The sequence below is a fragment of the Gasterosteus aculeatus genome, chromosome 7, assembly GCF_964276395.1.
Source record: "Gasterosteus aculeatus chromosome 7, fGasAcu3.hap1.1, whole genome shotgun sequence".
NCBI lineage: Eukaryota > Metazoa > Chordata > Actinopteri > Perciformes > Gasterosteidae > Gasterosteus > Gasterosteus aculeatus.
This window is the reverse complement of record NC_135694.1, coordinates 20,302,805-20,444,472: the sequence shown is the minus strand read 5'-3', so window position 1 is coordinate 20,444,472 and position 141,668 is coordinate 20,302,805. Positions and strand designations below refer to the sequence as shown.

Below are 141,668 nucleotides of genomic sequence, written 5' to 3'. Positions count from 1 at the left end.
TTTCCATCTTTAGGGCCGCTGCTAATCGCATAAAGATCACAAACTGGTCCTCAAACTGGGCTCTCACCCTTCATCCTGACCTCTGCCCTCGAGTGATTGCTGTTTATTACTTTCTGGTTATTTGATAAACCTGCAGTAATCTGACTATATGAGATTATTTCCAAAATTTCCCTCTTGAGGGATCAATAAAGTATCTATCTATCTATCTGTCTAAAACATATGTGTCTTGCAGTGCCACCCAGTGGCGAAGAACTCCCTTCTAAATTGCATTTGTTTGATATAAACATGTTTCTACGTCTATATTTTGATATCTTTATCTATATATATATATATATTCACACATGCGCAAACAGGAGGAACTATGCACAATCATTAATTAGAGGTCACAGCCTCACACGACGGGCAGCGGGAGTGTGGTTCCTTGCTCAAAGGCTCATTGGCAGTGCCTAGGAGGAGAACTGGCACCTCTCCAGCTCCTTCCCTTCCCGTTTGGGTACTGGGAACGGCAAACATCCGGACCTCAAAAAAAATCTGGAATTTGGCAATCATCTTTAAAAAAAAAAGTGGGTTAAAATCTGGGACATGACCTTTCACCCCTCTATGCATCCACCTACTAGACTCTAACCATGACATTGAAGCTTTAAAGTATCACTAAACTCATAAACTGCTCTGTCGGGTTATTTCATGTTAAGCATGACACGGTAACGTGAAGCATGGAGACGTACAAAACCATTGATGTCAATTTGCCCAGACGTTAAGCAGTGTTCGTCTGGTCTGAGATTAACAAACTCACATCTGTCCAAAGAATTTATTTCCAAAGACCCAAGATTATTTAATCAAAATATATCAGAAGGATGAATAGCGGCAATTACTTCTGGTTCACAACCCAGCAGTCAATGAGACACAGTCTCGCAGTGATAACCGTGGTAAACGGATGATGGCTCCTGTCCCACCGACTGGGATAATTAAGCTACAAGTCACTCTCTAGAACCAGCTGAAGTAGAGCAGCATGCAATCTGTGAGATTATTGTGCGCTCCGGGTTGTCATTTACTTTCAAAACGAGCTCCCCCCATTGAGACGCGGCCTCGGCCCGGGTCAGACAGTCCTGTCTTTGCTGCTCTGATCCTCCCTGTGCTTTACTGGGACATCTCAAATCTCAGAAGCGTGACGCGTGCATTTATATAAGATTATTCTCAGTAAGCCCACACAGAGAGGAGCAGTCTACGCTCAGACTGAATGGAGCATTATATTTCTTAATGCGGCAAATAAGGATTAAAGCATTAAACCAAATATAGTTCTCACGATGGATGGAGGAGCCAATTACCCTCAGCACGCCCGTGTTTCCGTTGAAGGCATCTACATGCTAAATTTGAACTGACGTGGGAAAATCACAACCTTGCCAGGTGTTTACGTGCATGTGTTGCATCTAATTATGTTTTCCCGACCACTGAATGTCTTGTGACAACACACAATCGACTGCTCAGTCATTGATATGAATGCCACCAGCAGCACATGGAATGGAGGGAAAACAATCACATGATTAACCGAGTCACCAGAAGGTGAAGGTTGAAAAGATGAAAATATATTTTGTATCAGTAAATCGCTCTGAGGCGGAATCAATGAGAAACCACTACAAAGATAGAAGGCGTCTTACGGTGCATGCGTTTTCAGATGGTAAGAATCGCTTTTCTGCTTGGCTACAATAAAAGTAAAGGATTGTTTTCGAGCAAAGCACAGCTGCAGCTTTAATTGAGCAATTCAATGTAATACGAGTAGTTCCAGTTGAGGAACACTCTTAAATACGTGCACATTTGGATGTAATTCAAATGCTTCAAACTTGCTGATCATTGTTGATTATGTTGAATATTAGTTCAACATCAAAAATAGCATTAAAGGACCAAACTACTTTGTTTATCTTTATGGATGGCCCCCCACCCCCCCCCCCCCCCCCCTTGTGTATTACACAAACCCTGTAACTGTTAAGCAATATATGATTCATGTAAAATTAAGAATAATAGTTATTTATTGTTTCTCAGGGTTCGAAATGGGGGGTATAACTATCCAAAATTATTCTCTCATCCAGTCACCTGATATCCAGTTAAAATGTTAATATATTCTTTCTTTATATGTTAACATTCCATAATGTGCACTTTTTGAGTGTGTACTTTAAAAGTTGGAGTTAACGATAGTTTGAGAAATCCACCAGAAGTTGTTCATGAACGTGGTTTTCTGCTCTATTTGTACAAAATTAATAAACAGCATATACTGCATACTGCTTTACTTTTAATTTGGATTCTGATAAATTAAAGAGCTGAAATGGATGTTTATATCTTATACCTTAATATATATATATATATATATCTGTTGTGAAGTCACAGTATCCACCAGGTAGCAGCATTGCTTTTCAGGGTTAGTTTATCTATCTTACCTCCATTCACCTTTGACCCTTCAGCCTACTTCCAGGAATCTTGATACAACATGCACACTCATCAATATACTGTGGGTTCTGATTGTGAAACATCGGATCAAAGTGTAAAAAAGCATGACTCAAGTCATCGAAGAACGTTATGGGAAATAGTTATGGCAATGATTTAACTTGGATTAGCCTTTATCTCATTAGTTGCTACGGGAAAAATCTTTTTAAACATATTATGAAACTATATTGGCAGTAAATGTACATAATACAACCTCAGAAAAAAATCAATAACAATATTCAATTCCAAACGTATTTGTGTGCTTGAATTAGGATTTAAGTGTTGTATATATTTTTGAGGAGGACACCGAGAGTTGACACACCCTCTGAAGCAGGATAATCACATGTAAACTGATCCATTCTGTGTCAATGAGTCATTCGACTAGTCAAGAAACTTGGAACAAGCAAATAATATTTACTTCTTACTTCCTCTGTCTCACAGTATCTGATGACTCAGACAGCTTCTGTGGGTGAGTATCATAGTCACTTCTGAACTGACTATCACTGTATATTTTTAGATATTATGATGCAATTAAGGAAAAGTGTGTGATGAACATGCCTGTGCTTTTTGGGTGGAAAAGATTTCCTTCTGGCACAATCTGATTTATAATAAGTAATGGCTGAAAAACACCTGTTTGACATACATTCATGCCTGATTTTAAAATGGCTCCATTACACATGATAGATTTTAGTCAAACATGCAGTTGAAGCAAAATCTAAATATAATCTTGCAAAAAAAAAATGCCGCAAAACTAAACAATAGGACATGGTGAACAACACTTTATCTCCATCCGGCCGAGAAGTTAGATCAAAGTCCCGGGATTTCCTCTCATGTTGTCATAGTGAACCAGTTGGTACACGCTGTGATCTTCCAGTAATTCTCCCACAGGGTTTCGGGTTCTACGGAAAGGTGTTGTTGTTACTCCTTGCGTGGTTAGAAATAAGTAAAGGCAACGGTCTATCTGATTGCAGAATAATCCACGGGAAAACACACCAGTAAGAAGGTGTGATGTCAAATGTCTTGATCACGGACCGTCTTTCTCCTTCCCTTTGACAGGGAGCGTCTCAGTCAAACATTATTTTTCACTCTATAAACACGTGAGTCAGGATGGGATCAGGAAAACCGGACTCACACTGATTACCAAGTATAAGCAGTGATCATTTCATTCAAAGCATACACTACATCATATGTGCCGGTTGAAAAATGTGTTAACAGGATGGATCAATGAGAGCCCTCAAAGCCACACCTGCTGCCATCATTTCATTTTTGTTGGGTTCAAAAGGTACTTCCTCATCAGCAGTGTCCGTTACATTACATTACAGGTCATTCAGCAGACGCTTTTATCCAAAGCGACTTACATTACACTTTAAACCCATGGCTTTTTCACATTTTTGCCCGGGGAGCAATTAGGGGTTAGGTGTCTTGCTCAGGGACACTTCGACATGGGGCAGCCTGGAATCAAACCAACAACCTTGTGCTTCCCAGCACACCTTCTCCAACCCCTGCACCATTTTGTGCGATTCAAAAATGTTGCCCAACTTCCGCTTACCCGAAGGCCACTTCCCATTTTGGAAAATAATTATAATCATAATCATAATCATAATTGTGAAAAAAAAACAAGTCATCGGAAGAACTCAATTAAATTGTTGGCAGGATTTCCATCCAATACATATGTGTAAACCTATAACTCAAACTAAGAACATAGGGTTAAATTGAGTTGGTCCAACTCATTTTGATCAAATTCATCTTGCATGAATAAACACCATTGTTTGTTCAACTTAATCTACAGAGTAAAAGCATGGGTCTCTCCCTGGGGCCTTAACTGTTCACAAAGTATTTTGGACAAACCTTTTCATATCATATGAGGTTGGAGTTGTGATTGTGAACAAATACACAAGCTGTAAGAAACGTACCGTATCTAGTATGTAGTAGTCATTTCTCTAATGGATTGCACATGTAAAATATCCTAAAATACATTGAGGTTTTCTTATTTCCCTGTTTTTTCTGCTTACCAAGCACCAGCTGGATAGTCTAGACGTGGTTACTTACACGTGTGTTTTTCTAATTCCATTGGCAATATGGATTATTATGAATCACAACGATAACTTGAGTTACACGTTTCTGCGCCAATCATTCCTACATAACACTGACAATAACACAACAGCTGCCCGCGACCCAAATGGAAGCAGTCTTACATTATTACGCGGGGGCCGTCAGTCCGCGCGTGGGGGGGGGGGGCTGGCTGCTGTTTCCGCATGAATCTCCTACGTCATGAAACTTCAGGTGTCTGCTGCCACGGCCGATGAGTCGAAACTGCGTGCGCGTCCCCGCCCACCTGTGACAGAAACCGCCTTAAACGCGCGCTCCCGTGACTCCTTCCCCATTCAAGGTGCGGCAGAGGTGCAGGTGCGCAACGATTCTCCCGGAGACGCTATAAATTGAAACGACGCCGTTCTTCTGCTGATACCGTTGGAGAAAGGCGAAGGAATACCCGAAGCAAACGCTTACGAAAGGACTAACTTTATCAGCAACAAGTGGAACTTGGGCAGCGCTCGTCGGTTCGTTACGGGCGGGGGGGATTTGGGACCTTCGCCACAGGTGGACGCCCGTCTTTTGTTCGCCGTCAAGTCGAGGAAGAAGTGAAAAAGGAAAACGAAATGGCCAACTCGAGTCTCCAGATGTTGGGCTTCTCCCTCAGCCTCCTGGGCTTAATTGGATTGATCGTTGGCACCATTTTGCCCCAGTGGAAGATGTCCGCTTACGTCGGGGACAACATCATCACGGCCATCGCCATGTACGAGGGACTGTGGATGTCCTGCGCGTTCCAGAGCACAGGCCAGATCCAGTGCAAGGTGTACGACTCCATCCTGCAGCTCAACAGTGAGTAAACGCGCTTTGGATTCCACCAAGTTTTTTTTTATTTTTTTAAATACATTTATTGTAATTTGCCATTACGGGCTGGTTTCTTTTCTGAAAATCTGTGAAATCCCATTACGCTATAAGCGTAATGACCTCATCTGCTGCAGTTTTTTTCCATTTCATTTATAAGCAATGTTTCCCCATATCAATATGAACTTATCTTGAAGGCTAAACTGGCTTTAAAGTACATTTACTGCCCTTTTGCGGCATAAAAAACCCCCTGTGTTTTAATGACCGACATATAACCGACATGCACCTGCTGGAACATAAACGCCCTTTTTTTTTTTTTTTTTTTTTCTTCCACCCCCCTCAGGTACTTCTGGGCTGTATTTTATGACTCTTAAACTGTGAGATTCCTGTGAAGAGAAACCTGTTCCGTCACTTATTAACCTCCCTTTTCATTCCCTCCAAGTCGTTTAGTTCAAACCTCCCTGTGAGGCCTCACCGGCACTGTGGAGATGATGATTACGTTCCTTCATTTTTCCTTTTTTACACCTCAACGTTGGGCAATGATTATCCTGCTGGCCGTCCCCCCCCCCCACCCTGCATCTGTGAAACCCCCTTTTCTTTTTCTTTCTTTCTTTGTGTAGGACTTTCAACAGGCCGCACAGTCACCTGTGTGAGCTGCTGTTTAGTCAACAGGTCTGCATACCTCCCCCACAAACGGCTGCTTTGTCTGTTCTTCTCCAGGGGCCTCCAGTCCACACGGAGCCATTAGTTTGCCATGTGGTGTGACACCCCCTCCCCCTCTCCCCCAACAAATCTAGTCTACATTCATACATAATGAAGAAAGTTTGTGGGTTTATTTAATGCCGCATTTAGTTTCAGGGTGGGCACGAGGCCCTTCTGGGCCGGCAGAAAACACAGGACGGGGAACCAGGAGTTCATCGGTTAAAAAAAAAAAAGATGTTAAACTAAAAGTTGCAGAGTTGAATGTCCTTCTTAAAGGCAAACGTCTGACTTTGACTCTTTGTTAGAGCAGTAAATGTCTCAGTGGTGTCCTGACCGACGAGTCCCTTTAAAGTAAATCTGCTGTGTATAGATTAAAATGCCTGAATGTTCCAGGGATGCTTGTGTCGGCCCCTCCCTGGGCGCCAACAGTCGCTCAACGTATGAGTTTATATTTGAATCGGACCCGTTAAGTTCACCTGGCCATGTAGTGTGTTTTTTTTAATTTTAGCTATTTAATTATTTTGCTTAACAAAACATTTGATAAAGTATCTTCGGCACAATGTTTCTTATCGCCTTCTTCAAACATGAACACAAACCAACTTTGAACATTGTGTGATTAAAGCTGCGGCGGTCAGATATGGAACAAGTGGACAAATAACTGCTCAAAACACCTGCTGTACTCTGAAGAGTAATCTCAACGCAGAAGACAATGTGACTAGATGTCTCCAGAGTCCCTGTTTTTTGGAGGCCGTTTTACCTGGAGGACTCAAACTGTCGCTTTGTTGAAAGTACGTTGGGAGTACCTGGAATCGGGAGTGTCTTTCGTAAAAATGAAACGTGAAACCTGGTCAGACCAGTTTGACTAGAAAGCATACGAGCCCACACACCCTCCCCCCCTTGTTTCTTTGAGCTTCCGGGTTGGAGACAGTTTCTATGGTTCGTTTACCTAGGGAGTGGCGGTGAGACAAGCCACCCTGCTGTGCTTGTACGCGCTGATTTTTTTATTTTTTATTTTTTGTCTGAGTTATAAACCTCACTGCAGAAGTTAAAATTGCCTTTGTTGGACCCCCCTTCCCAAGTGGTTTCACACCAGTGACCCCGTGTAGCGATTATCAATGAGCGTTTAATACTTCACAATAAGCGGTGCATTAACCCTCTCCTGTCCTTCACCAGGTGCCCTCCAGGCGACGCGCGCCCTCATGATCGTGAGCATCATCGTAATCGTGGTTGGCCTGGGCGCAGCCTGCATGGGAATGAAGTGCACCAACTGTGGAGGAGATGACAAAACGCGCAAAACCCGCATTGCCATGGCTGCTGGAATCATCATCCTGATTGGCTGTAAGAAGCCATTTTAGCTTTTTTTTTTTTGTGTCTATTCCATTTTACACTTAAAATCTTAACATGTTTTTTACATCCCCCAGCTTTGTGTGCTCTTATCGCCTGCTCTTGGTACGCTCACGACATCATTCAAGCCTTCTACAACCCTTTCACCCCCGTCAATACCAAGTAAGTTCACCACTTGGTCCCCGCTCTTTTGCAGAGGTCCTTGTGGGAATGTAAAAACAGACATTTCTTTCCCTTGAAATGTTTCTGGATTTATTTATTCCCCTCAATTCTCAATGTGTCGTTCTAAACATGTTGGGCCTGATTTGATTTAAGATGCCGGCTTTAAGCTCCAGCCCTTTCTATCCTCATGCTGGCGATTTGTATTGGGAATGTTTGTTTGACTACCAATCGGCGCTCTGCCGACGTCATTTCACCCCTTTTTGACTTACCCCCCAACTTCTCTCTGTGAAGGTACGAGTTTGGTTCTGCCATCTTCATTGCCTGGGCTGGATCATTCCTGGCTCTAGTGGGAGGCGGCATGCTGGCGGCGTCCTGCCCAAGAGGCAGCCCAAAGTCCACGCCGAAGTATCCCATCTCCAGACCTCCCAGCAGCAGCAAGGAATACGTTTGAGCAGTTAGGCTGTATGAACACTGACATTCATGCTAGTCGAAGTGCAGAGCTTATTGTTTTGGAGAGATGTGTCCCAGGATGCAATCGTTTTTTTTTTTTAAATCTGTTAATATTTTTGTTCAGAAATTTCCTTTTACTGCAAAATTATTTTTAACGCATTAAAGTTTTTAAAAATGGCTTTAATTTAAAAGTAAATTGGCCTTTCCATACAGTTAGTGTCTTTTGATTTGTATGCTGTGTAGTATATCCACTTGGTTGACTGTTCAAATAAAGGTAAAACACCACAATGTACAGTGCATTAGGATGTACAATGTCTTGAGTGGTTTGAATGCACTGATGTAGCGATGGAACTCTGATAGTGTGTAGGCCAAACAGCAGTAAATCATTTATATATAAAATTACTCCATGCTACTGTGGTCATTTAAATTTAATGATATAAAATATTACTGATTAATTTTACTCAACTTTCATACATGACTGCTCTATTTGGTACAATTTGTGTGAATGAGCCTGGCTTATCGCTAATGGATTTTATGTCTTTTTTTAATTGTGATTTTGTAATGTTTCTTGTACATAAATAAAAATGTAAAATCGTATTTTCGTATTGCCAGTACAAGATTCCACTTAAATCCAGAAACCAATGCTCCAATCATATGGCAGTTTTGCCATTTAGAAAGCTGGAAGCCATCTTACTTTACGTCAATGAGTCCAGCCTCATTGCTTTGGTTATTTTGCCACCTTGTGGTGTGTACTGGTAACTATTTTTCTTTAATGATTTTAAAAGAAAAAGTAACCGGCTGGCTCAGATCTGCTTTATTTGGGATTCATTAAGTAGAATCAGCTTCACAAATCATCCTTGTGATTGACTAGTCACAGCTCTCCTCAGGCCAGATCCTGTGTGCCTCAGCCTTAACTGCTTTGAGGAAAAGTTGAATTAGTTTGACATCACCCTTTAACAGCAAGGGGTCAGTAAAACTGCAAGCAGAAACGGTTTAATGGTCCTGAAGTGGCGTGGTAAAAGCTAAACCGTTATGCAATCACCAAAGTATGATGGAATCGTTTGTTAATTACAACCAGCTCGAAACTGTTGGGGGAGAATTTGTTGAGGTGCATATTGTGAGAGTCTCAAGAACTCGTATGTGACCTTTCTTGGGGAACTCGTGACCTGACCTAGTCTACGATGACATCCATATGTGGCTTGGACAGACCATATCATGTTCTTCTATTTACCTTTCTCCTCTGTTTTCCTCTCTGTCTAAATGATTGATTTGGTCCCACTAAGGGAGTGTCGCGGAGGTTCCCGAAACATCTGGTTACCATTCCTCGGACCTTCAGAGATGTATAAAAGCTCCTGGTTCCCCCCAGAAACTTTGTCAGATCTTCCTGCTCCTTTTGGGGGAAGGAACTTTCTGTCCCTTTTCAGCTGAATTGTAGTCATTTGACTTCTGTCTGTGCTTACGGCTTGTGCTGATGATTTCTGTATTCTTTATCATTTTTCTATATTCTAGTTAGTAATAAATACTTAATCACAAAGCAAACTCAAGATACTTTTGATTTCTCACATGGGCTAGATCCACAAATTTCCACCACAAACTTGGCGACGAGGATGGGATGGACGCGTGATCTGGACTCTGACGGACGGACAGGAGGCCATATAGTATAGGTGATTCCTCCCTGAGGGTGAGAAGCTGCCGTCCCGACGAGACCCGGATTACCGATCCATCCAGTTCAAGGAAAAGAAACGAAGAACACGCGGTGAGAGATCAAAATTATTTTAAGGCAGACAGAGCCATTGACAAAAGAGTTTTAGGCCTATCTCACAACGAGTGTGTTGTAGACAGACGTGTCTGGGTCACCTGTAGTATTCGTCACAAAGTTGCAACATCCTGTGTCTGAAGTTCACAGGCGCGACTTTGGATCAGTGCAGTAGACTGAGTGACCAGAGAAAGCAACGGTCAACTGACTTGCCTTAGTTATGCATGTGGTATTTCTTTGTTTGTATGCACCTTTATAGGCGCGTACACTCCGGGTATACAGATACAGATAACTAAATGGGTAGTGTTCAGAGTAAAGGGGAGACGGGTGATAACCATGAGACTCATATCCTGCCACCATTGTGTAAATCTATGTCAGAGTGCTATCCTGACAGTTTGAATCAAATACAGAAATGGGTTGAATTGGGGTTCCCTTTAAAGGGAAGTTTGAGTGAGAATCAATTGGAACAGTTGGAATTGCAACTGAGGGAAAAGGAGAAGAACGATGCAGCTCAGCATGCAGGCCTGTCGGGAAGAAAGCAGAAGAAGAATGTGGTATTTAAGGCAGATTGGGAAGCTTTCAAGATGTGGAAGTATGAGTCGGAGAGAAGGGAGAGACAGAGGTTGGTAGCATTTAATTCATTAAAGACAGAAGATCCTACAAAAAGTCTTGAAATGTGTATCCCTTCTAACCCAAAAACACTTTATCCTTGTTTTTATGAGTTCCTGAGGAGATTGGTGGACACGGATCTGGACTCCCCCCCTCCCCTCACTGCTCCTCCAGCTCCAGCTTTCATGAGCCTGCAGTCTCCTCAGCAAGAAGCAGCACAAGCAAACCTTCCTCGGTTTGACAACAGCCCACCAGGAGGGAAGCCAGATTCAACCTCCAACACCAGCCAGACGACCTTTTCACCTACTGTGACCCGCTCGCAGGCTCAACAAAGGTGGGCCTTGCTCAACAAAAAAAAAAAAAAAAAAAAAAAAAAAAGAGACGTTGTTCGATCCTGCAGCTTCTTTTCCAGTCGAGGGGGCGCAAGGGCCGATGCTGGTTCTCAGACCCTGGTCAGATGCCAATGTGACCAAGGCAATGAGCCACGTCTGCAGTGCCAGGGACAATATTGCTAAGTGGGAGACTGATTTTCAGCAATTTGTCACAAAATACCATCCTAGCATGTCAGAGCTGCGGCGTCTGATGTGCAGACTTCTGAAACATGACTATCACAAAGTTCAGAGTGTGTTCAACACCACAAGAATGGCTGCTCGCCTGGAAGATCCTGATTGTGAGCATGGCACGGATGTGGACATTAAAAGTGCTGTAGATGCTCTCATTGTGTTGGTAAAAGAAACTTTTCCTCTGAGACTGAACCTGTCCATCGTCACCTCTATGACACAAGGGCCACAAGAAACATGCAGCTCATTCCTGGGACGCCTGACGACAGCTTTTGACATCAACAGTGGCCTTAAGCTACCTGATCCAATGGGGGCACAGCCCCTGATGCCATATGAAGTCCATCTGAAAGAACATTTTATAGGCAGAATGAGACCTGAACTTAAACGGATGGTGAAAAGATCATGTGCAACCTGGAAAACGTGTGCTCTTGCAGACATCCTTCAGCACGCTGAACACGCTGAAGATGAGTTACACAAGAAAAAGGACAAACTAAAAGGTTTTGAACAGGCTCAGTATGCAATGTTTACGTGCTTGCAGTGCCAACAATTTGCCCAAGGCCAACGTGGAAGAGGAAGAGGTTATGGAAGAGATCGTGGCAGAGGCAGATCGGACTTACGGGAATTATGATCCAAACGTGTGTTACAATTGTGGACAACAAGGACATTGGCGAGCAGAGTGTCCGGAGCACATGAGGATGAGACACATCACACGTCTGACTGAGGGAGGCAGAGGGAGGGGCGGACCCCAGAGACGGAGCACCCCATCACGGAGGAGAGAGTAACGCACCCTACACACACTCATAAACGGAACAAATAGCTAACACAACTGCACACACACACATCTTAGATTGCATGTCGAGTTATATTCAGAAATTCCCATAATTAACGTTGACGATTTCTTGCCATCCGGTAACACTTGTAGTTGACTCAAGAGCATTTGGCATTGTGTTTGAGCTCAACATCAGATGGCACACACGAAAAAAAACTAAAAAAACTAAATTGCAATTATTTTAGATGTGTAACTACAGTCCAAAACCCTCCTGTATGTATATGGATGAAAACTATTAGCATACCTTGATGCATTAATTACTCATGACCGTGTACAAATTGCACATACGCACACAGTAGAAGATTACATGCATGAACAGTCATTAAATTGCACACCCCATGCAAGCACAGGGCGAGATAGAAGGTATGTGGACGTATGGCATGACCAAAAGTTGGAGAAAGAGAGATTATGGTTGAAGCATGTGTATTGGTCAGAGGAGGCTGCTGCGGTGTCTGTATCTCTCTCTCCTTCCCAAAGGAAAAAAAAAGGGTTCCTTGACTCTACTCCACATTTCATTGGCTAAACCATCTCACTGGGAATGACAGGATCTTGGTCCATGGTTGCATGAGTGTGTCTCGGCCTAAAGTTCAGACCGGGTGCAGAGGATCCTCATGAAGAGTATAGCGCTAGTGGTAATGTAGATCGCACTACGTTGATCACACGAGTAAGTGTACACAGGACAGTAGAGCTCGTTGAGGAATACAAATAACACACAGACTTGTATAGCCACCCAAACAAGAAGACGTAAGCTGGTTTTTTTTTTTTTCTTTATTGGGCGTGGCTATAAATGGATAGGTGGGTTACCACAGAAGTCAGGTGTATTCCACAGAAGCGCTTAGGAACATCTACATAATTTATAACTCCCTGCAGGGTCGGCCCATCTAAATTATGTGGCTGATATGATGATTTGCAGCCCATCAAAGGAGGCTTGTAAAATTGATTGAAAACAATTTCGCTTCTTAAACATTTGGCAGAGAACGGAAATAAGGCTTGCCTACGAAAAACTTAAATTTGCTCTAGAACAAGTGACTTATCTGGGACATGTGATCACAGCTGAGGGCAAAATCCCTCTCTCCCAAACGTATTGGGGCAATTCAATTGGTACCAAAAACAAAAAACCAAAAAAAACAACGAATGATGAGTTTTTGGGGATGACTTCATACTGTAGACAGTGGATCCCTATTTATTCAGAAAGAGAGGCACCTCTCTCGTTCATGGTCCATGGTAAAGGCCTCAGCGCGCATGACAAACTGACTTGGACTACTGAAGCTGAAAAGGCTTTTCAGGACTTAAAGACTTCCTTATCACAGGCCCCGACTCTGGGCCTACCGAGACCCGACTTACCGTAGACTCTGTTCATAGACCAGAAGGACTGTTAAATGACATCAGTTTTGTGTCATCTTCATGGAGGACAACTTAGGCCTGTTGCCTACTTCTCCTCAAAACTTGACCCTGTTGCTTCGGGTCTTCCTCTCTGTTTGCGAGCAGTGGCGGCAGCCGAGAGAGAGATTTTAGCATCATGTGACATTATGGGCTACTGTGATGTGACACTTAGGGTCCCACATGCTGTCTCCCATATCTTACATGCCCAGAAGATTTCTCACCTCTCTGCTCAGAGATGGTTCAGGTGTCATACGACATTGTTAGGACTGCCTAACGTAATTGTCAAACGATGCGATGTCCTTAAACCAGCTACACTTCTTCTAACTGCAGATGATGGAGAGCCTCATGATTGTGTCGAAGTCTTGCAGCAGACATGCATACCAAGGCCTGATCTGTTGGACACAGCTCTTCCCAATGCAGATCTTGAGCTGTTTGTGGACGGCTCCGCTTCTCGCTCACCCGAAATAGGCAGCGGCCAGGAAACAAGGGAGCGGATGCGGCAGCAAAGAAGGCAGCCTCACGGGGCTTCCTTTTCCCCTTCACTTAAATGCTTTCCACACCGACCGATCCTAGTCCTTATGCCGACCTTCCCACACTTCAGTCTCTTGTCGGTGCAGAGGAGCATTCCCTGTGGAAACGATTCTTGAGGGCGGAATCTGGACAGGGCCAGACAGTGGGCCTTGCTTGCCACATGCTCTCTTCCACATTTATGCTAAGTTGTCTCACGGAAGAGACCACGTGGGCAAAGGGGGGATGTGCACTGCTATAAATGAGCATGCTGATATATTGTGCTAACCTCTCCCTCTCACTGTCAGCACTGCACGGGCAGGTAAAAGCGGCGCTTCCATCCCCGGGCTACTGCAGTCCAGCACCACCTGAAACCAGGAGACTGTGGCCTCATTAAGGATCACCGGAGAAAGCACTGGAAGCAGAGACGCTACACAGGGCCCTTCCAAGTACTCCTGACCACGGAGACGGCAGATAAGGTGGAAGGGAAAGCGACGTGGGTCCAAGCCAGCCACTGCAAACACATCCCGGATCCAGGACACGAAAGAGCACCTCCATCTGGTTCCGGTTAAGGGGTTGCAGGGTGGAGAGCCTTCCCCCACTGCAGTGTTCAAAGACACCAACGAGCCCGGTAGAGATGGCAGAGACGGCAGAGACAGCAAGGATGGCAGCCACCCGGAGAACAGCGATAAAAGAGAGATCTCCAGCGCCAAAGAACACTTAGGAAGCATGGTTGGAGCCTGAGAATGAACATGTGCATATCACTGACGCTGGCAACATTTGTGCTGATTCCCCTCACGATCAATGAACTACAAACCTCCTTATGTGAACATCACGGATTCCAGCCTTCTCCACCTCTCCAATAGAGAATTTCAGGAAGTTTCCACTGTCCAGCAAAACAATGCGACAAGACAGAGTGTTTGCTCTACACAATCGAACATGATGCATGGGTTAAAATAGAAAGTCACGTAAATGAAATTGTGTGTGTTGCCGGGTTGGGAGAAGAATATGTACTGTGTGGGTGCACGGAAGATTTGGTTTAGAAGATCCACCATTCCGGTGCAGTAAACCACGATCGGGTCAGGAGATACCAGCCTACACTGGCTCCAGCAACTGGAGGGAGACGTGCAAAGGAACTTACCAGCCTGTCAGTAAGACCCAGCCTAAAACAGTACCACCTGAAATAATTTACGAGGCCGTTAAACCACAGGCCATGACCTCCCGCAGGCCAGAACAGCCCCCCACTAAAGCAACTTGGAGGCAAAGGTTGATCTCTTTCAAATGTCCAAAATGGGGGGTGTGGAAAGGAGGGTTGCAAAGCTTACATGTTACGGCTGAGCATGCCGCACTCAGGTCACTGGTCAGTCCTGAACTCAGAGGATTTTAGGACTCAGTGTCAGACAAACGACACTTGCACAGTGACTCGAAGTCCTAAATATGACACAAGTTGGGAATACCCGTTCTGGTGCGCTCAACTTGCAGACTGTACGACGGAGACAGCCCACTTCCCTCGGCTAGATTGGCAGTATGCGTGCAAAGTAAGCCTACAGTTAAGAGAACTTCCAACCCGTACACCACCGTACGAGCATGACAATATTGCGTTGACTATTGTGAATGACCTTGCTAACGAAAGGAATGTCTAATTGTCAGCATATGCCCACTTCATCTAGAGCACCTATGCTGGTTCCTGTGCCATTCACGGAAGCCGACTGGGATGTCATGGGGTGGCTTGAGCTATCTCATCGATTTGTGAGTAATGATGAAGACTGTTACACTCCTCCACCGCATACGGCGACAACAGCGCAAAGCACAGTTGCCTATGAGGGTGAAAAGGGGGAAGTTGTACGTTTTGCAGTTAAGCGGTTCAATCTGAAAATAGACCTATAGGTATTAATCAAGTGATGTTGTTTAGATTAACCTATTACAAATGATATGTCCAACAAGGGTTACGATATCAAGTGCAAATGGCTCTCGGGGAGACTAATTGCACACCGGACAGTGAAGTGTTAAAAAACCTGCATGTACTCTCATACCAGATACAGCATCTATTCAATTGGAGATGGGCATACAGGGCATCCCCTGGGCAAATGATTTTAAAGTCACACACTCAACCTGGAGTAGACATAATTGTAGTAAACCTTAATCCCAACCAGACCTCAGAGTAGAGATTGTACCAAACCAGCACCTCCCATTCCGGTCCATCTCTTAACCAACGTCAGCTGCTGTGTTAACTTCTATGCTCTGGATGGATTTCATCTAAGGTACGAGTGACTGTAGTTATATTATCAGCTTTACCACTGAATCCAACGGTCTCGCTTTACCAGAGCAGGTTTATTTAGTTTGTGGCAACATTGCTTATAGCTGTGTTCCAGTCATAGGCAGCCTTCATAAAAAGTCAGATACTGGGAAATGCTATTCAGCATACCTTGTACCCCTAATTAGACAGGCTGACTCCGAGGAACTTGCTCCATTCCACCTAAGGTTCAAGGATTTTGAGCATACTAATACCATCGTATGGCACCTACAGGAGCCAGGAGGAAATAATGGCACTCTCAACAGTACTGGAAAGACACAGGAATAAGACTTCAAAAGCACTTTCGGAAATGCAAAAGGGAGTAAATTACATCAAACACATGGTATTACAAAATAGAAGGCCCCTGGACCTCGTTTTGGCCTCACAAGGCGGGGTATGCAAGGTAATTAACACTGAATGCTGCACTTACATCTCTGATGCAACATCATCAGTTTATGATGTGGTGGCAGACACAGAACAAGGCATTAAGGAGCTGCATGAAGACCACAGATGGAATCCTTTTGGGGAAATACAGGCACGAGTTGGATCACGGGGAACTTCTCTCTTCAAGAAACTGCTAACTAGGGGGCATCATTTTGTCTGTAATTATTATAACCCTAATTGTAACTGTTTTAGAGCTCTTTGTAAGGAAGGTTGTCAGTACTTATGTATCAGTTGAACACATGAGTTTTACTACGCAGCGTCCAGTTCAGAAATGGACTCCACCATATCCGGATAGCCTTGACAGTGACGACTGAATATTGTGTGTAACTGGACGATATTTTATGTGTTAGTGGTTAGTAAATGTTCTGATGTACTTTGGGTTAATGATGTATGTTCTACGATTTTTTATGTTTCATTTTTCTTTATTGATTTGAATTGATTGTTTAAAGTTTTTCTGATTTCTTAGTTGTCAAAGAATGACAAAAAGAGAGGGATGTTGGGGGAGAATTTGTTGAGGTGCATATTGTGAGTCTCAAGAACTCGTATGTGACCTTTCTTGGGGAACTCGTGACCTGACCTAGTCTACGATGAAATCCATATGTGGCTTGGACAGACCAGATCATGTTCTTCTATTTACCTTTCTCCTCTGTTTTCCTCTCTGTCTAAATGATTGATTTGGTCCCACTAAGGGAGTGTCGCGGAGGTTCCCGAAACAACATCTGGTTACCATTCCTCGGACCTTCAGAGATGTATAAAAGCTCCTGGTTCCCCCCAGAAACTTTGTCAGATCTTCCTGCTCCTTTTGGGGGAAGGAACTTTCTGTCCCTTTTCAGCTGAATTGTAGTCATTTGACTTCTGTCTGTGCTTATGGCTTGTGCTGATGATTTCTGTATTCTTTATCATTTTTCTATATTCTAGTTAGTAATAAATACTTAATCACAAAGCAAGCTCAAGATACTTTTGATTTCTCACATGGGCTAGATCCACAAATTTCCACCACAGAAACAAGGTGACAATGGCAGTTTGTATAGTAGACATGTTATTTCTGAATAATTGGAGGTCTTTTTTTTTTTTAATATAAGCTTGGTCTTAAGTTAATTGCATCTGAATGCTGCCACATCACTGCGGTTCACGTGCAGTAGTGGCCCGAGCAGATCCTGCAGCCATGGACTTTGCCAAACAATAAAAACTAGTGGATTTCTGTTGAAACTTTAATGGAAAGTACATTGTTGCAATCAAAAACCTGCATTCATCTTAAAAAAAAAAAAGTAAAATTCTGATCTCCACGATAGAGAACTTGAACAACTGTAGATAATCTGTATTTCACTTCATGCACTAAACTCGCAGCATAGCTCAACTCGTACAAATTTACACTAGTTTAAGAACATGGATATTTGGCTCTAACGGGGATAATCCATCAACATTTTAAATATTACTGACTGGTCACATGAGCAGAGAAGTTGAAGCCTCAAACTTGAGTGCAAGTGGACATTTGCAACTCAAAATAGAAAAGCTGGATTCCTTCATGCATAAAACAACGGATAGTTACTAACCTTTGACCTAATGGGGTGTAGTCATTGCAACACAAGGAATGGAAACAGACCAACCACCGGATTACATGTGTGGGACATTCTCACCAAAAGGTTAAAGCAGCTCTATACAAAATGTTTCATTACTTTCGGACGGTTAAACACATGAATGAATTTATGTTACGGGGTCTTGACCTCAGGAATCTCAACAGCATTAACATTCAAAACATTTCAAAAAGTGCAATTATTCATGATCATGGTGAAAAACACATGCAAAATTAATGAAAGCCACGGAGTTACCATTGAGATCATTAATGTCAGCCAAAGATTTCTGCTCCAAATGCTGATGTCACCTGAATGTTTCCTGAGCTGCTTTGTTGCTAGTCCTGCACGTGGTTTTTGCCGGCAAAAGTCTGAATTAACCGTAACTATTTCTGTTTAAAAAAAAAATGAAAAACATGTGCTGCCCAACAATCTAATGTGAATTTTACACGATTGCAAATTGGTATGCTGGTTTAGTAAAGCAAATGATATTCTCCCCTAGTGAGGCCGACTGAGGACAGACATCCGACCAGGTTTAGAATCATCGAGTTTAGTTTCAGAGGGATTGAGAGGTGCTGTGGGTATAAACTGGTCATAAAAAGAACTCTGCAGACAGTTATTTAGTATCCTTCATGGCCTGTCTCCACTTCCACAGCTCGGCAACCATCTAAAGAAAAAAGAACCAAGCACGTTGTCAAAGCATGTGGCACATTTACAAAGGGTTAATTAATAATCTACTGACATTCATACAAGACCACTGGTTAAGACGTCTGTCATCCGAGTATACATTTCTATTCATTTCCCAGTGAGCCAAATAAACTCGTACAAATAAAACGTTTCAAGAACTTCTTGGGTGATGAAGGAGTTCCCGTACCTTGGGGTCTGTGACATGATGACCATTCTTCACGAAGTTCTCAAACTTGGGCTGGATTTTGGGTAATGTTACTCCCTGTAAAAGTTGCGCAAATTAACATTTCCAAACGCTTCCATTGTGCCACATATTACCTGTGGGCAATATCGAAAAGGAAAGCCCTAAAAATACAACTGTTGACTTATTAAAAACAGCCTTGAAGGGACACCAACCTTATTCACTGCCTCCATCAGCTTGGCTTTAAGCTCGGGGAGTGGTAGAGGTGCTTTAGGGGGGGTCTTAGGCGACTTGGCACCCTTTCCTTTAGGGGTCTTCTCCTGTAATGAACACAATTCAGATTCAGGAAGGGGAGTTTCTCCATTTGGAGACATTACATCGGATGAAGCTTTTCACTATGCTGGAATATACTGACTACCACCTTTTATGTGGAAGCCACTTGCCATTCAGTGCAAAAAAAACACCGTAAATCAAATTGTTACCTGCTTCTTGGCGGGAGTGTTCTGAGTAGAGTTCTTGCCATTCTGGGATGCAGCGTTTTTTTTGGAAGCAGCCGGTTTGGCCTGTGGAACGACAAGGAGATACTGGTAAGTAACGAAAACCACGCGCTTGTGCCGCTGGAGCGTCCCGTTCAAGATTACACTTGCCTTAACAGGTGACTCTTCTTCCTCACTCTCCTCCTCATCATCATCCTCCTCATCATCTCTAAAAACAAACACAATTTCTTTAAAACAAGTATGCCATGATTATTTAACACAATGTGAATAGATTCTCTGCTCCAAAAACTGACGCAAATGCCAAAGGAATATATTATATATATATTGAATAATATTGTATATACACTCAATATTCTTTGGAGGTTCCGTGCTCTCCCACAGACAAACAAACTTACTTGTCCTTTGAAAGTAACTTTTTGCTCAACTTAGCGGCATCAAAGTTCATATTTAAGGTCAATAACATGTACAGTGTCAATCGTTTGGCCCCCACTGAGCTACAATGTTTATTAATTAAATATGTGGCAAGCATCACTCACTCATCGTCATCATCTTCGTCGTCAATATCCATTTTAATCTTTTTCTGCAAAGGACATGAAGAATGAGTTACAGGCAAATTCATTTTGACCAATTTGAGACAATGTGTAAGGATGTGAAACAAACCTGAGACTTGAGGGCAGGAGAGGAAGCAGGTCTTTTCTTTGATAATTTGACATCTTCCTCCTCTTCTTCCTCTTCCTCCTCTTCCTCATCGTCGTCATCTACTTCAAAGGACTGATCTGCGTCCATCACTTTAAAAGTCATTCAAAAATTGTTTAAAGACTTAACCAATGCAAATGAATCTTTGGTGCTACAATGAAATAAAATAATTTTCATTCAAACTCAAATACAACAGTCACACCAATCAGGTTAAGCATCTGCATACTCACTGACTAGGTGTTGTCCACTGATGTGGATTGGACCAGCGCCGGTCTTCAGACGGAAAACTGCTGGGGGTGTGATGGTGAAACCGCCGAGACACACCTGCAAGAAATCAAGTCAACTTCTCGTCCAATGTTTGTGATGATGGGGCATTATTCAGCCATTACAGATATCAAGTTGGGTGGGGTGGCTGAGGGTGCGCACGCACACACACTTTAAAAATACACTGGGAAGAAACGTGAATCAGCAGTAAGTATACTTACACTTGGCAGGGTTGAGGGCTTAAGTGAGACCAACACTGCTTTGATTTTCTGACCCTCTGAGTCTTGTCCTTCAACCTCCACCATGTGAAGTTCATCTGCCGTACTCGGGTCCACGCAGGCCTAAGGGCAAGGCGGCAGGTAAGTGCGATTCTGCATCAACATCCAGGGTGCAGTCATTGTAAATGGAGATATTTCAGCCCCAAATCTAGTAGTGAAAAAATTAGCTGACCTTGGTCAAGACCTAAATTGTGCCTGGGTCTCAGATATGCAATTGTGGTACGTCTTAATATTGGTTTGCAACAGAAAAGGAGTTTAAAACTTGACACAAAACCGCATGAAGTCAGTAACTTATAGGACGGGATGCTAACTTGAGCAAACCAAATTACCATTATATGTTACAACACTTTAAACACCATCATTTCTGCTTCGGTCATATTCAGATCAAGCAAACGTTAAGTCTCTGCCTGGTGGGCTCAAAGGTGCCGGGTTCTCACCATCCTGAGATCCAGCTGATGCTCAAATTCATCGTCCTCCGGGTTGAAGAGCACCTCCTTTCCACTTTCAAGCACGCACCCTGTGGAAAAGACAAAAGCAACACAAGCGGTTTACAAAAAGAGCCACAACATTAACTGCATTAAAATGTATGTATGTATGTATGTATGTATGTATGTATGTATGTATGTATGTATGTATGTATATACATACATACATTTTAATCTTTGACAGATTAGCGATTTGCTTTTAAAAATAGTTGCATCGTCACTTTATTGGAGGGCGCAAAGTGCCACATGTACACAAGGGGGCGCCCTAAAGACTAGTTTATGCCACATGGCCTTTTCACAGAGGAACCCCTCAGTTGAGATGTGACTATTAAACCACTACAGAATAGTAATAAAGTGCAAAATGAAAGACTTACTATACTTCAACAAGAATAGTAAATACAACTATCTAAAAGCGGCGTTATATCTAATTTCGTATGCCCAGTCTGTTTCTAAATCTCTAATACGAATTTGTATTGAACACCGTCATCTCTGAATTAATTTGTATTTTAGGGCACATTTTCTAGGCAGCGTTGATCACAGCCATTAACCCATCTGTGGGGAAAACTTCATATTGAAAAGTAAACAGTTTGCGTGCCACGATGGTTACGAGGTGGCGGCGCGTAGAGGTGCACTTTTTAAAGTCCCAGTTTAAATGTTGGCTATTACATAGAATTTCTCTTGGTAAGGCAATAAAATAAAAATCACTGCTAATGTAATGTCTGCTTAGGTTGGTTTGGCTGCGCGAAGTCGACGATTACAAAAAGGTCCATCCGTTTAAGTCAGCATGGCCCGCGTGGGTCTCAAACCACGTTGAGCCTTTATTTTTCTCAATCAACGTCATGACAAAAACGTGCGCACGGTTTTCATTCACGCATACAATAACACGAGGGAGAGTGATAACGGTGCTCCAACGTTTAGTTTCGCAATAAGACGGTGAATTATTAAAACGCACGGGCGCCGCCATGTTGAGAAACACGTGTGCGGCTCTCTGGTCCGGCCGATGGTGGCCGCGCTGCTCACGAGACAAAAGTATCGGAAAGATGAACAACGTCACACATTTACGTTCACTTCATTTCTTTTAGTATCGAACAGTAACACCACGTTTAAACTCTTAAGAGGAAAGACGTCGCCACGTGTGATTCTGAATCGGTTTCTCAGACAGACCCACGTGGAGATGCGTCAAATTAAACGCTATTAAAACACCTTGAAACCACATAACCTCCAACAACGCGTCGTCTCTTACCGTAAAGGAACGTCTGTGGTGCCATTGATTCCTCTTCTATGCCGTTCATTTTCTCTCTGTTTAGACGGACCTGCTTCTTAAAGGTGCTGCTGCTGCTATCGAGGCGCTTGTGAAAGTTACTTACCACTTGCTAGCAACGTGCTGCGCCGCCTCCTCTCTTCTTCTCTGCTTCAGATAGAAAGACAAGAAAAGAAACAGCGCCCCCAGCCGCAACACAATGGACACAGCACAGATGGAGACAGCCAGATGTTGATAAAAAGATAGATAGATAGATAGAAATGGCATGTAATGTAATATTATTCCCTAATTGTACAGCATCACATTTGGGACTGTGCTATACTGTGTAATGGCTGCATGTTCATGTTTGTGATGCTGTATGAGTGGAACTGTGGCGTTGCAACAACGTCACTCAGACGTGTTATTTATCAATGTCTTTTTATTTCAACGTAAAATTAACTTCATTCCGAACATCTTTGTACAGTTAAGTGGATCAATGCGGGATGATGTCCTGGCTAGTTGGCGGCCATGGCCGTGTGTGGCTTGTGTTCCGTGATATTACGTGGGACGCACAGCCTTCCAAAACTAAAAAGGTTAAAATCATAATCACAGCCTCCACACTCTCGTTGAGGAGAAGCGCAGGGGCCTCAAACACACATACATTCGATTCACACAGACACACAGGCAAAACACCACTCAATATAAGAATTTAGATTTTTTATTCTTATGGCTTACAGTTAACGTTCTGTTCATGAGATTCAATAACAGAGGCTGTGATGTCACACTGGTGTAACCTTTAGCGAAGAGCTGCTCCATTAACAAACTGTGATGAGCTTTTTTGTGCAATTACTACTTATTTAGTGCAAAATAAGTACATTAGACAAAAAAAACTCCAAAAACATGTACATTTAAATTATGAAATATAATTTGCTATTATAGGTGTGCTTTCAAACACACCCTGACTCATAGAAATATATATATATATATATATATATATATATATATATATATATATATATATATATATATATATATATATATATATATATATATATATATATATATATATATATAATCATTTCTGGGAATTGTGTAAGTAGGGATATATCCAAATTTATATATCCAGGTATGCTTTGGAGGAAGGAATCAGCGCCAAATGTTCGCTAATACAGACGGAATTGTTCTGGGTGACATCAAATATTATATTACAAAGCTGAAATTGAGTGTTATTTTCTTGCAAGATTATCAGAAAATTCCTCATACCAGGATTTAATCAAAATGGCACATCATCCAACTGTTTCTCAGACTACGCTTGTAAGGAGGTATATCATTTCATGCAGATAATTACTTGCTTACAAAGAAGATCAATACGTTTTTACCAAATGTATATTTTTACCGTCATCATTGTCGTCACAACTGGGTTACATTTTGATCATGTGCAAATAAAGATATCGCTGTGCTGGTCAGGTCACTCTTCCTGATTGCTATCCATCATTTCTTTTTGCGTTACTTCCACACAAAATCCAAAATGCACACACATTTTTCACAATATTTTCTTATTCTACAACCTCAGTTCCAACATAGACAAAGAACAGTGACACTAACGCACCATTTAAGACCCTTAAAATGTTTCCAAATTCATTGACATTCTACGGTACGCCTTGATAGACATGGCAGGCAAGCGACAATACCAAAATAGAGGGGTCACTTCAACAGAAATAAATATAAAATTCCTGATTATCAGATTCCATAACAAATTTAACAAATGTTTGGAGATAAATCAAAGCCTCTTGCAAAAGCATGCAAATATATTCTTACAAAAAGAAAGGACGATCTTGGTGAGAAAAGAGAAAAAAAGTTCTGCTGGTTGAAAGATAGCTTTTCGCTGGTGTGGAGCAGCTTTGCAATATAAGAGCATGTTGATCTTTAACAGGCCAATGGTCACGGACGGGACCGAGAGCGATGTCTTCTACTTCCAGGTGGGACAGTCACTCTGCAGGAAGGCGCACTGGATCCCAGTCCAGCCCCCTTCTTTCTAGTCATTGTGGGGGGAATCTTAATGTATCCCGACCACAGCTGGATACGATTGGGAGTGGGGGAGAGACTGGATGTATTGCACATGCATGTTTCCACACACACACTCACTCACACCAAGCCCTCTCATTTTTCCACGTCGTCTCCATCCTCTTCTCTTGTCCTACATCACGTTTTCAAACAACTGCATGGACCTCATCATGGTCTCATCCTACGCAAGGAGAAGTTATCAGAGCAGAATGAAATGCAACCCTGGTGGATACTATTGTATGGGCTGCATCCAGATATAACATAATAATTATTTACAGAACTCTGGAGGACATGCAGATGTCTTTATGATGTGTATGTCTATATTTTCTGCATGTTTATGGCCTCATTTTAACTTTCCCAAAACAATATAACAATGCATATTTGTTTTTTTTGAATGAGTTCTAATCTGAAGATGTAGTGAATTGCACTGTGCGTATGTAAATACAAGCATTTTATTTGTCTACTCTATATTTATACGCATGCATTTGACCATTATTACATATAGAAATAGGAAACTCAACACATACCTCCTGGCAGGCCATGATAAACTCCTCCAAAGTCACCACTCCATCTTTGTTTTTGTCCATTTTCTGGAATACAATGTAAATTAGTACCAAATTTAGTATATATTTGATAATCACGTTACGGAAACCTGTTCATTGTGAGCTCATGTATCAAACGTGGAGAAAACTGTTGACACAATGGAATACTATACAAACAATTATTTGAATAACTGAGATTCCCATTGTTTTATCAACTGTCAATATTTACTTTCAATCATACATTTCAGAAAATAACCTGGAAAAAGGCGTCCACATGCTGCTGCGGGACGTCCCCTTTTAGTGCGGGGTAGGTGTACTTGCCCATCATGTCATAGATGGCCCTCACAATCTCAGTCATTTCCTGAGAAAAGAGAAGATTCACAATGTGATGCACCAGAGACTGTTGGTGTCACAGAAAAACCGTAGTCCAGCGTGGTCTCACCTCTCTGTTTATGTAGCCATCTCTGTTGATGTCATAAAGATAAAATGTCCACTCAAGCTTTTCTCTCATTGATCCTCGCAGCAGTGTAGACAAACCTACTACAAAGTCCTGACAGCAAAGGGACAGACGTAAAAACTTAGAATCTGACATTAAAGTAAATAAATGTGTCATAATGCAAATGACAAAGCAGGATGACTGACCTTAAACTTAATGGAGCCATTGTTTGTAGTGTCAAATGCATTGAAAAGATAATGTGCGTACATGCTTGCATCTGCAACGAAAAACAATACGTGTGTAAGCTCCTTTACTGAAAACGTTTCACAGAGCAGGTTCAGACATTTGCACATTACCTCCATGAGGGAAGAACTGTGCGTAAATGTGTTTGAATGTGTCCTCATCTACAACACCACTGGGGCATTCCTGTGGAAAGAAAAGATGAATCATGATAAGAATCCTCTAGTCAACGAGAGACTGTTTATTTCACCCTAATAATATTTGTTTCAGCATTTTATCCAGCATTATTAGAATGCTAAAAAAATGTACACTCATAGACTGCAAAGAGGGATTGGATGTAGGCACACAAGTGACTAAAATGTTACGATTTACTCCATTAAAAACATGATGTAAGTGTTTTACTCCAAATGGGACCACATGTGACTAAATGAACATTATGCTGTATTAAAGAAGACATGAAATCAGAGATTTAAGACCACGTCTACATTGTTGATTCAAGTAATAAGTTAAAGACTTTTAGTCTACAGACATGCCAGCATCTTCACTTTGAGCATCTATAATATACACCAAATGAATATAATAATAGATTGAGAATGTGTGTGATTACATTCTTGAATCCACGATAGAGGATCTGCAGCTCCTGTTTGCTGAAGTTAGTTTGGGCTTCCAATTGGTCGAGACCCTCTGGCCTGTAGCACACCGTCGTCATCTCGAGCTCATCATCTATCTTATCTAGAGGAGAAAAGTAAGCGAGAGGCGTAAAGAAATGTTTTAACCGCTCGGAATCATTTTCCAAGACTTCTCTGACTATAATTTCCCCTCTCTGAAATCTGTTGATGAAAAGTGTGTTAAAAATAAAATGCATTATTACTACTATTATAATTTTGAAAACTGTAATATGCAGGAAAGAGACAGCAACGTCAGCACAGGGGAAGCAAGTTGCTCAAAATCACACAGACATAGTGGGGAGAAGAACCACATGTACTTGAGGGATGTTATGTTGATGTTGTGGATGGTGACAGGGCGCTCAGTATCAGGTTCTGTGGAGACGGATGGTGGTTCATGATCTGAAGAGTTCTGGTTCTGCTATAAGCAAGTGTACGTCGCTACAACAAACAACGCTAATGTGGCTGCATCTGACAGTGGACATAAGTACACACACCTACAAGTTTTTAAACATTCGAGCGAAAAACCACCCCTAATGTACTCTCTGAAAGTCTTTATTGCATTCACTGGCAGCGTATTTGAACATGGTGCTCTCTGGAATTGGTTACATTTATATCCCAGCTGGTCCCTGTGTAACAAGCATAGCATGTTGCATGCACAGAGACCAAGTGATATTAAAGCTATTTCCATGGTAACTCTCGCAATTAGAGCTGACAAAATGAATGATTTGCATTTACAAGAAAGCTTTGCAGCTGCAGCATCAATTGGATCCGTCAGGCCTTGAAAAGAAGATGATTATGAATATAGAATGCCTGCTTCTTGGAGGGCGGCAATGACTCATTCATTTCAACCTGACCAGCAGCAATGTCAAGATGAATCCTCAATGTTAAACTGTATCTAGTGTCATCCGTCCCCTGCCAGGGGCAATCTTCATGTTGTATCAAATACACTGTTCGTCATCTGGTTCTTATGCAATTTCAAGAGGATTTAACTGTATGTCTTAGTAGCTGCATTTCAATTCAGTTTTTTTAAATTAAATTTCAGTTTTCAGAATTGTGTCTATTTAGCTCAAACGAATAATAATTGTAATAATTGTTAACAATTCTTAAAATGATACGCAGGTTATGAATCTTTATAAGCAAGTATTTTGGGACAGATCTGATGCGACAGTCTATAGATCGGCCCCATCTGAGTACTTTAACCTCAAGGCTTTTGTGAATGCTGAACTGGTTTGGAATATTTAATGTTTAGTCAGTTATCTGCTGAACATACAGGATGCGGTTTTGTGTTGCTTTGTCTCAATCTTATCCTCATCTTCCTCTCAGCTCCTGTTGCGATCTCCCTTGCTCTGGTTGTCATGGGGATAGTAAGAAACAAGCAATGTCAACAGTGGTGCCTTCAACGGAACAACTGAGAGAAAAAAAGGTGTGAAAACAATTTGTGCATTTATTTTGTCTGTCAGTAAAACGTTAGTCACATGACAACAAAACAACAGAGGTGTTGCTCTGCCGCACTGTGCACGTGTTCTCTCTGCTGGGAAACGGTATGATCAGAAACAGATGAAATGAGGGTGAGAAAAGGAAAGACGCAAAGGTGCTGATGAGGGGGAGGAGGGCAAGTATGAAGAAAAAGGAAGAGAGTGAGAGAGAGAGAGGGAGAGAGAGAGAGAGAGAGAGAGAGAGAGAGAGAGAACACGTGGCAGAATAGGATCACGCAATATGTTTGGAGGACATAAAAAAGACAAATGGGATTCAATGAGCGACTGACCTCAACTACACACCTGTAAAGATTCATGGCCGCGAGATGACAACATTACCAGTGACATTTCCACAAGGCACAGAAATACTGCAGACACACGACCAACATTTCTAGGATTGAGGCTTGAACATAAAGCAGGAGTCATGCAGTACATTTTCCGACATTTGATGTGCATGTGAACATCCTTCCGCATAAAATGATTCAGTGTTATCTGATAAAGTGATGGAGACGACATGCATTGACATCATGTTGTACTGTTCATTCCAACTGCTGCAGCAGCAGCTGTAGGCCAGTAGTGCTTTTGCACACTAATAATATGATGGTCTAACTCTTGCTGTACACAACCGTTTGGATTCAGTGGGATTTTCTGGTAAACTTTGTGAGGTCTTAGCCCTAAATCCTATGCTTCATCAGAAAATATGTCGCACTAACAAGTTATTTTTGGTTGGTTTAATCCAGTCCCTGGTTGTTGCCCTGCAACCCTTAAATACTGTATGTACGCATACCTGTACATATACAGTATGTAACAGATGTATCCACCTTTGGTTTTTGAAAATGATGAGCTGCTTTTCCACACAAAACATTTAATGCTGTGTGGTCTGGAGTATTGTGATGTTGTACTTAGCTCTCTGACTCAGACGCATTTCTATTTGTACGCTTTGACCTGTGCGCTTTCTAGAGCTACTGAGATACTTTTGTTCCCGCCTGGGGATCAATAAAGTCTCCTCGTCTCACCTCCTTCTCTATGCAAGACTAACTTTAATGGAGCTTTGAAAAAAACAGGATGACCTTTGTGCACCCCCCCCCCCCCCCCCCCGATCTGTAAAAAAGCACAAATGATTCCATCACCTCGGAGAGTAATGGTTTTGTTTGCCGGTTTGTACAATTTGATTTCTATTCTATAAACTCCTCATTCATCCTCCATCCGTGGCACTCTCCTCTTACACACTACAACCCAGTCTCCATGACAACCAGGATCTCAAGCATAAGCCAGGGAGATGTAGGATATGTGAGCTGCCTGTTAATTCACAGGCTCTCGCCTGAACCCTCACCCACACGTTTGACTCTCGTCCACGTCAAACACGCACACAGTCATGGAGCCAGCTGCAGGGGTTTTGCTCTATCTTATTTCTCCTTATTTCTCGCACATCCTATACTTTACGGTGCACTATTATATCACAATAGTGACATTTACGGCTGTCACTTCTTACTTCCATGAGGGAATATTTCTGACACATAATAAAAAACATAGATATTTTTTGCTTTTCCATTGTTTTGGTTTAATGCATTAGCCGGTCTATTTTGGCTGTTTCCTGACTTCCTCCTTAAATAATTCATAGTTGCTCCACAGAACTATGCCAATAATCAATATGTTATTGTAAATATACAAGTGTTCAACACGTGGAAAATTAAAAAAACAAATCACAACTGAAGGCTTTTTTTCTGTGTTATTTCGCTTCACTCACTCTCTCGGTTAAGTCTCGGCTTCTGTTGCTCTTTTGTCTTCTCCCCATCTTTTTTTCAGACTAATGTTGACCTACCTCTGGATGGTCTCCTCTGCTTGGTTTGCATGGTCAGAGTGCCCACCACTGCACCCATCTCGTCACCGTGGGAACCGGCCTGGTCAAACAACACAGAGAATAACAGTCCTCTATTTCTTTCACGATTCCTTCAGCCTGCCGCTGTTGTTTGCCTCCACGGCTCCGTATCTTAAAGGGGATTTGCCCCTGTTGATTCCGCTCACTGGTTTTCAGATCTGTCACTGAGGGACGAATCTCTTCTATGCGACGGTTCCCTTGGATTTCTGACTCCTCTCGCCAAACAAGCGCACGCTCAAGCTGCTCCTGCCTTCCTGCGCCACTCCCTCTTTTTTCTGCGCCTGATTCTACTCATCTGTCAGCCTTTCAACCTATTTCTAGCTCCCTGTGTCCTTGTGCCCTTGTGCTGTTGTGCAACCGATGTAGTAATCAGTAATAACTCTACTGACAAGTGAATGGTAGCACGGGAAGGACATGCATTTCAGGGTGACACATCCCCGTCCTTTACAGGCATTGCCCTTACATTTGATCTTCTTATACACCACTTTATCTCCTTAACCAACACACAAAGACACACACACACACAAAGAAATACAATGAATTTGCCCCCTGCTTCCTGACTTGTACCGCGATGAGCGTGTAGATACGTCTTACGTAGCTGCCTGCTTGTGTGTTGATTCACAATGGTAACAGAGACCTTTCCCCCTCTCACTCTCTCTTACACTAACGTAGAAGGTAACAGATTTTTTATTTACTGCCTCACAAATAAGAACACGAGAGTGTTAAATGTTGGCAAATTAACAATCATGAAGCGGCTCCGATTTAAGAAAATGTGACTGTGTGCATAGCGTGAAGGAAAGCAGTGGGAGTGAGTTGTGTTTATTTCCCTACCAGTGCTGAGAATTCCGAATCTTATAGGGTTGTTAGGAGCAGAAGTGAAGGTTTGTTATATTATTAGTGTTGTTGCAAGGTTGCAAAACATTTTTAACTGTATTAAAAGCAGCCATTGAGTAAAAAAGAGCCTCAGATAGGATATCAATTCAGTCTGTTTTAGGATTGGACACATTATTTACCGTATACGGGCGGCGATGCTTAGCATCTCGGCTGTAGATCAAAATTCCCAGTTATTTATTCAACATTTAAAAAGCTTTGGCTCAGTATGTGGTCCATGTATGGGAAAGGCACATCTATTTATTTCTTCCACTGGCAGCGGACCAGAGATGCAAATGCTTTCTTTGGTACACTCTTGTGAGTTTGTGTGTATGTGTGTGAGTGCGGGGGAGGGAGGGAGGGAGGGAGGGGAAGGGACCTCCTTTGTTTTAGGCAATTCCCCTCCCTTGTTAGAGCTATAAAAATGGCAAAATCCATGTGAAAGGAGTATGTGTGCAGACATAAAATGCACATCACGAGTTTTAGAGCATATACTCTATAATCTTTCATAGTTGTGATATTTATGTTCTTATTGTTGTGTAAGTGACTGCTATGTGCTGGTCCACGCTGTTTGAACAACTGAGCATCCAGTACAAGTCTAACGCTTGGACACGCATCATTCGATTCAACGAGAAGGTATATCTGAACTTTTAACGGGTACTGTACGTGCGTGACTTTTGCTGAGGGCAGACCTGTTAGTGCCCCTGTGGAGCTGAGGTAAGAACTTTACATGCACTGGTTAATTAAACATAGAGTCATGCATAATTCGGATGATTTGTACACCTCACACGCAAAGTGTCATACAGATATTTTTCTCCGCTCCAGTACTGCCACATAAAAATAAAAAATGATTTCTTCACCATTGTCAATCATTTGGCACTTTATGAGATCAAATATTCATTACTTCCTAGGAAAGATCTGCATGGATCATCTGAATGAATATCACAGGCGACATCCCGGATGTTCAAACAATCTTTTCCCTCCACTAAACAGAGGTGAGGTCACTGATTCACCAACACACATGCAACCAGAAGGAGAACAAAGTATTTACAAAACTATAACTAACCGCCTGTAATTCCCATGACAGATGTTTGCCATCTGGAACTGACTTTTTCTTGTATCATCCGGCACAGTGACGCTGCAGCAGCATGAACTCATAATCTCCTCAATATCCTTTCACCAGTTCATTATCTGCACAAGTCAGCTCACTCTCACAGCTGTGTTACAGGCCCGGGCGAATAGGGGAAAGATCAATACAGCATCTTTTATCAAGATTCATTGATTGTCTTTTTATATATCAACATGCCAATTCAAATCCATAATAATCAATGCAGGCCACCTTTGATTTTATTTCAGGATCATTTAATTATTCAGCCTTCATGTGATTTCGAAGAACACGTAGAAAACAGTCCCTTCCTCTGACTGAATAGGTTATTCATATGTGATGCAGTAATATAGAATTTCTATTCAATTTAAAGGAAGAGGAGTTCCTTTTTCTCCTGCTCATAACACATTAGACCAAGCGATGAAGGGAAAGGTCATTGTCAAATAGACAATAAATATGAAACAAATAACTTTCATAATGCAGATCGCCCATCGGTCCGATGGTGAATATGATGGTGATTGTATCTGAGCGCTTAAATTGGTCCACTGAAGCCACACGGACGGTCACAACGTCAACGGAGACTCAGTGTACCCTTATTTTTGGTAATGTAGTATCATTGCTCTTTGAACAACAGATGGCAGTAGTGTTCAGTATTTCCTGAGTAGCTCCTCAGTAGCTTCAGTCACTATTAAAAGCTCTCATTGCTCTTGATAAAATACAATAATATAAAAATGAACAATAATGTTTAAGCAACACTGCAGTACTTATAGTATCCTACTATGACTCCAAACGTCATCCTATTAGCACCACACTGTTGACTGCACCGAATGCTTGTCCATTAAAAGATGATTCTATGTGTCGGATATAAAATAAAATAAAACATGAGGAAAGAAAGCATTAGTGTGGAAAAGGAAACCGTGGGGGGCATAAGATAAAAGTGAATCTAGAGGAAGACGGTTACATAAAGATGTGTTGTGAGGTGATGTAAAAAATTAAAGCATAGGCGCACACTGTCAGCTCCCATCCTCTGCTCTCTCCAGCCACGGAGGAGGAAAGGGTAGAAGGGGAGGCGGAAGAGATCGAGTTATGGGGGAGAAGAGGTCAAACGTGCAGGGTAATGCTGGGTAATTTGACCATTCTGATGTGGTCATTGCAGAGCTATGCTTCAGGTACAACTAATCTGTCTCTGCTGTGAGGCAGGACTCTTGTGGGACTCTTGCTGCAAGGTTATGCACTTAGAGGACACTTGTAATAGCGAGAGACAGGTGCAGCATGTGGCCGGATAAGACGGTTTCTGTCTTCAACTGCACTCCTACTTCTAACAATAGGACTTGAATCCTTGTGGAATCTCGGGAAATCACAAGAACGTTTTTAAAAAGATTGAAGGCAAACAAAAAAATAACACAATTCTTAAAAATCAAGACTTTGTATCTGACAGAATTTGGGATAATGTTGAATGCCAAACTACTTTCTATCATTTAACTAATATTCTAACTACATACAGTAGTGGGACAAGTGGCAGAGAGTCATAGAGTCATTGAGCTGACTGTGTAACTACCTCAATGTTTGCTTAATCTAGACTGTTGTAGTATTAAGAACAAAAAGTTCCTGCTTTATAAGATGCCATCAATGTTGTCAAGGGAGTTCATTACATCTATTAAATGTATTACAATTATAATCACTGAAGTATCAGTTATCTATTTTTTGAGTTTAACTAAAATGTTTACATTCTATTACTGAGCTGATACTTTTTCTCTCTTTCGTCAGACACGTCACATGCCTCTATATTTATACTTATGTAAGTAAGGTTAAGGGATACAAGTGTTGAAGCTTGTTCCCCAATAGCTCACATAGTTGCCAATGCTGAATAAAAATGATGCTGCTGTCTGATCTACAATTCAAATAGGTCTATTTACTAATAAGATCAACCCATTAACAGTCACATCCCATTGAAATCACGAGCATTGCATCCATGGACACAGTCTTCTTCTTGTTCTGGTATCTGAACAGAAAAAAATCTAGCCGCATCTTTTTGGGACAGAAAATAAAGAATTTTGGTAAATGTGCTTAACAAACCAAACTACTGCAGATACGTGTGTGCTGGAGATGAGGGACTTACATTCTTTTGGCTACCTAACACGCATGCGTGTGTGAAGCTGAACATGCATGTTTGTGCATATTTCCGTGCATTCTTTCATGCATACAATAGAATCACGTCCTCTGGAGATGAGAGTGTGCAAAGAGAATGTTTTCTATTAACTATTTCTAAATATCTATCAATTCTTTCTGATTGAATATTTCTTATTATGTTATCGTGCACAAATATTATGTATTTTTTTTTATATACTGCACACTGCTGTTTTAAGGCCTATAAATTGAAATTACATTTGAGTTATTAGAGCTCTGAAATCCCTTTTTGGAAAACTGCTAACAGGCATATTGACTGACAGATATTTTAAATCATGGAGTAAGAATGGATAGTTCCTGTAAACAAAGCTGGAGTGGAATTACATTTGGTTGAAGCCAAGCCGAGTGATGACTAATGTTTTGTAATGAAAGTTGGCTGCGGCACTCGCTCAAGACACTCCTCCACAATTATCACAATGAATGTAAACAACATGGCTATTCTTAGTACCCACAGCTTTTTAAACTAGCAGCTTAACGAAGACTTCAAGATGCAATGTACAGCTGCTAAAAGATGACATTTATTGGTTGTCGTTTTAATGTAATGTGCTATTTAAACAAAAACATTTCTTCCGTCAGGATCTTGTGGTGCAATCAGCAAAGACTATAAGAAGAGTTCAGGGGAAGCAGCAAATGTGTGCAGAGGTACAATGTCGGGGGATTAGATGTTATACAGAATTCAGACTCCATCATCCTTCATCTTTTAAAGATTTAAAGGGCAAAATACAAATAATGTCTGCCCCAAACAAAGCCAAAAAAATCTACTCCTTAATGCAAAATATACTATAAAGGACAAAGCAGGGCGCATGCCAATGTGTGAGCATTAAGAATCCTTCCCCCACTTTTTTTACTTTACTTTGGTAATTAGTCTGAGCCACTGAGGACAAACCCATTATTGTAAAATTAGGTTTGGAATTGTTCACTGTTACATAAAAGACAGAAAATAGTCTAAGTTTTTTTAGATAGTACAGATGGTCGCCGTTACACGTAACCTAGATTGTCAGCGCATGCTGCATAAGTAAGCTTTAATATTTCAAAAATGGTGCTGAAGAACTGTAAAAGGTTTCAACTGAGAACACATAGGTAAACAAAAGTTATAAAATAAAACGACTAGTTATTTTTGGGATGGATTTCTAGTAGTGTCCAGTTGACTGGGCAACCAAATCCCAGGTAATCAAGCATACATAGTATGTTTAGAAAATAGAGTCCAGTATACGTTGGGGAGATTGAAGGGATGCTGGGAGATGCTGCGTTTTTACAAATAGCCTGCCAGGTTTGAAAATGAAAATAAATGAAAAAAGACATGTTTGTTAGAGTGTTTTCCAAATGTTTCTGATGAGAGAATAGGCTTTTTGGTATTACAGTAAAGGAGACACAAGAAATATGCATAGAGCTCACAATGACAGATTAAATGAAGCATCGCCTGAACCCGCTAAATTATTTGATGTGTGTCGGTTTAATCTTTAGATTGCATCAGAATGCTTGTTTTTTCAGGAAGTGAGAGCAGATCTGTATGTTGTTTTGGTCACGACTGACTTGGTGACTCAGATTTTTTTTTTCTTTTTGCTGTTAAAGTGAAAAGTAACTTTCAACTTAAGGTCGATGGGAGGTCGTAGGCGGAGAGAGAGCTTTTAACACAAAGAGGCTTAACACCACAAGAGGCTGAAAGTGCACAGTGACTGCTGCCCTGAGGGTGAGTACGGATAACGCAAACATGGAGGGGGGGGGATACATTGCATGTAAACGGTACCCCAAAGGCAAAACACAACAAATCGTTCCTGACACCCCTGATGACAGTGTGCTGCAAGCAAATGTACATATTTAACAAACCAAACTACCAGCTCAACATTTGATGGTGAATATTAAAATGAATGGGGAGGCAAAAAAGTGAACTGGTGGTATTTCAAATTTGAGGTGTTTTATTAAAAACACAAAATGCAAATAATTGAGAAATAGGATGGTAGAGATTGTCAATGTTTCTCAATATACATCTTAACTTAATTTGAATTTGAATACCTACTGTAGCAGGCATTATTATCTGCGGCACTTCTATCAATTGGAGGTTTCCAACCTATTGTCTTTGGAAATAAAACACTGTCTACTAATGACCTCACTACAGTTAATGGCGTGGACAGGAATGGGAGCATTGTGAGCAGCTCAACTAAATATTCCATCTCCATATAATAATAATAATAATAAAAAAGAGGAGCAATAAATAGTGATAAAAAGTCATTTAGCAGACTTTTGCAGACTGATTTGGATCTCATGATACATCAGAATTAAATGTTGTCCTTGAAAAAATGTGTTCTCCTTGAAAGGTAATTCTATAACCAGTATTGTTTCGTAATGTCATTTTTATGAGACACGCCAGCAAATAAGCCATTCATTCAGAAAAATAAATGGTGCCACACTAATGGAATCTTTTGGAAAGCTGCAGTACACTTTGAGTGACTCAAAGAATTGAACTTGGTGACTTTTGATTTCAATACTGTATTTGAATTTCTAAAGCAAGTGTGTGTGTGTGTGTGTGTGTGTGTGTGTGAGGGGGGGAGGTTATGGAGTAAGAGTAAAATGTCACAGTACCTTTGGCGAGGCTTCCTGAGACTAATCTCTGGAGAGACTGGATTAGTTTGAGCAGCCCCTGCCTGCAGCGGCAGGTACAGCCAGCCATCCTGAGGTGGAGGTGGAGGCTTCAACAGGGAAAAGCGCTTCCTGCAATATATCTTGAAAGAAATGTTGTACTTGCAAGTGTCTCCACGGTGTCCCTTCTGCAGGTTTTTGCAGTGGTGCGCGGAGAGCTGCTGATTGCAAACAAGTACCTGCTTCAGTCTTATTTACGATGTGAAATCTTACGGTTCTTTAAAGGGTTCCTTGGGGAGAGAAAAAAAGAATATTATTTAGCCTTAAAAAGCATTTCATACAGAAAAATTCAAACATTTATAATGTAACATGCAATGTATATTCTCCACCAGGCAGTTACACCTGAGTACTTGTAAACTCAACCACTCATTTTGTCCGAAGTGGACACACTCACGCTCGCAGGATGAGATACACACATTTTTAGTAAGTTTAAAAGTTTACGTTTAAAAGGAATTATTGAACTAGCAGTACGTTTGCCAAAAGAAATACTGATTGGAGATAGAAATTCAGCCATTTGTGTCAAACTTTTAGAAAGCAAAGTTGGCTTCCACAGAGAAAAATGAGGCAGAAGATAATTTATCAAATTGGCTCCAGAAGAGATACGTGAAGATCTGTGTGACCTGGGAGTTTTGTTCATTCTATAAGGAAAAAAGAAAAGAAAAAGCAGACAACCTGATCCAAATCTTCCTCTCCGTATTTGTCCGATGGCTCTCTCCTTCTCCTTTGTCCCGCCTCCTTCTGTCCTGTTGTCTTGTGGCTGTTTCTGCTCCGGCGTATTCCTCTGTGTGAGGTGCAGTGGGAGTCCTGCGGCTGTGGTCTGTGGAGATGCTCTGGTGCTCTGAGCAGGTCTGTACTGCAGAGCGCTGCATGCCCGCCCTCCCTCCTTAGTCCTCCCTCCTTAGTCCTGCCTCCTCAGTCCTCCCTCCTCAATCCTCCTTCCTCAGTGCTCGCTCCTCCTGTCTCGCAAGTGTGCGTCCCCACTCTCAGATTGGCTAACACTCTTTTTTTCCTCCTTTTTGTTTGCAGAGCCTTCAGAGTTGGATGATCCATAATGAAGTTAACAGTAAGATGTAAAAAAAAAAGAAAGAAAAAAGAATGGAGAAAGAAAAGGGATAAGAGGTTGAAGCATGATGGTTCAAAGTCAGAATCAGATCTAAGCGGCAGATACATTTAGTTAAGTTCTCATCAACAATTACAACATCTTCTTCCCATTTTACCGGGATGTCACGATGTCGTTGCTGCAAGATATTTTTTATGTCTGCTACATAAATAAGTCATCAAAGGCTTTACTGAGTTTTCACCTTGAAAGTCATGGAAGAGAAGAGAATACCACCCAAACCTTTTCTATTTACCTGCAAGTGTTTGCACCGTGTTCAAAAACATGTGCCACCTTTAAGATATCAAAATGTGTTAATACATAACAATCCTTTCTTAAAATACCATCTCAAAATATATCAACTGACCTGCAGTGTATCTATGTGAGGAAAAAAGATAAGAGAAAGAAAGGGGATTAACCCAAAAGCTTCTTAAAAATACTAATACTATTAACAGAGGCCATCCCAGAAGAATGGCTGCCTACAGCAATATCATTAATCACCGTCCTCGTTTCATCCGTATTGTCTGTACAGCATCACACTACATTCCTGGATGCACCCACCAGCACTGAGAAAGTATCATTGCTAAAAAGAAGAAAAAAGCTCGTGCCAAATGCACATATATGCATGCAATGGACCCTGAAGACAGTCTAGTCTTTCCTGAAATGACTCCTGAGCACGTTATGTAAGGCTGCAGTTTCCTTGTGGAGCTTTTTTTGTTTTTTTTTGTTTCCCACTCCACTGAAGTGGGGAAATGCTTAAAGAGAGCATGACGCAGTGCTCCCTCCGTCTACAACCCAGCCACCCTCAGCCATCCTCTATCTTGTCTATATTTAATACTTACATGTTCTATTCATCTCCTCATAATCACAGTTGCATTTTAGGAGGCCCCTTGTACTTTATTGTAATAGTCACACGTCATATTTTTAGCAGCAGCAAAGATTTGCTTTGTGACTTGAGGTGGTGGTTGGCACAATTCTGTTTGGATCCCAGGAATGGAGCACTTTACTCACAGAGTGGCAGTAAAAAACAAAGTGTGTATATGTTGCAGGATATTAGTAATTACAGTTCATTTTTTTAACTGTTTCTGTTTGTGTTTATCACTAAAGTCACACAAAGTTCACCCAAATATTTTTTATTTCGCATTATTGTGAAGGTAAAATAAGGTAGTGCAGTATATTTCTACTAAACATAAAAATACATTGACGTGTATTATTCATCTAAATGATGTAATATTATCCATTTAACTACCCAGTAGTATTAAAAACAATTCAAATGAGCTCCTCCTTCAGCAGCTGTTGCAACATTAAACTGCCGAACAACATATTATTATGAAATTCTACATAATTAATACTTTTACTGTACATACTTTTGTACTTTTACCTAAATGAAATGTAGGATTTTGCAGGTATTCAGTTAGTTCAGTAAAAGTACAGAAATATGAACAGACATTTGTTTTTAATGTAGTCATTCTAAGTCAAATGTGACTGATATAATTGTCATTATGCAGGTGGTTTTCAAATTAAGATAAATCTGCGGGGCTGCAATGATCTTGCTGTTATTCTCACTGGCTCATGAAATTACACACATTTTACATCCATAAAACCACATTTGCGGTTAGACCATTGTTAGTCAATAACGGGTTGCATTATGATTGTTCAGTTTGTAGCCCAACCCCCGAAGTCAGTATCTATTGGTTCTTTCGACACAAAAGGCAATGCGATTCTTGCACTGGCCTTTTGGATTAGAAAATAAACTCCGTGGCATCAACATGTGATCAACGTCGCAAGAAGACAAAGTGAAGAGAGAAACATTTATCATTTCAGCCACATGAAAAATGCCAGTGTCCATGGTGATAAGGAGGTATTAATAAAAAGAAGACAAATCTCAGAAAACTTACCATGGCACTTGTTTGGGGAAGATCTTGTTGCCATAGTGAAGCCAATTCCTTGAGTAGATGAAACGAGGCAGATTAGATGTATGAAAGTTCATAAAGAAAAAAAGCTATTAATTAAACAGAATTGCTTTGCTCAGTGTACATTCATTTATTCATATGCATCTCATTGAGTGCAACCTCAGCTTTTCCATTTCCTCATGGCCGGCTTCTCAGTACTGACAATCTATACAGATGCTGGGTGCAAGCAGCAGAGGAACTCTGCAGAAGCACGGCATCACCTCCTACACTCCGGTTTCAAGTCTCCCAAGCCCTCAAAAAAACATGGCTTCGGAAACTCCATGAGTTTAACACTCGTCTGCACGTTGAAAGGATGGAAAGTGAACGGAGCGGTGGGAGGACTTGGAGCTGAGATGTCTGGCAGAGTGAGACAAAGATGCATCACCAGCTGCATTATCGCAGGACCCACGCATACGTGCAGACTCACTGAAAACATATACGACAAGCAGGCAACGCAAATGCCTGTTCACAATATATAGCACAAGTAATAGGTTTAGGGTATTGCGGTTAAAAGCTTTACAAGTTTATTTGGAGGCTCATGTCGCAACGCCACTGAGAGGGTGAACTTCAGACACAGTGATTTGAGCTAAATGCTATAACGTCAACGTGCTAACCCATGTGCTTACCATCTTAACTAAGCATCCACTAAAGATTCTCACTCACCACAAATTGCTGATGAGAATGCCATTAGATTCAAACGTTGCATTGGACATAAATACATATTGCTTTATTGCATTAGCAACACTACGTGATTACAATTAATCTGGCGTGGCACAAAGCAACCAGAATGGATGATTAACAAAAACAAAAAAGGTAGGTTTTGTAAAAGGTAGAAAATCACTTCAGTGGAATTTAGCACTACAAAGAGACACTTTTGCTGCAGCAGGCACTGGTGTATATACAGAAAGAAGTGCTGAGAAAGCAGAATCCACATCTTGAAGATCTATTTTACTTGCCCTGCATCCTGTGTTATTGCAATGACGAAGGTAGAACATAATTCCTTCAGCATCACTTGCACTAACCAAAAAATTATCAATCATTAAACAGGAAATGTATTAAATGCTTGCAAGCATGGAGACAGAATTGACAACATACAGTGTTATGCATCAAGGCTGCTCAAAGGTCTTGATCTTCGGAGCGGTAATACAGTATATAGCATGGAAGATCACATAATGAAACACAGGGGCTTTGTGCACAGTGCCGGGCCATTATGTTCTTTTTCCCAAGGAGATATAGTTTTTACCCACACGTCAACAGCACGTCCTCTAGAGATTCTAAGCGCAGACGTCTTCTATCTGACATGACATAGACGGTTATCATTGCAAGAAGGTACAGACATTCTGCGATCTTAAGAGCCCTGCTGACTATGACATGATAATATAGTAGTTTTTCCAACAAATCTGCAGATGGGAAATGAGACATGTAGCTGCTGTTCACAGTATGCATTGGACTTTAACAGTCCTCTCCCTTGTTTGTGTTTAGTTTAGCAAATTGGTCAACTTTATTTATTTGTTTGTATTTGTCATTATAGCCTGCAGGAGAAATGTGTGTTATCATGCATTGCAGCTGCTGTCCTGTCCAGGTCCACAGGGGACAATTAGGACGTGTGACTTGACAAACACCAGTCAGCAGCCCAATCAAATATAGTGGCAGTATTTACAAGCGCACAATGCAAGATTAGAGAGGGAAAAAAACAAGGAATCGTTTTTTAATACTTCGCACCTCGCCACCCACCTTACCACCTACTCAGTTGCATAGTGTATGAGGTTATTGAAGCGCTTGCTTCTCATTACAGTGAGAAGGAATAATTAAACATACAAATATAGAACACACAAAAGTCCTAAATAATGAACTGTTTCCTTTCCTTTCCTTGTTTTTTCTTGCATCACCTCTGTCATCACCGCTTGATCAACAGAGAAAAGACGTAAAACCTTTCCACCTTCACAATGCACAGTTACATTCAAGACAAGAAACCCTGAGTTTTTTTTTGCTAACCCTAACCCTAATTTATTTACACCCAAACTCAAAGCTGATTCTCGCGATCCAACAGTAACACGTATGAAGGTTTTTTCTTTAGTTGAATTACCTTTTTAATGATCAAATAATTAAATATATCTCTTAAACTGTCAGTACATCCCTTTCGTTCATTCTATGAACAGGTACTGTCTTGGGAATTATAATGCCATCAGTGTATATTTTAGGGAATCCTTAAAAAAACTATCACCATATTTGTAGAGTTAAAAACGGGTTTATTGGGCCATCTGGTGGACAGAGTGATTACTGCCATGTCCACAATGAAATAGGCCGTTGTTGACCTCATAGAGACACAAGACACGAGGCGTATTTATTCCGTGACGATGGGTCTCAAAGGCAAATGCAGTTGCTCATGAAAGAATGGAAAGTTGATTGGGTGTTTGGTTGCATTTCGACTATGTACTGTGATTTGACTGTATATTGCGATTGTGTAGTGGGATACTTTAATAACATCCTCTCGGCCATGCATTGGTAAATTGCAATCAACAATTATATCCAAATCTTTACACTGAATGTATTTACTAGCAATTCCTCCCCTGTGAATTTAGTACGAGACTTCAAGCAATATGGGCTTTGCTGGCACCTCGTGGCGATAATGAAATATAAAAAAATCACACTGTGGACATTACACAGACTCATAAAAGTGACACACACACACACACACACACACACACACACACACACACACACACACACACACACAACGCCAAAGAACTGATTTCCACCAAGAATTTTGATTAACAAAATAAAAGACGGAATAGAACAACCACAGTTGGCAGTCCCAAGTGTAACAGGTATTTAACCATTAACATTAACAAGTTATTTATTGGTAAGTCCCACATGAATTTCCCCACAGGGCTCCTCACATTAAATTAGTAGGAGATTGAATTACGTCATGATCAGCACCCATTATTACTGAAAGATTGGGATATTATGGAATTAGCAATTTTTGCGTGGCTCATGGTTGTTTATCCTATTGCAGAAAATATAGTGAGTTAAACTAAATATACAACTGAAGTGTTGATTGTCTTGTGCATGGAAGGTTTACCTCCTTATGTCGGGATTCGTAACTTATGGTCACGGGGGTGGGCGTGGTAAGCAGGACTCAAACGCAAGAAACTTCAAGAAAACAAAAGACTTTAATAGTCAAAAGCAAAAGAAAAAAGCAAAAAAAAGGCCAAGTGGCAAAAAACGCACACAGGAACCAGGGACACACAGACATGGACCTCCGACAGTTAACAATGACGCGACAAGGGACAAGAGACACACATAAATTACAACACTTAAATACACTGGGATGGTGCAGGTGATTGGACACAGGTGGAAACAGTCAGACAATCACAGGGGATGACAGGACAAGACAGGAAGTGAAGTTACCCGGGGACACGAGTGGCAGAAAACTACAAAATAAAACAGGACGTGAACCCAAACCGTGACACTTATCTCTTTTGATATGGGGCGGTACTTTTTCTTTGGAATTGGCACACAACATGGATGTTGTTTTTTTGGGAGGCTGTTTGCCTCTTATTGTAAGCACATTGATCAGAATGACATACTTTTTCCACGTTTCTTTAAATCTATAGTGTTTAAAAGAGTTAGAAAATAATTCTCTTTGTAGTCACAACTGACGCAGATACGGTATCCTAAAAGCATAATGAATCCTTACTGTTGGATCATATCCTGAAACACTGCAAACCCTTTACTACGTATCTGGGTGAACTGTCTGCACTTCTGCAAAGCAAATAAATAGCTGTTTGCACACAGACAACCACCGAAACAATAAAAATATTCCATTGAGATAAAATTCTGCTCGTTGTTCAGCAGGTGGGATTTTATTCATCTTTGCTCAATAAAGATAAAGATAGGAATGGTAATAAGAGTAAACAGAGATAACCACAATATACTGTAAATGAGAGACTTGTCAGATCACGGTAGATTGCACGGTCACCAGGGCTTAGGCAAGCACAATATTGAATTAACACACTTCCTAGCCAGCAATATAATTTCATAAAGCACACAATGACGCACACAGAGGCATTGTTAATCTTTAAGTCTTCTAACTCAGTCTGCACATGTGTTGTGTGCACACGTTGTGTGTCATTGGTTCCCTATGGGGACGGCTATCTAAAGTCATCCGGAAGCAGCTCCTGTTATTTTACTTTTCCAGGCACAGAACTAACATTTTTGTTTTTTTCTTGCTTCAAGAAGAGCAGATGTGGGGGGGGGGGGGGGGGGGGGTTCATGTGTTTCGGGCGTTAAGAACTTTTTAGGTCAACATGTTACAGGACTTAGCGATTGCTGGTACTTGGCAGTGAGACGACACTTTATGAAGTCTTGTTGTCACTGAGCCAACAAATGCCGACTACAGGAAGGTCACGTCTTTGACTTAGATGTTATTTTTAATCAAACAGAAGTCCTGCGGCATCTAAACAATTAATTAATTTTACCTGGGTTGTCACACTTTCAGGCTAAAACCTTCTGTTGATGTGCGATGTACTTTCTTCTCCGCAGCAGCATCGCCTCGTCTGTGAGTTTGAGGTCATGGATTCGTACCAATAGAATTTCATTCCTTTTCTCTGCTGCAACAGCCTTGTCTTTCAACTGTGCTTTAACAGTGCTTGTGCTTGAAAACCATTTTAATCTGCACAAAACTATTGAAATTATTCTGAAATCATCTATCTAAAAGCAACTAACAAATAAAGCCGAAACAATACTATTATATATCATAAAGTACAGTGTTTGCAATATATTAAAAGGCTATTTGCAAGTGAAATTATTTACCGGTTCATTCAATTTTACTAACTGGATTATAACAAAAAACTAATTAAAATGTCTGCTTTTGAATGAAGAAATTATTTAGTTTAAAAACACACTGTTTTCCCGTCAAGTCTTTTTCAAGCCAACTACATTGACATTGCTCTTATTTTGTCATACTTCTGTTATACCAGTGAAAAAAGATGTAATTGCATTTTAATACCAAGCTATTTAAAGTTTTTATGTCAATGTGGTACTTGTACGGTAGTCCCACAAATAAATCAGAAGTCTTCGGAGCAGTTTCACTGTGAATCATGTGTCTTCTTTAATGCAACTGGTCGTCCTTATAATTGCAGGTTTGTGCATGGCAGCTATGCACAAATTCTAAAACACACTTGATCTGTCAAGTTACATATCAAATACCCATGCTGGTCAGTTATTCACTTTCACTGGCGGTGTGGAGGAGAGAAAGGATAAATAATGTACAAACTTTTAACCACCTTTGTCTCCACGCAGCTTGCTACAAAACTTACTTAGTCATCCATTCATTCCACTCTGCTCGACTCTTGGCTGATCTTTACTTTGACTTCCACTGCTGTAGGCAAAATAAACCTGTGCCATAAGCTCACATAGTACTGTGACTCGAATCCATCATTATTGTTATTAGCACATGCACATTGGATTTGCTTCATGAACTACTTTTTGTACAAAAAAAAAAGCTGTGTATTTATTCATCATGTCGTACCTTTAGATTTACATAAATTGCATATTGTTTGCATGTCGATGGCATTTCACCGTGGCACATCAGGGATACCATTTATCTCGTGTGGAGTGAGTTTCTTCCCCTCGGCCTCTTCATTAACCGTGTCTGCATGCCTCTCAGAGCGTTGCCAAACACTTTGTCCATTAGTCAAGGTCACTTGTTTACGCACAGACAGACGAGTGAGCTGCAGTTTTCTGTGTGACAGTCCTCTGCAGCGAAGCAGCTCTCCGTACGCCCTGCGGAAATCCCTGTTGAAGGCCGGATACAGGATGGGGTTAAGCGCTGAGTTAAAGTAGCCCATCCACAGGATAATGGAGTTAAGTGTGTTAGGGGGGTTAGTCGTTTTCTTTATGGCCATGCAGGTGAAGAAGGTAAAGTAGGGGAACCAGCAGATGACAAAGGCCCCCAGCACAGCTGCCAGGGTCACTGTAGCTTTGTGCTCCCGGGCTATGGCTGCAGTTGATGCTGTGCGTGCAAAGGACGGCGTGGCAGCACGAATACGCCGCACCTTAAAAAGATCAGTTGAGGAAAGGTTGGAGAGATAGAAAATGAGATTAGTTTACTCGTTCATCTGATGAGGAAAGGTTTTTATTCCAGCAACAAGAACATATTACTCTGCAACATGCACATCACTAATATGAAATCCTACACAAAAAAGATCCTAATTTTATGGAAAATTTAATTTTTACAGTAGTAGTTTTCCTGTTTTTTTTTTTAATTCTGTACAAAATTCTGTAAAATAAAGATATTATCTGTAAATTAACAGTCCAACTGTAAATTTAAATATTATGCTGATAATGACAAATTAAATATTTTTCTCATTTTTTATGGAAGCTCCATTTGAAATAAGTTATTTTACCTTAATTTTTCTTTTTACGTTTTGTTTTTATTTACAGACTTTGTTGCAAAAGTAGCGGCCAGACAGATGCAAAGAGAGGATAAGGATGCCGTGAATTACGACCTTTTATGTACCACTTGTGCATGTTCTGCAAAAAATGAAATAAACACATACCTGTTCTCGTGCCACTCTGAAAATGCAAAGATACATTCCACACATAAGCAGCAGAGGCAGGTAAAACGAGCCAAAGGTATAAATGAGAACATAGTTGTTTCTCCACTCAAACTGGCAGTAGAGTCCCTCCTGGTCGTCATCCCCCATTCCCCAGTCCATGTGCTGCACTCTATAGTCCGCCGTGTTCCAGCCCAGGTGGATGGGCACAAAGGACACCGCTAGTGACAAGGCCCAGATGGCGATCATGGCCAGTGTCACCCTCAGAGGGGTAACCCTCCTGGAGTAGCTAAGGGGAGCTGAAATGGCCAGGTATCGGTCCACGCTGATGGCCACCAGGGTCAGTATGGAGGATGTGCACAGCATGACATCCAGCGAGATGTAGACGTTACAGAGCGGTCCGCCGAGGGGCCAATGTCCGCTGCCCAGCTCCACGGTGGCAGACAGCGGCATCACCAGCAGGCCCAGCAGGAGATCCGTCACCGCCAGGGACACCACAAAGCAGTTAGCGACGCGCCACAGCCGGCGACTGAGCCCCACCGCCAAACACACCAGCACGTTGCCACCGATGGTCAGGATGATGAAAGACACCAGGACCAACAAGCGCAGAGCGGTAGAGATCATGGTGACCTGCTCCTCAGGCACTGGGGCAGGTGGACAGTGCTGCTGTTGTTTTCTTAGGGGGTGAAATGTTCATCCACTGCCAGTTCACTTTTACATCAGACAATTCTGAGCATGGCTCCTTTGCATGATGGTGGTCATATTCGGGAATAGATCACATTCAAAGCGCTTCCTAGCCATCCCTCTTTCTCCCAGGTGCCAGGGGCGTGAACAGTTCCCCTGTGGAAGGACAAGAACAACATATTTTACTTGAAAAAAAAACATTTGTGTATTTCAAAGGAATAAAAGAGAAAATTGCAGCTTTATGTTGTCTAATAAAAGCAACACATGCGTGAAAAAGTAACGGCAAAATAAATCAGTAAATCAGATAGTAGGGTACGGTATATATTCCCTAAGTAGCACGCCTTTAATCTCGTAATCTCTTGAGTAAATGAGTAGTAAATTTTACACAGATACACTTTTTGAAGCAAAATGTGTGCCAGCAAATGTATCAAAACAGGTGGAAAGGAAATGTTCACAGACCTACTTCCATCCCATTTATAAAGAAAATAAAAAAGTTAAGCAGAGGCAAGCTTTAAAACATCACGTTTACTCCTAGTAGCTTTCACAAACTATCCACCACATCCCTCTATCTTATCCACACATAATCAAACTCTGTGAAGTTTCTAGGCACACCCGAGTTGATTAAATCAACATCCTCAATGCAGCAAAGATGTTCTGTTCTTGTGACTCTGTTTAACACACCAGCTGTCTCCTGTTAGGCACATTATCATTATGTTATGCATATCTTTATGATAGTGAAGTGAGTTTGGTATTGTATTTGCAGTAAGAGACAATAGCATCTGGCATATTTTACAAACACAATATCATCTCTTGTGTACGACAGATAGCATGACCTGAATGTTTACATTGAACAGCGGATATAAAGTTAGGGTGGAGGAGATTAGGAAGGTAGTCAAATCTATTTGATGAAGTATGATTAAAATAGAACCAGATCTTGTATTATTATTAAAACAACCTCCCCACATATATTTTCTAATCTAATTGACTGCGTGTAGTGCGTAAGTTTCCACAAAAATGAACTCATAATACAATATGTTATAGGAACAGTGTATTGTTAGTGTGACTAAGGGAGAAATATAACATAAATTTGCTAAATTATATTTTCTTTCGGGCATATTAACCTGAAAGTACGAATCGCTGTGTTTTTGTTACCATAGAATGAACTGTTTATTTCTACATATTAAACAGGTTGTCTTCAGATCTTTGGAGACTCGTTTCTACAGTAGCCAAGAATTGGACAAACCAAACACTGGCTCTACACTAGCACATTCACGTTTATAGTTTTGCGTCAGGCACCTACAAACACACACTAGCACACACTTGTAACACACAGTGTTAAGAGACCAAAAACTCAACAAGGAAACAAGGAAACCAAAAAGTAAATGGTGCATGTCATAAGAATTTTGTTGTCATTGCAACAGAGGTTAGGTCAAGGCTATGATATCTAATGAGGATGGAAAGGGGCCAAAATGTGATATTTTACAACCTGATATCTGTAAAGGAAAATTTAAAGAAAAAATCTACCATACAGGACTTTTTGAGATAGCGCCACAACTAAGTGCAAACATTTCTAGGAGTTTTTATTGACAATGACCGTTCCCAACGATGAGATATGGTTTCAACACCTTCAATAATTTCAAAGCCAGTAGATTTAATTAGAATTTAGACTGTGCACAACATCGTCTCAGTTCTATTTTGTTTCCTCAAGGTATTGGCCCTTTAAAGTAGCCATCGTTTCAGCTATGTCATTCAGATAACTAATGTTTTCAGTAATAGTAATAGAATCCCCCTGGGATAAACACGTGTTGTTTCCATGGTGACGTTGTTTGTTCACCACTGACTGAGTTTAGATCGAGCGGCGTCTGCCTGCTGCTCCCGTTTGGTGCAGCGTGGACCAGGCTTCACTGGCTGGAAAGAGTCAGAGAGGATTTTCCACTAAACTTAAATACAATCCATGTTTGACTCCACTTTCATTGTGCCTCCATTCTGACTAAGGTAACAGGAGAACTCCATAGTACCACATTGAAAGCCTGAGATCATTTTACAATTCATTGCATAATTAACGTGCCTTATTTCACCAGACCGTGAAAGAGAAATGGCTGAAAAAGCTACATGTATATGCCCCACTTTTCTTTGGGTGAGCGCAATGAACAGGATATCTATTTCTTGTCTTATCAATTAACATATGACATCATGTTTCTGTTTGGCAGCTGATGGATATAATAGAATAAATGTCAGCTCACAAAGGTCAGATAAAGACAACATAGAAAGAAAATCAATTTGAGGTTAATATAAAGAACCCTGCATCACGGTCAAAACATTAGGTCCAGCCCACGAGGTGGATGAGTCAACAGTATGAGACAACAATGTCTCAAAACACAACGACAATGTAGGCAAACAATATGGTGTGGTATCCTTTAGTTTAGGCAAGCTGCCTACAGTGCGTTTGTTTTGTTGAATTGTCATCCCTCAGTTAGCTTATTACATTTTAATCTAATAAAAACTGAAGGTTTATTCCATTAGCCCATCCAGGATGCGTTGTTTTACATGTAGCACAAGATCTAATCAGAGGCATGAACTTAATTGCTCTCTATCTGACAACTCAACAACTCCCTCATGATTGGTGGTAATCATATGAACGGGTCACAATGTTCAAAGGATTAACGTGGTTTAAACTGAGTGACAAACATCACCATACTTTTCTCATGCAAGGCGGAAGCCTTTACCTGAGACAATATTTAGAACAATTAAAGTGAAACCACAAGCTGTTAAATAACACATCCAAATGATGCACATTGTCTCTGGGTTATACAAAAACGTAGTTCTGACGGATCCTCCACCTTGAGGCCCTCTATTATCAGCTAGATAACATTGCTACAACTGTGCCGACTCACCTCACATGGTTCGTCCTAAATGTCCGTCTGATCCAAAACCTTTTTCCAAGATCATGAGTTGTCTCCTCTGCTTCCTTGATCCTGCTTGTGCGTGAACTTATTCCTTTCTCTCCCTTTATCTCCTCCCTCTCTCCTTCTCTCCCTCTCTCCCCTCCCCGTCTCTGTGCCGACAGACACATGTAGCCCATGTGTGCACATGTGTACTCTACTGCATCAGTGCATATTGTAGCTTTACTATTGTATTTTCTATTTTCTCTTAAAACGGGAGTATTTTAAAATGTAAAGGCGCTTAAAAGTATATTTTTAAATGAAACACACAATTTGTATTCATCATGTCCTCACGGCGTGCTTTGTGGCCTCTACTATTTGCTTAAGAAGTTCATGGTTAAGGTTTCAGTGCCTGCAAGGTGAGCCAGACCTTACTCAGATACACTTCAATAATTCAATTAAAATGATGTCAGTTGTAGACATTGAAACTTTTGGAAGTTAACTTTGGAAAAATACGTTGATACAATACAAACAATAAACAGTCCAGCAATCACGATCATGCGAGGGCGTAGTTAGGATCAGTTTTGCTTTAGTTACACTGTGATAGCATCATGATTTTTATTAGTTATTGAATATTTCTATGGCATTCAAATGTACCAGTTCATCCTTTTGGCCTGTCGTGGCTGTTTACGTTAGGATTTACTTTAACCAAGAGAGTCCAAATTCTACCCTCCAGGCAGCCCTGTCGCATACAGCCTATCGAGCACTGAAAACCTGTGCATAGTACCACACACTCTTAGCACAAACGCACATATTAATATCAAAGTATATCCACATTAAACAAAAGAAACCGCATTTTAATGGTGCTGTAATTGCATTCTTAAATGATGGTTAAGAGAGGAAGCGTGTTTGTTGATATGTTAATGTTATCAATCCATGAGGGAGCCATAAATTCTCCTACTTAGGGAGAGCATGAGGGAGGGAGAAGGCCTGAGAATCAAAGAGGCGGGCCAGAATATTTGTTCAACTAGAAATAGCAGGGCGCCGCGCTTCAGAAAACCGACCAGGTCAACGGAGGCAAATTAAGCATTAAGAATGTTAAGCAATAAGTGAACTCATTCCGATGCAGCGGTCCAGAGGTTAATCAATAAATGAAATACAAGGGAATAAGAATGGACCACACCATTGTATTATTTCATGTGATGTGAAGCTTAAATTACTTAATTGTTTTAGATTATTCTAATTACAAAAGTTATTGAAATGGGGCTGTTGGTAGTTAAAGCAAATTAAGAATGCTTCATCCAAATTATTTAGGAAGTTAGCGGTTAGTAGACAGCGTAGATGCTTCAGTATCGCGGCCGGTGTTTCTATTCAGTTTTAACAAGCAAAATAACAGTTCTGAAACTATACCATTCACGTAAAAAATACACACCAATATCATCCTTATGTTATAACTGCTTTGGTGCCAATACCAAACTTTACGACTGAATGGAGAAGAAACTAATCCGACTCTTGCCTCCCACCTGCTGGACGTAAGGACGTAGTTATCTGGGGTAATTGTCAAGTACAGAATTATGAGAGAAAGAGTCAGCATACCTAATTGTATGATATATCAAAGTATAGCATGGGCCATTCTGAATGTTAACATGAAGGATCTAATCACCATCACCTCTTCACCACTAGAGTTTGGATAGTGTGTTCACAATATTACATGAATGTGCTTCAAAATAAACTCACTTTAATCTCCAGCTTTTAACCTTCCTCTTGTGTTAGCTTTCTGTTACCATCCCTTGTGTTAACGGGTCGGTTTTGACCTGTGTCTTAATCAAATGGCCAATCACTTATAAGGATCATGCTGTTAAGTGTCATGCTTGTGTGCGAGTGTGGTTTGTATACCAGTATTCTTTGTATGCCAGTGATGCGTACGTGTGTGCTTCAGGCCAAACAGGCTGTTCTACACTTACCCGGACGCCGAATGCGATTCTTCCGGACAAATAACGGGAATTAAAAAGACCTCCCAGCTGTGTTATCTGTCAATCATCCTCATTCACAGTGGGGCCCTAACAGGACGTGAGTCAGCCTCAAGTGATGTTTCGGAATAACAAGCTTCTTTTCACCGTTTCAAGGCCGATAATCTGACATGCTTCGTGTTGCACTGACAAATGCGAGCTTTCTTCCATCATCAGAGCTGTCGTCTAGATCGAATAGAGAACCACAAGGCCTGGCTGATATTATCTCAAAATTGGTTGTCAGAGTCTCCAGTGAAGACATTGTAATGGGGTGTGGGCATACACAGACATTTCATCCTCTGTAAAAAATCTGTGAGATGTTACCAGAGTGAACTATCCATGGCCAACAGGGTAAACATTTACTTTAGCATGTCTGCTTTGGGCAAACTGCCAGACAGCAGCGTTTGCACATTTTACATCATTCATTTATCACAACGTCTTTATTGAGTTGTTGATGCATAACTCATCACTGAGCGTGTGGTATCCGGAGTAGTCTCCTACATCCAGATCACAGCTTCCATGACCCGTCATTATGTTTATTTAAGAAAACAAGCTGAAGACTATTTAATTAAAAATAAATTACATATAAAAATTTGAAAGCGTGATATACTATATATATATATATATATATTTAGAAGCAGTGATGCGTATATATATATATATATATATATATATATATATATATATATATATATACATACGCATCACTGCTTCTAAATAGCTTTATTATTCTCATTAATGTGGCTCAAAACAGTGCTTAACACGTTGGAGGCCAGGCACCACGATATACAGACCAGAATTTAAATAGTTATTTGTGCTATGCAAGATTATTAGTACAAATCACACTACGTTCAAGCCCCAGGCAGGCAGCCTGCTCTGTCGTAAAGACATCCAGCCAGTGCTCCCATCGTGCTCTGTCATAATTCATCTCCATCCCAGGGAAGCTAATTTCTGACATCTCAGCGGATTACTGCTCGGCCCCTCAGGAGGACACTCCACCCAGGGAGGAAGCGCACTAGTGAACCTCAATCCGCCCTTCTCTGCCGTCTTTCAGCCCTCTTTGTCCCCGAGGAAGACTGCCACAGCGTCATCAGGTCTGTCTGGAAATCAAACTGGCAGCAATGTTTCCATATGGAGCACCAGGGAAGAGTCTGTACTCTTTATATTTGCTAGATAAAAATGGCAAAGAATAAATTGTTACATGTTAGTATAGAAAAAAAAAACAATAGGCAGACAAACAAATACTGACGATGGAACTGAAAACTTGACACAGTTTTGGATTTTTTTTTTGCCAAATTCTGTGCACTGTCCCAAGTTTACAACTTGCTAATGTGATACTCAGTTGGTGGCAAAACCACTGTGTTCATCCAACCAGCCCACGAAAGAAATAGAAATCGCATTTTAGTAATCACATCACAACTTTTACACGCTTTAGAAGACAAGGTACAATAAGTAAGAGGAGGACAATTCTTTTAACGTTCAAACAACATTTTTAATGTTTTTTCACCCAGTTTGTTGTAGTTGTGCGTCTTCCAATTCAAAGTTAAAATTCTCAAGATGCATAAGGCACAACAAAGATCATTTACTTTACTACTCTTGTTGTCAAAAGTCATCTGACAAAAACAGAAAACAAATATCTTTCAAAATCTGTAGCAATATTAATAATGCTATATGGATATGCACAAATGCTTGGTGTATTTAAATCAGGGACTACGAGCTAAAAATAGTTAATGCGTTTAAACATCTAGAACACATTTTTACAGCAGGAAATGCAAGTTGGAAAACAAAACGTTCCTCTGCCATAATTTTACAAAAACAAAATTCCAAAGCAAATTGATTATACTGATGCAGAGGACGGACAAAGTTCTCAAACTGCCAAGTCGGCTACTTTGTTTGAGATCAAGGGATTAAAGATCTGTGCATTGCAAATATCCCAAATACCCCAACAGCGGTTAGTCTCACCAAATGTAGGACCAGGACAACTATTTGCATGAAGTATAATGAGTAATTAGGGCTTTCTGGTCCTTTGCTGTTGAAATCCATGAGGGTTCATTCTTCCTTGGGGAGAAGCAGGATTTACCAATTAGCACGTTCGGTGTGACAGCAAGGTGAGGAGTTGATAGTGCATCTCAGAGTTTAAAGCATCATTACGATGACACCGTCAGAGTTCATTTACGCATGAGAGGCTGACACCCATTCTCAGACTAATGGTTCACAGATATTTAAACAGATTGCAAACCGCAACATCTTTAAATTCATATCAACACCAGATATTTGAGTCTGTTCAGTTTGCCGTGCAATCACGTTAAAAGTGTAAGAATCGTAAAAAGAAATACAATTGAATTCATCAGCGTCATGTAGATGTAGCTGTTCACACTTCACTGGAAAGAAGCATAACAGGGCAATTTGCAGTGCTTCGTCTAAAACATTTCTGACAGCCCTGGGGCGAAAGCATTGCAGTGGAACTGAGTTGGTCCAGTCTAAAAGTGTCTCACATGCGGTGAGTGTAGCCTGAACAAATATTACAATTGCAATAATTATTACATTTAGCTCAGTTTTTTCTAAATCTCAAAAGAAGTGGATCCTTGTTGGCAGAAAGATTTCCGGTAAAATGGCTTGTTACTTAACTTTATGTAAGATTTGATGCAGCACGGTGTTGTCAAATGATTAGGACGATATGTTCAACTGGATTAAAAGCATGAATCATTGGTGCCACATACAGCTGTGGTGCAGAAATGCAAGAAAATGCAAATCAACACCAGTGGCTTTTACAGGACAGTGTGTTCTAATTTTGCAGTAAATCAATGTTGTCTATCGGTTGATCCAACGCTTTGGTCCAGACTGAAAAAGCTCAAAAATATATAGACTTACTCTGTGTCTAAATGCTGCACCTTATTAGAACTGTTCCACAACCAGGTGCTTCAGATCCCATCTTCCTCCCCCGATGTGGCCTCACTCCTGTCCGGTATTGCAGTTTGAGTTTGGGCTTCAAATTGTATGTATTGTATGTAATGTAAAAGTAGAGTGTGATGCGTCATGATATAGGGTGATTTTATAGTGTGATGTGTCATAGTATGGTACCATGTGTGCTGTAAATTGATTTTAGAAGAGTTTTTGTGTTTTTCCTAAATAGAATTAGATTGAGATTTTTCCACTTCACTTGAAGCAAATAACACGAGTATTATGGACTAAAAACATTTTAATTACTTCTGATGACACTGATTCACCTCCCTCACAGCTTTCTATGCACACATAGTGTTTGCTGCTTTTCTGAGCTTGTGAGCAGGCAGCTGCCCTTGGTCTTTTCATTCAGGGGCTGGGGAGAGCCAATGGACCTCAACCAGACGGGCCAGTCAACCAAAATAATGAGCTGAAAGTGGCTGAGGCTTGCATGCTTTTAGAGCTGCCCACTTGGGTGTTTCATTGGTCTTTCAATGCAAGTATCATTTCGGCTTACAGGGAGTGATTAGATTCAAAGTTAATATCACCAATGTCAATTAATGGAGATTGAAGTTTTTTAGCCGGGTGGTTTCATGTTGTTAAACAGTCTCAAACTGCCAGCCAGCTTGATGAGTCACTGTGCGGCAGTTGGAGATATTGTTATATGAGCTCATATTACATGTATGAACGTTTTTGACAGAACTGTATATGTTTCATAGTTAATGCATATCTGAGTGATGATGTGAGTAATGTTATTTTACATACCGACATGCTACTTTAAAATTATTCCGGAATTATCTAACCTCCTTAAAGACTACATGTGCTCTGAAAAGGCTACACATTGTAAGGATGGGGGAAGTATGTACAACCACAGGAATTTTGTAAGAAGATGAACAAGTAGCTAATAAAATATAGAATTTCAACAGAACTGTCACATGCTGTACCTGATGCCGTAATGGCCCAAAAGCTTATTAAGAGGTTACGCTTTAAGACTGTGAGACAATACATGCAGATAAATGGAGGTTGAAATTGCTTATAATATTCAGCTAAAGAGAAACAGACACTTACACTAGACGGAATAATTATACTTTAAAAACGACTTTAGGTGTTTCTTTGTCCAGTTCATGAGAAAATTGTGCACATCACAAATGCACTAGCACAGCCGTTTCATGTCTGGTGCTGAATCGTCTCCTGAGGCCCAACAGACGTGTTAGTAATGATAACGTTATTTCCACCAATATGTCCCCCCAGTTTGACCCAGCCAGCAGTCTTCAAAGGAAGCAATGCAATCATATTGTTGCAGTGATTGACACCAAATTGTTCTTCTCTGCCACCAGGTGAATTACACCGATACTTTTATGGCTTCGTGGAGGATTTGCACTGATTTGAACCACTTGTCAAGCCAGTTTAAAATGGAACTCTTTAATGTTCATCAAGATGACGAGTAGTTTGAGGTACTGTGAAAGATATTCCTTGATAGGATCAAGTGTAATACGTCCTGTTTATGTGTTGTTTTATAGACCCATTCGTCTTTGGCTCGAGGACTGTTGCTGCAATATTGTTTAGCACTTTTCAAAATTGGCAAGTCTGTTGGCAGAGAACTGCACAGTCTAAGCAGATCTCTCAAGTCAGGAATTCAGAAGCCTCTCTTGTTAAAGTTTCTATATTGTGTTCTCTGCGGCTTTGCTTTTCTGGCCAGGGAATTTCCTGATAATGACTCTTTGAAACTAGCATTATACGACAGGATCCATATAAAGGAAGTGCATTTCACCCCTTGCCGACAACTTCACCGAGAATTATGTTGTGCAATTCTTAAACCCCACCGTACACAGTATAGCAGACTTTTAGATGATTTCTTTTGGGATAATTTAGCTATAATGCATGCTAAGAAGGACCTTTACGTTTTAACAATGGACCACTGCACTGCGAATTCACAAAAGGATCTGTGCTACTTTTTCTGTCACTAAACCTGCAAAAAATAGACTAAATAAATCCCTTTACTCTTAACACTCAAAGTGCAAAGCACTCCTGACGTCGCTGCTAAACATATAGCGTCTTTCTGAGCCTTTGAGCGGTCAGTCGGTCAGTAATCTTCATCCGCTTATCCGGGGTCGGGTGTCCCGGGCATCAGTTCCAGCAGGGGACCCCAAACTTCCCTTTCCCGGGCCACATCTACCAGCTCCCAGTAGATGGGGGGTCCCAAGGCGTTCCCTGGCCAGTGTGGAGATATAATCGCTCCACCTCGTCCTGCGTCTCCCCCGGGGCCTCTTCTCAGCTGGCCGTGTCTGGAACACCCCCCTAGGGAGGCGCCCAGGGGGCATCCTCACCAGATGCCCAAACCACCTCAACTAGCTCCATTCAACCCAAAGGAGCAGCGGCTCGACTACGAGCTCCTCACGGATGGCTGAGCTTCTCACCGCATCTCTAAGGGAGACGCCAGCCGACCTCCTGAGGAAACCCATTTTGGCCGCTTTGTACCCGTGACCTAGTTCTTTCGGTCACCACCCATCCTTTGTGACCATAGGTGAGGGCAGGAACGAAGATTGACCGGTAGATCGAGAGCTTTGCCTTCAGGCTCAACTTAAATCACAACAATGCAGCAAAGCGAGTGTAATACTGCCCCTGCTGCTCCGATTCTCCGCCCAAACTCACACTCCATCTTCCCCTCAGTGGTAAACAAGTCCCTGAGGTACTTCAACTCCTTCACTTGGAGTAAGGACACATTCCCCACCGGGAGCAGAGAACCATGGGCATGATTTGCCTTTGAGTAATTAAGTTATGGCAACACGCAGTTACAGTGAAACTTTTTGTCTTCAAAAAGCAGTTTGAGGGGCTCTCAGCGGCGGCAAACCATTGCAGCCATACTGTAGTACTCTCCAAGACCGTTGACTTTGATGCGTTAAAGTCAGAGGTGTTCCTCTTTAAGTTATTTAAAGTATAAATAGTTTGGGCCATTTTCTGAACATTGCAGCTATTGTTCTAGTTATTCACTGACATGTAGCTGCAGCGGAAACACTAACTCTAATTCAATGAATTCAGGCCTCATGCTATTTAGTGTGACGGTCATGCCAGTGAGCCAACATGCAGAGTATCCAGAGCACAGCGCAGGTAAATTGAGCAGGTTCATGATGAATGTTATCAATAACCTGTGTTTACCAATGGCACGGGAATCTGGTTGATTTGAAAAATGTAATTTGTGACAGAACTGTTGCCTGCATGAGGCTACAAGGCTGTCACAGCTGCTATGGACCCACATCTCCCTCCAGTACAATTAATGCAAGAATTTTTAATTAAAGCACCTAAGTATTGCCTGCTCCAAAGGTAATATCCCAGTTTGCTAAGCTTACTGCTCACATAATTTGTTTATACGTTCCTCCCTTATAAACTCCTGATTTCATGTTCCTCTTGCACTGATTGCACTGAAGCTTCAGTGGAAGCATTCGTTGTGTTTTGTTTCGTTTAGCTTTAGTTGCCTGTGTGTTCACGGGCTTGGGGATATGCACGTGGACATTTTGATTGTGACTCACGCTTCATTGCAACGTTTAGGCTTGTCATTGTTTTACCCTGAAACCTTTTATGAAGTTCGGATTGTTTGGGGATTTGGAGACCATCAGTAAAATTGGCAAAGGCAATATGAATGTTTCTCTATTTGGTGACTGGTTTGCAGTGTGAGGGTGAGATGCACTGGAGCTGTAGGTCTCAGGTGAACATTTTCTTTATTTCATCATTAATTGCACAAAAAGAAGCTGAGCATTGTGAATAAAACAACGCTTTGGGCAATACTAGAACATATTTACAGAACAATCAGCAAATTCTGATTTATTTTTGCCTTTCAAAGGGATTCCATTCAAAAACCTGCTTTGTGCTGCACATATGGTCCCAGGAGAAGCAGGTAAAGGGGACAACTGAAGGTTAAATGTAACATCAACGGTAACTTTCTGAAATAAAATAGATAGTTGAAGTTCACAGATCAGGGGAAGATTTTAGTACAAAATCCTATTAATAAACTTTAACAATGCGCATCAGAGCGGAAATCTACCTGGCAAGAGACAAATTCAAAGGTAATCTCCCTCTTGGAGAAGGAAAGGAGAAGTAAGAGTCCTCTGTGAAGGTTTCTGCTGGTAGCTGATAGCTATTAATGAAACCACAGGTATTGTTGAGAGGTCTACATTTGCTGGATTTTCCTGGGCAGCCACTTGAACAGGGTCTTGCACAGCTTTTTGCTTCTCACCTTTGACTTTGTTAAGTTCTTAATAACAGCGTTTCGGAGCAGGCTTAAGTTGAGGGGCTGGGATAGGTGCGTGGAGTAAGCACTATTTCCTCTTGCTGGGTGATTCAAAACTTCCGAGAATCGTCTTTCCTGCTGCCTGAAGTCATACTCCACACTGGATAGACAGACGGGGAGACCAAAAAACACTAAACCTCAATAAAAATGACTGATGCTACGCAACACAAGATGTTTACAGGAACTCAGTCCATGCCAAAGGATGCAAAAGAATGCATGCGTTTGTCAGATTTTAAAGTGGTTGAAGGGTTCAAGTAGACAGACATTCCCTGGCAGGGTCTCCTTTTTCTTGATGTCGCTCAAATGTCACTTAGGTTTTAAGGTCCAAACACCAACACACACACACTGAATCTTTTTTGTAATGCAATTTTGGAAAATGTATATATATAAATATATGTAGGTTTTTTTTTGTGGAGCACAGGGCTACTTTTCTTTCATTTAATGCAGTAAAATAAACGTTTCACCTTCAAATTTAATTTACTTAACGACAAAGGTCTAATTTTTAGATTAGGTCACTTAGGATGAATGTACCTACCTTTCACAGCCTATCTCAAATGTTAAAGTATTTAACAGTGCTAACATGACTTCAGTAAAGGGAGCATTATATATTATGACTTCTTCTTTGCTAGTTTGAATTTCAGAGAGTGCCTCTTAATCTCCTTAAATCTGTTGTGTGAAAAGATGTACTTTATGTTCACGATGTGCTCAGAGGGGAAATGTAATCTCCCTATGTATTCTGAGTGAGAAACAATTGGGCAATACAAAGGTTTTCATTTGGTAAGCTGCCCATACGGTAAGTCATTAATTCTCACAGTGAAGTGGACGGGATGCCAGACAAGTGCTTGGCAAGTGTGTGTCTCAAGCACTAAAGGGAACTTTAGATTAAACCCGTGGAAAATACATTGATGTATGTTCCCACTTATCTGTGTTTGTGTCAGTAATACAGAACTAATTCACCTCCACGTTGAATTTCATTTTTGTCTAAGTGGTACTTTTTCAAATCTCTATTCAATTGGAGTGTAATTTCCAAAATATTTATGTCATTTGAATTGTTTACTTAATACCTCAAACCCAAGCACACATTTAACTTCATCTAAATGAATGCTTCATGCCAAGGACTAATCAATATCAAGGCGAAGCACTAAGCCATGCGATGTATATTCATGATATTCTGCAATTTTAGTTTTATATTTGGGAAAAGCTGATTTTCAGAGCCGATCATTTAACAGTTCAAACGCTGTAGACAATTTCCCAACTATCTCACCTGTAGACAATGCAAGCAGTCCTCTGGCAGGTTGAGCAGTTTGTGAGCTCCTGTCCAGGTTTGTAGCAGCGCCTACTAGGATGAAAAAAAGATGGACATTTCACACAGTAAATGAGGAAAACTCCCAAATGTCTCACTTTTCCTTCCACTCATCCTTTCTGTCTGTTATTGCTGTTGGCAGCTATCAGCTGTGTAACCCTCATTATGTCAGACATCAGTCAATTGTTAAGAGTCGGTTATTTGGAAACATGACCTCAGAGGGAAGTCACAACTGATTAGCACGATATAGGGGATGAGAATGATTGACAGAGACACATCGCCAGGAGGTTTTTTTTAATTCCAGTCATTTGTCCCAGAAGAGTTATATGGCTAAATAAATCTGCCAGAGACACCCCCTCTTGAAATGCCCAAGTAGGTTTCCGTCACACTCGGGCACACATTCAAGGACCTGTTTGCAAACTCGACACAGTGTGTAGGCCGCACATGATCACGCTGAGATCTCTGATGTTCATCGTGGCCATTGAGCCAGCTGCATGACATCTTCACAGTATTCTTACCTTCAAAAGGTATTTTACATCGTAGTGAATTTAATTATTGGTAGAAATCATCGTTTCTTTTCGTCACGTGTAGGCTTATTTCCAACAGAGGTACTAGTTAAATTTGGGCACAGGGTAAATGTTGGACAAAATGGCACACAATTGGCTTTGTTTACGACATTTCTTTCCATTTTTTAAATGGTTCACGTTTAGGTTTTAAAGTGCATTTACAGTATTGCACAAACTTGATACATTCTTTCTGCACCAGACAGGGAGACCATATATCAAACATACACCTGTGATAATCCGTTATTTTCTTGTTTGTACAACTAAATATGGTTTTGAAATAAAATGATGTTCCCTATTCATTGCAGCAAAAATATTGAGCCTAAATGGGATGTAAAGGTTTTGTTATTGCCTTTACAGTAAACAGTACCACATGACAGCTTTTAAAGTAATTATATTTCTGGCAAACAGCTCCTTTTACTGGAGTATATAAATTAATATGCATCACGGACAATATATGTGCAAGTCTTAAGGTTAAATCAAGCATCCCATTGCGACACAATGGATCATGCATCCTCTTACCCGCCCGTGGGAGTGTTGCTCATCTCTAGATCATGGATAATGTCAAGCAAGGTAGTGATCCTGCTCTTGTTGGCTGCCAGGCTGGCCTCCACCAGCTCCAGCCTTTGCTGCAGGGCCGCAGATTTACGGCACTGTGGGGAGGAAGGCCGCAACAGGCCCGTAGCAGCTGGGTGGCGGGGAGCCTTGCTGGTGTCCTCCGGGCACGGCTGAAACTCTGGATCCGCTCCGATTTCTTCAGCCTCGCAGCACCGCGGGAGGCGGAGAAGGGATGCCATGTGCGTTGTTGTTGACGGCGACATGGAACAGCGTTCAGGGCCCGGTGCAGCGGATGACAACGTCAGACTTGTGCGTGCCTGCTGTGGTGATGAAGTGCCCAACTCAGAGTTTTTGTGCACTGAAGATTCGTCAATCTGCTCGACACGTCCGCCAGTGTCTTCAAAGTTTGTCTGCGCTTTGGGAGTGGGTGTTGGGTATTCGGGGAGGGCCTGTTTGTATGCATTGGAGTTAAGCTTAGTGTTTGCATGCCTGACTGAGACTTCCGAGGTAAACTGTTCTGCATTTGAATCTGTCTCCTGGGCTGTTTCTGCTGGTGGGCATGTAGCGCAGTGTCCCTCATGTCCTGTCTCTGTATATCCTTGACAATGTGCAAGCCTTTGTTGTTCTGTGTTCATGCAACCCTGCAGACAAGAGCTGCTTGACTTAATTAGGGAAATGTAATTTTGGAGGTTGGTGACCCGGGACAGATTTAAATCTTCATGGTCATTTGACTCACGGACAACTAATTCATTCAGTACATCACCATTGAATATATCAGATTTAGCATCGGAAGTTACGGTTGATTTAGGAGGCTGGGTGCACGTATCACTGGCTCTGTTGTGATTTATTAACACATTGAGCGGCTCAGACAGTTCGACTGGAGCTGTTGCAGAGTTGTTTTCCTGATTGCAAACGACGAGACACGCACCAGATTCATCACAGGCCCTGCTGTCTGTGGCCGGTGTATGATCAGGACGACGTGCGCACGGCGCTTCATTGCGACTGAGCTCTTTGTTGTGTTGTGTTGTGTCAGCTGACTGACGTGACGATGTACCTGATACACAAACATTACTTAGGTTCCCCGTCAACGCCACCGAAGAGGTGGAGGCTTTAGTTGGTGAATATTTCAGATTGATTGAGGAGTACCTGAGGGCTTTATTTTCGCACAGAGCTCTGTTGCGCGTAGATGTAGATGAACTTGGACTTGGAAGCAATCTAGCTTTTGATTCCAGGGATTTTGCTGCACTTGGTGCATTTACAGATGCTGTGGAAACACAAAGCGCGGGCTCAGAAGTGGAGAAATTCTGTTTAAAAATGTGTGCAGATTTATGTTCAGTGCTGATGTGATCTGAATTGAAGTTATGACTTAAAGTGCTTCCTGGGACACGGGGGCTGGGAATTTGATGTGGCGTCGTTGCGTGTGGTGCGGGGAATACAGTCGAGGGCATTTCAGTGGTAGCAAAATAAACGTTACCTGGTGATTTGCCACCTACGTTTGATGGCGGCTTTCCCTGCGTCGTGTGATCTGAGGCGTGTGAGGTACACGCTCGAGCTGCAGGTGAAAGTCGCGCAGCTGTTCCCTGTTCACTCGTAGGTTCTGATGCATTGGCTGCTAGTGCCACGTTGGCACATTTAGGGGACATTTGTGGCCCATAAGTTGTTTTTGTTGCTGTGTTCACACCCGTTGGATGTGTTTCACATTGAGCAACTTTTGCGGGCGTCCTTTCAGTGGACATCGGTGCAGTGCTGAGGCTTGTAATGGTTTCGATTATGTTGCGAGTGGTTGGGGCTTCTGGTCCAGCACCTCCGCCTGCAGTCTGCGAACAAAAAGGTGGCGATATTGTATCTTGGGATGTAGCGTGTACAGACACACAAACATTTTGAGGCAAGTTAGGTTGTGTAGAGTTAGGTTGGGATACCCGGAGGTGCTTTGGATAAGTGTGTGAATGTGGGTTGTTTGGTTTGGTTGCTGTGGCCATCTGCGGAGTCAACATGAGGCTGGTTGGCCGGGAGATCTTATTGTCCCGGGACGGTTTGGCGGATGATTTTGAAGAAGCATCCTCTTGCCTGGTTTCAATAGTTGCTTTGGTGACAGTGATGGTTTTAGCATGTAGGATGGCAGTGGGCTGGGGAGATGTTGCATCGATGGCGGCATATGTCTGTGACAATGGAGCTGCGTAGCCCCTGCAGTGCACGCCGCATGATGGGCGCGGTGCTTTTCCGTACTTCAGTTCTTCACTGAAACATGACGGGTCCGGGTTAACGTGTGTTCTTTTGTCCATGTTTGTGATGCTCTCAGAAGTGTCACGGTGGCTTGGCTTAACGGTTTTCTCAACGTGGGGGAGCGAGGCAAGGGCCGCCTTGAACGGTTTCACTCCAAGACGAGTGTCGACAGCGGAGCTGTTCGCAACCAAAGACGCAACTCCGGTGGTCACAGACTGTCTGCCACCGCAATGACTACATATTTGTTTTGTCATACCAAGAGGCGGGGCAGAGGACGGCGGCAGCATCGTCCCGCACCGCTCTGCGTAGCGGCCTCGAAGTCTGTTAGCGGGCTCCCCCTCATCGTTATCAGCGCTGATTCCACCGATGGCCTCAGAATCTACCACGCTGCCGTTCAAGTAGCGGGGAGCAGATTTCCATTTCTGCCTCACGTTGGTTACTGCAAAGTGTGGGTTGGTCTTGATTGCCCTGGCATAGCAATAAGTCCCACAAGTGCTCCTCTGACTGCAGGCCACATCCCCAGAGGCTTCACCTCCAAGTGCTTTGAAAGTCACTTCCTTTTTGGTCTTCGATTCCCCACTTTTCTGTTTTAAAATAGCTCTTTTCTCCTTGTCACTCTTTGTTAGCGGTAGTATCTCCTCGTACTCTGTTTCCTTCATAATATGGCTCTTTGTCGTTTGAGTGACGCTCTCTGGTGGCGTCGAGAGGGTGTCGGTCACCTGTGCACCATGCTGGGTGCAAGGCCTGTTGATCCCTGGGGACGTCTGAACACCAATGCTGCACTGAGGTCCCCACGTCTGAAGCAGGGCTCCTCCGCTTCTGTCTCCTCCCATTGTCCTCCAGCCGTGCAACCCAACCAGGGCAGGGACACCCAAAACTGGAACCGAAGTTGTCAGGTCGGCAGCTCGTCTCCCCATCCTTTGTCCGGCCGACTCCAGAGCCTTACAAATTGAGAGAGCGCCAGTGTTTCCACACCATTACATCGGTCTAAAGAAAGAGCGGAACAAGTTTACAGTGAGAGGCATTTTAAGAAAGTGCTGTGAGAGAAAGTCATGAGTAAGCAGGACAAGTTGAAACAACGCACAGAACAAGGAAGCGCTTCGATACTGCAGAAAATGAAGGAGTTGTCAAAACTCAGAGGCAGATTTGAACTCCTGTAACACGGTGTGACTGGATGGGAAATATAACTACCATTGTGTAAATGATGACTATAAAAGGAAACTGTGGCTATAGAAAAAAAGCCTTCTATATTTTATAAGAAGTTAAAACATACCACACAGATCCCTCTCAATGTCTGACAGCACACAGAATAATTCATTTGTGGAATGGAGATTCAAAACCAAGCTCTTGTGGTGAACTCTCTCTCTCTCTCTCTCCTCTCTTCATTGAAATGTTTGTCGGATAGCAGGCAGCTTCCACCCCGTTGTCCTCCACACTCAGCTCACCTTGGAAAGAGGCCATAATATGATGCGTTAGACTTCATTAAGCCCTGCATGCGTGTAACTGGAGGGCCCGCTCGCAGAGGTGGCGTTTGATGCGTGCGTGCCACTGCCAGCGGTTATTTCACGTGCGCCAGCATTATTGTGCGTCCACGAGGTCGTTTTAACGATTTACGCAACACTCCAGAAGCCAACGGCGGGGCGATGATGTGGGGAGTTTTGCATTGTTGGACAATAAAAAACACATAGTATTTGTTTAAGCTTGCCATGAAGCGTTAATTCATGACAAATTCTTTGCAGAGACATTCTGACAAGGTTCCCTTCACTCCTTGCTTTTCTTCATCCTCCCCAGCAGCCTTCATCCAGGAAAGTCAAAATCTCTTTAAGAGCATGTCGTGGTCTATACATGCAGGGATTATTACTGTGGATGTCAAACCATTTTCCGTTACTTGAGCTCAGTAAAGTGCGTCTGTTGTCACCTTCTAACGCTAAGTGACAACTGTCCCGTCCTGTTTAATTTACCATTAAATCCAGAGTAAACAATAAAATACACACTCTTTTAGATAATCAGAACTAAAGAGAAGAGCTGTTCTTGGCTTCTGCACAGATGCTGCCCGACGTGTTTTTTGTGATTTTGTTTAGCAGGCTTACCTGAGTGTTTCCCTTCATTCTGCAGCAGGATGTCTTCTTGCCTTGAGTCCAAATATCAGGAGCTAGTTGTCCCCTGTCTGTTTTGTCTTCATACTGTCCTCAAGGTTTTCGAGTGACTTCATATTTCAAATCCCTTGGTGGCAAAATACAAACTCAAAAGAGTGTGCAATCAGTTCTGCAAAGCAGCGCTGCTCAATGAGCCCTCTGTGCTATAATGCCCAGGTTCTAACCCCCCCCCCCCTACCTTTTATTGATCAAGCTTCAAGCCGAGCTGTGTCCTCACCGTAATCCCTTCTCCCCTTGTTGTGGTCCGGCCACTCCACGCTCACTACATAATCACAACACAGCGGTATGCTGCTTCCAACACCCTCTGTCGTTGTGCCTCCTCCACTCTCTCGCTCTCTTTCTCTTTTTATATTTCAACCTCTCTCCCCCCCACTCCCTCTCTCATCTCTGACACTATCCTCGCTTAACATTCATGCATCCTGATCTACAGCTGGATGGAAGAAGGAATAGAGCAAGGGGGGGAGAGAAAGAGACAGTGAGAGAGAGAGAGAGAGAGAGAGAGAGAGAGAGAAGGAAGTGACTTGCATCAGTGAAGTAGGGACTGTGTGTAAATTACCATGCAAGTTTAAAAGCAGGAAGTTAAGTTGTAACTGTTAACAAAGATGTAGCCTTAGTAGGCAATAGAGAATTACATATTCTATAATAAAATTAAAGTATTTCAATGCTCAGGAAAATATTAATTTCAGACTCATACTGTTATTATTTGGACAGACATGGCTGATTTTTTGAATACAGTATATTAAAAATGTAAAGCTTTACATTGTGACACATATATTCTTAAGTGAATTAAACTTATGTAAATTAAATTTGATTTCAAATCTCTCACACATACCATGGTTTACTATATATTCTACATCCAGCACTTTCCAATGATTGAAGTAAACAATATTGCAACAAATAAAAGGAGATAAATAAACAGGCAGACACAGTTCAGTGAAACAGGCAAATAAATCATTACAATCGCTCACCATTTCAATCAAAAGTAATTACCAGCTATGAAATGTTGAATGAAATCCTTTCACAAACCGTCTTCCATCGTAAATTAATGGTTGATAGGACTAAACAATTCAGTCATCCAGTGTGATTCTTGCAAACAGTCCCAAGGTGAGCTCTGTTGCATTGGATTCTACTTTTGTGCCAATAAAAGAGGATTAGTTGGAAAACTTTTGTGCAAACAACATTCAGAACCAAGTAGCGCAACATTAGCCACGAACAACATGATCAAAAGCCTTTACTCACTTATTGTTCAAATCCCTCCAAAAGCAACGTTTGCCAGCTGTACCTGGCACTTTGTGGAGTCGCTCGTGAATTAATCTTTTCCTCAGATTAAAGGGACTAGACAATACTATTTGTGCCACTGATTGCTTCACTGTGAAATATTTACTTTCGTCTCTTTGAACACAGACCTCTATTGACATTTTATTTAAGAAGACAGCCGTTTCACATCATTTGTCACAAGATGGAATCTTCTCGGATTAAATTTGACCTCAGTTACTAGTCATTCATTAAAAGATATTGCTACCGTGCTGTAAAAGTTAAAATACTTTAGGACGCCTCAGTATGCTTGGTGGATTGCACTCATATTCCATCACTGCAGCCCCGGGGACAATGAGGATGAGGCAATCGCTCATAAAGCCGCAGGGGGATTATGAAATACTGTATCAGTGAGAATGTCTACTGTGCTTTGACAACAAGGAAAAACACTTTCACTGTCACTGTGAGAGTCTTGTGTATTCGGCATACAATCCTAATATGCATTTCTCCTTCTTCGGTAGTTTAGAAATGTTATTCATTTTTCCTTTATATCTCACTGAAAGAGTATTTCGGATCAGGCCACTTGAAGGATTGATGATAAGGACCAAGGAAAAACGATTTTCATCTCAATTCCCTTTTGCAGTAACTGTCAGTATTTCTGAAAAGCTGTGGAGTTTTCTTAATCTTTTTTCTTTCTCAAAGCTGGAACGCTTGCAAGATAACATCAGGTTTAATAAACATAAATAGTAGTAAATAAAGAATGAACCAGTGTGTTTTCAAACAATGGATGATTGTCATTGTTCAGATGAATACATGGTTTCGATGTTGCTGCGATGTGAAGAGCTGAATGAAGGAACAGGATTTATTTAATGCTATATTTGAAAAATATATCAGCCACTGAGGCGCAAACCAACATCAAACACCCAACTTTAAATTAGTTATTTAGTACAATAGGAATTTGGAGTGAACACAAATTAGTGAAAAGTGGCTTTTTATTAACATGCAAAATGTTTATGGGTACATTACATTATTAATGTATTACATTTTTAACACCAGGAGCAATGTAGAACATGAAAGTATAAAAGGTTAGAAAAACGTATACGAAATACTGTGTCTACTAATTATTCTGTGGCTCATTGTTGCCATTTATTCTTTTTTCTTACATACGCAAGAATAAGTTATGTTACTTTCCTCTAATTGAATATTTAAAATGTGTTTCGCTGCCGATCTCATCATTTATCAGCAGGTGTCAGTGTTGCTCGAAAGATGGACTCCAGGAGGAGGAAGGGAGGTTTCTCCGGTCCGCAGACAGATGGAGCTCGTGGCGCAGACGCCAACATTCATCCTAGGCGACAGTAAAAACACTCAAATGGAGAAAAAGATTAGGTTCTGCACGTTTCTCGGTACTTCTGGATCCTTTTCAACATGTGTTGATATGTGGCTCCTTCACCTTGAGCTCACTGGAAAATTCCATTTTATGAAATCAGATTATTGTACTGCTGTTTGTTGCACAGATTTGCAGCAGCTTAGATGATCATGCTTTCCATCGAGTTAATCTCACACTGCTTTTTATTTAGTTAATGTGCTCCTGCCAAAGAAAACAGATGTTTGAGACTTGATGGAGTTTAAGTGTTAAGGGTTTTGATTGAGTTGCATTGGACAGGAGAAATTCTTTATGGTTTTGAGGAAGAATATTGTGTGGTATGGACTCAAAAAGTCCCTTTTGGATGACTAATATTATATTGTGGTTGTATTTTCCTAATATCCACAAATCATGATGGTGTCTTATGAACAATTTGATGAGAAAAAAGGTTACATTCTCTCATTCACATGAGTTTCATTACCAGTATTTTCCTAATATCCACAAATCATGATGGTGTCTTATGAACAATTTGATGAGAAAAAAGGTTACATTCTCTCATTCACATGAGTTTCATTACCAGTATTTTCCTAATATCCAAAAATCATGATGATGTCTTATGAACAATGTGATGAGAAAAAATGTTACATTCTCTCATTCACATGAGATTCATTACCAATAGCATCGTCAGGCTCTCGTTAAATAATGATGCGACAGGCTGTTATCCGAATTCTGCCTCTCATGTATTGCATTTAATTATTCCAGATACTTACCCACAGAATATGAAGCTATAAACACATGGAACTATGGAAAGCTGCAGGCAGGAAGCCAAACACACACACACAAAAAAACCCTCAGATTTTAAGATATTTAAGAAAGACTTTATTTGTGACTTACTAACAAAACACATTACCAGATTGCTGAAATCATAAGAATCACTATTATCACCTACACAATGATAAGCAGGTGTACAAAAAAGTTATTAACAGATCTGCACTGTCACAGTCGACTGGTGTGCGCCCGCCACTCGCTGCCACGCCCAGCGACTGAGGAACATTCACTATACACAAGCAGAGAATACATCAACTTTATTTTTTTACAGCATTTTAAGTTTAAGTTTTTTTTTTACTTTCTTTTTTTTTTTTCAAGAGATAGATATGGAGGGTGAGTTAAATATTTGACTTCACAATGGTGTTTTGTTTAATCCCTGTAAAGATTAACAGAACTTTAGGGATTGATTTTCATATCATTGAAATGAAGGGTAAAAACAGAAAGAAATCATCTCATAACACAAATGCATTATGTATATCCATAAGATTACATTGTTTCTCGACAGAATAGAAAATGTGATTCTTCTTAAGTTTTTCCACAAATTACTGTTTGCAATAGCGTATGTGTGTGTATCAGTGTGAGAATGAGTGTAGCTTTCCATGTATGTCTATTGTCTTTGAGAGCGTGTATCAGATGCATATGTAATCTGTAAGTGGAAAAACATTTCTATGTATATATAGTATCTATATAGTATCTGTTTCCTTTTGGTTATAACATGCAAACAGCCAATTGGTGATCCGACAGCACAGAAGTACACCTGAAGGACAGGGCAAGGGGGAAAGACAAGTGTGCATGGGATGGAACGAGCATGATAGCAGCACCTACACAACCTCACTGGTTCTGGTAAGACGATTTCCGACATAAAAAAAGCAATACCGAGGTGACATTTTACGACAATATTCAGCATTGTTCCAACATCTACTACTCCAGATACTCTTTCCCCCGCTACGCCTGGGCTTTGCGATGTCGAGGCCAAGTAATCGTTTCACGCAGTTCACAGTTGGGTCACTGCAACTTGTACATTTCTCCTTTACAATGCGTCCCAGGGGCATTTTCTCTGATATTTGTGTGCAGTAATAAAGTCAATTTGTCAGGTGTTGCAAGCTGTGATTATTGACTTGTGTCGATCTTTGCTTGCTGGCTGCAATCATCACCTCCATTAATCTTCAAGTAGACCCCCCCACCCCCTCCCCCCGCGAGCCAACCCCGTTTCTCGGCTGCTTAACCACCTCGGACTCATTTTGTAAGTAGTTTTAGCCGAGTTGCTCGGTCGCCACTAATGGCTGTCACAGGAATAACCACGTGTAAAAGACTAAAGACCTGCCCGACTCTGCTGTTCTTCATCTTCTACGTTGGAGCTGCACATTACACTGCAATGCCTCTTCCCTTTGCCTCTCCATCGTGTCTCATTTTCTCCACTAGAGCACGATCTCCGATTGAGCCGACTTGTCAGAGGCCCTTAGAGTGCAACACGCGAGAGACGTTAGAGCTGTCGACAGTGAGCTATGCGAGGAGACACTCTGGCTAAAGCGCCTCAGCTCAACTGAAGTTGAACCCGAACAACCCGCGCGTTGCTCGCTCGTTTGTGTCTGTGTGTATCCTCAGCGTAAATATACAAATACCACACAAATGCCACCTTGTTAACGACAGCACAGTTCGTTGCAGGAGAACGACTTAAAAGATGTTGCCCAACCGCGTTGATCTGAGGAAACGGGAGTAGAGGGAGGACAACAGGCGAGCCGGCAAGCAAAGTCCTACGAGCACTGAAGCAGTGGAGGCAGTGGTGCAGGGCTTAAAGAACAACCACTTAACATTCAAAGACAGAAGTAGAGGGATCAGGCTTGAACAGAAATGAAGCGACAAGTAACGTTCCTGCATCCCAGCCGTATAATACACTCCCATTTTAAGGACGGTACTGGCCTAGAGCTTCCAGAAAGGGGCGCTTATTTGTTTAGTATATCTGTGTGTGTTGGTATGTTTTCTCCATCTGTGTGTGTGTGTGTGAATAGTACGTGGTTGTGTACAATAATGTGTGTGTGTGTGTGTCAGACTGGGTGTGCTGAAACACAGTGGGATTAAGACCCGGTTGACATGTGCCATGTTCAAAGAGAAGAGGCAGTGTCGGGGGGGTCAGATACATCAGCTGCACGTAGGTTCCCCAGTTACATCCCAAGCAACCACTAATCCATATCCACGCGTTGCTAAAACACAAGCGGTAGCACCACAAAAATCTGTTACAACGTAACCTTAAGTAACAACTAAATACTTAAGCAAGCAATAAAGCAAATAATACAAAGTTACATAGTTGCACTTACTAACAGTATAGCAGGATTTTTTTTTTTAACACACAGTGTGTTTTTTCTTCTTTAGTAATTCAATACCATTTTGCAACCTAAAGGACAAATTTGGGATGTTTAAGCCCATTTTCTACAAATTACACATCACCATTTTCCCATTTGTGTGTTCTTTCAAACAGATTATGGTTCCAATTCAATAACATTCACGATTGAAATTGACATTTTGATACTTGGTTGGCTGATAAAATTCATCAAGTCTGTTAAAATCGAACAAAGCTTCGTAACTGTGATATCGTAGCGCCGTCTTTGAGTAGACGTACACTACACAAGCTACCAACAAGACCAGACTCTGTGTTCGCCTTGATACATTTTCAAGTGAAAAAGTCTTGGCTAATTTAGTGTTGAGCTAACAATGGCTACCTGCCCAGACACATGATTGCTTTGGAAAATAGGAGCGGTGACGTAAAAATTGTATATTTACAAAGAATGAACTTAAACATGCAAAAACTAATATTGTCCCTTTAAAAGTCAAATATGAATTCTATTTACCAATTGTCATTCTTATTCCAATCTCATAATTCATGGGTTTGAGAAACCCATCAGCAAGATAATGCTTATTCTAACTAGCCACTCATCTGAAATCGTAATGTTATAGTTACAGCCGTAGAACTCCCCCCTTGCACCCATGGTACAAATTTAGCAACTTGCAAATTAACTAGCAGTTATGCCAATACGTTATACACTAACCTGGGAATAAACTTGCGCATAGTTGGTGCAACCCCCGTCCAGGTCCTCCGCCTCCCCAATGTGCTGTGTCACACTGAAACAGAGCTGTCATTTTGAGTGTGGTCCTGTGCGGCTCAGCCACCTCGTTCTCTCGAAGGTGCTAATGTCACGGTACATATACTGTACGCTGTTATTGTCTCCTTTTTTATATATATATATTTTTTACAAAAGACCACATTTTCTGAATTTCTACAAGGCCGCCAATACTACTGAAAAAAGCCTCTGTTTCATTTTATTAAGTTTGGCTTCCACTTCACCCGTGACTAGGTGAGCCAAAAAAGGACGAGTGGGCTGCATAAAGACAGAGATGCCGACACGGGCAGCCTCAGCTGACAATGGTCAGATACAAATACTACACCTTCTCTGGTGTTTTTGTTTTTGATGATACAAACTGGGGGGGAAAGGGTGTGAGCAAATCACAGAAAGGCTGATCGTATCCAATACAAGCCTCTTCGGTTTTAAGTTGTTCCAATGTTTAGATGAGGCCTGTCCACTATCGAACGATCATTTGTTAACCTTTTTTTATAGGCCTGGAAGTTATGGGCCAAATGATGCAGAACAAGAGAACATCCGTTTAGCATGTTTGCATGGTGCGGGGGAGCCAGGCCTCGTCTAATGAGGGTTTGGCAACTGTACAATGTCAATGCAAATATGGTGAAAGGAGGATCCCTTGGTTCTACAATATACATCTTGCTTTTATTTATTTTTTCTGACTGTAATAGGGATGGTAGTTTGTTGGTAGCTCTGTTTTCAAGTCACCCATTCTCCTCTAATCGTCCCCCCCGTCATCTTTTCCCTTATCCTTCTTGTCCTTCTTGTCCTTCTTCTTCTTTTTCTTCTTCTTGGCGTCCTCCTTCTTGCCGAAGCTTATGAAGTCACCTTTGTCGTCCACGGGGCCGGCGTCATGGCGAATAGAAATGATGGCTGGGGATCCAGGGATGATGAAGGCTTCAGGAGGAATCTCCCCGGGCTTCAGGGGCTGAGGAGGGCAATAGCCCTGTCCGGCGGCGCCGTACCTGAAGTGCCAGCTGTTGCTGTCGACTCCAGCGCCCACTGGGGGTGAAAGTTCACCGCCATCTCCGTCTACAAAAAAAGAAAATGACATCAAATACCTTCATCCCATCTGCCTCGTTAACGAAACGGTTCAATGTAGAGGGAAGTAGGCTTATTGCTTTTCTTGGGGAATTAATCAATGTTTATCGCACAAATTAAAGAAACATTATACATCACGTTTGTTTTTTGTTAATTAGCTGCTGGTTCCAGCTCCATATTTATAACTTCCAAGACTTAACATAAAGAGGCAAATACGCTTATTTCCCAAAATAATGAACAATCCCTAGTAACTATCACTAAAATACTAGTTCTTTACACTATTTATTATTGAATGATGGCAAGTGGGACGAGCGTCTAATCTGAATTTAACTCACTGGTCGTGAATTCTTTTCGGAAAATAATTAGCTTTAATAGCCAAATGAGTGTACACAGCCTCGGAATTTGACCCTGAAATGTAATTTAATTGTTTCAACAGCATTTGCTCATGTCAGTAAACGCATTTATATTTTACTGAATTTATAAGAATTTAGGGTGACTGATTAGTTTGGGAAAAATCTTTATTCCCAGAGATTTCAAGCCATTTGTTTCAAAATGAAATATCTTATTTTTTGCGTTATACTCCCACTGTATTCAGAAATACTTCACCTCTGTATTTGGTTAATGTCAATGTTAATGCACAGAAATAGACATAGGACTAAACAAAGCTGAACAAAGCATTTGACCCCTATAAACATTTGCCTGTCATGCATGTTGTGCATCTTTCTATACTTTATTATTTGGTCTTTGAGATGTTCATGAAATATGACATGTAGGGAATAATCAAAATCAAGCAAAAGCGTGCAGAGCAACAGCCTGACAATGGAGCGTTAGCCGCAGGAAGAGGATATTTTCAGGTCGGCAACTCAGCCGAGACCACAGGAGGGAATGCTGGAGGCGGCTAACCTTTAACCAGGAGATGTTTGACTTGGCAGTGTTATTTGGATTTAGATTTAGATGATCGTAGCAGCTTAATCTCATTGGAGGCCACTGACAAGAGATTCAACCTTTGGTTCCCATTTACGGATGCGACAGATAAAAAGAAAGAGTGCAAATTTGACAAAAACATACTGCAAAAAAAACATCTATATATAGAAAAATGCTAATGTAAAGCAAAAATGAGACGTAGCAGTTAAGGTCAAAAGGTTAAAGATGCTCGGAAGAGAAGAAAGAGGGGAGCGGGTGAGAGAGACGGAGAGGCAGTGAGGGAGATGGGGGTGGGCGGGTTTCGCAGACACGGTGCTCTCAGTCAGGCCCGCACCAGTTCCCTCTCTACTGACCTACTTTCCGTCGGGATTGTATTTAGATCAAACGCAGGCTCTTGCGAAAAGAATCATTTTGATTTTCCTTTGTAGGCTATATATGACTTTGCTGGAGCGCTGAAATGGTTTCAAACCATTGTCCCTTTGGGAAGTGCACTATTTCAAAAATGCACGCTGTCCATGCGCAGACAGAGAGTCCCTTCAAATGAGCTCGTCGAGCATGAGAATAAATGATGAGAGTAGACTATATTGAGAGCAGATGTAATGGATACTAGCACATTGCTCAATAGTTGGCTTGGCAGTTGAACAAGGAGCATTGAAAAAACACTGGAAACATTTTCACAAAGTGCTATTGCATGTTATTATGTCAGTGACACATTTAAAATTGAACCCATATTAACAGGAAATCATTGAGGTTTGGAATGTAGCACGCAAGGACAGATATTGTGTCTTGTGACAAAGCAGAAGAGTCCAATTGCAACAGGAACAAATACATATGCATTGTTCTCTATATTTAAAAAAAATAGAAGTATTACATTAAATAATCAGCACAAGATACACACACACCATTAAACTCACGGCTGCCCAGGAAAATCCAGATTCAGCTGGCTCTGTTACTATTTGTTTTCCTTTTAACAATTTGGTCTCATGTTACACAATATTTAAATACAAACAAGTCAACTGCTAATTGACCTACGCAATTTAGCTTATTTAATGATTATACAGAGTCAGATGTTATCAGTTTATCTTACCATTAGTGGAGTTAGTGCAGTAAAACTGTAATGCTAGTCTGCTTCTGAGGATTAAGATATGTGATGGTATGGTCTCTGTGTATTTAATCTGGGTATTAAACCCAGGAAGAGGATCTAGCATTTCAAATAAGGCCAATTCCATGGCTATCCATGCTTCTAATGAACTAAGGAGACAGCATGTGAGTTAAAGAAAATGTGTCCACCCTCCCTGAATTTACCCCCCCCCAGAAACGTGTGAATTCCGGCCCGTGGGCCATTCATATTATTGAGGCAGTAATGCAGTGCATAGCATTGCTGTACACAAAGCACCTCCGATTTATACAACCGACACACCAGTTCCTGTTACCTGATGCTACAGTTTACAGGAAGTTGAATTTGGGAATTTTTCATTCTTGTAGTGATGGCTGACAAGCGATGACAAATCCTGTCCTTATTTCACGTTTCATTATTACAGTTATTGTATGGCTTTTAAAAAACATTGCATTAAGACTGATCCAGGACAGGCATTAGTGTCTGAAAAACTCATTTTCACCGAAAAAATCTTTGTAGTTACATCTTACATATCTTACATATCCTGTATCGGGGTGAGCAGGTATATTAGGCTAGACTGCACAAGCCTTCTATAGCTTACTAAATTCCAAGACTCTATGAATCTGATTCCTACCACAGCTATGCTGATGACACCCAACTAATCCTGTCTTTTCCCCAATCTGAAACACAGGTAGCGGGACAAACCTCTGCCTGTTTGACAGACGTCTCTCACAGGACGTTCGCACACAACCTGAAAATTAACCTTGACAAGAGTGAACTTCTTTTTCGTTCCGGGGAAAAACTCTCCCACCCACGACTGTTACCTTTGGCGTCCTAACTCCTGACCCCGACTGCTGTGAAGCTTGGTGTCACTTTCCCTCGCAACATTTCAGCAGCACAACGTTCCTGTGAATCTCACTCAGAAGGCGGCGCCGCTTCAGGTACAGGCTCTAGTCATCTAGTCATCTCACGTCTTGACTATTGTAACTCCCTCCTAGAAGGTTCACCGGCCAGCGCCATCCGACCTCTGCAGCTCCTCCATGAATGCAGCAGCTCGACTGGTCTTTAACCTAGATTCACCCACACTACTCCGCTCCTCCGCTCCCTTCACTAGTTACCAGTGGATTGCCCGCATACGTTTCAAAACGTTTCAATTTGCATACTGATCCGGTCCGGTCTACATCCAGGACATCACTCGTCGTCCTCACTCTGCTCTGCATAGATCTGCTTGTCTAAACACTCAACAACTTCCTGACTGTTTGCTGTCCTCCCTCTTAAATGATGAAATGAGCTCTACAATAACATCAGCAGAAAGTCTATACAGGCTTTATCTAAAAACACATCTCTACTAACTATACCTGGACTACATAGCACTTTATTAGCACCTGAGTTGGCATATGGCATTTTATAGTTTAGCTTTCTTGAAGAAATTGAGAGTCTGTAGCCTCTTGGTTGAATGCATTTATTGTAAGTCGCTTTGGATAAAAGTGTCAGTTAAATGTAAAATATAAATGTAAATAGGGCTGCAACTAACGATTATTTTGATAAGTCGATTAAAAAGCTTTAATTTCCAACCCTTTATTCTAAAACAGAACTGCAAATTCACATTGCAAAAATACTTCAGAAAGTTCAGGTTGCTCCTTGAACATAATAATTTATAAAAAATAAAGGAGAAAACAAATCAGAAAATCTAACAATTTAACATTTGTTCTAACGTCAGAACTTCTCTATTTCTCTATTTCTCTATACTACACTCACAAACTCTCACACTCACAAACACCCCCCATGTTCACTTGAAGTTTATTCATTAAATTGTTACCATCATTGTAGTGCAGGTAAATGTATACACCCCATCAAAGTACAGCTAAAAAACAACCAAGTGCTATGTGATGAATTTAAAATGGCATTTGTAAATAAATGCATTAGAGGCTTCTTAGTTGATTTAATGGATCACCGTGTCTCCCTTTACCGGCGTAACATCAACTACCTGACAACCGACAGTATGTGTGCAAGCGCACTGGACTACCGTATATCAAAGCATTAAAAAGTGCAACACACACAACTATATTTGTTAACAATAACCGATATGGGACAAAGCACAAAATATATACAAGACAACAGATTGACAAATTAATGGTCCAAAAGAGGCGAGTAAATAAAAACGTGTCTTAGTCTTGCTAACTGCTTTACTGCTGTTATTAGCGAGCCAACGCTAGCTTGATCAGCTGGATGACGAGTAAGCAGCAGCAGAGCTGCAGGAGGCTTGTTAGGTTCCTCACGTCAACGTGGTGCTCCCGTGCCCGGTTACGTAGACTTTGCATATTTTGCCATTCCCTCATTTCGGTCTTTAGTTACGCACTCCTGCCACACACCCAATTTCTCTTCATTCCTTGCTAACGCTTTTAATAATCAAATTTTATCGATTTCATCAATTCGTTGTTGCAGCCCTAAATGTAAATGTAAGAAGTTCATCCTTTTAGAAGTATGACTGTACTCAGTAAATCTCGACAGAACAAGCCTGATGGAGGTGGTGTAGAGAAAATGTCAGGAGGTCACTGAAAATGTATGAATAATCCTCCTCTGCAGTAAATTAAAGTTAATTTTACATTTAATAGAAAATTGTCCGTAACTTTTACATGTCGTCATTGGGGGGATCTAATGGACAGACCCTTACTGGTAGGGTACAATCTATTTATTGACTTGGACAATTCATCCTGGTAGAATTCATTAAAAAAAAAAAGTCTGCTATAATTAAACCTGATTGCTGCACCGGTAGCAAAGCTGCAGACTGCACTATATTTATGCTGGAGAAAATCTTTTGGGGTCTTGCTAATGTACACCTAGAGCAGTGAAAGTCCCCACGTATGACCAACTGAGCTGAAATGTCAAGTGACTTTATAGCGACTAATCGAGTGAATATTGTCCCTGCGTCTTGGGACATCCCAGAGCTCTCTGCAATGGCTGTAACAAATCCAAAACCCTGACATTGTTAATTAGAATTTAATCTGATATACTCCTGCTTCACAGCAAACAGATTATGGTGTAAGCCGGTCAGTCCAGGTCCTCATGAGGAGGTTGCCATGAAACCTGGTATTTGAAGTCTCATTTCATCCAACCAGATGTCCTACATTTAAAATAGGCTATTATTTCCTTTCTAGTTCCATCTAAAATGAATCCCTAACGTGGTTTATGGCACATGCACAACATTCGATAGTTGTGTAGTGCTTGTTTAATTATAGCTTTGCAGCTCATGTATTCTGCATACGACACCTAAACCTAAACCATTCTTACCTACAATTTGTCCTGTAAATTGCTCTCTTTTTCCTAATGCCTGCCCTTGCCAAGTGCCCGTCCCTTTTCTGCTCTCTACTCCTTCTTTTTTTTTCAGACTAAATCTTCTATTTAGAGATATAACCGGTTGCCATGGAAACTGCCCTCGCCCACTCTGCTCATGGAGGGTGCGGCTGCTGCAGCAATCTCTCAGTTAGACAGTGTTGCCAGGCAACAGGTCACATGGCGTTCCCTAGCAACAACACTACTGCAGGAACCTGCCAATCCTCTTAACCTTTCTCTTTCTCCATCCCCCCACACACCTCGCATTATGCTTTTTCATCCCCCTGTAAGTCTCCTCTCCTCTTCCTCTCCAAAATTGCTTTTAATGTTAGTAGATATCTTTTTTTTCATGGCACTGTCTTAGTACTGATAATAGCCTTTCTACCCCTCTGGCATGAGACAAATGTCACCTCATCTGCGCCACGGGTCATTTATATGCATCACAGCATATCAGACAACTTCATCAGGATGATAATAACTGCAGACATGAAAATGTGTCAACAAAAATAGGCTCCACCTCTTGTTGCATTCTAAAGAGGATCAACCTGCAATCCAGCACACGTCAATGCCGAACAAAATATTTCCTTTTGAAACAATACACCTCTGCATGATCTGCAGTATGCTGTTTATTAAAGATAATATTTTTGAGCCTTTACTTAACTGGTGAGACAGCTTCTTATCTGCTCTAAGACGCAAATTTCTCTGCAGCAAAGACAGTAGGACGTATTCTGCAACCAACTCACGGAGGGATTGGCAGTGATGTTTCCCTTCACTCTTCGTCTCTACCTATTGTATGTTCTAATTCCCAAAGCTCGACAGAATATCAATGAAAAAAAGCTCAGCTGAAGGAAAGAAGAATGGAACAGCTCACAACGTATCACATTTTCAAAATCGGAGTTTCAAAAGTGTCCCAATCAACCAACCGAAGCTGTTTGTCAGGAGCTCAGGGCCAGTGTTTCTGTGAAGCACAGCTTATATCCGAGGCCAGTTCTATTGACACTTATGTTGCGCTACATGCCAAACATTTTAAATGGTGCCACCCACTCAGAACAACTCATTTCTTATTAGTTTCTCTTTTCAGTCTGTAGCTCTCCATGATGCCAGCTGCTGTCATGGGAGGACACTGTTGTTTATCTGTGGCTCTGCATAAGGGCCCCAGGCTTTTGGCACCTCGGCTAAGCCCCGCATGAACATCACACTGGCATTCAAGATCATGTCGATATTCAAAGCAAATTTCTGTCAAAGCCCCAGTTTAACATATCTGAACCAAAATAAAAACAACCATTAGTTCAGCTTCATGAATTCAAAGTATTCAATATTCAATCTAATACAACAAACAAGATGTTGATTAGAGATTGAGTTCGGTAGTAAGAAGTGCTGGTAGGCAATCATCTTTTTAGGTTCAGGGTTAACTGGCAAACTGTGCCTATAACAAATTTGAATGAAAATTCACTTCTGTTTTGAAAGTTTTAATTTGGCCAAATTAGTCATATTCGTATCCTTCCAAGCAAGACAAATGTCAAATAATCTCTAAACCTAAATTATAATTTCTATTGTAGGGCACTAGTATAGAGTACACATCATCCCGAAAAACATTCATAGTCAACTTGTTAAAAAAAAAAAAAAAGACATTTTAACTATTGCCAAAAACGCTTACTTATGTAGCTTACAAGGTAGTTCTTAATATGCCCGGGAAATTATAGATCTGTCTAATTATTTAACTATGTATTTTTCTCATGTAGACTGTATAAATTAGCCTCCAAATGTTACTATTTGAATGAACTCCCGGGTTGATTGTCTTTACCTGCCAGCGATTAGCTTCATTAAATGGTAATAACAGGCACAAGTGCACCGAATAGGAAAACGAAACTCTTGCTGGCCTCCCACATATTGTGTTTTTGGCACACACTACCCGGCTACTAGATGTCTAAATCTGAACATACTTTAATCCGCCTTTCCACAAATAGCCTGAAGTTAAAGCCTACATGTTATAAAAAATATATTTTTCAAAACCAAATCCTTTTTTGTACATTTTAAAGCAAGATCAATTTAACCTTGATCAGTTGGCTTGTGAATTGAATGTAGATGAAAAATGGACAAAATTATTTACATTTGACTTATATCCGTTATCCATCAGCATTAGATGCTGAGTGTTCAGTGCTTTCTCACGCTACCCAGACTACTAGACTTCCACTCACCTGCAGCGCTTGACACAGTGGGCCAGTTCTGCACCAGCATCCCCTGGGCTCCTTGCATCACAGAGGACTCCTCCATGTGGACCGAACTAAAAGGGAGAAAACATTCAACAATCGCAGCGAGACACATTCCATCTAATATTCATTCAGCCTTTGAACCAAACATTGAGTCTTTATTCAAGAACTCGACGTTGAGATGTTAATCGGGGGTACGGGTGGTTTTGAAACCTCAACTGTAACGGTAGTACAACAGAGGAAATAATTAAAATATAAAAAATGTATGAATAGATATTGATGAAAACAAGGTTTAACATACAGTGGCCAAGCATTTGATGTGCAACTGCCCCAGAAATATAAGTTAAATAGAATATAAGTTCCCCTACAGTAAGTTTAGTATATTCTGTATGTTTCACTAATGTAACATTGAACTTGATCTTGTCAAGAGTTTTGTGTCACTACTCATTATATCATCAATATTTGACCTTCATCCAACCTGACTTTGTTGTGACATTACAAGTGCTGTTCTATTCTGCCTACTGCAGCGGCTTGACACTAAACGTTGTACTAGCTTTCTCACGATGACAACTGTTTACATATTCAATTGGCACACACAACATATATTATAAGGTATATTTAAGAATTTCCCGACGACCTTGTCACATTTTTAAATCAAAATAATTACGTGAATCAAAAGTAGGACACTCCTTACACCCACATTCATAAAAAAATATATAAAAATTACAAGCGTAACATAGACTTTCAGGATTTGGCATGAAAGCAAAGTTTTAGATGTTTGTTTTGGTTATTTGACTTTGCAGGGGGTCCTGCAGCACACCGAGAGATGACAATATAGAAACTAATGTTAACTCACTATGTTCACTAGTGCTAACTAATAGTACTAACTAATATCTTCTATTTAGAACATGATAATATGCAGTACAACATGCAGTCTTTGGCGACTGTTGTCATGCATAGCCATTTAAAGTATAGCTTGGAGAACACAGTTTTGCCTCATTTTTTGGTTTAATCAGAGTAAAATAATCAGCTTAGTTGAAACATTGTCTTCTTGCCCTAACTTCCTCTTGTTTTTTGTTGTGATATGAGTGTGCCACATCAGATTCAGCATTTTACATAACTATATAAATGACAAGCATTAAAAGACTAATGCCACTTTTGCGTAAATGAGCGCTTATTCATGATAACTGTAAATCTACTAAATGAACTCCCCAATAATACCACATAAGGCTATGCTCTTTGCCCAATATGACAGCAAAGCTGTAATAACTGGCTGGTAGCTGTAGCTTCATATTTAGAAGACATATGTTGTGGCCCTGTGGACGCCTGCTGCCATCATCATCATCTTTATTATTTTAAATATTAATCATATTACTGTACTCATAAACCAACATTACCCTCTCCTAAAGTCTTTGTGCTCTCCCTCCCCACAGGCTGCTGTGGATGGTGGTTCTATCTGATGGTGGTTGCCCCTGCAGTGGTCCTGCTGTGCGCCTGGCTTACTACTCACAATTACTTGAATCATTTCTGTCATAGGAATTGCATGTATTATACATTGTTCATTCTGTACACATGGCATCCAGTGTAGTCTGTCCATCCCGGGAGTGGGATCCCTCCTCTGACGTTCTCCCTAAGGTCTCTTCCCTTTTTTTCCCCTCTTGGAAGGGTTTTTTTCATTTTTGGGGGAGTTTTTCCTGTGCCGATGTGTGGGTTTCGGGACAGAGGATGTCGTATGTGTACAGACTGTAAAGCCCTCTGAGGCAAATTTGTAATTTGCGATTTTGGGCTATACAAAATAAAATGAATTGAATTGAATTGAATGTAAGAAGGAAATATATCTTCCAATTTAGCTCCCGGTAAGAAAACAAATTAGTCTATTTTCTCCAATGACTAACTATTCCTTTAAAAATAATGCTGCAATAAACACACACAATTGCCAGAGTGCAGTTTTCCAACCTGCAAGATATTTCCCCCCCATACATTTATAATGAAGATAAAGCGTATACTGTTTAGGAGGACCAACCCTGACTGGGACCTCTGCAATGCAGCACGGCCAGCGTCTACCTCAAACTGTAAAACACTAATAGGGGTTCGTCATGAACATCAAATGTGTATGCACAGACTACCGCGCTGTAGGTTGCAAGGTTTTCCAAAGGGAAAAGGTGCTGGTCTAATATGTGTGAGAACATGACACAGATAATGTAGTTTTCTACCCTGACTGACTGCCCAGGAATGTGGGTCAGTAAAGTTGGTGCTGGACGCTGTGTATAGTTTGTTACAGCATGCATGTGTCGGGGTTAAGCGTTGCTATGAGCCTGTCAGTGTCTACGCGTGTTACAGGCGCTCCCTGTTAGGAGATGGCAGCGGCTAATTGCGATGATGATTTATGTTAATCCATGTCACGTTACAGTGACTTGATGACATGATGCACATTATGATACTCTCCATGCCGTAGAAATCAACACTAATACCCAAATAAATCAAACTTACACACAACGGAAGAGGGCACAACTGAGCACTGAGTATTGTTGGCATAAAAATTGTGTCATAATCATCACAAGATGTCAGAGACAGATGCGGAAACAAACAAACTAGCATTTTATTCCAATTGAGAGATCCTCTTGATTTCAGTATCCTTTGATATGAAGTAGGTAGCGAATGAAAATTAGATCTTTAAATCCATATATAATTAGCATTTGGTTGAACAATAATGCGTATGAATCCATATCTGGTGCATGCCGCTGAATTAACAATTAGGACTACAGTCCAAAATGTCCTCTGCTGTCTGAACAAAAATATAAGAGTTACAGACAGAGACGCATACATGTGTGGGGCAGTTGCACATGCAGACACTGATGTGTGCATCTGTTAATCTGAGAAAGGTCGTAGTCAACTCATTTGTCCTTCATGCTTCCTACTTAAAGACTGTAACTCGGGGGGGAAGTGACGCTCAGAATGTAGATGACCTATATAGTATTACACTGCAGAGGAGGAGTGCTAAGCATCCACTGATGGGAGCTGTACAAAACATCTGCTAAACGTAGAGGATGGTGATTGAAGTTAAAACTGAGGCTCAGGGACGTTTAATTGTCCATTCCTGCTACGCGGCATGCACAGATGTGCACAATTTACAGTATTTGTTAATAGGTTAATTAAGTTATTGTGAGGTGCGCATATCTGTAAGAAATGTGATGCATACAACACGGACCCCAACTGTTCATTGTAATAACACTGGGGGTAGACGGTGTGTGACTTTTTTGAGATGTTCACAAGTCGCAATAGAATTAAAGATGTAAAGTGCTTACCTCTGCATCCCTGCCCTCAAAGAGGCTGAATATCGCCAGTCAGCATTCGGGGCTTTTGGCTAAGCGAGCAAGAGGTAGAGGGAGGCAGAGAGAGAGCGAGAGGGAGGCCGGGGTGGGGGAGAAGAGGGAGAGAGAGACAGGAGGGAAGAGAGAGTTTAGTTGGTGCTCAAACAGTGCAGCGCACAGGCGAGGCCGTGCCTTCATCAATTAATCATGATACGCATCCCAGCTCCGGACGTGATCGGAACACTGCAGCCGTGTCCCCCATTGCTAGCACACACGCATGCACGCGCACACACACACGCACACACACACACACACACACACACACACACACACACACACACACACACACACACATCACGCATTCATATTGATATCCACTCAGACACAGAAGGACTTTAAAAAGGGCTGTGACTAAACGCCATATTGACAAGTTTTGGACAGTCTCTCACTCCATGGCTCTATGAATGTGAGAGCCCGGGGAGTTATACCCTCTCTCTGAGTGCTGTGATATTTAAACAGAACGATGTTTACATGTTAGTGGGGGGACTGAGTATTTGTCTGCTCCTGATGAACCCGGACTGAGTGCATTCGACTCCCAGCAGTTCTCTGGTAAATTATTGCCTTTAAAAACCAATGAGCCACAGCCATCGTCGCCAGGGCAACCGCCTCCTATAGGTCTGGTCTTGGCAAAAAGTAATGGCCTTTTGTATACTGATGATGTATTGCTAAGGTGTATCATTTAGTGCAAGTCAATGTGTGAAAAAAAATCATCAATACAATTTTACATATGATCACTATTGTCTTGTACAAACTGATTTCATTTTATTCCATCTTCCTTGTGTTAGAGAGTTTCAGGGAGAATATATTTTGGAGTATTGGAATTTACTGCTATTTGTTTGCCTTTGATGATGGCCTAATTCTGCTGATGATTATACCTTTAAATTCAAAGAACTCCATACAGTAAGTCTAGTTGGGAGGAAACACATATTTTAATGAGCCAATCTTTCATGGCCATTTATTATGCCTGATTATGCCTACTCATTACTTTACCCATGACTAAGGAGTGCACACATCAACTGTATGAAATGGTTATGAACATCTGCGTGAATGCTAAAGTCCCTCAGCCTTATGTAGGTTTGTAGCCCTGGACCTTAAGAACACTGAATAAGAAAATCTGTTTTTAAAAGACAAACCTGCTAAGGCAGTAGCAAGTGTCCTAGATAAATATGGCACATTAAGTTCCACATTCTTTGCAGAAACAATTGTTTTCTGCTGGCAGATACAGCCTCTTTGGTTAAATTGAATTTGTAGGGCTGAGGAACATAATATAATTCATATGTTAATATGATTGTAATATAATTTACTCAGCTACACTTGTCCTGCTAAGAGATTTTCTCATTCATCCATGCTACACCCAGAAATGAACTCTTAACCTTAGGAATATTTCAATTAAAGTTAAAATATATCATTCCAATATTTTAATCACTAATATCTCTAACTTCAATGGATATAATGCATAAAAGCAAAACATGTTTCCTATGTAGACAACTAATAAATGTTTTAACTTTAAGGACTAAACGATTGGTGAATGGTAAACAGCAAAGTATTTCTTAAATGTTACCTGTATATAAATTGTATTTAGGTGTGACTGTACCGAAAGCTAAGGTCTAGCAGGAAGAATAATTCTCAAATCAAATCTTAAATAGAGAAAAATATCCCGTGAAGTAAAGCAGCCTTTAAAATTTAGAAAATAAAATGGCAGAAGGTAAATGCATATCTCTCTCATGGTCATAGGAAACAGCAACTAGTCCTGCAGGGGCTTTAACAGTCAATTAACCCCACTGGATTTAGTATAACAGTTTTACTCACACATACACACAAGTCAAACGCATTTGCACAGAGAATGAGCCAGTAGCAAAGACTACGTGACCTGTTCCTAGAGTAGATGTGATGACAACCTCAAACCGAAACACAAATCTCTGAGTCATCAGAAAAGTGCATAGGACCCTGAAAAGCATCAGGCCTGACACTAATGCAGTGGGAGTGCTGGGCTAGGCTGAGCGACAGCACAGTACAAGTGGGACCTGAACAAAGAGAATGAGGCTTGCGAGGAAGGAATCGATTTGTTGCAAGAGATTGAACTTGACATGCAGGAATATTGTAACCCTGCAGCAACTCAATGACACAGAGGAAGACGATGACAACACATGGTGTTCTGAAACCTTAACGAAAAGTGATTTTAAGTATGTACTTAAAAATGGTCTTACACTGTTCGGAGATTATTTAAATGTAATTGAAGCCTTCAGTTTGCAAACATGATCCCAGTTAAACTAGGTATGCGTAAAAAACCCGAACAACTCACCTCTGGGCAGAGCTGCATGGAGGCATCGGGCATACTCAGTCTGCGTACAAATCCGCTTCCACTGGTGAAGAAGCGGTCAGCCCCGCTGCCCCAGGTGCCGCTGATGGGACGCCCTGTGTTGTAGAACATGAACGTGTCACTGCCGGAGGTGGCTGTTAGGCAGGTCTTGTAGCAATACGTCTTTGTTAGGGAGCCATTCCCACGCACTTCGATGTAGTGAGGCTCCACTTTAAGGTCTCTACGTAGCATCACATTGCTATTAGGCTGTGCCCCGGGTGGGCCACCGACTACTGCGCCGGCACTCACGCTGCTGCTCCCACCATCTGGGGGGGGCTTCTGTGACACGCAGCATGGGGAGCAGGATCCAGGTTGGGTGCAGTAGGCATGGCAGCGGACTATGGCTAGCACCACCACAGTGACTAGGAATACAAAGGTGGTGGCACTCAAAGCCACGATCAAGTAGAGGGTTACGTTGGAGAAAAGCAGCGTGCTGTGTGGTCGGATGATGCGCTTGGGGTCAGGGGCCACTTTGGGGGGCACCTCCATTACAGCCACGTTTATGGTGGCAGTGGAGGAGAGACTAGGCTGCCCATGGTCCTTCACCAAAACGGTGAGAGCAAAAGAGGTGGAGTTGTCCTCCAGGATCCTCCGAGTGGTCCTGATCTCACCTGTGTGCTGGTGCACCTTGAACAAGTCCAGGTCAGTGGCTGTCTCGAGCACGTACACCAGCCAGGCATTCGGACCAGCGTCGGCATCGTAAGCCACCACTTTGGTCACGATGGCGCCAGGCTCTGCGTTCTTTTGTACCGTCTCTAAGGAGCGTGTGCCGTTGCCAGGGGGGCTAACTATCAGTGGTGCGTGGTCATTCTGATCCATTATGTAGATGTAGACAGTGGCAACGCGGCTGAGTGGAGGAATGCCCCCATCTTGGGCTTTGACCTGGAAGTGAAACTCTCTCAGTGACTCATAGTCAAAGGCTCGCAGGGCATAAGCCTCGCCTGTTTCGGCCTTCACAGACACATACGAGGTGACAGGGATGCCATGGTTGTTGTCGTTGAGCACTGTGTAGGTGATGCGGGCGTTCTCTTTGATATCTGCGTCTTGTGCCTTCACAGTACACAAAGAGGCCCCAGGGGCATTGTTCTCAATCACGTAGACGGTATACGAAGTTTGTTCAAATCGCGGCGGGTTGTCATTTACATCTGCCACATCCACCTGTATAGTCTTCTGTGAAGAGAGGGGAGGGTTTCCTCCGTCGGTGGCACTCAAAGTGACGTTGTAGGCATCGGTGGTCTCGCGGTCCAGGAAAGCTGAGGTAACCAGAGTGTAGTAATTTCTGAATGACTTGATCTTGAAAGGAAGGCCTGCTGGGATCTCCAAGCTCACCTGCTTGTTAGCGCCCGAGTCTCGATCAGTGACGCTAATGAGGGCCACCACTGTGTCTGCGCGGGCGTCCTCCCTCACAGGGCTGGACAGAGATGAGAGAACAATCTGAGGGACGTTGTCGTTCACATCCACTACCTCTACCACCACCTTGCAGTGTGCCGCCACGGCCCCGGGGCCCTTGTCCATTGCCTGAATGTACATCTCGTAGGAGTTGGTCTCTTCATAGTCAACATTGCTCCTCACTCTTATTTCTCCCGAGTTAGTGTCCATGCTGAACATCTGCCTCACTCTCTCTGGAGTGTAGCTGCTGAAAGAGTAATAAACCTCTCCATTTGTGCCCTCATCTAGATCAGTCGCATTCAGTTTAATCACCAGTGTGTCTTTGGGCGAGTTCTCCAAGAGTTTCACCTTGTAGACTGAGCTGTCGAACTTGGGCACATTGTCATTCGAGTCCAGAACCCGGATATTGATTTTGGCTGTGCCTGTTTTCTCTGGTGACCCACCATCCACAGCACTCAGAATTATTTGGTGGTAAGGCGTCTGTTCACGATCAACGGGCTTTTTAAGCACAAGCTCGATGTGCTTTGTGTTTAGCGAGGGTTTGTTAGATACCAGCGCAAAATGGTCGTTTGTGCTAAGCTGATACATACGAACTGAATTGGAGCCAATGTCTGGGTCTTGGGCATTTTCAATTGGGTAACGGGACCCCGGTAAAGCAGATTCTGTGATTTCCACTTGATACTCATCACTGGGGAACTGCGGCGCATTGTCATTGGCATCCACAATCTCCACCTCGACGTGGTGCACCTCACTGGGGTTCTCGACCATCAGCTCCAAATTGATGAGGCAGGTGCTGGACGCATCGCACAGTGACTCCCTGTCGATCCTTTCATTGACAAGTAGTTTCCCATTTTTGGGGTTGACAATCACATAGCGTTTACCGCTGTTGGAGGTTACCCTAATTTTTCGACTGGCGAGCTTCCGAATATCCAGCCCCAAGTCCTGCGCCAGATCGCCGACCAGTGCCCCATTTTCGAGTTCTTCCGTAATCGAATATCGTAATTGTCCAAACGAAAGGCCACAAAATAAGGAAAATATCATAAAATAAAAAGGCACATCACTCCCTATCCACTTATATATTCCCGCGACAGCCATTGCAAGCTCACAGGATCCGCAGACGGATTAAACGCACCCCTCCGTCTTTTTAGCTTGCAGTATCTCGCATCCCAGCACCTCATTAAGGTGCGCTAATTGGTCTCCCGGCAAATAAAACACATGCGGCTCATCCATTGTGTTACCCGGCCGTGGTGGATCCTCTCCAGCGCACCCATATTTCCTTTGTTCGTGATACGCTTTTTTTGTGTCTCCAATGCGCGCTGCTGACGGGTGTGTTTCTCTGCCTCCGGAGCTGTGAGATCTGTCAAGACCGCTGAATTTTGAGCCAATAAAACCGGAAAGGATGCGTGTTTCCTTCAGAACAAAACGATCGAAAAGGGCCCGATTTGTCCTTTCAATCGGCTCTATGAGAATGGAGAAAATAATAATCGTGTCAAGTCAGAAGCTTCGATAAGACAGGGTCTTAACAGCTACAGTTACTCATTGTTTCTTGTACGTTATGCCTTTTGATCTGTATTACATTTATTCTGAAAACAGTAACCGGAAGCTATGTGACTGAATGTTGGTGTCTTGACCTTGGGAAGGTGGGAGTATCCCACCCCAGCGCGCTCTCAGATTCCAGCTCTACCCTCTCCACTGTGGCGCAGCTTTCACATTCAATCCACACCCATTTTCTCTCCTCTCGTCCGTCCATTGCGATATCGGTGTCGGGCTTGGAAATAATAAGTGACCAGCACATTAAGGCACATTCATAATTTATAATGGCTACAAAATAGCAGTAATACACATGCATATGTGTATTGGCTGTGCATTCCATATAGCTGAGTCGCGGTTCAACACATGGGTGGTCATATATGGTAAGAAATACTAAATATGTCACAAGGATTTAGCTAAACAATTTAATCTATATTTATCACTGTTAAGCATGGAGGCAAAGTCAGGGAGCCTGCAGAATTTTCAACTCCACCTAAAATGGAAGATATACGTGACAAAATCGTGGTCGCACGCATGGACACATGCGTGGGGGGTGGCTTATGTTTGTCTCCCTTTGTCTGTCCGGGAGTCGGAGTGATGGTTAATTTTGCCGGTAGCGATTCTGCAGCGCAGCCTTACCGCATGGCGAGCATTTGGGCAAGGCGCAGAGGACAGAAAGCATTGCACTGACAATCACAGCCTTCCCTCCACATGGATCACTGTCAGTAGACCTCAGACTGTCAGGTCACATAATCGTATTTGATGCCCGTGGTGGTCCCCACAGAGCAGAGGTCTCCTTTCTTCTCTATGGAACATATCCCGAAAAGAAACACAGGGTTACATATGAGCATTAGGAAATAAAGATGATAGAGTGTGGAATAAACAGTCTGGCGTCTGGTTCATAGAGTGCCATGGGGCGCGGCCCCACCGTGAGCCACACAAAAAAGATGATAATAGTTTTTTATTATATTAAAGTAAACATTTTTACAAATAGCCAATATGTATCTACATGGAATATACCCAGTAATATTTGTAAATTAAGATATCTGCCCAAAATATATGCTTTTCCTGCACATCCTCGCCACTTGTCTGCATGTCTCAGCAGCGTTCGGGCCATGTCCCAAAGAGCCGGGTCTAAGAAGCAGTTTAGCTAATCACTGATTAAAGATAAATGAGGGGCATATAACTTCGGTCCTAAAATACATTCAGCTTTGGGCCAGCCCTTCGCCAGCCCTACGCTGTGTTCTCGTCAGGGCTAGTCTCGCCACACGTCGTTTTGACAATATAAAAATGGTGAGCAGGACAAGTATTCTTCCGAAAAGACCCGACCCGAACTCTGTACTTTCTCTCCTCCAAGACCAGTTTGAGAGAAGAACTTTGCTGGAGAAACTAGGTAAAACAGCTGGACCCTAATCAGCCTGACCTCCCTTGGAAGCCGCACATACGAAGTTAGTTAGTTTGCCAACAGGGAAAGAATCCAGCATGGACGTAAGAGACATAAAGCACTTGTCGAAAAGAAAACGATAGAGAACACCAGGACACACACAGATTAAAACCACTATCGTCTGTATAGAAGCAAACCGCAAAATAACGTGCAGGCTTGACTGTTTGGAAGTGGAGGCTGGTTGACCGCAGTGATAACTCTGTTACGCTCGCCGTGTTAACAGGGAAAGTTAACATCGCTACCCAGCTGCGATGGACACAGGACTGCGTTGAGGACACACAACGAGGACGTGGATGAAAACAGGGACATTTTATAAGTTTTGTGGGGCTTTTGAGTGGGCCTTTCCTCAACACCGGGTGTTTGTCTAATAAACTAGGTTCATAGGGGCATCTCAATATATATATTATATATATACATGTTCTATTAGATTTTCTATAAATATATTTATATTTTAATATAATATAATAATATTTATTATATGATATTCATTATATTTATAATGAATATTAATAAAAGTTACAACATGGTAGTTATAGCTTATACTGAATATTGTTTTATATATATGTTTTCTTATATATATAAGTAATATACTGAATTGTGTCAATAATTATTATGTTAAACTTTTGGAAAGTATTAATGAGTATTTAATATCTTTTTGGGGTATTTAATCATACTGGGATGTTTACTGAAACTGATTGGCTGGCCCTACCAAAAAAAAACAATTCCACCAGCCGCCACTGAGTCTGGAATGGATTAATCAGCATGCATGATGCAGTGCTGCAGGCTTCACTTCTCACAGGAAGCCCACATGGGTGTTCTGTTCTCACGTATTGTATGTTTTCACTCTTCAAGAAATGCAACAATTTCCCTTTTTTCATTTATTCTGTTAATTGAACTTCACGACCCAAATGGTCAAATCTCATGAAAAAACATGCCAAAATAATGTAATGCACAAGTGAGAGTCCACATTGATGTTGTGCCAGAGTTTGCGGGTCAATTGTTCCTGTTCCAGTTCAAGAGGCTGCTTGTTTTTTCTTAATTCATGAGTGTTTATTTACAATCTTCCCAATGTGTTATCTCTCTTTGCCGGAGCTTAAAGAGGGGTGATCATACGTCTGCTTTAGGGGACTCTATTCACTGCGTGGTTGAGTGTTATTTGGACCTTTTTTAACAATTCTTTTATTTGGCTTTAACAGGGTTTTCTCCCGATCCAGAAGCTCCAGGCTCATTTTCTCTTTATTTTAACCGTTAGCACCACAAGTTGTTTTAAACATATTTATTATTCCCTATAAATGGTTGAAGATTGTTTTGAACTTTTTAAAAGCAATTTCAGTCATATAATATGAGCTGAATGGAAGCGGAAAAATGTGTGATTGGTTGTGTCAAAGCACCACTTTGTATCTGGATTAATCTGAATAGTGTCGGGATCTCCGATCCCCCCGAGTTGGTTAATGAGATCTCACAATAGTCATATTCATAGTCTAATTCATATGGATATGGTGAACATGCAAAATTGGCCAACTCCTATTTTAATTAAGATGATTTGTTATTTATTGATGTCTAAGATTTCATGTTAATGTTGTTATACATGCACACAACAATCAAGTGACTGGAGCTCCCACACATGTATGTGTTACGGAAATTGACTGTAACACTGTCTGTACCAGCCATGTCCATACTACAAACATAATGGCAAATGGTATTATGGATTTATGTAAGTCACTTCTAATGCTTCATAATTGTTGGTCACTCAATGACTTATTAATATTGTTTGCAAGGATCCCAGTGTGTTATAATTCCCATTGTTGTTATACATCTAATCGTTCGAATGCATTATATTCACTGTTACGAGACATTGTGATATAAAAACTTTAATGCTCCATAAAGATTTGGCTTTACCATATACTTGGGTTGCTTCACACGTTCATTTGGGAAAATGTTTGTATTATTTATTTTCAAAACAAGCAGTATTATGGAAACATTGAACGAGTAAGTGAGTCATACAAAATGAGAGTAAACAGGGATTACTAGGTCAGTAACCATGGCTCTCTTGTGTACAAGTTGGGATAGAGCCTAGAGATAACACCGTTCAGGCAGTGCCTTAATTAGTGGCCATTGCTTCATGTACCAAAATAGGAAACTGGAAGGATACCACTGAATTCAGGGCTGATAGCTTTTTAGGTCAGTGACGAGTAACACTAGCTGTAAACTGTGTTTTAGCCATGTGCAACAAACCCACTGAAGATTAAGGATCATTACAACCATGTCGCTGTGAGTGCTGCAGTATTTTGGCTGAAGCTAAGGGAGTCTGAGAAATTCATCCAAAACCGACGAGCAAAGTCGGTCACAACAGCTGGCAGTGCAATGCTGTCCTGATAGCCTTGAGCAGAATAGATCCCTGGGTGAATAAATCTAATGGAGGAGGGCCATGATGTCGGCTCTGTAAAATCTATGCAGACAGCTGGACCACCATTTTATGTTGTTTTAATAAAACAATCTGTTTGTTTTGTATTGTCACCAGAAATACATCAATAAAAATGTGCGAATGAAAAGGAAAAACAAACAAATGTCTGCACAGTCGCACAGACACAATATGTATTCCTTTTCAAATATGCATTTCTGAATGTTCACCTGCCTGGTTTTAAGAGCTATTTTGGATTTGTTACATAAGATGAATATGTGTTTCTATAGCAACAACAATTTAATGAATATTTCTGTGCCCATTGTGATCAACATTCTAAATTTGATATTCTGCCTCAACACAAAACAATTATTTAAAAACCAATATGATGAAATGACTGAGAGCACTGTGAAATTCCTTGGAAATGTATATTTTTAATTAAAATATGCAATTTGACATTGAGTTACAAAGCAACAGGACATATTTAAGACTTTTGAGAGACAGCTGTGGTGTCCTTGAGCAAGTCTTTGTCTACCTGTCCGTCTGTCCATCTGTCCATCACACGTGATAGTGATTGTCTTAAAGCTACAAGACATGAACATGGCTCTTGCAGTGAGGATATTGAGTAACGTTTTGGACAAAACATATAGTCTATAATATATATCTGTGCTGGATTCCAGCTTCCATGCAGTCATCTGAAACAGCCAGCACAGAATGGCCAACACAAGCGTGTGCAGCAGTGACCCTTTGGCAAGGGCAGCCACACATAAAATAAACCCGCCACAGGCGTCACTCAAGATAGAGCCTAAATCTCACTGCACTAACCTTAGGCTTCTCCATCAGTCTGACCACCGTATCAGCATAGACTGGTTCCCCAGTGAATGTGAAGTCCGTTTATTATTCATGTATACACTTCCATGTATAAATATTACAATCATGTAAGACATTAATTCTTTCAAATCAAAAGCAGCTTTTGCCTCATCAAAACAAGATGTGACGGGTGTAAGATCAAGGCAACAGGACGGATGTGGTCTGTAGAGAGCTAGTGTGTCACGCTTTTCAGATGCAATATTAGATTCACATTCCCGTCTTTCCCAGCTTGCATATTTAAATCGGAGCAACATCCTGTTCCTATCCATTTCTGTCGCAATACAATAAATGCTTTATCTTCTTGCGCATCCCAGTCACAGTAATGATAAAATTCCATCAGTAGTCTCGCAGACTTCTGCTCAAGCAGCATAGCATTGGACAATTGCTCAATTGACTACTAGCTGTCGTGGGAACCGAGGCTCTAGGTGTTAGAACTCATGACCCCATCGTGCGTGGGCCCCAGCCAGGGCATCGTCTACGCTGATCTGACTCACTCACATAAACGGGTCGCGCCTCCACAGCATATCTCACACTGACTGCAATTGTTGCGATTGTACTTGCATCATGGTTTTAACTAACAAAACACCACGTGAGATTAGCAACAGTTAAGGGTTATGGATTGGAGTTGGGGACTTTTACCCAAAACACCACAAAAGCCATTTTTGATATTCAAATCCCGTACTCAGTCGTGAAACACACTTACTGGATCAATACGCCGCTCTCTGCAAGTCCAGCTCTAGTGTCTGGATTCCTTTCTGACCTATTGTGTGTTAACCTTTGTCTCCCTCTCTCCTCTTCTCATGTGCCACACCCCCGAATGGTGCACAGCTGCAGACTCATTAGCACCGGCAGTATATCAATCCTGGTCTGCAGGCCTTGATTGTCAGTCCGTATCGTCTTCTGCTTGTAGTTGTTGGACAGCGTGTGGACTAAATCGCTCTCCTCTCCTGGTGTAGAGCAACTGTTCTATCTGCCTGCCGCTGATGTCAGGCCACAGGACATCACACCGTTGTTCTGCCTGCCTCCGTTGTCTCCCCCTCTCCTCCACAGTTACCAATCTGGGAGTTAGGTTTGACCCCGACCTTGAATGGTCATCCCCCCCCCACACTTTGACCCTTTCAGATGCAGAGAAGCTCGCCCATGCCTTTTTATCTCCTCAAGACTGGACTACTGTAACTCACTTTTCAGAATATCCTGAAACTACATCCGCGCACTACAGCGCTGCCAAGATCCTGATGAGAGTCCAGAAATATGAGCACACAACACTAGCTCCCTGTCCATTTGTGGTCTGGACGGACCATAAGAACTTGGAGTACATGTGTGTACATAGTGTGGTAGCCTCTCTCACCTGGGAGATTGAATTAGTGGTGCAGGCCGCCCTTTGGACCCAGCCAGACGCCGGAGGCGGGCCGCTCGGCCGCCTTTTTGTTCCCACGCCTGCACACTCCATGCTCCAATGGGCGCATACCTCCCAGTTTTCCTGTCATCCAGGCATCAGATGTACCATTGACTTGCTTCAGCGGACATTTTGGTGGACCTCGCTGTAGGCAGACGCGAGCATTCCTTCCCCTGCCCGCTTGCTGCGACCCCTTTCGGTACCACATCGTTCCTGGTCCCATATGCCCTGGACTTTGTCACAGGTCTGCCAACCTCGCAAGGGAACACGGTCATCGTCACCACTGTTGGGAGTAACGCGTTACAGAGTAACGCATTACTGTAATTCCACTACTTTTAGCGGTAACGAGCATGTAACAAAGTATTTTTTTAAAGAGCGCAGGCCCGCGGATGCTGCAGGCGCCGCTTCACGCAAACAACCACGGCTCCACTTTACACGGACTGCAGTGCAGCCGATAAACCGGGTAGAGCTGAATAGATTGATTGCTCGCTATGTTGAAGATGAGATGCATCCTGTCAACTGTCGAGTCAGTTGCCTTCAGGCAAATGCCTGAAACAGTTATTTTGTATTAAGTTAAGTATTAAAAAGGACTTTTGTACTATTGCTTGATTTGAAGGCCTGTTGCCCTGTTGATTACAATAAATAGGTCTAAAAAATATGTTTATTGTGTTTGACTGTTCAGTACTATTTATATTCATTACATTTAAAAAGCAGACATAAAAGTAACTTAAAAGAGTAACTAATTACTTTTGATACACAGTAACTGGTAAGTAATTCAATTACCTTTAAAAGAAGTAACTAGTAACTGTAACTAAATACTCATTTTCAGTAACTTGCCCAACACTGATCGTCACAGTGGTTGACCACTTCTCCAAGGCAGCTTACTTCCTCGCTGAACCTAAACTCACCTCAGCTCATAAGACAGTGGATATTATGGTCAACCAGGTGTTCCAGTTACACACGTACAGGCTCCACGCTTTCCTGTCTCTTGTTGGTTTAAATAAAGTCTGTATACCAGAAACCGTCTCCTGTGCTCTAGCTATTCGGTCCTCTCCTTGTACTCTTTGTGACACAGACTAGAAATTAACGCACAGCATAAAGAAATACTGATGATGTATAAGGGTGTATAAGATGTATAAGGGTTTGTATTCCTGACCACAATGCATCATTTGATGAAGCTTGCAATTTTTACCTCTCGAGGGGAGACGGTTAACTAGCTTGTCTGTGAGTGATACACATTACATTGATGTACAAGCCCATCATAGGGCCACACATGTGGATTACAGGACACCTGACCTACATTTCTCTGGCCTGCAAAAGGACACTGACGTAAAGTAATGTCACACCATTTATACAACTTCAAGTGCTCAGCAAATTGGAGATGTGTGGTCAGCAGACCTACTTTCTATTGTTCTTACCTGGGATGGTGTAGCGAGAAATAGCTGAAAAAATCTGTGGTCAAATAAATTACAGGGCACCTTTTATCTTGCATACAGTGAAGTAAACAATATAATAAAAGGTAGAATTTGTTTTACTGCAGTGTCCTGCTGTCTCACAGCTGGGTTGCCACACATTTTAGGCCATGGAGAGCACTAGTTCTGAAAATGTAGCCTGGCAGAGAGGTGAATTGATGGAAGTATTACAGAATACTTGACGGTAGCCAAAAGTGTACTGCTTTGTTTGTTCTGACCTACTTCCACTCCTTTTAAAGAACAACTAACCAGCAGACCTTAAGGCCCTTAATGCAGCCATGCCTGTGTTGCAAAGTGCTTGGAAGACGGGTGTAATCCATTGGTTATCCAACATACTATATATAGTTGTAATTAAACCTGGTTATTGGATAGCAATACATTGTGATACAAAGCAAATACTTTCAACAAATGGATATTACTACAGTAAACAAACTTGACACCATAGTTAATAATGGGATTCGACTCAAATCATACAGATTTATATGGCCCTCACTCACCAGTCTCCTTTAGGACAGCAGAGTGAAATGCATGTGTGGTCAGAGCAGACTTCACAGTTTGGCTCTGGGCTTTCATTAATCCTGACAAAGCTATTTTGTCTGCTTCTGCGATTTGAACTGCAGGCCCATCGCCTTTATTTACTTTTTCAATTTCCAAGAATTAGTACAGAGCCTTATACAGAGAAACTGGGTCAAAATGTGTGTATGCAAGGGGAATTTTAGAGAGCAAATGAGAAAGAGAGAGAGTGAGTGTGTTATATTCCAGAAGACACTTCTGATAACTGTTTCATATTTCATCACAGGGATAACAGAAGAGAGATTAAAAAGCTTTATTCAAACTAGCATGATCAGGCAGAACATTTAAGCCAAATAAGCAACATCAAAAACTTGACAATTAACTAGACTTGAAAATAAAGCGAGACCATTCTCTCCCATACTGTCTTTGATCCACTAAGTGAGATGGAACTGGATTGGTTTTGATGCAACTCCCAAAGCATACTGTACAATTTTACTGGCAAATTAGCAGAAGAAAAAAAATTAGGTGTATACAATTGAGAAATAACACATTTTTACTATACCAAGCACAAGGACCTCCTGCGCCATTTGATCACAGTGAAGACAGATATCAAAAACGTCTACTGTATAAAAAACACAGAGTATAAAGCAGTTCAATTTACAGTAAATGCATTTACCGGTTCTCAGTAGAACATGAAACCAAAAGGCTGAGCTCGTATTCAGCAACATGTTCGTCATTTGGGTACTGTCGTTTTTGTAATTTGTAATGTATGACATGCCTTTATTTCATTCAACAACAGTCACATATATCTTTTTCAATGCAGAAGGCACGCAAGGAGCTCATCGTATGTGCAATTCATTAAAATATTCTTTCATAAACACTGTTGGATTCAACCGGTTCAGGCGTTGATTGCACACATAACATGTACTCCACAGCAAGAGATCCCTCATTAAGTGACATCTTTAGTCTGACAGACAGCTGTGATTATGTCTGGGATGGCTGGTGCACCACCAGCACCAGGCATCAGTGGGGGAGAGTGAGAGAGAGAGAGAGGGAGGTTAGATTTCACTTACTCAGAAATGTTCTCTCTCAGCTGCATTACCGAGTGAGTGCTGCGATCACATTTATATGTGGTGCATATTTCAAAGTGCTGTGATCTGCTTAATACTTATTATGCATTGCCTATTTTTTTTTTACTTGCAGAGTCAGCTCTAGAATACTGTAACTAGAACTAGCACTTTGCTCCCCTTCACTCAATCCCGTCTCCCTACCTCACCGAATTAGGCTCTATTATTTAGCACCCTAATAAGTGGTCCTCATGAGCACCGTGTCTGAGAAATGTAAGTCCTGGTCTTCACAGTAGTGCAACACCACTACCTTCTGAGGTCAACAAAAGTACTCTAGTTTCAATTTGTAACTTATATAGGCAAAATTACATCATATGCACTAAACTACAAATATGCAACACAAAATGCCCTTGAAGAAGCTCACAAAAGCAGCAATAAAATGTAGTTACATAAAATATCTATAAAAACAGGAATATTTATAAATAAATACCATAAATGGATCTAATACCCCCTTGTACCATGGTAAAGGTCATACATTTTCATAGTTTAAAATTTTTTTTTCCCGCTCATTATATTTTCTTACATTTTTCGCACTGTGTGCATTGATTTATTGCGGTAAATATTCTGTAACGATCTATTGGTGGGAATTTGTGTGTGATGTCATAGAGCCTCTGAATAAGAAACTTATGAGGACATACCTCCTGCATTCAACCTCAAACACTGTAATTTGTAACTCCCGAATACTGCTAGATAACAATGTGTCCGATTTAAATATAACAACACATATGTCAATACGCTATGAACTGACCACCTGATGTTAGTGAGGTCATCAAAAGTCATTTGCATCTCTGACCTCATATAATTTTAATTGAACTAAATTATCTACAATCAAATAAAGTTAGAATTATGGATGTCGGTTTTTTTTTGCTTTCTTTCATTCTTTTTTTTGTCATTTCACACATTCATCACTGTTGAATAGAACAAACATCGTAAAAAAAAAAGAGTCAGATCAGTGAATATTTTATCAGCAAGTTACGAATTGACTCTGAATCTTGCTGAGCAGAAAGACTCATGATACGGTAGAAAATACTATTCAGAAAAGATCAACACCGAGTGAAAAGCCTGAATCAGTGACCAGCTACAGTTCAGCATTTATCAGCCTTTTACGGAAGAATCATATTCACCCTGGTTCATACGTGTATTTGTGAATAGGCGTGTTTTCAGCTCTTGCTTATAAAAGGTTGCATGATTGCGACTTATGTATATGTTAACCTACTGATGGGTTCTAGAACTACAGCACACAGAGTAAACCCTGGAGAGAAGGCAAATATGTCCACCGAGGAGTTTTAACGCTTTAGGGAGGGAATTATTTACTACATGAGGCAACGTCTGAGAGCAATGTCAAAATATCTTGCCATAAATGATTTCAATCCTATGTCCAAATATTTCAAATATTGTAGAATCATGCAGATCCATGCTTAAGAGACAAAAGAAGGTAGAAAGCTGAGGTGGTTCGTGGTCGATGTTGCTATTTGCTAGAGAGAAAGAACAAGTTGGAGCGGAGGGACTGAGGGTGGACAGATGTTTCACATCTTCTTTATGAGTCACAGGGAAACATTCCAGTCAGAGACTTCTCGTGAAGATACGATTATATCATGGCCGTTCTCTTCTGGGCAGCTGCTGAGAGACAGAATATAGAATTAGTCCACACATTAAGTCAACCTGCATATAAACTTATAGAAAGTCCTCACTCATGCAACAATGGATTGTGACTGGTTACTGCCACCATCATTCATTTTGGATTTAGGGTCTTAAATCAGTGTTGTTTGATGATTCCATTTTTTACTATGGAAATCAGACGGACATACACAGCTAGAATAGAATATGACAAACTTATTAACTATAATAGGAAAGCAAATGGTGTAATTAAAGCATGCACAGGCAGGTGTCATGTGGGTCATTTGGTATTTGGTGGGCCAATACTAAAACTAAAAGGGAAATGGGTTCCATATTATTATTGTAGGCCATAACTATGAGCTCATGTGCAAGGATGCAGAGTTAGTTGACACGATCTGTGCTTTCAGGTATGTTACATGCTGAGAACCTATTTGGGACAAATCATTCTCTCTCTTTTTTTCAATCTATGTCGTCACTTAGCCCTCAATCTCCGCCAGGCCAGCCAGATGTGTACAACACAGGTCTGACCAGCAGCCAATTTTATTCTAATCTCAGTCCGCAGTAAGCTGCTTTTTGCACTCGAGAGACTGGCCAATTTAAATTGTACTGACCCACACTGAGTGTGGTTTTTGTGAGGGACAGAGCCTCACCTGGGACAAATGGAAATATTTGATTCTGCTCTATTTAATCAGGACACTGTGTTGTCCAAAGGATTGCGCCAAATATTTGCATCATAAACTGTGAGAGTTTATCAAACCAGATCGTTGAGCCAAACCAAGAATGGATACCAAATAGGAGAGGATAGTAAACGTCTACACAATCATAGTGGCTCTACAGAATGTAGTCAGCAACCAGCATACCTCCAGTTGTAGAATGGACTTCCTGTCATTTTGAGTACTTAAGAACAGAAGAAAGAGACAAGTTCAGTGGTAGGTGTGAAACTCGAACACACGAAGAATACATACACATAATCTCTCTCTTTATATGTATGCATGCGTGCATTTATGCATATTCATATTGTTTAGTCTTTCAGTGGATGACTTGTTGCTGTTTAGTCTGCAGGTCCAGCTGCGCAAAGGCAAACAACATCTGGATCGGTTTCACAGCGCTTCTACGTTGATTGCAGTCTACCGTGTGTATGAGCGCTGCTGAGACCCCCAGCACGGCGCATCTCGGTACAGCAGTTTATCTCTTGTCTTTGAAGACAACTCCATATATGGGTGTCTTTGAAGTACTCCCACCCCCTCTTACACAGGACATAGTTATCCTCTGATGGTGTGAAATGCATCTGCAACAAATGACCTACATAATAAATAAGACATTGAAAAGCGGCACATTTTCCAGTTGTTTGTTTGCGCTAAAAATACGCTGATAATAATCAACATGCCTATTTTTTGTAATTTATTTGTGGTGCAGTAGTAATGTCTTGGAAAAATGTTGGACCTAATGCAGTACTGTACCATTTTCCTGTTGCTGATTTTGTTTGCGTTATATTTAATTTGCACTAGACAAAAAAAAAAACACTTTTAACACAAGTAATTAAAATTCCACCTTCCCAAACTGACACATTAAAGTGATGAACATGTTAATCCATCAATGATCCCAAATCCAATGGCATTTGTATTCTTTGTTAGTGTGTTTTGTGCTAGCCTAAATGCATTTTAAAGCATGTGTGATGACAGTTACAGTGATGGGAGAAGCACTCACATCTTGACTGAAGGTATTTCTGCAGAGAACTGTAACTATATTATACTGTATCAGACGTTATGATCTTCTCAATACTGATGAATCATTGTGCAGTGGCATTGTAATGTTCTAGCTGATCAAGGTGGACATTGTTAACTAACTTTATAATAGATTAAGCTTATGTTTAAAATCTGTATTACTGTCTGTATGAATGAAAACAACAAGAAACAAAAATGATTGATACTTTACACTGAGAAAAATGGAAATGTTAGAATCATACTCTAGCAAAGGCAATTCTTTTAACCTGAAAATATTACAGTATTACCAGTTGCATCTGCATACAACAAATACCCTTGCAGGGTAAAATAAATCACGGCATTTAGTAACTATTTACACTACGGTAGGTCGCTGAACACACCAATTTGTTGTGCCTTTTCTGCGTTCCTGTGTTGTCTGCATGCTTCCTGCTACTCATTAATTCATACATACCTCCAGTGTGGATGCTCTGGAGTCTGTGGTCTCACTTGGCCCTATGCTCCTGGGTATACTGGACACAAAATACCCAGCTCCTTTGGGAATTATCGGCTGTCTCATGACCACTTTGCCTTTCCTGGTCTCAGCAAGGAACAAACTGTACCAGTAGGCATCGCTGGAGATCAAGGTGGAATCTGCGATGGTGGAGCTTCTCTGGCTGATTACGCTGTTCCTGCTGACCACACTGTTTCTGTTGGCGGGGGGAATCTTGAAGGCCTTTGGCTTTGGCTTTTGACACTTCAACACAATAATAACTAAGATGGTTATCAGTAGAAGAAATGAGACAGCCCCTAAACCGATGACTAAGTACAGGTTTAGGTCCGTGAAGACGTCATACTCTAGCGGCAGCTCTGTGGTCTCTGAAAAGGACCTGACGTGTTCCACCGTCGATATCTTGATAGTGACGGTGGCTGAGAGAGCGGGCTGACCGTTGTCTTTGGCGACGATCACCAGCCGCTGCTGTCTTGGGTCTCTGTAACTGAACATCCTTGATGTCCGGATCTCCCCGTTGTACTGATCCAGGCTGAAAAGGCTGGCGTCGCTGATCTGCAGCAGCTGATATGTGACCCTCGCGTTCTGCTCAGAGTCGGCATCAATGGCAATCACTTTGGCGATCAGGTGCCCCTTATCCGTAGACCTTGGTATGACCTCCTCTACCACAGAGCCCTGCGCCCGCCAAGGTGACACTATGACAGGGGTGTTGTCGTTTTGGTCCAGGATGATGATGTGAACCGTCACATTGCTGCTCAGTGGGGGAACACCAGAGTCTCGAGCTTCGATGTGAAAGAGGAAATCCCTCTCTCTCTCATAGTCAAAGGTCTTCAGGGCATAGAGATCACCATTCTCAGGGTTGATGGAAAACAGCATTGACATTGACGTGTTAACAATCTCCTTCTCCATTATGAAATAGACTAAGTACTGGTTCTCGTTGAGATCGGGGTCAAACGCACTAAGAGATGTCAATAACGCCCCAGGTAGATTATTTTCCACGACATGGATTGTGTAGAAGGACTGGGAAAATGCGGGTGTGTTATCGTTAATATCCAGAACCTCCAAGGTGATGGTTTCGTTTTCAGATAAGGGCGGCGAGCCTTTGTCGGTCACCCTCAGCGTGATGTCATACTTGCTTCTTACCTCTCTGTCCAGTGGCTTTGAAACCAGCAGCTCGAAGTAACCCTCTGAGGATTTGTTCAGGAGGAACGGTAAAGATTCCTGCTGATTCAAGGCAAGCTCCACCTGCCCGTTGGCTCCAGAGTCCCTGTCGCTGACGCTGATCACGGCTATCAGTGTCCCCACAGAGACGTCCTCCGTCAGGGAACTTTTCACAGACTTTATGGTCACCTCGGGGTAGTTATCATTCAGATCTGTGACAAAAACCGTGATTTTACAGTGCCCTGCCTTGGGGTTCACGCCTCCGTCCTGAGCCTGTATGTGCATCTCAAAGCTCTGGTCCTCCTCAAAGTCGATCACCCCCTTCACCTTGACCTCACCTGTGTTTGGATCAAGCGAGAAGAGCTCTTGAGTCTTCTCCGAGGTGTACAGCGTGTAGGAGTACATTAGCTGAGCGTTTGTGCCTTCATCCAAGTCCGTTGCGTTTAATGTCATGACCACCGAGCCCGCGGCGGTGTTCTCCGAGACGTCAACCGCAAACACCGGCTCACTGAACAGGGGGGCGTTGTCGTTGATGTCCAGGACGTTGATAACGATGCTGGCTGTGCCGGAGCGGGGAGGCACCCCTCCATCCACAGCGGTTAAAATCAAATTATGAATCGTGTGCTCCTCTCGGTCCAGCTGACCATTAAGCACCAAATCGACATATTTGGAGCCGTCGCTGCCGGATTGTATGTCGATGTTGAAGTACCGGCTTTCGCTGAGATAGTAGGTCTTGATTGAGTTCGCCCCCACATCCGCATCCACGGCGTTTGTCAATGAAAATCGCTCACCGGGAGGGGTCGCCTCCGATATGTCCAAGTGCATGGTCCTTCTACGGAACACCGGCGCGTTGTCGTTGATGTCCATGATTTCCAACTCGATGTTAAAAATGCGAATGGGGTTTTCCAGTATGACATCCATTTTCATAAAGCACGAGGTCGCTTTAGTCATGCATATGCTCTCCCGGTCGATCTTCTCCCGTATCACCAGCTCCCCTGTTTCTTTGTTGATGTCGATGTAATTTTTGCTGTGGATGACATCGAGCTTTGCGTTGCGCAGCACGAAACTGCGGACATCCAGAGCCAAATCCGTGGCAAGGTTGGCAACAAAGGAGCCTACTTCCATCTCCTCCGGAATCGAGTACCGGTTGATGGAAAGCGCGCATCCCCACAGAGCCATGAATGTAAGGACAGCCGCGACAAAATGTGTCCGTGGAGGTGGAATGACGCACGCCATCGTTGAGGTGTCTTTTGAAATCTCGAAAGTAAAACGGATCCGTCGTAGCGATCAGGTCGTCTGGCTGCAGGAGAGCGCCGGTGTCATTCTCGCCTCCGCCAGTATTAGCTGTAGCTGCAGCAGCAGGCCGTGCACGGTACAGTAGAGCTGGAGGAGCGGGGCTCTCACGGCAATGCTCTGCAGGGGCGTAGGCGGCGTTTGTGTGGGCTGCTGGGGCGGCCTCACTGACGACTGGGTGGCCACGGAAGGGGGGAGGTTGTAGACTAGGTTTAAAGTTAATACCATTGACGAAAATATTGTGCAACTAGGCGTATGATAGTTGCGACGTAGTCTGAGATTGTTTCATTTTTCATTATTTTATGACAAAATGACAAAATTTAATTTCATGTATTTAAACTCATGTATTAAAGGAATATTTTCTTTTCTTCCATGTGTACACTCAAACGTATTTAGCCTAATATTTATGTCAATTATTTGCATAATATGTGACTAAAATATAAGCATAATAATGCATTTATATGTCCGTTTATTTGGATTACATTCTATTCTTCCGACGACTCAATGAGCTTTAACACTTCATGTTATCATTCACCCATTCACACTCTGATGAGAGGAGCTACCATGCACAGTGGCACCTGCACGTCAGTAACACATTCACACACTGTAGTCACAGCTACAGGAGTAATGGAGTTAAGCGTCGTGCCCAAGGACACATTGATGACAAACTGTTTTCTACCCACACATTGTTTTTACACTACAGTTTACAATACATTAAAAATGATCAGTCAGACAGTCTTTTTCATGTTAATTATGAATTGGTGGGTCTCAAATTATGTTTACAACGTCTAAAACTGTAATCTTGTAAAAACTTTGACAACAACAGGAGGTAGCCGACACTGAACCTACTCTGTAGCGCTTTGCTTACCAGCTGTTGAACCTGGAAGTTCGAATCTGTGAATGTCTTGTCAACTTTACCAAACTCAGATGCCATCAGCAAATTATGGGCAAATGTTTAACATTGTTTTCCTCAGAAACCGACTTCATGGTAAATCTCTGCATTGGACAGTGCTGACCTATGCGTGGGTAAAGCCCTAGTGTTGGGGTAAAATTGCTGAGCCTGCATAGGGTGAGGCTCTCAAGAATGTGACAATCAACTTGCGGCTATTTTTTAAATGTCTGTGTTCCCAAACGGATGGGTGTGTGTATTGTCATGCCCAGAATTAAGATTAGGGTGATCTTTTGCATTCCTCTCCTACAGCTCCATCCGGTGGCAATACAGAGAATTATAGAAATATATGAGCCCTGCCCATCACTCACACATGCTATATCATCTACATTAGCTTTTCACAATAATCCATTTAACTAATTGTCTGTGTTAAAGAAGGAAATATTTGTGTTGTTCAGTGGTATATTTATTAAACCATAAGGAACATGTATTCCTGATAAAAAAAACAACTACGAAGCTATAGATAAAATAACTCAATGATAACTTAACTTTGGTATATGGAAGTTGCCAGATACACCAGCTTTTTCAGAGGTAAATCTCAAATATAGAGATTTCTCCACTTCAGTAGAGAACCAGTTCACATAGTTTATGTCATGGGACAGCAAGGCAAAGGCCTATAGACAGATACCTCATATCCAAGGCGCTTTTTAAATCAGTATTTTGTTTTGCTTATTAATGAATTATTAATTATTACGTATATTATAATTTAGCACATGGTAAATCATGTTTGTAATAGGGATGCCCTGCAGTGGGTGTATTTTAGGGTTGTGTCTTTTTTCTAAACATATTGATTGCTTCTTAGGTGTCTGTGTATGTTATCATGATAATAATTGTCTGTTAATCTTTGTGCCATGCATTGCCTTTCTCTTTCAAAGTCAGATACTTTCACGGGCCATTCTCACCCACTTGCTAATTGAACGTGGCATTGCGGTCATGTTAGGTGTTACTGTTACAAGCAGTGGTCACCTAATAGTGTGAAGAGCAGGGGTCAGGGCATGAATAAAATAATTTTACTGCAGTGTCCATTTACTGTGTCAACCTAGAACTGTATAGGAGTTTTATATATTAAATGATAAACACGACATATTCTCCTTTTTTTCCACAAAATCAGATTAATCTATTCAAGCAAGAAAAACATTTACCATTTACCGTATTACACATTGGCACTCCTATTTTTTAATTTACCACAGTCCATGAGACGGTCAGGCCCGAGCCAAAGATTGAGCCATTTATCCATAATTGCTCAGTCAAAGGCAACAGATCTTGAAGATGACCTCCAGAGTTGTAATTAAAACCCTGGTATTCATTGCCTGGAATGTCAAGAGAAAAGGTTAAATGACAAAGGAACCGAAGTCACCGCAGCTTCCTCTTCCCAAGACCTCATGCGCTGGTCTCCACATTGTAGTGGGATAGTTCTGACCCCTCCTGAGCTCTTGCCTTACACTTCATGATTTGATGGAAATTTACACCTGATTGTATCCCTGCTAGAGACATCTTGAACACAGTAATATGCCTGTAGTAATGTACCCATTGTTGTTATTAAATTAAATTAGGTCTTGTAAAAGAGTACAATAACATTCAAAACATTTATTGAAATATAACAGTGAATTCCAAAAGGTAGATCATGTAATTTTCTTTAAAAGAGATATCTGTGACGGAAGGGAGCCCTCTAGTGGAAAAACAAGAGACTCTTCTGTCCAAGCTCAGTGGTGGAAGCTGTGTATTGTTGGAAGCGATAAGAGACAGATGCATTGAACAAAGCAACACAGCATGGCCTCGGAACATATTTTACATGACACAGAAGCTGGACAAATGGCTACGTGTCTCTGCTTATGGCACATGGGACATATTATGATTGCTAAGCCTGTATGATTGCGGTACTGGTGGTAATACATTCAAGATACATTTGGGATTTTCTATCTGTAATTATTGGCAGGATGTTGTCTGAATTTATTTTTCAAATTCCAGTAGTCTCAAACTGACCGCTGACTGGGATGTACATAAATGTCTTCCTCAAAGGGTTTATCGTTGTGACTCCATGTTCAGAGAGTTTGCGATACATTTGAAACTGAACCTTGGCACTCAGCTTATATAATTTAATTTAGTTCACTGATGCAGTCTGCCAGTCAGTCAGTCAGTCAGTCAAGATGAAGCCACGGATATTGAGGATTATCACAGGAGTTGTAGTTAGAACCCTGGTATTCATTTCCCGTTATGTCAAGAGACAAAGGTTAAATGACGCAGGGCCATAAGTCACAGTAGTTCCCTCTTTCATAGGCTTCATACACTGGTGGCCATGTGGTAGAGCCTCCTCCTGCTTTGACTCTCACCTTCAACGCTTAGATTTAGAAGAGCTGAAGGGCATTATTACACCTGTTTCTATCCCTGCAGGGAACTTCGTAAAAAAATATGTGGTGGTCTGTATAGTTGATGTGCCAGAAATATGAATGAATGGATCACACCACTTACTAACCCCCTCTGGCGATATATCTCAAGGTAAGTATCTGGTAAATGTATTGAGAACAACTGAAATTGTGATTTGTTTGTCTGTGAAAAATCAATTCCATAAGTTTATTTTTACAACTTTATTGTTTTTGATGTATTCATATATTCACGCGGAAATTAATTCTACTTCACCTAAGAAATTATTTAGAGCCAGAGAAACACATGAGTTCAGCCAGATGAATGAAAACAATAAAATCGTGTCTGATATCCAAACAACAACTGCAGATAAACAAGGATTTCAGAGTTATACAACTGTATTGTTTTTGAACGATAGCTACGATACCCTTGGAGGTTGTTTCAGAGCAAGATAAACACACATAGTTCAGCATTTTAAATGACAAGAATGAAAATATCAACTAACAGATGCCGAGTTGGGGACCAATTTGTTGATATACATGTATACTGTACATAGACTATAGAGTGATTCACACTCAGTGATGAACACAAATCTATAAGTATCAGTGACTGAATTACATTAGCAGTTGCTTGTGATCAAACAATCCGAGTTCTACCTGCGTTGTTGTCAACTGATTGCTGTGGTCGGTCAATGTGACGGTCCACTGCACAGGCCGAGGGAGTAGAATCACAGCGGCGATGCTGTTACCAATACTACAATACTTCAACAATCATTTCTCTGAAAGCCGAAGCATATGGCATTAAATCTCTTTTTTTATTGTATCCCCTTTAAACAACAGACTTATGATCACATGACCTGTGTCTCAATGCACCAGACATGATCGGATGAAAGATGCTGTGCTCTGGCATAGCTTCATTATGTTAACAACATTTACAGCGTTAGTGGAATAGAATGCCCAAAAAAGCTGCCTGCTCGAGTTATTCAGTTCACTTTGGACCCACAGCATGTGTCCCTTTGAGACAAAGAGGTGTGTCTGTAAAAAAAAGGGACTGGAACATGCACCAAACTTGTGTAATAGACTGTAAGCTGATTAAATTGGGACATTTTTACAAGTTAGACAATCACTGAGAACCAGCAGCCTCCAAACAAACCAAATTCACAGTTACCTGAGCTCCCTTCGGCTGGAAAAAAATAAATAATCTGCTTGTTTGCTAGTTTAAAGCCTTTACAACCACAATCCAACAATGACTCAAAATAGACATTATTTATACTTTATTACAATATATACAAAAAATGATATATATATATGCACACTTGGTGAGGAAGTAGTATTACATTTCACTGAAAAAAGGGAAACATAGTCGGTCAGCTTCCGAGAAGCAATTTGAGGTCGTTACTGGAACTATGAAGAGAAACAGTACAGCTGGTGTATCACTAGAAGATGTTATTACTTACAATGAGACTATCATCGTTGTCAAAAGATTGTTCATAGTTTGAGATGAATCTCTTTTTCTTTCCGAAGGTAGAGAACGTGTTGTACACATCCAGTTCTCCTCTGGGCGCCAGCTTCAGAGTGCTGAGGTCAGACGTGTTGCCAGGTATGTACACATTGTGCTGGTAGTCTGGTGCTTCAGAGTGAGGCTGAGTGTACTTGGGGGTCCATGAGTGGTGGGGGACTGCTCCCTCTTGAAGAGATATCCTGCAGTCTGTAAAGATGCGCATAAATTACAGTTTGTATCAAAAAATGATTTTGTATAAAGCTCTTATTTACACACGATATATGCTTGATCTGAATAAGGTTGCATTGAATGGTATGATCTGCTTTGCAGTTTACCATTTAGCATTTCACACTAAATCGTCAAGCACAGATGCAAGAGGAATCCCCCGACCCACCACCCTCTTTCGGCCAGCCAATCAGTTTCAGTAAACATCCCAGTACAACGTGATCTCCAAAACCTGTTCGTAAAAATGTATACGAAAATCTTGAACATAGAAATTCGTAACAATACATACGAACTGCGGGGGTCAACCACGCCCCTTGAGTGAACAACATGTCGGATTCTTGAGTGAATGTCTCTCCGCCATGTTGGATTTTTTGAAGGGGTTAGGGTTAGTATTTTATTCTTACAAGTTAACATTGATTTCTCGTTAAAACTGCAAACATAACACATTTATCTTACATCGTTAGACTTCACGAAGTGTGTTTACGGGGTGCAGGTCCCCATTCACTTTGAATAGGGTCATCAGTTGCAGTCCGTATTTATTTATCACTACAAATGTGTATGTTCAAGATTTTCGTATAAATTTTTACGAACAGGTTTTGGAGATCAGGCTGCTTTTGTCAGGAGCATAATGAGCCCAAATTGCACAGTTACCACCTACCATTCATGTGGTTTCCCCAGGTCCAGTACTGGGGTGCCACAGAGCAGGAAAACCCACGGGCATCATACTTTTGTTGATGAGTGAGAGTGCCATCCATATCTGCTGAACTATACCTGAGGAGATAAGGAGACGGCTTAAGTACACGCTTAAGCGGGTGCATGCATGTGCGTGTGTGTGTTACAACTAAGGTTCTCACCTCTTGTAAGCTGAGTTGCGTTGGTTTTTGGTCAAGGTCCAGTCCTTGTTTGAATACTGTACAGAAACATAAAAACACAATTTAGCAGCCACCTCTAGCAGAACAATTGCACTGTTCTTTTGTTCATGTTGAAACTGTTAATTATGGTTTTAGTACACACTCAAATGAACTGGATAACACTATGTATTACATAAAACTCTCTCCGATGCAGCTTTACAAGGACTAAGAGGATCTCTGCTCATGTGAGTGTTGGGAGGTTTAGTAACGGTGGATATGCAGATGCTGATTGTTGACGAGAGAGAGAGGATGAAGCCGCTTGGTTGAGTATAACTGTAAAAATAATAAGTGCATCTCTTCTTTTGCTGCAGCCCCTACCAGGCTTGTGTCACACACCTTGACAAATTGGGGTCATTTTCCCACAACATTGCCATGTATATATTTCTTATGCAAGGGTTACTTGCATAAGACCGCAAAATAGCCATGCTTTTTTTTTTTGCTCTTTAAATTATTCAGATGAAGTATAGTGGCAATATCATATCGGATGCTTATTCAAACACACAGTGTCAAATGCATTGTGACATTTGCCCTTCAGTCCAGCTTTCTGTCATTTGTAATTGAATGACAAGCGACTTGGATACGAGACACCAACTCTGTTGACTTGTGTTTCTTCGAGCGCCCCCTATTATGTTACCTCGTTTGGAGTTGCAGATCTATTGTTGGCCAGCTCGTTCCGGTCCAGCGCGCTCCAGCCAGAGGTGAGGTAATCTGTGCTCTTGGCGTTGTTGTTCCGCTGAGCTGACATTACCGGACTGCAAGGCTTCAGAAACATGATGTCGCTCTTGGATGACTCGGGCGTCAGACACATTTTGTAGCAGTAGACCTGAGGCGGGGCGCCGTTGCCGTTTGCCTCGGCGCAGGCGGGCGTGCCGGTGGACATCCAGACGTTCAAGTTGGACTTTTTGAACACCTCCTCGGAGCTCGGGGTTTCCGCACGCGAGGAGGAGCAGCAGCAGCAGCAGCGGCTGCTCCCGCAACTCCAGCTGATCGAGGAGAAGTCGGACTCTGCGCCGGGCGGTCTGCCCTTCCGCCTCCGCACTGAAACCAGGACAACGATAGCCACCAGAAATGTGACGGAGATTGCGCCCAGAGACACGATTAAGTACAGGGTGAAGTTGGAGCTGTGATGCGGGCTGAGTGACAGGTCGCCCAAATCGGGCCGCGAAGCTGGCAGGCTGTCAACCACTGACAGGGTGATGGAAACAGTGGCCGAGAGGGGCGGCTGACCATTGTCCTTCACAAGAATGACCAATCTGTGCCTCGTGGCGTCTTTCTCCCCAAACTGGCGCATGGTCCTGATTTCGCCCGTGTACAGAGCGATGCTAAACAAGCTCGGGTCGGTCACTTGCAGCAGCTGATAAAACAGGCGCGAGTTCTGACCCTCGTCGGCGTCTGCCGCGCCGATCTTAGCGACGAGGTAACCGGCGTCCACCGACCTGGGCACCGCGCCGCCGGGCGCGCTGCCGTTTTGCAGAGCAGGGGACACGATGACGGGCGCGTTGTCGTTCTGGTCCAAAATAAAGACGTTCACGGACACGTTGCTGCTTAGAGGTGGGAACCCGGCGTCTTGAGCTCGAACGGTGATCTGGAAGTTCTTAAGTTGTTCGTGGTCAAAGGAACGCAGTGCGTAAATGTTCCCGTTGTCTGAGTTTACGGACACGTAAGTGGACACGGGCATCCCCCGTATGTCACCCTCTAGTATGGTGTAGGAGAGGTATGCGTTTTGACCAAAATCCGGGTCCAGTGCAGTCACCGAGCAGATGGATGCCCCTGGAGCGTTGTTCTCAGTCAAGTACACCGTGTAGGAGGGCTGCTTGAAGCGGGGCGCGTTATCGTTCACATCAGACACTTGGACCAAGATGGTCTTCCTGGTGAATAAAGGCGGGGAGCCCATATCTCGGGCGGTGAGGGTGATGTTGTACTCCGCAACTGTCTCCCTGTCCAGAAAATCAGAAGTTACTAATGTGTAGTAGTTCTTAAAAGATGAGTGGAGCTGGAATGGGACCTGGTTGGGAATCTCGCAGTCCACATTGCCGTTTTCACCCGAGTCCCTGTCAATCACGCTGATGACGGCTATCACCGTTCCCGGGGTTGCGTCCTCCTGCACAGGTGTGGACACCGACGTCAGGATCACCTCCGGGAGGTTGTCATTTGTATCCCAAACGTTCACCAGCACTTTGCAGTGAACCGCCACCGCGGATGGGCCTTTGTCTTTTGCCTGGACGTAAATCTCATGCATCCTAGCCTTCTCGTAATCAATCACCCCTTTGACTTTGATTTCCCCCGTGCGCGAGTCCACGCTGAAAAGTTGGCGCACTTTGATGGGCGCGTGACCACTGAATGAATAGGTGATGTCTGCGTTGGGACCCTCGTCTAAATCGGACGCGTTGAGCTTGATGACAACTGTGCCTTTGGGTGCGTTTTCCGCCAGCCTCACTCTGTAAAACGACTTATCGAACACGGGTGCGTTGTCGTTCGCGTCCAAAACGGTGATATCGATTTGCGCAGTGCCAGATCTCTCCGGCGCACCTCCATCCACCGCCGTTAGGACCATTTGATGCGCACTTTGCTGCTCTCGATCCAGTGGGGTTTGAAGGACGAGTTCTGCAAATTTACTTCCGTCGCTGCGTGTCTGGATGTCCAGAAGGAAATGCTCGTTCACACTCAGCAAATAGGTGCGCAGCGAGTTGGATCCGACGTCGAAGTCCTGCGCGCTCTCAAGTGGGAATCGGGACCCTGGCGCAGCAGACTCCGATATGTCCAGGTTGAATTCGGTCCACGGGAAACTGGGAGAGTTGTCGTTCACGTCTAAAATGTCCATCTCCACCCTGTACAGCTCCAGAGGGTTTTCGATGACCACTTGTAAGTGAAAGGAGCAGGACAAACTCTGCTCGCATAGTTCCTCGCGATCAATTCTCTCGTTGACGAATAAAACTCCATTTTCTAAATTTACCTCCACATATTGCTTCTTGGCACCGGAGACTATCCGGAATCTTCGTGCAGAGAGCTTGTCCAAATCCAAGCCCAGGTCCTCTGCAATGTTGCCAACAAAAGCTCCGTGCTCCAGTTCCTCCGGAATGGAGTAGCGAATCTGTCCCCGGACTGCCTCCAAGAAACAAGTAAACAACACCAAGCGGCAAACTACGCGCCATTCCCCAAACTGCTTTTGCTTTTCCATCTGTAGGCTGAAACAGTGCAGCAAATCACACCACGGACTCTGGTCTCCTGTGCACTCATGCAAGATGATTATAGCAGAGCTGTGCAAAATATGGTCTGGAAAGGAAAAACAAAACTTGACATTAGTGGGACCGGACCAGCGCTTGTCTGTTTGAGAGAAACGGGAGAGAGAGAGAGAGAGAGAGAGAGAGAGAGAGAGAGAGAGAGAGAGAGAGAGAGAGAGAGAGAGAGAGAGAGAGAGAGAGAAAGGGATGTGCGCGAGCTACTGGCCCATCTCAGATTAGTGGGGGCCATGTGTGTCCATGTGCGCGTGTGTGTGTGTGTGTGTTTATCATTGGCCGTACCGTTCCAATAGGAAGGGGCGACATCTGTTCGGATGATCTCTGCTGCCTACTAGCCCGATCAAAATCATGTCCTGTCTTCAGGCTGCGATCGGAGGTCAAACGTACTTGATTCAATGTTTTGATTCAAAGTTTTTTTTTCGATCTAATGAATTCAGCATAATCGGATTTATCGTGCTATCATTTCGTATTGTACACACACACACACACACACACACACACACACACACACACACACACACACACACACACACACACACACACACACTTTACTGTCATACATTTACTTACAAAACCAGTAAACGTTTTAGACTTTAAATCATAGGTTTTTTCTTTAAAAGCTTGTCATTTTGAAGTATTGGCCATATGTACAGATTTGGATTGGTAGGATTCTACAAGAACTCAACATGAGAATCCTTTGTTTATGTTATTACAGTGGTGAGAATTTTAGTTGAACTCAAAAGGCATAATCAAAGTGCAAGAAAAGAAGCATAGCATTTATAGGAAAATATAGGGACTGCATAAGAGTTCTCATTAAAAAAAGGAAGCACATCCATCTATTCTATTAACCATTACCATAAACGTACTATAAAATGATAATGAAGTCTCCAAGGTGACTCTATGTATAGAATGGGTTTGAAGTGTGCAAATTGTCAAATTGTCCTCAGGAGGCAGCTCAAGTCCCGAGACATCAGAGTAGCCTGGCAAGAATTTGTCATTTAAAACAGATTTCCAGCATAAATAGAACAGTTGTATCTGTTTACCACCCGCTTTCATGCATTCACCCGTTTGCTCCGACAAACCCAGTTCCCCTGGTTAATGGCTGAAAACACAATCTGTCTGCAGGAACCAAACTGCAGCAGATGGTGAGGTTTTCCATGGGCTCATGCTCTTTTTAATTAATGGAATGGAGATTAGAGGGCATTTTCCCTGGATCATTAGTGAACAGAGGAATTAAGACATTTTGTGAGGAATAATCCCAAGGCTATCCATGCGATGCACATGTGGTTTTTCTCTCAGTGGTCATACTGACCTGCTTTTCTCAGCCTAAGTGCATGGCATCACTTACGCACTGCAGAAACTAAGTAGCTGGGATAAGGGGACACCGCCACATTTAGGGATCAAAAACACAAAAGAGATTATCTCTCTGTCACTCCCGCTCTCTCTTGCGCGCGCGCACACACACACACACACACACGGACAATCTCCCTCACTTTGTCCCCCGCTCACTCTCACTCAAGGGCAAAAGTAGAATATCAATCCCTTTGTCTTTAACTACTTTCCACTTTTTAAACCCCAGCATTAGGATAGGTTAGCCTATATTCCGCAGCTTTTAACACTTAAGCGGTTTTAGTTGGAAACAGTGTCGTGCATTCCGCTCTAATGGCAGTGTCTGCCGTTTTAACATGTTCTGAGTGCAACTAATTATTTTGAGTTTCATCTAACATTTTGCAAAACGGTACAGATGGTCTGCACCACCTGGTAGAAAGAGCCAACAGCAGACTGACAGCGATGACTCCACACATGATTGACTGCCGCTGTAATGAGGGGAAACTCTCTAGTTTGTCTTGCCGCACAGTACACAAATATATCTCGTATATTAACGTCAGATATATTTCAGGAACGTGTGGTAAATAAAGGCCATACAGACAGACTGGGAATTGTTACACCTATGAATTATTACAGTCTTGGAAAGACTGCAAATAAGATTTTAGAGTACATTGACATGTGGGTCAGTCGGAGGGAAGTTGATGATTTGAGTTTATGTAACCCACTCAATTGAACAAATAACAGTTGCATAAAAAGGATTTGGGCTCCAATTTGCGTATTCTATCTGTAAACACAGATAATGCCATTCATTAATAAATTAAACAAGTCAATAGTCTGCAAAAAATCCATTTGGATATTACTTCATGCGCATGGTTGATTTAGTTTATTATTAAAGTCTGTGTTGCACCAAAAAAAAAGGTGATGTGTTTTCTCTCAGAGCACAGAGAAATCCCTCAGTGAAAGGAATTAGAGGAGATGAGAGGATCTATAGTCCTCCGTTCTCATTTGATATTTTACAGAGTATACACGCAGGTGTTATAACCAACATCAACCTCAGATTGCATGAATGCGGTCTATGAAGTAGCTTCCCAGTTGTATGTGAATCCCCTCTTCTCCATGCCCAGTATAAATTTAGCAGCACATTGGCTTTTAATGAGGTTGTTCCTTGACTTATTAGACTCTGTGTGTTTGTTGGAATTGGACATGGATGTCACAGGCACAAGGGGCTGCGGGTTGTTGTCGTGGGAACCCGCCGACACTGATGGTTGGCTCAGAAGGCCTTTGGTATCATCTATCAGGACAACACACAGCAGCAGGAAAGTGAAAGCCAGAGCCAGTAAAAAAAAATATAGTCTTCTAGTCTAGTCTTCTAGTGCGCACGCGGCAACCACCAGCTCACTAAACTCTTCTAAAGATCTATCTAAGCATTTACAGCTTTCCCGATTGGAGTGACGGCAAATCCAATGTTATACTTCATCAACGTCACCCTAAATTAATATTTGTAATTGCAGTATAGATGATATTCTTTATTAATGACTTTAATTTAATTAATGACTTGGGATTCAGGCTGCAGCGCCGTACACTTCTTACCCCCGTTCTGATCTGTTCCCTTCCAAATACAAGTAGTTTCTGCTAGTAAGAAAAACATAAGCACGCAGCAACAGCAGACAATTAGAACAACTTAGCAATATACGAGGAAGAAAATGGCTCTTAAATTGCAGACTGAAAAGCCACGGAGCAATTCAGGTCACCGCCAGATTTGGAGAGACAAAACAATTATCCCACCAAAAAAGCAGATGTGTCCGCGCTGTACAACCCACCAACACTCTGCACCAAGAGCGAGGCTGCTCAGTCTGCACAGCATGATCTTTTCTCCCAAGAGGACAGAAAGTTAGACAGCCAATTTGAGCCGAGCTTCTCCTCTGTTGCTATGATCATTACTTTTGGAGGGAAGGAGAGGTAGACGGAGTGGAGACTGCATTTGACCTGCTGCTTAAGGCTTGGCATTTAGCAACGGCTTAAAACGTGTCCTTTTATTATCATTTGACTTTTTTCATGAGACTATTTCATCATTTCCAAAATGGGTAGTTACGTGGGAAATCATAGGATAACGTCTGCGATTAAATAGAGTGTATATTATGTGCATTGGCAAAGGAATTAATGTTTTTAGTAGGTTCAGCTACAGAAACAATACAGGCAACGTGCACACTACTGGGTTGTGCCAAATGTGCTTAATCTCTATGTTACTGTCATTCTCTTTGGACAGCTCGTGATGACAGAGAGGAAAGTTGCTTTTTTGGGGATTCCCAATTAGCCTGGAAGTACCTATTTTCACAATGGGTTGATATCTTAATGTTTTGAATGCATGTCTTTCAGGTATACAATGATGGTGAAAATAGCCATCACACTGTCTCAGACTTTAACATCATGTCTTATTTCTGTTTCGTTCAACAGTGCAAAACCCAACAACAGCTATTCAATTTACAATCAAATAAACTAAAAGTCTTCACATTCTGAAGGCTGAAACCAACAAAGTGTTGAACTCTTTGCTTGACAAACTAGTTAATCACTTTTCAAAAATTGTCAGGAAATTAATTCTCTTTCAGTCACCAAATTGTTTCAGCGCTAGGTTCACTAATGGTGTAGGGTGTATATAGATCCTCCACTAAAATGCCCTGCTCACCCGTGGTAAACCCACACAGGATATTCCAATTATTTCTGCTGAATTTATCAGCACGGTGTTTGTTCAGAGAGTATACTTGATTGACCTCTGCCTCCCTCTCCTGTTAGCGTTGTGGCACCTGGACCAATTACAAATACTCTCAGTGCACCCACTCCTGACCTCAAGCAATCCCTCCCACGTTCAATCTGAGCAGAGTTATTGAAATGACCTCTGTCGGGTTGCAAAATCTTCAAGCAAAAATTCAATAGACCTTTTTTTACAGAGATTTTGACACGTGACGCTGTCGCAAGCACAGGTTACATTATCTAAATGATGAAATGAGCAACCGCTGTATTCGACTTATAGCTGCTCCTGTATCAGCGTCCTTGCTGGTATTTTCGCCGGTCATTGTCACACTGCCATGGCTTCGAGAGCCTTATTTATAGTTATTGATAACACATTCATTTTTTCCCCCCACAATGACAATTAAGGCCTATCTACCTATGGATTTAAGTAGGATTTTACATTTGCAGGTCATCAAAAAAAGCTAATTTTAACCACTTTATAGGCCATAGGTGGCCCTGCTACCTCACAGATGAAAGCAGTGAAAATGGGTTGAAGTTTAATATTTACCTAGAAAGTGGAGGTGTTAAGTAAAACTACATGGTGGCATTGAACTATGTCACCACACCATGTGAATGTTTCTAATCCAATACTTGTTTCCACAATTTTTCTTGAACCCAGGCTCAGAAGGCTTATTTGCCCCGAGGTGCACTGAAGACTGGAAGGATATGAAGATATACCCCCGGGACTGCACATAGCGACCCAGCGTAACCTCCAGTTATTTTAATGGGTGAGTACAGCGTTCATATATATTTGTATGCCCAGCGGTACGCTACAAGAAAAATAAGTTGTTCTCCTTTGTATTGATCCTGTGATGCTGTTGAGCCTTAAACAGCGCAGCTGTCTAGAGTGTTGAAACATGACTGTAATAAGACGGCGTGGTTTGTTGGGTATCCATCGTCAGTGTGTGCTCTATTGGAGTTGTTTATTCTAGTTTGGCCACAATTCCCTCGATAGAAAAAGTAGTCCGGTGATTCCTTCTTTTTCAGCTTGCCGATTAATCCTTTTAAACCTTTATGTGTGACCCTATTTGGAATTAAATTAATTTGTCAGTTAATTAGGTACGCATCGCTGAAACAATTGCAGTGCTAAACAATAGCAATGAAAACACCCAACTAATTAATTATACCCTCGTTGATCAGCCTGATCTCCAAAACCTGTTCGGAAAAATGTATACGAAAATCTTGAACATACAAATTTCGTAGTGATACATACGAAATAAATACGGACTGCAACTGATGACGTCACCCTATTCAAAGTGAATGGGGACCTGCACCCCGTAAACAAACTTTGTGAAGTCTAACGATGTAAAATAAGCGTGTTATGATTGCATTTTTAACGAGAAATCAATGTTAACTTGTAAGAATAGAATACTAACCGTAACACCCTCAAAAAATCCAACATGGCAGAGAGACGTTCACTCAAGAATCCAACATGGTCCGCCATGTAGTTCACTCATGGGGCGTGGTTAACCCCCGCCGTTCGTATGTATTGTTACAAATTTGTATGTTCAAGATTTTCATATACATTTTTACCAACAGGTTTTGGATATCACGTTGCGTTGAGGTTGGGAAAAAGACACATAACAGTACGTCACACAATAACTCAACAGCACCATGATGAGTTTGAGTTGAAGCATAACTTGTCAGATTGTTTTCGACTACATTAGTTTCAGCTATATTTAGGTGGGTTGAGTTATCTGGTGACTGCCAGTTTAAGGCCTGCCTATCACATCTGGTCTGGTTCAGAGAGGGCAAAGGTTGCCCCTGGTGTAAATCTTACATAATGGGTTTTGAACTTTGTGATTGTCGGGTCCTTATAAATGTTGTACATAACAACCAGTGTTGGGAGTAACGCCGTACTGTAATTCCACTACTTTTAGCGTTAACAAGCATTTAACGAAGTATTTTTTTAAATAAATTAACGCAGTTACAATTACTGAAATTGATATGAGTTTGTTACTCGCGTTACTCTCTTTTGTGATGTGAAGCGGAGGGCCGGCAAATAGTAAGTAAATAGCTGCCTGTCAGCACAAAATAGTTGTGGCCACCAAACGTTGTGTGTCACAGAATAGTTGCCGTACGTGCATGTAAACAGCATCGCGTCGCTCATGACGAAAGAGCGCAGGCCCGCGGATGCTGCAGGCGCCGCTCCACGCAAACAACCACGGCTCCACTTTACACGGACTGCAGTGCAGCCGATAAACCGGGCAGAGCTGAATAGATTGATTGCTCGGTATGTTGAAGATGAGATGCATCCTGTCAACTGTCGAGTCAGTTGCCTTCAGGAAAATGCCTGAAACAGTTATTTTGTATTAAGTTAAGTATTAAAAAGGACTTTTGTACTTTTGCTTGATTTGAAGGCCTGTTGCCCTGTTGATTACAATAAATAGGTCTAAAAAATATGTTTGACTGTTCAGTACTATTTATATTCATTACATTTAAAAAGCAGACATAAAAGTAACTTAAAAGAGTAACTAATTACTTTTGATACACAGTAACTGGTAAGTAATTCAATTACCTTTAAAAGAAGTAACTAGTAACTGTAACTAAATACTCATTTTCAGTAACTTGCCCAACACTGATAACAACGTTGACGGTCACTGGAACATTAAGATAGTAGACATATACAATTGCATTGAGCCTGTTTTCAAGCCCACAAATGCAACCATTCATATAAGTTCTGCTTTTCTTTATAGTCTTTGTAGCTTCTTGGTTCTTCTAACATGCAGATTTGTCTCAGAATTTAAATTGAAGTTTAATTGAAACACTCCATTCACCGACATACATTCCCATACAGTAGTGAGAGTTTTTTCCTTGTTGGCTTATTTGATTTCCCCTCTCAATCTCTATGAAGCCTAACCTACCTTTATGTCATCCCTTTGCAGACTACACTCCCATTATGTCAGGCAATCAATAACTGTTATTATTAGCTGACAAAAGGCAATGGCAGCTTGGAATGCTAACAAACATAAAAAGCCATATACCCAAATGCATGACAGAATGTGCTTTTTCGGCACTTTGGACTGTAATAGTCTTCAGGGACGGCAATTATATGAATGCTTGTTACTCTAAAGCAACTGATGATTATGATTATAATAAGAGAGTTTCTGAATTTTTAATTTAGGCATCACACAGTCAATTTCTTCACTTGATTACTAAAGCACGAAGTCCTAATTGTTATCTCTTTAATGTGATGGCAACACTGGGTATTGGCAGTCGAGTATCAACCCCGTCTTCCCAAACAAGTAAAAAAAATCCATGTATTGTATTCCTTGTTGTTTACTATTATGATCAGCAAGGACGTCTAGCAAATCTAAAACAATAACCAAAGCATGTGTTTTTGAACCTTGCATTCATCAATAAATCAGTCAACCCTTCTGATAAGAGAGAAAACATCTGTGGTCTGAAGAAAAACTGTATTCTGTAAAATACCTTTGCTCTGATAAAAAGGCTTTATTCATAAAGCTCAGAACACTGAGCTGGTAAATCCTATCTTTAAACATTACAAGAACAGGTACAAAAATGTACTATTTTATTTAAATATATTGAGTTAACAGACACGCAGTAAATCAAACACAAAATAAATGCATTTAATTGTACAACGAGTAAAAAGAAAACCCGTAACATATGGTTCAATATCAGTTGATTAAAAAAAAGTTGAAATCAATAGCTGGAAAGATAAGTGTACCTCACTTTACTTAAGGTATTATGGTCGCGGCCAGGATCATAATGACACAAAAAATGAAGAGCCCTCAATATGTTGTGGCATAGCGACCAATGCTGCGTATACAGTGCAAATCAGATGTAATTCTGCGGCAAACGCTTGAGATGTTCAGATACTCTGGTCTGACAACTGGCTGCGATCAACAATTTACATACCCACCTCTGTACACATCGCACAGGCCTTTCATTAACATTAACATTGTAAACCTTTTTTAACGTATGCCGCGGCCATAAAAAGTAATCAATATATTCACCCCAAAATCCAATGGTTCTTCTTACCTTTCTCGAATGAAGCCCTCGTGTGTGCATGCAGACTTACCTCGCTGTATTTACAGCCTTCCAGCTTGACCGTGTGAGTAAAATAAAGCCCGACCTGCCTTAACTGATTGGAGTTAATTGATTCATAAGAGTGTTGAACAAACTTTAATTGATCTTGAATCAGTCACATCTGGTTGACGCTTGATATGTTGCAGGCAATTAAACCATTTTACTTATCGTACATATCTCGGCTAGACTGTCATGTTTTTAAGTGGATGACAGTCAGTAATTTTTCTCTCTAGAATATAATTGATACTGTATATTAACAATCATAAGGGTAACTTTACCACACTGCTTTTAAACAGGGAACACTTGCTTAAAGAAAATAACCTTCTGGGATTGATTGTTTGTTGTCTTTCCTGCCAAATGTTGTCTCACTATTCTTCATTATTCTTTCTCCCACACAAGACGAGTGGCATAATATATCACTGCGTGTGCATTTCATGCTGTGCTGTATGGGTAATATAACAGTTTATGGTCTTATAATGGGCGACTGCTCTTTTTACACTGACGATCGTCCGCCGTTGGATGTCAACTTGATTTATTGTACTTTTTCTCATCGTGTTGGGAAATTTGTAACCATTTGTATTCATGAAATCAAGTCAGTTTGACAGGTCGGTCATTTCTCTGATCATTTGTGAACGGGTCTCGGACCCATTTGTCGTCAAATATGAGGTCACACACTCTTTATGTGGTTCTTTTTTTAAACTCAACTTGGTGAGTGGTAGTGAACAGACAAAATACTTAACACACGCATTGCTGAATAATTTCGGAAAATAATAAAAATGAAGTTTTTCTACCAATATTGCGATTCAGTATGCAATTCATGAAGACGCTCCCTGTCATTCGTATTATTTACCATCGTAACAGTGTTGCACAGAGGACTCGGATGTAAGTGGCAGCGCAGCAGTCAGATTCCAGAGGCGGTTGGCAGGTTGTTAACAATTTTTAATAAAGTAAGTTGAACAAACAAAAACAACAGAAAATCAAGCTTATTTCAAGAGAGGGTTCGCTAAACTAAACTATGGGAATCTAAACAGGCCACTAGCCGACTTAACGGGATCCATCCGGGCAATCTAAGGGAGCGCCCACACCGGCTCACGGAGCGTAGGACGGGGGCAGGACGTGAAGTCCATGGAGCCTCTCTTTCACTTTCTTTGTTGTTTTTTAATTTTATCTTTTGCCATTTTGAAAATTTCTGTCCACAATATCTGTTTGAATTTCATTCAGCCGTATCGCTCAGTCATAATTGCAGTACATGACATTTCCTCCACTTTAGTGTTAGTTTGGGTTTGAGAAGTATAACTATTCATTTTTCACTGAATGAATAAAAAACACAGAACTCTTAATTTAGTCGTGCAAGATTTGCATCTAGAAATGCAACACTAACTGCCCTTTTGGACCATGTTTGCAAAGTTGTGGTATGGCAGTAAAAATCAAGGCAGTGAAACCTCATTATGTACTGCTCCGTTGGCCGGTCAGTTGCAGCCTGAGAGAGAGGACCCTGTGAATGAGACCCCAGTGTCGGTCTTTAGCTCATGCGCAAGTCACAGTTAATGGTTGTTGCAGTGTGGCTTTTCCCTCTGCCTGACGCTCCCTAGTACTCTGTCTACCCTCAATTGCTGTCACTTGTGTCCTAAAGGCTGTCATCTCCACTTTGTGCTCCATTGCCACCATGTCGTCTTCCCCACTGCTCTATTTTCCCCAGTTCAGTCAAGCTTGTGGCTGTTTGTCAGTAGAGGCTGATAGCCCAGTTTTTCGGTTTAGCTGTCTGACTCCCTGTTGCTCTGCCACTACATTTTGGCTCCGGTGAGACATTTCATTATCCATCAGAGCCTCAGCAAGACCGCATTCTTTACAGCTCCTTGTTTTGCTCAATTTAATGAACCAGTTTCAGCCTATCTTGAAACATCTGTACAGTACATTCGGGCATACATGGCCAAATACGTTGCTTTTTAAAGTGTGTGTGTGTGTTTGTGATTTGTAAATGATGGAAGTTAATTTCAGTTTCAATAAAAGCTCTTTAATTTAGCTGTGTGTAATTTGAAGTGATGCAAGGCAAAATCATACCTGTAGAGGTCAGCATCTGTCTAATCTTTTTCTAATGGAATATGGATATTATGTGAGCCTTCCTCTTCAATGGCTAAATCTTTGTATATCGAAAACATTTCTTATCTATGTCCATAAATATGGCACGTAGAAAACTATCAAGTCGTCAACAGATTAATAATAATTGCCGCTTCTTTGGGTACTGAAGTAAAACATATTTTCCATCTCAATGCTAGATTGTTGAATTCAATTGCAATGCATGCTTTCTTAAAATGGTCTTGGTTAAAAAAGATCTTCTCACATAACATGCTAATCAGTTCAAAAAACTGTTTCAGCAAATCAAACATTTGCATCTATGATTCAGCAAACTTGTTTTGGGTGAAAATTGGCAATGCTGACTTTTGAGAATTGTTATTTGATATGAAACAAATAGATCACACAGCTTACAGGGATTTTGTTGGAATATGTTACATGAATATATTTGATATATGGAAATGTATATATGAAAATAAAAACAAGTTGTTGTTCCTGTCAGTTCTTACGTTGTCCATTCCATTTCACTGCCGGTTTCCAACATAGTTACTTCAAGGCTTGTTCATTCTTAGTCAGAACCTGTCAAAGCTAAAAGGCCTCCGGGCAATTGGTATTCTTCAGTGTAATATTACTGATTGGTCATTAAGATGTGTCATAATATTGAAACACTAGTGTAGACAAGGTGTAATACAATTTAACTTGCTTCACCTTCTCTTTTCTGCTTTTAGAACAGTTATAGGATTGCTGACCAGTTATAATTAGCTGAAGTATATCCATGACAAAACAGACCAGAATGGGTTAATATATAAATGTGTGCAAAGCTACAGGTAAAGCCTGCAGAATATAAAACGATTACCACTGTTCACAATTTAAGTTGCAAATTAATTTTCACAACAACAACCCGTGTCTGATTAACAAATTGGTGTATTCTTCATTCATTGGGTGTAGATATACACGCAAAAAAAACTCCCTTTGACCGGTGTGTCTGATTGAAAAGGTCAGACAGAAGGATTGCCTCCACTGCAGCCCTGTCCGTAACCATGCTGGTTAATAATAGAACCATATTGGTTCTGTGTAATGTAGGAGGAATATCAATCCCCCTCTATTTTCCAGCGTTGTAAACTTATGTGTTGCTGCAACCACAAATCAAAACAGCATCCTCATTCAGTCATCAAACAGCCTCCCACCTCTGGGCCAACCCTGTGCCCCCGGAGAGTTATCATTGCCAGTTGTCAGCAGGACATTGGTTTTGAAGTGTTGGTGAATAAAATTATACACTCCTTCAACACTGTGTTATTAAGTGCACAGATACAGCGTGACGTTCCAGCGAAAGCTGATAACGTGTATTTTTCTGAAAAATGAAATGTGAATGCCCCACCCACATTTCCTTTCGACAACGACTATACTATCACTGGTGTCTGTTTGTAATATTCATAGTTTTCTTTTGTTAAATGACTGCAGTCATTAGTCAAACAGCTTTGCTACACTTACACATTGAACACCCTATTGAACAGATGAGCATTACTCTATTTATTTTCCCAGGTACCAATAACAGGTTGACTACAGAAGACATACAGTACCTCCCAAAAACATGTATAAATCCCCCTTGAAATCCAATTAAATGCATGATTAATATCAAAACCAAGTCAAACGATATAGCTGAAGGATCACTATGTCTCTTAAAAACTAGTGTGACAATTGGAGTAAATGCTATTCATATGTATATAGATTTTAAATAGAGTTATATGACTTTCAGTCTAGGATAGATTCGGATGAACACACTTGAACATAATGGGTGGTGTCGAGGACAGGCTACTTGAGGTCATCTGTCAGGGCTGTGGGAGTATGTCGGAGTAAAAAAATCTCTAGTCAAGAACCTACAAGACCACTCCATTTCACTGACACAACGAGCAGTCAGCAGAGAGCGCTTTTCTTTCTGCTAAGGGGACACAGTCCTGCAAAGCGAAATGCGCGTGGTTCGGTAAACAAAGCGTCTCTCAGCCTGTACGTTGTAGGCTCGTATCTCCGTCGAGCGATGCCGTTCGAGTTGAAGGGCTAGCCGGGTAGGTGGACAGGTGTTGGGAAGAGGCTGGCGAAGTGTCAGGCAGAGATGGACTAATTCCACCTCCCACAAATCCTCCAACAGTTGATTGCATGGGTGGGCAGTGTCGGAGGCAATCCTCCTTGCCCTCCTCTTTGCTCTGGCGTTAGCCGACTCGCTCAGTGGAGAGCAACTGGCAAGCAATGACCCTCTCAGCTGGATGACACGCAGCAGCTTTCTCCCTGGGGCAAAAAGAAATGGAGCTGTGGCCGACTGCAGAGGATATCAGGACAATCTTGATTGTCAATCTTTATCCCTGGACAGGATGCGTCCTGATATGTTTATCCTCTCTATTTGTCTCAGAGAAAAACATGCGTGCCTCTTTTAGTCTAGTTGAGCAAGATGGAGACGATGGTCAGTGGTAAATATTTTAGGCTATTCAGTTAAGATAATGGGGCTACTTGGGCACAATGGCCAGCCCGGTTTCCGTTACGTGTTGTGCTGAATTATGCCCGTTAGTGTTTCTTCTGCTAATTGGTATTCAAAATGTGAGCTTTGTCCTGCCCATGGTTTTGAATCTTATTCAGATAAAATCTTGGGTGAGCCTGTTTTTGATATTGTACACGCTGCTTAGTGATTGTAATCTCACAATAAATATACAGTTTCGAAACTAAAAAGGTAATTTTTTAACAGGACTTGGGGTTTCACAATTACTGAAGAGGCAATATGTAATTTTAAGACCATTCACGTGCATCTACACACATACACACTGTGCATCTGTTGTTACAATAGCATATGCAAACATATGCTACTATCTATGCATCGTAGTAACATATGAATCTGTATGGCATGACAATACAGATATTTGCGCTCATTACAAAGTAAGTCTTTGTTTCCTTGTAAACACATTATACATAGCAGAGACCATAGCAGAAACCATCACATCGCAGACCAGACGTATAAAATCCATAGTTACCTGCCTTTGCTGTCTCTCACCATTCACCTCTCCGCGCCGGCAAATTAGCGTGTTCTTGAGCGCATTGCTTGTGCGTGTGTGTTGGAGTTAAAGTGGAGCCTACTCTGTTAATACTCTTGTAAAATGGTGAATAAATTGTGAATACATTTTTTTAGCATCACCACTCCTACAAAAAGACTCACTTAATACGTTTCCATGTCCAGAATGTTATCAATTCGCCTTTATAACATTTGGAAAGTGAATAAGAGCTGTTTTGATTACCTTATTCACATTAAAGTTAGGACAGGGCAAAGCAGCGGCCTGCAGAAGTTAGTGACACGTCTGCTCTGCCGATAGAGCCGGCGACAGCGTTTCATAATACTTTTCACAGCCTTCAGAGGACACAGTGTTTCTGAGCAAAGAATACCGCCTTGTTCTCACAATCTGAAACCTTATTTTATGAAGGCTACTTGCTTTCACTATTTTATTCATGTGAATTTGGCTTGGTGATGTATTACACATTTCGCTGTTGAGTGACAAACTCGGAACACATACTTATTTCTTTTGCATATGCTTGAAATATTTTAACTTTGCTCTAAAAAAAACCCACGCTTGACTTTTACAGTATAATGAAACCACTGTGATGTGACAGCAGCTCAAAATCTACGGCCTTCAAATTTTCATGAACTGACATATAGGGGATTATCTACTGGCTCTTGATGAGATTATAATTCAACTTCTCCATAACTGTCCAGATTCAGAATTACTCACTCTTATTTACATTCGCTTTTTGCTAAATATCCGAGACAGATGAGTAGAACTTAACTGAATCTTGCACACGCGCAGATGTAAACGTCACACTTGAGAGGCTAAAGCGAGCTATAGTTCTGTTTCTTGCGCACTCACCAGCACACGTACATATAATCCGGTCTAGGAGCGTCCCGTAAAAACAAGTAAAAGAACCACATAGGGGTTCTCAAGATGAAGCGTGCTGATAATAGGTTTACTTTCTCTGTACACCTAATGGGGGAAATCAAATGCAAGGGCTGAATCAATATAAAGCACTTATCCTGATTGGACGCTACTATGGGGACTACAGAGTTAAAGCTGGTGGGGCGGTTGGCTCCCTTTTCGCCGCTTTTCTGTTCTGTCTTTTTTTCAAAGAAGGAGTGATTCCTGTTTACGAAATGCAGCCAATGCACTCTCAAATATTGACAGCGTGAATTTAAAAAGATGTTGTTGAACACACAGTGTTATGTGGTTTGGGGATTTTGATCTTATAATACGTTACACTGTAATAAACAGCCTGTGCTAACTAAATTAGCGGTGATGCAGCTGTCAAGTATGATACAGCGCGTAGACTGCTGTCACTCAGCTCCGTAAATTGAAAATGGCCTTTAGCATGGAACATGTTATCAAGTGCACGTGTCCATCAGTGGAATTCTGAGCATTTGACAGTTCATCAATAGTGATGCTATTAATAACTCGGTTCTAACACAACAGCCCAGGGGACTTGGTTAGATAAGCAAAATTCATCGTCCATCCATCGTGAAGCATAAAAGACACAATTGCCATTAACGGACAAGGTACTAGATCGACTGCCATCTCAGCAGTCATTCCATAGTTATCACATAAAACAAAGCGCACTTAATTAGCTGATGCCCGAGTATAGACTGCCGTTAGAATTAATTACATGATATTACTTGTAAGATGTATTAAAAAGTAAGATATTGTTCACTAATGACTGGAGAAATAATTAGGTACTTGAGCTATTAGTTTCAGCCTGAGCACATCTGAACCTGTGCCCTGACAACTTTTGTAGTAGTTTGGATTGATTACTGAAGCTACAATGACATTTTGTGGCTGCTCGCCAGGTCCAGGGTTTGCATCTTTACCTTGCTCGTCTAAAAGAACAACAGCTTGCTGAGTCCCAGAGCTTTTAGCTTGATGTCCTCAAACAAGAAGCTGCACTCAATATTTGGCAAGTGGAAGCTTCTCTTTTAAAATCTAATTCATGCACAATGTTACACCAGCTGCTGTTGAATAAAAGTATCATTCATTATGGATGATGGTCAGTTTGTCCAATAATGTTTTTTTAAGTCTCCTACAGTAATTCAAGGCCAATAAAGCCAGGTAATTTAAGTCACTCCCTATACAGACTCATTGAACCAGATAAAAAACAGACACGTTAGCAAACAGCTAAGAAACTTCTCCTGAAATACTAAGATGGCATCTTTTGTTCACGTTAATTAATTTTAATTAGACTTTCAAGCGCATTTGACGTAAGATGATGTTAGATTGGTGAAGAGGATCTTATCAGTAGGAAGTGAATGGATAATAATTGGGGACATTTAGACAGACCACGTGGAATTGGGCAATGTTAAATCACAACCCCTTTGTCTTAACATTCAAGCAGCCACTGCTCTCTTGAAGCAATTTGATAAAAAGGTTACTTTCTTTCCAAACTGTGAAGTTCAAACTACCCACGTGTTTTCTGTCAAAGAAAAATTTGCTGTTGGGTTCACCTGTTTTATTAGAACAAGTGTAGCTTTACACCTTTATAGAGGTCCAAATGCATTGGAGCACCTGTAATAAAAAGAAACGCATTGAGAGTCCATGCTACCTATGTGCTGATGACATGTCCCTGTAATACGACCTACCTGCAGCCCGGCTGCCTCTCCATGCCAACTCATCTGATGACATCACCAAGTAATGCACTTCTTTCCATTGTTTTGCTTGGGTCTAAGAATTGAATTCTCATGTGATGCAATTTACAGCAATGAGTTTTACACAATTGAAAAATAAAATAATTACAGGAATCCGAAAGGAATCTCAGCTGCACACAACTTTGTAGTACAAAACTATATTTATATTCATTTTGAAAGCAAATCAAAGTCACTTGATAGCTTTTACACACTTACAGTCTGGAAGTTCACAAGCTGCACAATACATCTTGTGTAATGCCGGAAGATTTTTAAAACCAAACAATGTGAATGCGCAAATAGTTTAGGTTGTAAGTTATTACACTTTGAGACACCGTTTACACGATAGGAAAACGCATATATTTTCAAGCGTTTTGGCCTTTCATTTACACAAAAACGGAGGTTTTATTACGGAAAACGATAATTTCTAAAAACTCCGGCCAAAGTGGAGATTTCTGAAAACTCTGTTTTTGTGTTTGCGTGTGAACTAGGTCAAACAGAGTTTTAGGTTGTCAAACATCACAGTATGCTACTTGTTGTTGGTTTTGAGAATTTTGATTGGTTTGCATGTCTTTATCCTTCTCGTTACACTGCCGACTACAGGTTTGGCATAGTTATGATGTCGCCCGGGGCCGTATTAATGCAGGTTCATATAAACAGAAACTTTTTTGAAAACGGAGGGGCAGAAATATTCGTTTCTGTAAATTCGTTATGTGTAAATGTGGCCTAAGAGATCTCAGCTTTTATTGCTGTTATGTTTCATCTCTGGCTGAAGAATTTGATAATTATAAAGAAAAATGTTAAGCACTTGTACATCAGAATTGGAACATTCACATCCTTACATATGTGTACCCAAAAGGTTTGTAGAAAATTCAGTAGAATTAATTTTCACTGTTATTTGGAAGAGGCATTTCTGCACCACAGATTTGTGCACATCCCATAAAGCACCACATAACTTGTTTGAGCTATTGTTGTATTTTTCCATTTCAGTGTGTTTTGTTGGCATTTCTTTTTATGTTGTATGATGGGTGCCTTATGTTGTGGAATATTTCAATAAAAGCTCGGTAGAAGAGAATGATTTGTCTGATAAAACAGAGTCTTGATGAATGTTTAAAGTTGCAAAAAGTCCATTTATTGCTTGCAAGCAGGAGGTCAAATACACAGGCACGTATCACGGTGCTCTGTGGAAATGGCGTCTCCGAGCAGTAAGAACGCTGAGTTTTTATACACATATAAAGGACATTCTCCATGCCCGTTACGAGAAGCTGCAAAGCAGGTTGAGATAAGAACCCAGGTGAAGCTGAGGGTAGCACACACACACAAGATGGTCGCTGGTCAGTGGCCGCTGCAAATCATTATTAATTGACATGAAAGAAAAACTTGGATCCAGAACTTTCGTGCAGAATAAGATATCAACCAAGGCCATGAAGAGGAGTCCTTTGCTTTGAAGCTTCTATGAGATCGGGTCAACCGTCCTCCCTTCTCAGGGCACAGCTGCAAACTATCATTTTCTATCATACTGCTCTTTGCACATCAGGGTCAAATACAGGACACTTGAGACACGGCTTTAGCACAAGACAATGTTATAACATATTTTACCATTACACTTAACACACTAATGGATGACGTGTAGGTCTAAATCCTGACGTGTCAAAGAAAATATAGACCATCACCCTACATACACGTTTTGTCACAGTCTCCAATGATGCACTCTGTATGGTTATTACGCATGACCATAGCGGTATTGTATATCAATCTCTGTTGGAAATGATTGTGTTTTAGATTGAAATTGTAAAAGGCTGATAAAAGCCTGGTGCCAGGAAAAGGAGAGTTGTGTTTTTTTTTCTAACTTTCTGGACACTAAGTGAACCAGCTAAATATGTCAGACTTCCACGTTGAAATTGCTGCAAAGAGCACATTTATAGTGACAGAAGGGTGATAATTTATGTTTTTTCTTTGGAGGCCCCAGGAAATGGACTTATAATTTCATCTCCCCCTGGGAACTAAGTGGAAATAGTGCCTTCCAACTTCTTCTTTTTTGTGATTATCTGCCTTTTAAGAGTTTAAAAAAAAACATCCTACAATTTAAACTTTTTGAGAATTTCACAGCATGTTCACCACAGGCCCATTTTTGTGTACAAAAAATACTCAACAAGAAGAAGATAAAAAAGAAAATTATTGCTGTAGAGTCATATTTAACCAATAATACATTCGACCTGATTATAAAATAAGTCAATAATTCATCAATCTGGAGTTTTGCGTGTTGTCTTCAATCTTCATATACTTTGTTGTCCTTAAAGGTAAAGGTTTTGAATTGGAGTCCTCTTGACAGTCAGGAGGCCCAGGTAGCACACTTGTGGATATATTATGATGGAGAATAACACAGATAAATGAAAGATAATAACAGGAATAATAATTGAACCTCAAACTAATCTATTTGGGCATGATTGGGATAAAACATGTGCTACTCATGTCCCACAGAGGACAAAGTCTTTCCTGCTCGTTCCTGTCTGTCTGAGTCGGTTTGCTCCTCTGAGCCTCCTGTATCGTTTTCTTCTTCTTTCTCCTCTCATCATCTGAAAGCTCCAAGTTTTATTCTCCCTCAACTATCCGGTACAGAATTGTCTCGGCTTGAGTTCTGCCTCCTACAACAATGTTTTTATGTAATGTAATGATTAAATACATACATTTTTTCCTACTTGTCCACTATAATTAAATTGTATAAAAGGACTATTATCTAAAAAAATAAATAACTAACAATGCTTTCAGAACTAAATATATAATTCCTGATAAGTTAAAAAACAAGGAAATATATAAATATTATAGTAAAAATAAATAAGCAATATTTGATTTAACCTTTGACTTTCCATAAAATGTTCTGGCTAATCTTCCGTCGAGAGGAAAAGGACGTTGTCATCATCCCACACCCACCTATTTGACATGGTTTACTTATTAATTAATAAGATAACTCGAATGAGTAAACGGAGAAGTCAAAAACCAAAATGTCCACCATAGAGGAGCCAAATGAATGGACGGGGTCTCAGGAGGGTTTTCAAGTGAATCCCCTTTCCTCCACCGTGCTTGAGCATTCAACTTGAAATGTAAAAGGCCAGTTTATCCAACGTCCAATTTGTTTCTTAGAGGCAAAACGTTTTGAAAATTATGCAATTGCAATATCACGATGAGTAATCACAACAAAAAACTCTTAGGGAATGTTTGCTTGTGAGGGAATTTTATGAGGGGCTGTTGAGGTCTTGACTATTGAGTCACTCTCACACTCACCACTGAGACACTCTCACACTTACTAATGAAACACTCTCACATCCACTATTGAAATGCTCTGACATACATACATACATACATACATACATGGGTGAAAGCGTCTCAATAGGTAAGTCATTAATGGCCTCTCATAGAATTTAGCCCCATGACACAGGGAAATCGATGATTTAATTAATTGCTTTTTAAATGTACAACTTGACTAGAATTTCAGAGAGCATTCTCCTCTACAATCCTTTATTCAGGTGTGCAATGTGTTTTTGTTTTACCTACACAAAATATGCTTCATGTCAAGGGGGGGCAAGTTTGCCTTCCTGCCAAATCATATAGATTGGATGGATAAGACTACCCCACCTTCTACACACCTGCCTTGTAATAAAGCTCTATGCAAGTTGACAACTGTGACGATAGTATTTCAATGTTTGTGAGCAAATTTTATCACAGATTTATTCATGATCAAAATATATCTTTTACAAACTCTTTTTACAGGACAAAAAATGCAGGAATTACTAAAAAAGAATGATATACCATTAAGCTGTGGAACAGATTTGATTTGAGGTTACTCTATATTGCTTTAGCATTTGGGATTTAATTCTGCAGGTTATGGACTAAAGCTTGTTGCGGTAATTAGCTAAAATTGTCTTCCTGTCAATATGTATATCGTAATATTCAAAATACCTTTACCTTGTTTATCCAAGAAAGGTCATTGAAATTAATCATAGTGGTATTAGTTAATGGAAAATAACCAATTAAGTGATGAAAGCAAAGCCATTCATTGTACTTGAAAGCAGGATGGATGCAGTGATTGGATTGATTAATTTACTTTTTAAACTGTCAAAGTAGAGACTCTGTGATGGGAAGAACCATTTCAAATATTCAAAGGGCCGAATGTTCTGGTGAAACACCTATTAATCATGGAGATTTTGTCCGAGTGAATGAATTGTGGTGTCGGTTTTTCTATGCATGCTGCCACAGAATCATTAGCTGCAACAGTCGCTCAAGCCCGACCAGACATGGAGGCTAATCAGCAGCTGTAATGGACACACTTCATAATTGTCAGTCCCTAGCAATACGGTGAAGAGCACACTGCAGGCAGCTTTGACTGTATGAGCCGAGAAGTGATGGGCCCATATACTCATTATTTTACTTCAGGAATCGTGGTTAAAGAGTACAAAGGATTTATTTTTTCAACATTTAATACCACAGTATTTTCAAAGTACAAATGTCATCCTTTTCTTATAGTTGATGAAGCGAAGTGAGTTCCCTATAATTAAGGCAACTTCATAGGCACTGTTCCCAAGCCAGTGTATGTACGAGTACCTGTGTTGAATGTTTCATCTTTATTAGCCGGAGCATGGTAAGCCTGGCTCTTCATGCACTAATCCCCAGCTAAAGAAACAGCTTTTAAGGAATTAACATCAAAAGTAAAGCTTTGCGTGCCGGCGGGGGAGCTTTCAACAGAGCCTGCCTCAACTATCTCCTAAGTATTTTCAGCCTCAGGGATGAAGTGGAAGTTAAGTTTAGCTTGCTCTGTGTTCTTCTGCAAGTCTTTGACCTTGTTCTCAGGTTTCTAATAATCCCTGATATGTTTGAATCTTTACAGCTTTCGGGGCGTTTCAATGGGGCACTGCCGGAGGGCGAAGGGCCCATCGCCCTTTCTTCACTTTAACCATAATTCCGGTGATAAGGAGGTTACGCAGCTGAAGTTTTGGCTCAGAACGTGACAGACACAAATTAAGCCCCGTACCACCTAGTCTTTGAATTTTCATATGTTCATTCAGTACCTATTCCTTTTAATCAGCATGTCATTTTTTAGGGTGTACGTTTCCAGACTGACATCCTAGTTAACCAAAAACATTGTAATTTATAAAGTTAATGTTTTTTTCAAAAATGACAAATAAGATTACATGAGTATTTTCTTCTGGAAATTGTTGTAGATTGATTATGACATTTGAGGCACCGTATTCCATCCATTTAAATTACACTGTTGATATCTTTCTTTCATCCATTCGTCCTGAATTCAAGTTAAACCAACGAGTGCATGGAGCTTCTATCATGTTTATTTTTATTCTCAATTCATTTGAGTTTGTAAGTCAACCCGTCACTTCCTCATAAAGGTCCATATAAGAGAAGGTTCTTTGGCCAGGCACGATTGCTTTCGCAATACTTCTGTTCCTGTAACTCATTTACGCTTTCATAGACAGTGACTGCTTGCATTGAGCTCAGGGACACTGATGACTGATTCATTGTGTCTTTCCAAAGTACAGGTGGAGAAAACGACATTGGCAGTTTGGCTCTGTAGCTGAAAGATCTCTCATCTTGCGAGGTCCACGAGGAATTCTCCACGGTACAACAAATGGCTTGTCTACCAGATTTGAGCATGCCATCAGGCAATCATCAGGCAATCTCCTTTCTCTCCTCTAAATCTATTTATATGGCTTTCTTGAAAGAAGTACGGTGGAATTTATTTCGACACATGTCACACAAGCTGTGGGACTCCACAAAAAGGCTGAACAGGGTCGCATCACAATGTCTCCATTAAACACTTATGACAAGGTGAGGTAGCTTGACTGGGACATTGCCTTAGGAGTAACTTTGATTTCATTTTTAGTTCATTTTAAAGCGAGTGGAAATATTCTTGCAGGGGTTACATGGTGTGTACCTTTACAACTGAAATGTCTCCTACAAAAGGATATTAAAGGTTAACGTAATGTGATGTGTGGGGAAATGTTATGCAACCCCCGTTAATGTGTTCACTTCTATTGTTTTTTACAATAGTTAAATATCTCTATAGGAGAAGTTCCATAATCAAATGATCAAATGATGTACCAACAGAAATACAATGACAAGGAAGGCTGTAGGAAAAGCTTTCCTGAAGATTTCTACCAAATAAGTCTCAAGCTGGAGGAAACGTTAAAATCAACTACTCCCACACCCCTGTCTAGTTTTTGAATTATTTCAATTAACGTTTGGTCAGTTAGCCACCTCGTAAGTTTCCTGCAACAAATGTCTGTTTTTTAGTCAGATGATCAAAAGAGCAAATTTAGTTAGCCATGGGTTTAGGGGACACACGGGTGATGCTGTAGTCAAAGGAGGGAGCTTCTTCCTTTACGGTTGTCGGAGCCCATATAAAAAGGTGGCGTGGTGGCGCGGCGTAGAAAGGTCAGCTGCAGAGGGGAGAGAGCGGCCGAGTGGTTCAGGGAACCAGGCTATGGATAGTGGATAATGAGCACAGCTGATCCGATTTGTGAGGATTGTCACCCTGTTATAAGTGAGCAGGAAAACGGGACAGGGGAAGCCAATTAAACACAAAGAAAACAAAGATTGATATATTTTACCGCTATACCTAGACTGTCAGAGATAACACACGTGCTGAAACAGGCTTTGAACATTGAGTAAATTACGTTATCAAAAGCTTGAGGCCGGTGCACTGGCTAACTGCTTTAAATTCTCTCACACACAATAATCAACTTTTGACTGACAACAGTTAAGAACAAAGCAGGCCAAAAGTCAGAGGAGCGAAGCCCGAGCGGGAGTCGTTAGATCTCCTTCACTTTAATCAGCAGGTGGCAAAGGAGACGCAAAAACTTTATTGAGATGTTTCAGCACTTATTCACCGACAGATGAGCTGCAGAGCGACTGTACTGCTCCGTTCTGATAACTTACAGTAAATTACACTGATAACCAATTTGCTCATAGGTCGGCCTATAATCAAATAATTAAATGAATGGATGTGTGAATATGTCTAACGTATAAAAGGCCCGGCTGTGTCTTGTTCTGCTGTGTGTCTGCAGTGCGCAAGACAGCACAGAAACAACACACATCCTCTACACACGACACAAGAGCTGTCCATGGAACCAACTCATTATAATTAGTGTCGAGGAATTCTGCAGAACGTATCAGGAATCAGGAAACATTTATTGCCAAAATATGTCAAACATACAAGGAATTTGTCTGTGGTTGGTGCATGACAGACAGTGTAACAATAGACAACAAGACAGCAGTGCACAAGTAATAAAATAAAGTAAAATGAAATGCTAATGCAATGGGTTAGTAAAAAAAAGAACAAGGTTATGGGTTAGTATAAAACAAGGGAATAAAGTTAAAGTTAAAAATGTAAAATATTAAAAAAGTTTAAATATTAAGCATAAAGTGCACTAGCGAACAAGTAACAAAGTGACGAGTGACGACTAAGTGATAATTTACAGTTAAAGTGACATGTGCAGTGTGAAGGGGAGTGACCGGCGGAATGATTGTTATTGCTCATTTTGTGTATTATTTGGTATTTTTGGCGATAGTGCTTAGTCTGCATGAAATCACACCGATGCATTTGAATACTGATTTGGATGTCGGACAAAGTGAAACAGTGTCACTCTTAATATCAAAGAATCTTCTTGCATATTAAAGGCTTCGAAGTTGTGGCCAAAATTAATATAGATATATATAATATTAATATGCCGCTGAGGTGTAAACAATATTCATTGTCAATGCCGTTGATTTGTGTAGATAACCACACTGATTGACACAGATTTCACGGTCCAAAAAATGAAAACGAGAAGAACCGAGCGGGTCTAATATTTGGGTAAATTTGTTGAGGTACTGAAGGAAATCAATAAGATGTAGTTTGAACTGAAAAAATGAAGCAGACATTGATGCATTGATACACTGTCTATGCCACTTAAGCTTGCTCATATATGATTTATTGGGGGACAATTGCTCCAATTTGTCCCAGGGTGTGGGATTGATGAAGGGGCAACAGGGCTTTTTCTTTTCTTCTGACTTTTCTTTGTGTGCAGTATTTTGTACGGAGCCTCAATATCTACGGTCAATTTGAGAAAAAAACTAAACTAAAATCATGTTTGAAAGTAGTAAACAGCTTCTTAAGATTTAATGAACAGATCTGCGTATTTGGCGATCGTGTCAGTAATTATATAATAATAGTTATATCTCATTAAATGTTTAGCTCTCACAAACAGTTGCCATTTTATGACCGGGTTGCAGCTGATTCAATTCCTATGAACCATTTATAAGCAGAGGTAAATATGTTTAGAGTTTGTTTTTTGCGGTGCATTAGAGGAGAGAAGGCCATATTGATCATCATTAAGTTGTTTCTTACTCTAGGTAACAGTACCGCCACTACCGTTGTAATTTCAAGATTTTAATAATTTTTTTACCACTGTCTGGCCACCGGCTCCCGTGGGGACAGACCTTTTCCGTTTGTCATCTCTTAGTGAAAGTGTTAAGTCAATGGCAGTTAATATAAAAGCAGCTGGATTTAGAGTGCTTTGTCTCTTTATCTTAAGTGAAGGATCTTGCCACTGTTTTAAAAGGCCTATAATACAAATTTCAATAAACTTAGTTTGAATTGTTTGAAGGTGAATTGTAAAATTGCAAAGCCTATGTACTTAAAATAAAAAGATAATGTCCTGGAACAGAGGTTTACCTGTGCACTTTCAGACAAGTCTCTGTGGTCTTTTCTAATTAATTAAGTGGGACTTCCATGTGTTCATTGCGTTGTATCCTCACATTTGCCTCACAGTGCTCTTGGGAAAGCTAAACAAGACAGAACGTGCACATGCACACAGCATGCATTTTGTCTGGAAATGGCTGTAAGGGAAGTTTGGAAGATTTATTATTATAAATCCAATCACCACCTTGACCCTTCCCCTTTTACTTTGCTGCATGTTCTCACCTTCAACTTTGTGTTCATTCACTTTTTGTTTTTCAATCACAATTGAGCGTCATTGACTTTGGCTTTTGACAGGTAACTAAAGGAACTTACGATTTAAAGACCAAGCCCTGTGAATACAGCAATAAAGCCAATAAATGATTTAGTAGTGTATGTTATAAGTACATAAATACTGAGTTCAGCTTCTTTTAAAATGGTTCGATCTCCTTATCTCTCTCTCTCTTACAATTTTCAGACTTTCTTTGAAACAACCACAAAAAACACAGCGAGCTGTCCATTTGTAAGTGAATTCTGATCAAACACACGTTATGAAGAAATTTGAAATGCCTAGTGCACCTAGAAAATGTTGGACCATATTAGATCTGTCAGTCAAACAAAACACTATTGGAACCATCATTCTTAGTCCTTAGTCAAAAAGGAACATGCAGCTGGATTTGAATGTTTAAAAACTCCTACCCACTATTCCTTGACCTTTGTGAAAACCTTCTTGGGGTCAAGGAAAGATGTTTAGGAGAATTCATGAGGAGTTAGGAAAGGGAATAAGACATTCACTGAGCTGCGTAGTTCTAATGCGACGGAAGAAGCTTTTCAGTGACGTCAGTCTGCGGCGGCAAAACTACAATTTCTCCCGAGATGGACTACAAATAAGCGTCTTAGATGCCTTCATGTGTTGTTGTAGTGCTGAGTCATGCAGACGACATAAAACAACTAGGTTTAAAGTATTACTTTATTTACAAGGTTATAATATAAATGAGTTATACTAAGGGTTACTTATTATCTCCTTTCCTTTTGTAAAGAATGGTCAAGCGGGTCCTATGCTAAAGGAGCTAAGCAGGGAAGCATCTAAGCTCCTTTCCGTAGAATTAGAGAATTCAAACAGCTCTAATCGGGGCGGCCACTTACACTACTTGAGGGTTATTTCACTCAGTTCGCAATCCTCCTAAGCCAATTTGACAATTTAATTCCAGCCACACTTTCCCTTCCTAACTGGTTACCAATGGCGACAGGGTGTGGCTGGCACTGTTTCCACCCAGAGACACCTACTGAGATAACAGCGGTCTGGAGCTCCTTGCCAGGTGTATGTCTAAGTGTGGACAGATTTTGTCCATGTATTTGTAACCGGCAGTGAAATGTCCCTCCTGACCTACCGTAGGGCCGGGTAGACCCAACCCCCTTCTTACTTACTGGTGTCCTCCTGGCTGTGGTCTTTCACCCTTCTGATTGCAAGGCTTCAGTACTGTCTGATCACGGTGAGGCATATTTGCTGTGGCTTTCACCCTTTTATTTCATTTTATTTTCCTTTAGGTTGAGCCCAGAGTTTCCCAGCGTTGAGCGGATGGGTTCTGCAGTGAGCAGCCACTGAGGCGTTGGGGCCCACTGCTGCTTTGTTTTCTCATTTAAATGTATTCATTGTTTTGTGGTGCTTTGCATGGTTTTGGGTTAGTTCATTGTGTTATCCTTTTTTAATAAACTTGTAGTGATGATAAATGATGTACATGGTTTTAATGTATTAGATGTGATCCATCCTGTCTTTTTTTGATATCTTGTTAATGATATAAATGTATTGTAAAAGAGTTCCTGGTCTCAATGACTCCGTCACTGCCATATGTACTCTTATAATCCGAAGGCTTTACTGGTACACGCCAGGATTAGAAGTACGTACATTCAAACCGACCCAGGCCTTGTCGTGGCCCGTGGTTACACAATACTTTTTTACATTGACAGTATCTGTGCCTTACAATTAGTACATCAATCTAAATGAATATGGGTGGCAAGGTGTGGTTGTTGGCACCATGTTCTTGCAACAAGAAGGTCCTGCGTTCAAACTTGCTCAAAGATGTGGAGGTGAGGTTACTTAATCACTCTGAATGGCCTGTTGGTGTGGGAGTGAGTGGTTGTCTGTCTATGTCAGCTCTGTGATTGACTGGCAACCAGCTGAGGGTGTAGCCTGTTTGACTCTTCTCAACCCTTGTGAAAAACAACCCGTAGGTGTGGTTCATGTCATTCAATGTTATTGATTTGGCAAAACTATTCACAAATCACCTTAAATCACCTCAGTTATTTAAAATGTTACCTCTGGTCATGTAATATAATATATAAAAAATGTGCCTCAATTGTCAGGGAGCGGGGAGGTAGGACTGAAATGCAGAGTTCTTAAACAATAGAGACTTTAATCGTCAAAGATTCCAAAAAGGCCAAGGAGCAAGAACGCAGGCAGGAACATGGAACATCCAATACAATCAACAATGACGTGACAAGAGACACACTGCTTAAATACACTAGGGGGGTGCAGGTGATTGGACACAGGTGGAAACAATCAGACAATCACAGGGGATGACAGGACAAGGCAGGAAGTGAAGTTACCCAGTGAGACAAGAAGCAGAAAATACAAAATAAGACAGGAAATAACCCACACTGTGACATCAATAGTAGATAAAATTGCCCTTAACCACCTAAAGTTAAACAAAAGTAACTCTGCCATACGCTAGTGTTTCCTGGGACAAAAGAAAATGTGTGCCTGCCAGTAGAACTGCAGAATTTATTCTTTGAAAAATCTGAGAAATACCAAAGATTAACACAACAAAAAGTGAAGACAGGATCTAC

General features: G+C 41.4%; 8 protein-coding genes across 14 annotated transcripts; 1 reads left to right on the top strand and 7 right to left on the bottom strand.

Moving 5' to 3' along the window:
- The first annotated feature begins 4,703 nt into the window (after nt 1–4,703).
- Nucleotides 4,704–8,616, top strand: LOC120822094 (claudin-7-B). The gene is made up of 4 exons (XM_040181459.2): nt 4,704–5,355; nt 7,240–7,404; nt 7,488–7,572; nt 7,864–8,616. Exons 1-4 carry the CDS (start codon nt 5,133–5,135, stop codon nt 8,021–8,023), a joined length of 633 nt encoding a protein of 210 aa, XP_040037393.2. The 5' UTR covers nt 4,704–5,132; the 3' UTR covers nt 8,024–8,616.
- An 8,984-nt stretch (nt 8,617–17,600) lies between these two features.
- npm1a (nucleophosmin 1a) lies at nt 17,601–22,483 on the bottom strand. Its single transcript, XM_040181458.2, has 11 exons — nt 22,306–22,483; nt 21,015–21,094; nt 20,521–20,640; nt 20,266–20,359; nt 20,000–20,127; nt 19,876–19,919; nt 19,490–19,547; nt 19,325–19,405; nt 19,058–19,162; nt 18,849–18,923; nt 17,601–18,641 (listed from the first exon to the last, which is right to left on the bottom strand). Exons 1-11 carry the CDS (start codon nt 22,352–22,354, stop codon nt 18,591–18,593), a joined length of 885 nt encoding a protein of 294 aa, XP_040037392.2. The 5' UTR covers nt 22,355–22,483; the 3' UTR covers nt 17,601–18,590.
- Nucleotides 22,484–23,841: 1,358 nt separating this feature from the next.
- kcnip1b (Kv channel interacting protein 1 b) lies at nt 23,842–37,260 on the bottom strand. 3 transcript variants are annotated; one of them, XM_040181456.2, is made up of 9 exons: nt 37,078–37,260; nt 36,349–36,635; nt 26,192–26,316; nt 25,701–25,770; nt 25,551–25,621; nt 25,351–25,458; nt 25,165–25,269; nt 24,894–24,956; nt 23,842–24,547 (listed from the first exon to the last, which is right to left on the bottom strand). In XM_040181456.2, the coding sequence occupies exons 2-9, from the start codon at nt 36,434–36,436 to the stop codon at nt 24,500–24,502; spliced, it is 678 nt and encodes a 225-aa protein (XP_040037390.1). In that variant the 5' UTR covers nt 36,437–36,635; nt 37,078–37,260; the 3' UTR covers nt 23,842–24,499. The 3 variants fall into 3 exon arrangements, with proteins under 3 accessions (XP_040037390.1, XP_040037391.1, XP_077961199.1); XM_040181457.2 differs by lacking the exons at nt 36,349–36,635; nt 37,078–37,260 and adding an exon at nt 29,550–29,987; XM_078105073.1 differs by lacking the exons at nt 36,349–36,635; nt 37,078–37,260 and adding an exon at nt 29,475–29,584.
- A 7,281-nt stretch (nt 37,261–44,541) lies between these two features.
- Nucleotides 44,542–49,703, bottom strand: hrh2b (histamine receptor H2b). Its single transcript, XM_040179892.2, has 3 exons — nt 49,592–49,703; nt 46,017–46,853; nt 44,542–45,512 (listed from the first exon to the last, which is right to left on the bottom strand). The coding sequence occupies exons 2-3, from the start codon at nt 46,635–46,637 to the stop codon at nt 45,033–45,035; spliced, it is 1,101 nt and encodes a 366-aa protein (XP_040035826.1). The 5' UTR covers nt 46,638–46,853; nt 49,592–49,703; the 3' UTR covers nt 44,542–45,032.
- Nucleotides 49,704–58,227: 8,524 nt separating this feature from the next.
- Nucleotides 58,228–66,003, bottom strand: LOC120822994 (uncharacterized). Of its 2 annotated transcripts, XM_040183025.2 has the most exons (5): nt 65,551–66,003; nt 64,734–64,905; nt 61,202–64,447; nt 60,078–60,152; nt 58,228–58,913 (listed from the first exon to the last, which is right to left on the bottom strand). In XM_040183025.2, the coding sequence occupies exons 3-5, from the start codon at nt 64,375–64,377 to the stop codon at nt 58,694–58,696; spliced, it is 3,471 nt and encodes a 1,156-aa protein (XP_040038959.2). In that variant the 5' UTR covers nt 64,378–64,447; nt 64,734–64,905; nt 65,551–66,003; the 3' UTR covers nt 58,228–58,693. The 2 variants fall into 2 exon arrangements, with proteins under 2 accessions (XP_040038959.2, XP_040038961.2); XM_040183027.2 differs by lacking the exon at nt 64,734–64,905.
- A 6,835-nt stretch (nt 66,004–72,838) lies between these two features.
- Nucleotides 72,839–89,304, bottom strand: LOC120821407 (protocadherin alpha-C2). The gene is made up of 4 exons (XM_040179897.2): nt 86,494–89,304; nt 84,126–84,184; nt 80,809–80,894; nt 72,839–73,227 (listed from the first exon to the last, which is right to left on the bottom strand). Exons 1-4 carry the CDS (start codon nt 89,032–89,034, stop codon nt 72,914–72,916), a joined length of 3,000 nt encoding a protein of 999 aa, XP_040035831.2. The 5' UTR covers nt 89,035–89,304; the 3' UTR covers nt 72,839–72,913.
- An 8,559-nt stretch (nt 89,305–97,863) lies between these two features.
- On the bottom strand, nt 97,864–105,123 carry LOC120821406 (protocadherin alpha-C2). Of its 4 annotated transcripts, none has more exons than XM_040179895.2 (3): nt 102,485–105,123; nt 101,170–101,206; nt 97,864–100,312 (listed from the first exon to the last, which is right to left on the bottom strand). In XM_040179895.2, the coding sequence occupies exons 1-2, from the start codon at nt 104,915–104,917 to the stop codon at nt 101,195–101,197; spliced, it is 2,445 nt and encodes an 814-aa protein (XP_040035829.1). In that variant the 5' UTR covers nt 104,918–105,123; the 3' UTR covers nt 97,864–100,312; nt 101,170–101,194. The 4 variants fall into 4 exon arrangements, with proteins under 4 accessions (XP_040035829.1, XP_040035830.1, XP_040035827.1 ...); XM_040179896.2 differs by having other exon boundaries at nt 97,864–100,309; nt 102,485–105,115; XM_040179893.2 differs by lacking the exon at nt 101,170–101,206 and having other exon boundaries at nt 102,485–105,115.
- Nucleotides 105,124–108,497: 3,374 nt separating this feature from the next.
- Nucleotides 108,498–114,261, bottom strand: LOC120822957 (protocadherin gamma-C3). Its single transcript, XM_040182956.2, has 4 exons — nt 111,555–114,261; nt 110,864–110,919; nt 110,668–110,780; nt 108,498–109,991 (listed from the first exon to the last, which is right to left on the bottom strand). The coding sequence occupies exons 1-4, from the start codon at nt 114,096–114,098 to the stop codon at nt 109,720–109,722; spliced, it is 2,985 nt and encodes a 994-aa protein (XP_040038890.2). The 5' UTR covers nt 114,099–114,261; the 3' UTR covers nt 108,498–109,719.
- Between the last annotated feature and the right edge of the window lie 27,407 nt (nt 114,262–141,668).

Coding starts and splice junctions, on each gene's coding strand:
- hrh2b (XM_040179892.2), bottom strand. CDS start 46,637: ATGATCTCTACCGCTCTGCGCTTGTTGGTCCTGGTGTCTTTCATCATC. Junction 45,513..46,016: donor TCAGAGTGGCACGAGAACAG/GTATGTGTTTAT, acceptor GATCTTTTTAAG/GTGCGGCGTATTCGTGCTGC.
- LOC120821407 (XM_040179897.2), bottom strand. CDS start 89,034: ATGGCTGTCGCGGGAATATATAAGTGGATAGGGAGTGATGTGCCTTTT. Junction 84,185..86,493: donor CCATGCAGCTCTGCCCAGAG/GTGAGTTGTTCG, acceptor TTGCTCGCTTAG/CCAAAAGCCCCGAATGCTGA. Junction 80,895..84,125: donor TTGAGGGCAGGGATGCAGAG/GTAAGCACTTTA, acceptor TCTCCCTTTTAG/TTCGGTCCACATGGAGGAGT.
- npm1a (XM_040181458.2), bottom strand. CDS start 22,354: ATGAACGGCATAGAAGAGGAATCAATGGCACCACAGACGTTCCTTTAC. Junction 19,920..19,999: donor CTCCTGCCCTCAAGTCTCAG/GTTTGTTTCACA, acceptor TGTCCTTTGCAG/AAAAAGATTAAAATGGATAT. Junction 18,642..18,848: donor ATCATGTCACAGACCCCAAG/GTACGGGAACTC, acceptor TTTTTTCTTTAG/ATGGTTGCCGAGCTGTGGAA.
- kcnip1b (XM_040181456.2), bottom strand. CDS start 36,436: ATGGCTGGCTGTACCTGCCGCTGCAGGCAGGGGCTGCTCAAACTAATC. Junction 25,270..25,350: donor ATGGCTACATAAACAGAGAG/GTGAGACCACGC, acceptor CTCTTTTCTCAG/GAAATGACTGAGATTGTGAG. Junction 24,957..25,164: donor ATGTGGACGCCTTTTTCCAG/GTTATTTTCTGA, acceptor ATTGTATTCCAG/AAAATGGACAAAAACAAAGA.
- LOC120821406 (XM_040179893.2), bottom strand. CDS start 104,917: ATGGCGTGCGTCATTCCACCTCCACGGACACATTTTGTCGCGGCTGTC. Junction 100,313..102,484: donor CCAGAGCATCCACACTGGAG/GTATGTATGAAT, acceptor TCTGTCTCTCAG/CAGCTGCCCAGAAGAGAACG.
- LOC120822957 (XM_040182956.2), bottom strand. CDS start 114,098: ATGGAAAAGCAAAAGCAGTTTGGGGAATGGCGCGTAGTTTGCCGCTTG. Junction 110,920..111,554: donor GATCTGCAACTCCAAACGAG/GTAACATAATAG, acceptor GTTTCTGTACAG/TATTCAAACAAGGACTGGAC. Junction 110,781..110,863: donor CGCAACTCAGCTTACAAGAG/GTGAGAACCTTA, acceptor TTATCTCCTCAG/GTATAGTTCAGCAGATATGG.
- LOC120822994 (XM_040183025.2), bottom strand. CDS start 64,377: ATGGGGAGACGAGCTGCCGACCTGACAACTTCGGTTCCAGTTTTGGGT. Junction 60,153..61,201: donor AGCAACACTCCCACGGGCGG/GTAAGAGGATGC, acceptor TTTTCATCCTAG/TAGGCGCTGCTACAAACCTG. Junction 58,914..60,077: donor ACTGCTTGCATTGTCTACAG/GTGAGATAGTTG, acceptor CTGTCTATCCAG/TGTGGAGTATGACTTCAGGC.
- LOC120822094 (XM_040181459.2), top strand. CDS start 5,133: ATGGCCAACTCGAGTCTCCAGATGTTGGGCTTCTCCCTCAGCCTCCTG. Junction 5,356..7,239: donor CTCCATCCTGCAGCTCAACA/GTGAGTAAACGC, acceptor GTCCTTCACCAG/GTGCCCTCCAGGCGACGCGC. Junction 7,405..7,487: donor AATCATCATCCTGATTGGCT/GTAAGAAGCCAT, acceptor TACATCCCCCAG/CTTTGTGTGCTCTTATCGCC.